Genomic DNA, 144,179 nt, shown 5'->3' on the forward strand with positions numbered 1-144,179 from the left:
AAAATACCACCAATTGGAGAAACGGTGAGGCCCTGCATGGGAAATAAAGAAAGAGCGGTTAGAGCTAGCAAAGTTTACTGTTATTTTCATAATAAAGACTTAAATTAGCCTACTTAATTTACGTGCGTCATGGGCACACATATAAAGGCAGCCTATTGAGTATCGTTACTAAATTAATAAATGACTGGCATACCTGTGATGCCATAGCATGCTGCTGAAAGTTCACGGGTAATCCTGACGTTCCTGACACTCTTTGTAAAGAAGATGCCAGGATACCAGCCGTGCCCATGGCGCACACTCCGCCAGATGACACAGCTGCCAGCCTGTGACCCATGGCTGCTACACTGGAGAAAGTTCTCCCCTGCATGTTGACTTGGGCAGCGGGGTGTAGGAGACGGTGTGCGACACCCAAGGGGTTGATGATATATCTTGTTAAATCCGGTGGACAAGAATAGCAGTGAAGAAAATTACTGCATTCTAGGCCTGTGATGTGAGCTCTTTGGTCCGTTTCCACGGTTAGAGGCTGGTTTGACTCCGTGGCATTCGACTCCTCTGCTCTAAAGCAACGTGTCCTACCGCCAGTTGTGGCATTTACATGGTCCTGTTTTGGATTATCTGGGTCTCTTTCGGCGCCGAATGAGTCCACTAAAGCCCTGTCCGTTTTGCAGTGCGCTGTGATAACATTTGGACCAGGTTTCAGTTTCTCTGTGGCAGTTGAGATTTTTCGCAAGTCTTGTCCAACGTAATGCCCATCCTTGCTTTCTTGACTGCTTTCGCTTGCACTTTCGCAGACATCTAACATGATTATAAAAAGCCACTGTTGTTTGTAAACTGAGAACAAGTTGAGGCTAAGCAATTCTTATAGTAAGAATTAAGGCAACATTTTTAGCTGTTCATTTCGTTATCATACAAACCGGATGATTTTGAGTTTCCTTCGCTTTTCAGTTGAGCCTCATCCAAAGAGTCACAAGAGATTTCATTGTCTTCTTGCATTCGCGTCTCATTGGATTTTTGTGTATTAATCCCCAGTTGTTTCCTACTCAAAAAATAACATATTTCAGTTTTGACAATTAATTAAGAGTTTCTAAAATTATTTATTATATTAATTTACGTTTGTGGTTTTTTTTGTCTCACCTTTTTTCTCTTCTCTCATTGCCAGTGCCACGGAATCCTTTGGCAAAAGGATTGTTATCAATTTTTAGTTGTGTAATCTGAAAATATAGAAATCACTGTAATGACTGTAATGTTTATAAACATTAGACCAGAAATGTATCACATTTTAACACTAATAATCAGAGTCTCTTAGGCTAATTACAGGGATAGCTCAGGAATAGTTTCAAACAAAATATTTTTTTCCACAAGAAGTTCGTAAAGGTTTTATAAGCCGTTAGGTTAACCTTATTAAAATATTGCACATTTAGAACAATACATTTGACAACATAAAATCTACATTTCATTGCTTGCCAGATATTGAGCCTTGGGTAACTAATCTGCAATAGAGTAGGCTATTTAGCAATAAGTCAGTCATTAATTTAGGCCACAACATAAACTCTTTACAAACTCTTTATGGGTAATTTATGTCATGCGTTTAATTCCCATTTTCCAGAGGTCTACCAATACGAAAAATATAATGATATTCTGAAACTTGCTTTATAAAATTACGAAGGGCCTACCTTATCGTTTTGATATGCAGTTACAGCGATAAATTCTGTCTCAGAAAAGACATAGGTCATGAACGTGCAATATGGCAGTTGGAGGATATCGTTGGCCCTCACAACGTGAAACCTAACCTGGTATTTGTGCATTGAGTTAAGAATCGTCTGCAATTGGAGACAAAATACATTTTAAAGAATACATTAGGCCTAGTCATCAACTGGAACGTTACGCAATTCAATACAAAATAGTATATTTCAGTTATATTGTAGCTAATGTAACAATACAGTAAATGAGTCAAACTACACATGCAAATACTACATTATTAACACAAAACGCATATTTGGAACGTACAAACCCATGCTTGTCCAAGATGTTGTTTGTCAATTTTAGTTTGTGAAAATTGACCACTTTTGACATCCATTGCTCTCCGGAAGCGGGACTGTCTGGGTGTATGTACATCCTCTTTGGCATTTCAGGATCTGCCTTTCCTGCTACCATCCAATGTGAGTTGTGAAACTTGTACCTGCACTCGTCGGCCGCCACAATATCTATCAGCAAAATATATTTTGCCATTTTGTTCAAGCCAGTACATCTGGCTTTGAACGCTGGAAACATGCGCCTGGAGTAAAGGGAACACACATCGATTTCAAATCATCCTACAGTCCTCTAAATGAAAAACGATCAACGTTATAGTCTACATGGTTATTGATGATATGTCATAACATTTACCTTCCTGATTTTGTTATGACCATTTCAGTGCCGAATTTGTGGAATTGTGCCCAAAGGTCCTTCGCCTCCAAGTTAACCTTTGGATCATCCTCGGTGGCATCCTCTGTCCCCCCCGTTTTAGGAGGCCTGAGCTTGGCAGACTGGGTGGCAGCATGGTGTTCCAGCGAGGATAAGCGGAGGATCGTTTCGGCATTGCCTAGATCCAGCGTGGGGTGCCTTTGCGCAACAGGCAAGGGAAGAGACCTGTGGGAAGTTAGTGCAATGACAGGGAAAAACGGAGGTGGTCGGGCCAGCATTGTGTCGATGGTGATATCCGAAGCAGTGTTTGGTAAAAACGGTTGGAATGCCCCCCTGTGCAACTGGATCTCTCATTCAAAAATAATTCAGCTTCTTTATTTCAAGTTGTTTCAAGGTATATGACAACCGATGTCTTCCTTCGTTTCTTAAATACACACGTTTGATATTTGGGCGAGGCTATATCTAGTCTGTGAAATTTTTCTCAAGTTTATTTCAAGCTGGTATTTCGTTGCCATTTCATCGTAATGAAATTTAAAAGTGACTGTTATCAGAACAAAAAAGTAGCATGGGTCTAGCCCTATAGCCAACTATTTCGAATTTCAGTGCAGCCAATTTTATTTGTCACGTTTGTGTAGAAATTAAATCCGGCGAAATGTTACCGGTTGATTGCATTCCATAATCTTTCATTGCAATCAATTATCTTCTATTCGTATTCACGAGTTCCAGAAAAAAACTGTGATAGAGGCAATATCCCATCAAAGACCCGCGTGCGCCTGGCTCATGGTCTTCCTTCCGAACTATGCTAATATGTTGCACCGCCCGAGCAAGAGTTGACTGGCTCTTTGACACCTTGGACCAGTCGTATATTCCATTATGGGTGTGTTTTTACGGGTCAGGTGGCGAGTTCAGTGAGCAATATTGTAACCTGGGGTGTTGGGTCGACATGCGATCCTGTCTCTGCCACCTCACTGGTGATCAAAATACAACTTTCAAGAGCCATATAGTCGGACGGAGTGTTAGTGAGCAATCAAGGATTTAATGCGCATAATTGCAGCAAGGAGCTGTCCACGTGTGTGTGGTGCTGAAATCCACATCTCAACAATAATTTGACTGAGTAGGCTTAGGGTCTTGAGCAAGAAGCTAGGTGGTTAAGAGCGTTGGGCCAAATAACCGATATGTCGCTGGATTGATTCCACGAGCCGACTAGGTGAAACATCTGTCGATGTGCTCTTGAGCAAGGCACTTAACCCGAATTTCTCCTGTAATCACTCTGGATAGGTGCGTCTGCTAAATAAATAAACATTATTATAATAATAGGTAAATGTGGTATGCAAACATAGTAGACAGTAGCATACAGTATGTTTCACATCACAATCAATAAATACAAATGTATCCTAAATCCGTGTGGTTATCCAGATTATCAGCTAAAATGCTGGAGAATGTCTGATTATTAACGTGTTTAGGTATTTAGGCTAATCCATTAACTATAAGCATTACTTTCGTTTTGAATGATTAGAATAAAAAATACATTTCATTACGACAGTTTAGGGCAGACTTGACAACTATTATCCACTATAGGCTAGTTTTTAAGAATTCATTTGACACAATTGGCAATTGATCAAAATGCTTGGCTACAATTCAAAACCAGTCTCATCATCAAGTAGCCTATGTTTATTTATTTCTCAAATCAAATGTTCAGACAGTGATCATTTTAACAAATATGTCTGACTGCCAGACAACTCTTATTTCAAAGTCAATAACTCTGTCTACCTTGTCCTCTGCTGTCACTTTTTTAAAGTGTTTCAATGGACATTTTTCATTTTATAGACCAAGACCACATTTAACTGCTGCACAATCAAGAAAATACCAGTGACCATCCTAAATGCTGGCATTCCTATTAAAACACATTCCCTTGTGCTTCAATCTTCCCACACCATTCCTGTGCCCCATGGTTTCCTGGACCCACACGGTGACAGCCTTGTGACATGAGAACCATGCTGCATGGGGACAGTCTGCAGCCAGGGCCTCTGCTCTGCACAGCTAGAAGGTCTGCCAGCGATTGTCCAGGCTGGATTAGTCTCTGGATTTAGTTACAGACCTTTTTATTGCTCAATGGTCCATGGCAGGCTAGGAACGTACCAGTGAAACCCTTCAGTGAGTGAGAGCGGCAGGTTCGTGACACAAAGTCTCAGACACGCGTTAAACCTCCAGTGTCATTAGTTTGCTTTCACCAAGGCTGGCTATGTCAATTTCCTTTCTGCAATTTTGTGTGAATTGATACAAGGTTTACGCTACTACTTATGCTACTACACTATAGATTTCTTTCATCTTTAAAATGCAAGTAAGGCAGACACTGTATACAGCACAGTGCTGTAGAGCTGACATAGTGATCCAGTGAACAAAACCAAGGGATCACTATGACAAACCAACTTATGTTTTACCCTTCTGATACCCAGGGACTTGCTGTGAATTCAGGAGATACAACAACATGTGACCTATGATAAAACCCTGAGCTAGGCATGAGTCTAATTCTGGGGTTACACTAGATATGTAGCAGCGCCGGAACTGATGATGACCCAATCTTTTTCTGGCAGGAGAGGAAGGGGAAAACCCTGCCTGTCCATCAGCAAACTTCAAAGGCTCAGTGAGTAATCTGAAACAGGCCACAGAGAATGAGAGCAAACAAGACGCCTGGCTGTTATTTGTAGGCTTGGCCACAAGCTGAAACCTGTCACGGGATAAACCGCAGAGTTCTATTGGGTCACTGCCCAGCGACATCCTCTCCCTGCAAAACGTCTACATTATGCCCCTGTTAGGACATGAGGGACATAAGGGGTCCAGACTCTGGGACCAAAAAGCAGCGTGGTGGTTACTCATGTTCTTTAATGGAAAATGAACGATACATGAAATAACTTAAATCTACAAAACAACAAACGGAACGTGAAAAACCTATACAGCCTATCCTGTGACAACAAACACAGTGACAGGAACAATCACCCACAAACACACAGTGAAACCCAGGCTACCTAAGTATGATTCTCAATCAGACACAACTAATGACACCTGCCTCTGATTGAGAACCATACTAGGCCGAAAACATAGAAATGCCCCAAAACATAGAAAAACAAACATAGACTGCCCACCCAACTCACGCCCTGACCATACTAAATAAATACAAACAACGGAAAATCAAGGTCAGAACGTGACAGTACCCCCCCCCCCCAAAGGTGCGGACTCCGGCCGCAAAACCTTGACCTATAGGGGAGGGTCTGGGTGGGCGTCTGTCCGCGGTGGCGGCTCTGGCGCGGGACGCGGACTCCACTTCATCATTGTCTTAGTCCGCCTTATTGTCCGCCTCCGTGGCTTTCTCACCATGACCACCCCTCTCAATGACCCCACTGGACAGAGGGGCTGCTTGGGACAGAGGGGCAGCTCGGGACAGAGGTGAAGCAGCTGCTCGGGACAGAGGGACAACTGCTCGGGACAGAGGGACAACTGCTCGGGACAGAGGGGCGGCAACTGCTCGGGACCGAGGGGCGGCAGCTGCTCGGGACAGAGGGGCAGCAGCTCGGGACAGAGGGGCGGCAGCTGCTCTGGACAGAGGGGCAGCTGCTCGGGCGGCCCCTGGCTGACTGGCGGCACTGGCGGCCCCTGGCTGACTGGCGGCACTGGCGGCCCCTGGCTTACTGGCGGCCCCTGGCTGACTGGCGACACTGGCGGCCCCTGGCTGACTGGCGGCACTGGCGGCCCCTGGCTGACTGGCGGCACTGGCGGCCCCTGGCTGACTGGCGGCACTGGCGGCCCCTGGCTTCCTGGCGGCCCCTGGCTGACTGGCGGCACTGGCGGCGCTGGGCAGACGGGCGGCACTGGCGGCGCTGGGCAGACGGGCGGCACTGGCGGCTCCTGGCAGACGGGCGGCACTGGCGGCGCTGGGCAGACGGGCGGCACTGGCGGCGCTGGGCAGACGGGCGGCACTGGCGGCGCAGGGCAGACGGGCGGCACTGGAGGCGCTGGAGAGGAGGAAGGCTCTGGAAGCGCCGGACTGAGTAGCTCTCGTAGCGCCGAACAGGCGGGAGACTCCGGCAGCGCTGGAGAGGAGGAAGCCCCTGTAAGGATGGGCCGGAGAGACAGCCTGGTACGGGGGGCTGCCACCGGAGGGCTGGTGCGTGGAGGTGGTGACGGATAGACCGGGCCGTGCAGGCGCACTGGAGCTCTTGAGCACCGAGCCTGCCCAACCTTACCCGGTTGAATGGTCCCGGTCGCCCTGCCAGTGCAGCGAGGTGGAATAGCCCGCACTGGGCTATGCAGGCGAACCGGGGACACCGTGCGCAAGGCTGGTGCCATGAAAGCCGGCCCAAGGAGACGCACTGGAGACCAGATGCGTAGAGCCGGCTTCATGGCACTTGGCTCGATGCCCACTCTAGCCCGGCCGATACGCGGAGCTGGAATGTACCGCACCGGGCTGTGCACCCGCACTGGGGACACCGTGCGCTCCACCGCATAACACGGTGCCTGCCCGGTCTCTCTAGCCCCCCGGTAACCACAGGAAGTTGGCTCAGGTCTCCTACCTGGCGTAGCCATACTCCCTGTGAGCCCCCCCCCAAGAAATCTTTGGGGCTGACTCTCGGGCTTCCATCCGCTCTGCCGTGCTAGTTCCTCATAATGCCGCCTCTCTGCTTTTGCTGCCTCCAGCTCGGCCTTGGGGCGGCAATATTCTCCTGGCTCTGCCCAGGGTCCTTTCCCGTCTAGAATCTCCTCCCAAGTCCATCTCTCCAAGTAGTGCAGCCTCTCCCACTGCTGCTTTTGTTGTTCTGTGGGTGCGCAGTTCTGTGGGTGAAAATGCTCGTTGATGAGAGAAGTCGAAGGTGATTGGCAAGAATCGTGCAAGCTAACAGGAGGGCCACAGACAGGCAACTAACAGTGCAGTACAACAGTGTTGTGCAGAATGGCATCTCGGAACACACAACTCGTCCTCCCTTGTCACTGATGGGCTATTGCAGCAGACGACCACACTGGGTTCCACTCCTATCAACTAAAAACAAGAAGAAGTGGCTCCAGTGGGCATGCGATCAACAACACTGGACAATTGAGGAGTGGATAAACATTGCCTGGTCCGACGAATCCCGGTTCCTGTTGCGTCATGCAGATAGCAGAGTCAGGATTTGGAGTAAGCAGCATGAGTCCATGGCCTCATCCTGCCTGGTGTCAACGGTACAGGCTGGTGGCGGTGGTGTAATGGTGTGGGGAATGTTTTTCTGCCACACGTTAAGTCGATTGATACCAATTGAACAATGTTTCCATGCCCCAAATAATTCAGGCTGTTCTGGAGGCAAAGGGGGGTCCGACCTGGTACTAGATGGGTGTACCTAATAAACTGACCATGAGTGTATATAAAACACAGAAAATCAAATTTTCGACTGCACTGGGCCTTTAACAATTTATAATTTTAAACAACTCTGATCAATGTCTTCTGTAGCACTAATATACCATGTACTCTAGCCTAACCCGGCCATGAAATTACAGGTCACAGCCAGGGCCAGGGTCATTGGAAGCTCTCCAAACCACTGTGGCCATCCTGTCTCCCTAACACCTCTGATGTTTGGACAGTTCAACGTTGATGAATGGTCTAACAGTAGCAGGTCAGTGTGACTGAACATATTTGGACTTTGGAGGTATAAGAAGTGTAGTTAAACAGAGGAGAAGAGGTGCTAAAGGAGAGAGTCCTGAGTTACGTACCAAATGGCACCCTATTCTCTATGGGCCCTGGTCAAAAGTAGTGCATCAACTCAAACGTTATTATTATGTAGAGAATAGGGTGCCATTTGGGATGATGCCCTGGGGTACATAGGTATCAAATGCACAGCAGCCGAGTGGCGAGGTGATGGGGAGACTGTATGGAGATCAATGTGAAGGGAGTGGTTATATAAGGGTCTGGTGATCAGACCATTCTTATTTTGTACATTATTCATGGCCTCACTGTCAGATAATCTCTTGGGCAGATTCTGCGTGTAAACCGAGAGAATCTGCCAGAACTGTAGTGATGCGTGAGGTCTGAGCAGCATTAGTTCAATTCTAGATTTTTTTTGTCACTGGTTATTTGGATGTATCAGGTTTGGGACTAAGGTGGTGCTTAAACTGTTTTGCTTCGAGTGCTTTGTGTGTGTGCCTACACAGTGACAATCTGGCCTGGGACGCACAAATATCATACGCCCTCAAAATGCTAACCTCCCATGTCATTGTAATGGTGTGAAGTTAGCATGTCTTGGGGGTATGATATTTGTACGCCTGTAACTTTCTCACTCATCATTAATCACGATTCATTCAGCCATATCTGTAACCATGGTAGCATCCACATGAAAGTAGAAGTGTTTAGAAACATGTTATATTCTTATTTACAATAAAAGGGACTCCAAAATGACACAATATATTATTGACCATACATTTTTATTGGAAACAAACAAACAGCAAATGCATCCAACAAGTTTGCAGAGTCACAAGCTTGATGTAGTCATTGCGTGCTAGAAGTATTGGACCAAATACTAAATGTTTGACTACTTTAATACACGTGAATTTGTGCAAATACTTTTGTTCCCCTTAAATAGGGGACTAAGTACAAAAAGTGCAGTAATTTCAAAACGGTTCACACGACATGGATAAAAATACCCTCAAATTATAGCTGATAGTCTGCACTTTAACCTCATAGTGTCACGACTTGCACCGAAGGTGGTTCCTCTCCTTGTTCGGGTGGTGCTCGGTGGTCGGCGTCGCACCCTATTTGGACTGTTGATGTTCACAGTTTCTCTAGGATCAATAGGTCTCATAAGCATTAAGGCAAACCTCTATAGGGCTTGAGTCCCGCTTCTGGTTATTTATAGGGCTTGACCATTTGGTTATTTGTTCATGTTTATTCGTCTGAAGATGTAGTTTGAAATTCAGAGCTGATATAGGATCTTACTGGTTCCCTGATACACTGGGGAAATAGTTTTGTACATTAAATGAATATGTCATCATAGTTCTGAGACTCAATGGGCCTCCTATTAGACTGAACAAATATAAAAGCAACATGCAACAATTTCAATGATTTTACTGAGTTACAGTTCATATAAGGAAATCAGTCAATTGAAATACATTTGTCAATGGATTTCACATGACTGGGAAGGTGCGCAGCCCTGGGTGGGCCTGGGAGGGCATAGTCCCACCCACTGGGAGCCAGGCCCAGCCAATCATAATGAGTTTTTCTCCACAAAAGGGCTTTATTACAGACATAAATACTCCTCAGTTTCATCAGCTGTCCTGGTGGCTGGTCTCAGACAATCAAACAGGTGAAGAAGCCGGATGTAGAGGTCCTGACTGGAGTGGTTACACGTGGTCTGCGGGTTGTATGGCCTGTGTGGCCTGGAGGCAGCTTATGGTAGAGAAATGAACATTCAATTCTCTGGCAACAGCTCTGGTAGACATTCCTGCAGCTCCTTCAAAATTTGAGACATCTGTGGCATTGTGTTGTGTGACAAAACTGCACATTTTAGAGTGGCCTTTTATTGTCCCCAGCACAAGGTGCAACTGTGTAATGATCCTACTGTTTAATCAGCTTCTTTATATGCCACACCTGTCAGGTGGATGGATTATCTTGGCAAAGGAGAAATGCTCACTAACAATGATGTAAACAAATTTGTGCATACAATTTGAGAGAAATTTGCTTTTTGTGTGAATGGAACATTTCTGGGATCTGTTATTTCAGCTCATGAAACATGGGACCAACACTTTACATGTTTATATTTTTGTTTAGTATCATTAGACTATCCTGACCCATTTTGGGGCATATGATTTTCTGTCATACTGTCCTGCCTTCTGAGATGGATAGCTGGCCTCCTGGGATTGGGCATATTGTAAAAGTAACACACACAACAGCACATTAAAAGTAATGTATGGACATTTCTGTGCAGAAAATGGGGCTACTCTTCAAGATTAGCAAAGGACTGCCAGACTCAGTGAACTGTGATTGGAAGTCCTGCAGTTTCAGCACCTTTTATAGAATTGAACATCAATCCAGATAATGAATGTAGAGAAAGGTAAATGAAGAAGAATAAAATGAAGAATAGGCTACGTTACGCACCTATCTTCCTTTGCGCTGTATCCCTCAGGCCTTTTGTAACGGATGGCGCTGCCACAGGTCTGTACCTTGGAGATGATATGGAGGTATCTGCTGAAATAAATGATGTCAGTGACAGAGAGGTGCTTGCACATCACACATAAGACTGAAACATCTGAAGTAAACACTTTCATTTATTTAAGACTCCAACTCTCTCAACTTACAGCATTAGCAAAGTTTTTAACAGTTTGAAATAACTTCATCAAATCATAGTTTGATGTTTTTCCCCCATGAATTATCTACGTCAATATGGCATTGTGTTTAGCGGGAGCTGTTACCACGAAGAGTATGGTGTTGTCCTGTCCTGTCTGGGAGAATATGAGAATATGAGAAACCCAAAACTCAGCTAGTAATTTGTTACCTTATCCTTTAGCTCAAAAGGAAAACTGTACAATGAGGCTTAGTCGGTTTATTGATGACCCTTTTCCTTCCTGTGTGAGGAGTGGATGGAAATATTTTTAAATATTAAATGGACAAAGACAACAACAAAAAATATATATATATATACAGTGCCTTGCGAAAGTATTCGGCCCCCTTGAACTTTGCGACCTTTTGCCACATTTCAGGCTTCAAACATAAAGATATAAAACTGTATTTTTTTGTGAAGAATCAACAACAAGTGGGACACAATCATGAAGTTGAACGACATTTATTGGATATTTCAAACTTTTTTAACAAATTAAAAACTGAAAAATTGGGCGTGCAAAATTATTCAGCCCCTTCACTTTCAGTGCAGCAAACTCTCTCCAGAAGTTCAGTGAGGATCTCTGAATGATCCAATGTTGACCTAAATGACTAATGATGATAAATACAATCCACCTGTGTGTAATCAAGTCTCCGTATAAATGCACCTGCACTGTCATAGTCTCAGAGGTCCGTTAAAAGCGCAGAGAGCATCATGAAGAACAAGGAACACACCAGGCAGGTCCGAGATACTGTTGTGAAGAAGTTTAAAGCCGGATTTGGATACAAAAAGATTTCCCAAGCTTTAACATCCCAAGGAGCACTGTGCAAGCGATAATATTGAAATGGAAGGAGTATCAGACCACTGCAAATCTACCAAGACCTGGCCGTCCCTCTAAACTTTCAGCTCATACAAGGAGAAGACTGATCAGAGATGCAGCCAAGAGGCCCATGATCATTCTGGATGAACTGCAGAGATCTACAGCTGAGGTGGGAGACTCTGTCCATAGGACAACAATCAGTCGTATATTGCACAAATCTGGCCTTTATGGAAGAGTGGCAAGAAGAAAGCCATTTCTTAAAGATATCCATAAAAAGTGTCATTTAAAGTTTGCCACAAGCCACCTGGGAGACACACCAAACATGTGGAAGAAGGTGCTCTGGTCAGATGAAACCAAAATGGAACTTTTTGGCAACAATGCAAAACGTTATGTTTGGCGTAAAAGCAACACAGCTGAACACACCATCCCCACTGTCAAACATGGTGGTGGCAGCATCATGGTTTGGGCCTGCTATTCTTCAGCAGGGACAGGGAAGATGGTTAAAATTGATGGGAAGATGGATGGAGCCAAATACAGGACCATTCTGGAAGAAAACCTGATGGAGTCTGCAAAAGACCTGAGACTGGGACGGAGATTTGTCTTCCAACAAGACAATGATCCAAAACATAAAGCAAAATCTACAATGGAATGGTTCAAAAATAAACATATCCAGGTGTTAGAATGGCCAAGTCAAAGTCCAGACCTGAATCCAATCGAGAATCTGTGGAAAGAACTGAAAACTGCTGTTCACAAATGCTCTCCATCCAACCTCACTGAGCCTGAGCTGTTTTGCAAGGAGGAATGGGAAAAAATGTCAGTCTCTCGATGTGCAAAACTGATAGAGACATACCCCAAGCGACTTACAGCTGTAATCGCAGCAAAAGGTGGCGCTACAAAGTATTAACTTAAGGGGGCTGAATAATTTTGCACGCCCAATTTTTCAGTTTTTGATTTGTTAAAAAAGTTTGAAATATCCAATAAATGTCGTTCCACTTCATGATTGTGTCCCACTTGTTGTTGATTCTTCACAAAAAAATACAGTTTTATATCTTTATGTTTGAAGCCTGAAATGTGGCAAAAGGTCGCAAAGTTCAAGGGGGCCGAATACTTTCGCAAGGCACTGTATATATATATATATACACACACTACCGTTCAAAGGTTTGGGGTCACTTAGAAATATCCTTGTTTTTAAAAATGTCCATTAAAATTACATCAAGTTGATCAGAAATACAGTATAGACATTGTTAATGTTTTAAATGACTATTATAGCTGGAAACGGCTGATTTTTTAAAATGGAATATCTACATAGGTGTACAGAGGCCCATTATCAGCAACCATCACTCCTGTGTTGCAATGTCACGTTGTGTTAGCTAATCCAAGTTTTTAATTTTAAAAGGCTAACTGATCATTAGAAAACCCTTTTGCAATTAGGTTAGCACAGCTGAAGACTGTTGTCCTGAAGCAATAGGGCTGTCCTTCTTTCGACTTGTTGAGTATCTGGAGCATCAGCATTTGTGGTTTCGATTACAGGCTCAAAACGGCCAGAAACAAATACCTTTCTTCTGAAACTCATCAGTTTAATCTTTCTCTGAGAAATGAAGGGTATTCCATGCGAGAAATTGCCAAGAAAGTGAAGATCTCGTCCAACGCTGTGTATTACTCCCTTCACAGAACAGTGCAAGCTGGCTTTAACCAGAATATAAAGAGGAGTGGGAGGCCCTGGTGCACAACTGAGCAAGAGGACACGTACATTAGAGTATCTAGTTTGAGAAACAGACGCCTCACAAGTCCTCAACTGGCAGCTTCATTAAACAGTACCCGCAAAACACCAGTCTCAACGTCGACAGTGAAGAGATGCTGATGCTCCAGATCCACAACTAGTAAGGCTTTATTGCTGTTTTATTGCTTCTTTAAATCAGCATAACAGCTGTGCTAACGTAATTGCAAAAGTGTTTTCTAATGATCAATTAGCCTTTTAAAATTATAAACTTGGATTAGCTAACACAACGTGCCATTGGAACACAGGAGTGATGATTGCTGTGTCACACCCTGATCTGGTTCACCTGTCCTTGTGATTCTCTCCACTCCCTCCAGGTGTCGCTTATTATCCCCGGTGTATATATCCCTGTGGTCCTTGTCTCTCTGTGCCAGTTTGTCTTGTCTGGCAAGTCAACCAGCTTTTTTCTTTGCTCCTATTTTTCCCAGTCTCTGTTTGTTTGTTTCTAGTCCTCCTGGTTTCGACCCTTGCCTCCGAACCCGCCTGCCTGACCACCCTGCCTGTTCTGACTACCATTAATACAGGTAACGAGTGGAGGACAGAGGAGCCTCTTAAACCAGTTGAGTCTATGGGGGCGCTATTTCATTATTGGATAAAAAACGTTCCCGTTTTAAGCGCAATATTTTGTCACGAAAAGATGCTCGACTATGCATATTATTGACCGTTTTGGAAAGAAAACACTCTGAAGTTTCAGAATCTGCAAAGATATTGTCTGTGAGTGCCCCAGAACTCATTCTACAGGCGAAACCAAGGTGAAACGTCAAACAGGAAATTAGCAGAATTTCTGAAGCTCTCTTTTCTAATGTCTCCTTATATGGCTGTGAATGCGACAGGAATAAGCTTAGACCTTCTGCCGTTCCCCCAAGATGTCGGCAGCATTGTGACGTACTTGTAGGCATATCATTGAAAGATTGACCATAAGAGACTACATTTTCCAAGTGTCTGCCTGGTGTCCTGCGTCGAAATTGGTGCAAGTATTTTTCCATTTGATAGAGAGGAGAAACCAGGCTTCCACGAACGATATATCATCGAAGAGATATGTGAAAAACACCTTGAAGATTGATTCTAAACAACGTTTGCCATGTTTTCAGTCGATATTATGGAGTTAATTTGGAAAAAAGTTCGCGTTTTGAGGACTGAATTTTTGTTTTTTTTTGGTAGCCAAATGTGATGTACAAAACGGAGCTATTTCTAATACACAAATAATCTTTTTGGAAAAACTGAGCATTTGCTATCTAACTGAGAGTCTCCTCATTGAAAACATCCGAAGTTCTTCAAAGGTAAATTATTTTATTTGAAGGCTTTTCTTGTTTTTTGTTGAAATGTTGCCTGCTGGATGCTAATGCTAATGCTAACGCTAAATGCTACGCTAGCTAGCTACTGTTACACAAATGATTGTTTTCCTATGGTTGAGAAGCATATTTTGAAAATATGAGATGACAGTGTTGTTTACAAAAGGCTAAGCTTGAGAGATGTTTATTTCATTTCATTTGCGTTATGGTAATGAGCTTGAGTCTGTATTCACGATCCTGGATCCGGGATGGCTAAGTGCTAGAGGTTAAAGTCTGTGAGAGCCAGAAATCTTGCTTGTTTGTAGGTGACCAAATACTTATTTTCCACCATAATCTGCAAATAAATTAATTAAAAATCCTACCTATGTGATTTTCTGGATTTTTTTTTTCTCATTTTGTCTGTCATAGTTGAAGTGTACCTATGATATAAATTACAGGCCTCTCTCATCTTTGTAAGTGGGAGAACTTGTACAATTGGTGGCTGACTAAATACTTTTTTGCCCCACTGTATATGTATATATATATTCACACACACACACACACAATCCTCAAAGGCTGCCCTCAGCATTTGTCCTCCCAACATCCTCTTGAAGAGATTGGCCACTCTAAAATAAAATAAAATCTCCAAATCCCTCCATCAGGCCTTTTAATTAGGGGTAGGTAAGTAGGCAGAATAGATACGTGCTTTGTTCTTGTTACTGACATATCCTGCCGTGACAATTCACCACCATGTCATGGAAAATACCACCAGGAAGACTAAGTCAATCTTAAATGAAACATCCTTTATTATCAGCGTGCTGGAGAGGTTCCAACCAACTCAATGCACCATAGTACACATATCAATCAGGAGCTCTCCTGGGGCAGTCCCAGCAGTTGGCTTATTTACGGTTATACACAGACAAGTTATATTTGCATGATTAAGCGTAATTAATTCATAAATAGTGCTTTGTTTCATTCATGTGACCGACCAATACTGGTTCATAACATGTGACAGACCAATACGATGCTTATTCTCGCTAAGCTGAGACCTTGAAACTAAGATATATTTTGTTCTCAAAACAAAGGTCTGGGCGTACTGCCAAATTGCAGCTACTGATAGTGAGGATTTGTTCAGTCAGTCACTTGCATGAACACAGAAAACGGTTATTAGAAAAGCACATGAATAGAACACAGAAATTAGTTATCCAGCACAATCCTTTTTTGCATTATCTCTGAATGAAAGAGGCCACTCTCTCCACACCTTGGTCCCTCTTCCCTAACATTCTCAGAGTTTGACATTCTCTTGGGATATATAATGTTGATCCTTCTCTGAAAAAGAAGACCCTCAAGGTATTGCGTTTCATCAATGTAGCAGGAAGTAAAAGAGTAATTATTGAATTGCAGTGGTAAATGCTGTCCCTTGACTTTGGCACCATGTAAAAACACTTTCAAATGCCAAAAACATGACACATAATACATTTTCCATTTTATTTACCTGTTATTTAATAAGAAAACATATGTAAGTCCTTTATGCTGCAAAACATCTATTTGTATGCGTTGTGGACTATAAAATTGGTTTTCCCACTGGTGATGTGTAGAGACTTAGAGATAACTATCTATTATTTTGAAAGCCAGACAGTGAACAGAAATATGCCATATGTTGTATAGATCAATAAAAACAAAGAAGGCTATTAAAATACCTTTTTTTTTTACTAGTATGTGTATCCCTCAGTTTTGTCATTGGTGATACCATTTTGAAAATCACTGATTGCTAAGACATACAAGGACCTTGAGAATTCTCTCCAGTGACAAACTGTTATCAGTTTAATAAATAAAATGATTAGCTAATCACACCCTTTTAGTATGTCATAAATGTGAGGATTCCGTTGATCATTGTGTCTAAATCCAAAGTGTCACTTGGTGTTAGTCAATTGTCACTCCCATGCTTCTTATTTTGGTCCTGGGACAATGGGAGAGTGTGAGTGCACAGTGCTCACTCAGATGGTCTTTAGCTAAATGAAAGTATATCAATCCCCTGCCCCACACACACAACTAATCAATACAGTGCCCACACAAAATCCTGAGTGCCACGCCGGTTTTAAACCAAGGATAACTAACTCTTCCTTGTATTGTTGTCCTTTAATGAAAAGTTTGACAATTTAAGTTTTTTTTCTTGGCTATGATAATGCTGAAATTCAAGCGACCTTGGTCTTGCTTTGCTTCCAGAGAGTGTCTTGAAAATTCAATGACACAGATGTAAAAAACATAACACCTTACTCTCTTAACCTGATGGATAATTTCCCATCCATTACCATTTCAGGTTACAAATTATGGAAGGACCATCAATATACTGAATGCTATGTTCATGGTTTAGCATGTCTGCTTTGTTTTTTATTTATTTTATTTCACCTTTATTTAACCAGGTAGGCTAGTTGAGAACAAGTTCTCATTTACAACTGCGACCTGGCCAAGATAAAGCATAGCAGTGTGATCAGACAACACAGAGTTACACATGGAGTAAACAATTAACAAGTCAATAACACAGTAGAAAAAAAAGAGAGTCTATATACATTGTGTGCAAAAGGCATGAGGAGGTAGGCGAATAATTACAATTTTGCAGATTAACACTGGAGTGATAAATGATCAGATGGTCATGTACAGATATATTGGTGTGCAAAAGATCAGAAAAGTAAATAAATAAAAACAGTATGGGGATGAGGTAGGTAAAAATGGGTGGGCTATTTACCGATAGGCTATGTACAGCTGCAGCGATCGGTTAGCTGCTCAGATAGCAGATGTTTGAAGTTGGTGAGGGAGATAAAAGTCTCCAACTTCAGCGATTTTTGCAATTCGTTCCAGTCACAGGCAGCAGAGAACTGGAACGAAAGGCGGCCAAATGAGGTGTTAGCTTTAGGGATGATCAGTGAGATACACCTGCTGGAGCGCGTGCTACGGGTGGGTGTTGCCATCGTGACCAGTGAACTGAGATAAGGCGGAGCTTTACCTAGCATGGACTTGTAGATGACCTGGAGCCAGTGGGTCTGGCGACGAATATGTAGCGAGGGCCAGCCGACTAGAGCATACAGGTCGCAGTGGTGGGTGTTATAAGGTGCTTTAGTGACAAAACGGATGGCACTGTGATAAACTGCATCCAGTTTGCTGAGTAGAGTGTTGGAAGCAATTTTGTAGATGACATCGCCGAAGTCGAGGATCGGTAGGATAGTCAGTTTTACTAGGGTAAGTTTGGCGGCGTGAGTGAAGGAGACTTCGTTGCGGAATAGAAAGCCGACTCTAGATTTGATTTTCGATTGGAGATGTTTGATATGAGTCTGGAAGGAGAGTTTACAGTCTAGCCAGACACCTAGGTACTTATAGATGTCCACATATTCAAGGTCGGAACCATCCAGGGTGGTGATGCTAGTCAGGCGTGCGGGTGCAGGCAGTGAACGGTTGAAAAGCATGCATTTGGTTTTACTAGCGTTTAAGAGCAGTTGGAGGCCACGGAAGGAGTGTTGTATGGCATTGAAGCTCGTTTGGAGGTTAGATAGAACAGTGTCCAAGGACGGGCCGGAAGTATATAGAATGGTGTCGTCTGCGTAGAGGTGGATCAGGGAATCGCCCGCAGCAAGAGCAACATCATTGATATATACAGAGAAAAGAGTCGGCCCGAGAATTGAACCCTGTGGCACACCTAAAAAGACTGCCAGAGAACCGGACAGCATGCCCTCCGATTTGACACACTGAACTCTGTCTGCAAAGTAGTTGGTGAACCAGGCAAGGCAGTCTTCAGAAAAACCGAGGCTACTGAGTCTGCCGATAGGAATATGATGATTGACAGAGTCGAAAGCCTTGGCAAGGTCGATGAAGACGGCTGCACAGTACTGTCTTTTATCGATGGCGGTTATGATATCGTTTAGTACCTTGAGCGTGGCTGAGGTGCACCCGTGACCGGCTCGGAAACCAGATTGCACAGCAGAGAAGGTACGGTGGGATTCGAGATGGTCAGTGACCTGGCTGTTGACTTGGCTTTCGAAGACCTTAGATAGGCAGGGCAGGATGGATATAGGTCTGTAACAGTTTGGGTCCAGGGTGTCTCCCCCTTTGAAGAGGGGGATGACTGCGGCAGCTTTCCAATCCTTGGGGATCTCAGACAATATGAAAGAGAGGTTGAACAGGCTGGTAATAGGGGTTGCGACAATGGCGGCGGATAGTTTCAGAAATAGAGGGTCCAGATTGTCAAGCCCAGCTGATTTGTACGGGTCCAGGTTTTGCAGCTCTTTCAGAACATCTGCTATCTGGATTTGGGTAAAGGAGAACCTGGAGAGGCTTGGGCGAGTAGCTGCGGGGGGGGGGGAGCTGTTGGCCGAGGTTGGAGTAGCCAGGCGGAAGGCATGGCCAGCCGTTGAGAAATGCTTGTTGAAGTTTTCGATAATCATGGATTTATCGGTGGTGACCGTGTTACCTAGCCTCAGTGCAGTGGGCAGCTGGGAGGAGGTGCTCTTGTTCTCCATGGACTTCACAGTGTCCCAGAACTTTTTGGAGTTGGAGCTACAGGATGCAAATTTCTGCCTGAAGAAGCTGGCCTTAGCTTTCCTGACTGACTGCGTGTATTGGTTCCTGACTTCCCTGAACAGTTGCATGTCGCGGGGACTATTCGCGGGGACTATTCGATGCTATTGCAGTTGAATACTGTAGCTAACTGAATGAAGGGCATCTAATTTGAATTTATTTCAGAAATTTGAGGAACTGTATACAACTGTAAAGAGATCTTTTATAAAGAGATAAATCACAACATGTAATCAAATCAAATCAAATGTATTTATATAGCCCTTCGTACATCAGCTGATATCTCAAAGTGCTGTACAGAAACCCAGCCTAAAACCCCAAACAGCAAGCAATGCAGGTGTAGAAGCACGGTGGCTAGGAAAAACTCCCTAGAAAGGCCAAAACCAAGGAAGAAACCTAGAGAGGAACCAGGCTATGTGGGGTGGCCAGTCCTCTTCTGGCTGTGCCGAGTGGATATTATAACAGAACATGGCCAAGATGTTCAAATGTTCATAAATGACCAGCATGGTCGAATAATAATAGGGCAGAACAGTTGAAACTGGAGCAGCAGCACGGGCAGGTGGACAGGGGACAGCAAGGAGTCATCATGTCAGGTAGTCCTGGGGCATGGTCCTAGGGCTCAGGTCAGTTGAAACTGGAGCAGCAGCACGGCCAGGTGGACTGGGGACAGCAAGGAGTCATCATGTCAGGTAGTCCTGGGGCATGGTCCTAGGGCTCAGGTCCTCCGAGAGAGAGAAAGAAAGAGAGAAGGAGAGAATTAGAGAACGCACACTTAGATTCACACAGGACACCGAATAGGACAGGAGAAGTACTCCAGATATAACAAACTGACCCTAGCCCCCCGACACATAAACTACTGCAGCATAAATACTGGAGGCTGAGACAGGAGGGGTCAGGAGACACTGTGGCCCCATCCGAGGACACCCCCAGACAGGGCCAAACAGGATCAAAGGATCCTGTAACACTGTGTGTATTCTTTCTTTGTACATAAGGAAAACATCTCATTCCAGCTGTCTCTCGTGGCAGATGATTGCCTATGGTTGTTTCAATATACCATATTGTATACTAAGTTGTTACCGGTAAACGCCATGCAGACCAATGAGTATACTATGACGGATTTAGTGTTTCCCAACAGTTTATGAGGTCACTGTGACTGGGAAATATTGACTTATGTGCCTGGATAACAAATCCCTAAAAGAGGATAGTTTGGAAATTATAGTTTCAATTAAGACGATGTGCTTTCCTTATTGTCAGCACAAACAGCTATAAGGAAGAAGAAACACATGAAAGGACATCCGACACTATGGGTGCGTCCAAAATGGCACCATTTTCCTTATATAGAGCCGTACTTTTGACTAAGTAGTGCACTATAGAGACTTCGGAGCCATTTGGGATGCACTCAATCTGTTGTCCTAGCGACGGGCTTGACAATATTCCCTCAGGCCCTTTGATTTAAATAGTGTGAATATTTATGTTCTATAGGTGTTTGGCTGTTCCTAATGTGTGCAGTCTGCAGGAAGATAAAGAGGACAGTTATTGCCAGGATAAATGGCTATTGATTATAGGAAGCTTGTCCTGCCAAAGGAAGCATTAAGGGCACTTCATTATCTCATCATTATCAGGTACACAATGGATGTGAAGAAGAAAAGGCACAATGAATATGCTCCGTATTAACTCTGTCCTGGTTAACACCTTTGTAAAAAATACAATCCATATAATCAGAGTAATCCAACATCATTGTAAATACACTTTATCAGATTAAAAAATAAAACATTTACATAGAAAATATATTTAAAAAATGAAAACACTGAACTGATACCAAATAATTACATTGTGATTATCTAAATAGCTATACCTATCATTGGAGGTTGCTGAGGGGAGAACGGCTCATAATAATGGCCAGAGCGGCACAAAAGGAATGGCATCAAACACCTGGAAACCATGTTTGATGTATTTGATACCATTCCACTGATTCCCCTCCAGTCATTACCACGAGCCCCAATTAAGGTGCCACCAACCTCCTGTGAACCTATCATCTATCGTGTAAGTCAATACATGCCAAATTCAAATTGTTACGCAAATCAATGCATGATTTGAAGTGAAAGAGAGTTCCAACTGTGTGTAGAATTCATCCTTTACACTGTAAAATAGACTGCTTTACAGCTAACTGCATGCAACAATGAGACATGGCAGTAATGGTAGAATATGTGAACAACTGGTAAAGATATGGAGGATGGATGGGACAGACAGACAGAACAGGTTTTTAAAATGCTGTGCAACCATTCTATGGGCTGGTTGAAGTCAAAAGGAAACGCAATGCACTAAGAATGATCAGACACAGTAATACGAGGTGCTAATGGTGTGCATGGACCTGTACTGTTTCCCATGTCTCCAGGCTGGTCCATCCATCACTGTTGTCACGGGCCAAGAAAGTTTGATTACGCCTAGTCCAACCACTTTCATGCAGTCTGTAGGGACAACAAGAAATAGACAATCTGTACCAAATAAATGTATTGTATGTCATTATAGCTTGTCTACGTACACTCGCAACCTGGATTTGTTAGACCTACGGTGGTAGGCTATATATTGGTGGTTTCTGCCACTGAAGGTATGCTATACCAGATAACCTGGTGACAGGGGACTCTGAAAAACATGACAAGATAAGAGCTTGATCTTCTAAAAATAATACCTTCCTATCTCATAGGCAGCAACACATGACGATATCCCCCCCATCTCCCTCCACGGCCATGGGAACAGGTGCAACCTGGTATGAATAAAGCGGTAGACCAACACAGCAGGAGAAGACAGTAAATAACATGGTCTGGTGCTCTGAATTCCCTCCACACTCACAAAGCTGAGTAAAGGACACACACGATACAGTATATCAGTGGTTTATGACACTCAGACCTATACCGAATGTATTTCTATGGAATTAGGATTATGGAAAGCACAAATGGTGTTGTGTGGGTGTCGGAAAGTGGATGTGGCAGACTGACTGGGGTGTTTCAGGTTTCAGCTATAAGCTGACATTCAGCAGCAGCTTTTCCAATGTAAGCAATATCTTCCCTAGGGACATATAGGGGAAATAGTGAGGATTTAAAGTCACTTGCTGCATCCTTATGATCTGTGGAAGTCTTAACACCTACATATCGGCGCTCTCATTTCCATCTCATTTCCGCCTCAATTTGTTACTCAATGACCAGACTCTCTCTGGGGAGCAATAACATCTCCCACAGTAAACTGCATTAGTTTAATTCCTCCTAGGATGTTGCCAAAAAAGACGGCTGGCGCCAATTAGTTGTCAATAGTCAATGTCATTAATCACACCCACTATCACCCTTTGTGGATGAGTAGATGTACTGTACGCATGGATCAGAATGTGCTAACTCATAGTGGTTGACCTGCATTTGGGGAACTTTACCTATACATTCCTTACTCCTTCCATCATTCCTAATAAATCCAGCACTTTTTTCAACAATAATGGTCAAATGTAAGTAATTTTGTGAAAAAATGCATCTCTACAACTTTACTTTGGTATAGTAACCTAGATTATATAAATAATGATGCTTTCTGTGAAGTGAATCAAATGCACTGATAGTGCAAGTGAGAGGGTGACAGCAAGGAGGTCAGACATCAGAGCCCTGAGGAGCCTGTGATAAACTTCAATGCCACACTCAAAAGTTCAGACTCCCTGCTGTGCTAGGCCAAGACATGAGCTGCTTTCTGTAAATTACAATGTTCAAACCTGATGCCCTGACTGCTATCCCTGAAACAGATAATCAATGATGCATTCATAAAATATTTATGTGAAATTCCCATAGATGGGCATAATTTATGGAGAATCGTAGGCTACTTACATGCACAAAATGTATATCAAGTATTGCCACCTAAGCTGTACTGTTGTCCTCAATTGACTAGATTGAATGTTCAAATTGCGCCCTCTACAGTAGACTTTTGGGATTCATACAGATTACATAAAAAAATATTTAAAAAAATACTGGGCAGTTGATTTAACCAATGGTTGAAGGGCTTAAAACAAAAAATCCAATGAGAAATGTGCACAGGCTTGTTTTTGAAGTAGGAGGAGCAAGATGGCTGCCATCAGTGGGGGCCTTCAGGTTCCTTGGGGTGTACTTTGACTCTAGGCTGACCTGGGCAGAACACATTTAGAGAGTGGTGGGAAAGTGTAAGAAGGTGCTAAATGTTATGCTCTGTTTGACAGGGAAGAAGTGGGGGGCTTGGTTGGATCAACCTACAGGGACATGGGTGTCTCATCCTGCAAAAGGGATTCTACAAATATGCTGGGAACATGAGAGAGGACAGAACATGAGCTTTGGGTGGGTGGGTGGGTGGGTGGGTAATACCCAGGCGAGGGAGATGGGACGCTATGGAAGGGAGTTTAGCCCCACGGCAGTTATTCCTGTGAACCCACCATGGCTACCCCCTCCTCCAGTAGTTGATCTCGAAGTGTTGGAGAGACTACGGAAAGATAGGGAGGGGGTTGATCCATCTGATTAATTTAATAGACATCTGGATATTGTATATCAGGATTTTGTGACCATTTACACAGATAGGGGAACGAGGCAGCTGATGTACTGACTAAACAAGCACTTAGTAGTGGGGATGTGAATGTTTCAATGAGCAAGGCAGAGGTAAAAAGTGGTGGTGCCGAGATGGCAGGAGTAATGGAACAGAGACACTAAGGGCAGACATTTATTCCAAGTTCTTCGGAAAGTTCCAAATCAAATCAAATTGTATTGGTCACATACACATGGTTAGCAGATGTTAATGTAAGTGTAGCGAAATGCTTGTGATTCTGGTTCCGACAGTGCAGTAATATTTAACAAGTAATCTAACAATTCCCCAACAACTACCTAATACACACACATCTAAAAGAGGTGAATGAGAATATGTACATATAAATATATGGATGAGCGTTGGCCGAGCGGCATAGGCAAGGTGCAATAGATGGTATAAAACAGAGTATATACATATGATATGAGTAATGTAAGATAGTTGAAATCGGAGGTTTAAATACACCTTAGCCAAATACATTTAAACTCAGTTTTTCACAATTCCTGACAATTTATCCTAGTAAAAATTCCCTGTATTAGGTCAGTTAGGATCACCACTTTATTTTAAGAATGTGAAATGTCAGAATAATAGTAGAGAATTATTTATTTCAGCTTTTATTTCTTTCATCACATTCCCAGTGGGTCAGAAGTTTACATGCTACCAAATACTAGTTGAGTGTATTGCCGTATTTTTTTTTTACTTGGGTCAAATGTTTCGGGTAGCCTTCCACAAGCTTCCCACAATAAGTTGGGGTGAATTTTGGCCAATTCTTCCTGACAGAGCTGGTGTAACTGAGTCAGGTTTGTAGGCCTCCTTGCTCGTACACGCTTTTGAGTTCTGCCCACAAATTTCCTATATGACTGAGGGCAGGGCTTTGTGACGGCCACTCCAATACCCTGACTTTGTTGTCCATAAGCCATTTTGCCACAACTTTGGAAGTGTGCTTGGGGTCATTGTCCATTTGGAAGACTCACTTGTGACAAAGCTTTAACTTCCTCACTGATGTCTTGAGATGTTGCTTCAATATATCCACATCATTTTCCTTCCTCATGAAGCCATATATTTTGTGAAGTGCACCAGTCCCTCCTGCAGCAAAGCACCCCCACAACATGATGCTGCCACCCCCGTGCTTCACGGTTGGGATGGTGTTCTTCGGCTTGCAAGCCTCCCCCTTTTTCCTCCAAACATAACGATGGTCATTATGGCCAAACAGTTCTATTTTTGTTTCATAAGACCAGAGGACATTTCTCCAAAAAGTATGATCTTTGTCCCCAACCGTAGTCTGGCTTTTTTATGTCGGTTTTTCAGCAGTGGCTTCTTCCTTCCTGAGTGGCCTTTCAGGTTATGTCGATATAGGACTTGTTTTACTGTGGATATAGATACTTTTGCACCTGTTTCCTCCAGCATCTTCAAAAAGGGCCTTTGCTGTTGTTCTGGGATTGATTTGCACTTTTCGCACCAAAGTACGTTGATCTCTAGGAGACAGAACGCATCTCCTTCCTGAGCGGTATGACGGCTGCGTGGCCCCTTGGTGTTTATACTTATTGTTTGTACAGATGAACGTGGTACCTTCAGGCGTTTGGAAATTGCTCCCAAGGATAACTTGTGGAGGTCTACAATTTTTTTCTGAGGTCTTGGCTGATTTCTTTTGATTTTCCCATGATGTCAAGCAAAGAGGCACTGAGTTTGAAGGTATGCCTTGAAATACAGCCACAGGTAAACCTTCAATTGACTCAAATGATGTCAATTAGCCTATCAGAAGCTTCTAAAGCCATGACATAATTTTCTGGAATTTTCCAAGCTGTTTAAAGGCACAGTCAACTTAGTGTATGTAAACTTCTGACCAACTGGAATTGTGATACAGTGAATTATAAGTGAAATCATCTGTTTGTAAACAATTGTTGGAAAAATTACTTGTGTCATGCCACTCCACTTTGTCCATGTACAGGCATTTCGCTTGTTTGATTGCCTTGCCTTGTTTGGTTGCCTTCAGACATATTCCGAGACCTCTTTCCATGGTTAAATGCGGTGGTTGCCACCATCCATCCACGGTTTCTGGTTAGGGTAGGTTTTAATAGTCACAGTGGGTACGACTTCTCCAGTGCACTTCCTTATAAATTCACTCACCGAGTCAGTGGATAGGTCGATGTTATACTCTGAGGCTGACCGGAACATATCCCAATCCGTGTGATAAAAACAATCTTAAAGCTTAGATTTTGATTGGTCAAACCACTAGTTACTGGTACGTCAAGTTGGGTAGGAGGGGACGGCAGGAAGAGACAGAAGAGAGGAGGCTATTTTCATAAGACTAAGGGTGGGACACAGCCGGATGAATAAGACTTTAAATGTGATTGGAAAGGATCCAACAGGAAAATGTGGTTAATGCCAGGAAATAGAGACAGCAGAGCATGTACTGACTGATACAGTGTGGGCAGTATGAGAGGGAAAGACAGAGGCTGAGATCCTGTATGAGGGAGAAGGGGATACAGGAAATTAGTTTAAAGAGCATGCTGAGCATAACGTCATTAGATACAGTCTCAAATATTTTTTTAAAGAGAAACCGCTGGCAGGATCCAGGCTGCATCACCGGCTGTGATTGGGTGGCGCACAATTGGCCCAGCGTCGCCCGGGTTTGGCCATCATTGTAAATAAGAATTTGTTCTTAACTGACTTGCCTAGTTAAATAAAGGTTATATAAAAAAATAGGTAGCATTTCGTTTCTTCGTGTCTCTGGCCCACACTCCAGTACAGTATATGGCGGTAATGCATCATAAAATTGGATGGCAACCGCAGATAAACCACCGAAGAAGAAGAATGGCCGCCACCATGAGCAAGTCTAATTGTTTTCGGTTGAGCAGTTTTCAGATATTTGATTTAATGTTTAATCAGCGAAACAATCATAAATTAACATGTCTGTTTACGATTGTCCTTATTTTAACGTGGCAGTGTCTGGCAGACGATGGCTACGAAATGGATGACTTTTTAAAAAGGGAGCACTCGCTTACCAAACCATACCAAGGTAACGTTGGGCTGTCTTTTGCCGGTGTTGTGTCGAAAATCTCTCCCCCTTCGCGTTCTTCTTTGCTGCGACCTGTTTTGGTTTCAGAATTATTTTATCTTTTGATTTCCAGACAACGTATACAAATATTGACATTGAGTCTTCTACAAAACCAGTATTGAGTTAATCAGAAATAACTTACTGCATAGCTAGCATTCGCTATTGTCTCTAATGTTGCGATATGGGTATTGGCAGTATAGTGTTAACCCACCTAGCTAACAAGTGCCACCTTCATTGGATTGCATTTATTGCGCAATGATTCCCAATACGGGAAGGTGGTAGATTATTGATAGTAAAATAATACGGTGTAGTTATGTAAATGTGTAGAGAATTGTGTTATCCAAGGTGGATCACCACAATAAACAACCATTTAATGATGACATTATGGGTAGCAAACTAGGTATTTTACAAATGTAGCTTCTGCATTGATCCCTCTAAAAAGGACAAGAGTTCGGTTGAAGTGCAACATTTACCTGGAGCTAACTTTGCAGATAGCACTACACGGTGATTTAAAAAGTCACTCAGTCGATCAAAAACATTTTTGCTAAAAGTATTATTATATTCCTCTTTAATTTACAATCTGTAGAAACATTTAGAATAGAAAGGTTCAGAACTTTTGTGAAACATCACAGCAGTGTTGAAAAATATATGGCAAATAAAATAAATTGATGGTGTTGGGGGATAGATGGGAAGGTTTGAGTGGCTCTGAAGGGTGAGATTTAAAACAACAAGATGACAAATGTAAAATATGCTGTGTCTGAGAAATTTATATTTTGAATTTTTGTGAAACAGCACAGTTAAAAATATATGTCAATGTAGAAATCAAGCTGGATGGGAGGGGTTGATGGTAGCTGAAGGGTGGGATTAAAAACAAACGAAAGTTAACTGTTGTAAAGTGCATTGGGTCTGTAAAATGTAAATAGTATGTATAAACTTGAAGTAGGAACCTAAGTGTTGTTGTCCATTAGTTTACTCCAATTAAGAGGGGTGGGTAGGGTTAAGGGAAAATAATAAAGACAAATATATTGAAAAAATATGTGCCAAAAATTACAAGAATGTGCAAAGCTGTCATCAAGGCAAAGGGTGGATACTTTGAAGAATCTCAAATATAAAATATATTTTGATTTAACACTTTTTTAGGTTACTACAATATTCCAAATGTGTTATTTTATAGTTTTGATGTATTCACTATTATTCCACAATGTAGAAAATAGTAACAATAAAGAAAAACCCTTGAATGAGTAGGTGTGTCCAAACTTTTGACTGGTACAGTGTATATAAAGGACAAAGATCGTGATTTGTTCTCAAAGGTGAGCTACAATATTCTCACATTGCTGTGATACAGTGGTGAGACCACTGGACAAAGATGCCTATATCAAGTTATGCATAGGGATTGATTGTGTTTGTTTGGGTAGGGGTGGGCTCCTCCAGTTCCTCCCATTGGGACCTGATGGGCAACGCCATAATCACCACTGAGCATGTGCGACTGACCCCTGACTTGCAGAGCAGACAAGGAGCAGTTTGGAGCCGCATTGTGAGTTAAGCGCTCTCCATCCCCAAGTAGATACCAGCACCCACCAGCACACTACTGCTTATCCTTGGACAACCCAAGACTCATACGTCGCTGTATTGTTAAGAACTCTAACATCATAGTTTGTAGTCTGCCGTGCAACCTATAGGCTTAGCAGACACGCCACAAATTACGGCAATCACTTCACCTCATTTGTAGTAACACTAGCATAAATTAGGCCTATTCTTTCTGACTACATGTACTACTCTATATAGGACATAGCATTTGAACATATTATGACAGAGAGCTCTCAGGTAACATGCCGTGCCACAACCTGCTTTTCCTCATTCACTGTACTGTCTATGTCTGCCTGTATGGTCTCCTACCACAGCCCTGTTACCTGAGGGACTGGGAGCTGCAGGTGCACTTTAAGATCCATGGCCAGGGGAAGAAGAACCTGAATGGAGATGGAATGGCTCTGTGGTACACCAAAGAACGCATGCAGACAGGTACTGCACTTGCACTGTCTAACACACAAACCAGGGTTTCCCAAAGGGCACCCTGTCCCCTATATAGTGCTCTACTGTTCAAAAGTAGTGCCCCATATAGGTAATATAGGGTGCCATTTTGGATGCACACCAAGGTTAAAAGATTCAAGTCTCTAGTGTTGTTAATATTACAACGCTGTCAGAATTGCCTCCCTAAAGTGTTGAATGCTGGGGTTTAACACTTGCAGGTCCTGTGTTTGGAAACATGAACCTCTTCACCGGCCTTGGAGTATTTTTGGACACCTACCCCAATGAAAATAATAACCATGAGGTACTCCAATCCCCCCCCTCTGCCCAGTCCCCCTACTCAGATCAAATAGCCTACACTCACTCACTCACTCAGGTGGACAGCCCAACATTTATTTATTATGGGGATGTGTCTATTCCCAAACACTGATTGTGTGTAATTGGTTTGGGTGTACAGTGTTGTGTTTATGCTACGACCTGTGTTTCCTTGCTTCCCTCTTGGACACACAGAAGAAGTACAGCCCTTCAACTCAGGTAGCTACAGTAAACTATCAGCCAAGCCCAGTCATTTTCCCCTGAATTGAATTGCATGTTTTGTTTATTTATAACCTCATCACACCACAACCTGTCCCATCCATGTCGGCCATCACACATCATTTACGTGTCTCTGACTTGTTTGATGGGTGACATGTCTCAACTCTCATCCATTTTGTGCAATATGTGGTACGTCGAAAGACGAGTGTCAGAAGTTGTTCCTGTTTCCCTGAGAATATAACTCTGGCAGAACTTCATGCATTTAGTCAATGGTTGTGTCTGAAATGGCACCCTATTCCCTATATAGTGCACTACTTTTGACCAGAGCCCTATTAGGGGATAGGGTGCCTTTTTAGATGTAACAAGTGTGTCTCAGGTCACTGAATGACAAACACCTGGCATATCACAAATACTTCTGTTTGTCTCTGCAGAGGGTGTTTCCATACGTGTCAGGTATGGTGGGAAACGGGACTCTGGCATATGAGCACGATCGTGATGGCCAGTCTACGGAGCTTGGCGGGTGCACGGCCCTAGTGCGCAACATTCCCCATGACACCTTCCTTCTCATCAGATACACCAAAAACAGACTGACTGTGAGAGAAACACACAGCACCACATTTAATAAAGTAAAAGGTGGCTGTTAGCATTTAGTAACATATTGACCTATGTTTGACCTCATGTCCTACAGATACAGATTGATGTTGATGGCAAACAGCAGTGGCGGGACTGTCTGGACCTTCCAGGGGTGCGGCTGCCTCAGGGCTACTTCTTTGGAGCCTCCTCTGTTACTGGAGACCTGTCAGGTACTGATCTGGTCCACTGTCTGAACATCTTTTTATTTGTTCTATTTTTTATTTAACCTTTATTTAACTAGGCAAGTCAGTTAAGAACAAATTATTATTTACAATGATGGCCTACACTGGCCAAACCCGGACAATGCTGAGCCAATTGTGCGCCGCCCTATGGGACTCCCAATCACGGCTGGTTGTGATACAGCCTGGATTTGAACCAGTGTGTCTGTATTGATGTTTCAAGCACTGAGGTGCAGTGCCTTAGACCGCTGCGGCACTCGGGAGTCCAAAATCTCAGAACAGCACTGTCTCTGTTACTGGAGACCTGTCAGGGGCTGGTCTGGTCTTCTGTCTGAACATCTCAGAACAATACTTACTGTCTTTGTGTTTCACTATCTGCATTATTGTCAAATATTTTTAGAATCTGATAAGTTCATACTAATCAGATCTATGTCAATTCTGAATGGAGAATGGTGGAAAGCTCGTGGTGTAGCGGTAATGCTGAAGTCCTGGGTTCGATCCCCACCTCCACCCTTCCTAATGTGATCTCTGTTCCTGTCTCCCTCTCTTTTTCCAGTTGTCTGAATAAAGTGTGAAATGTAAAAAATGTATTAGGAAATATTCTGAATGTTGAATTGTGTTAATTTCTCCCTTCCTGTCGTTTCCAAGACAACCATGATCTGATCTCTATGAAGCTGTACCAGCTGACCGTGGAGCGTCCTCAGGAGGAAGAGGAGGAGGAAGAGCTCACTGTCCCCAGTGTTGATAACTTTGAGCAATTGAATAAAGGTAAGATTATACAATGGCAAGGTTTTCACATCTTGCATGCATCATTTAATCGTTTTTGCAGAAATTGTTTGTTTTAGAAAATGTGTGATAATTGTTTTTGCCTGTCTATTTCAATTAATGCATTTGATTTTAATGTCTTAATTTCATGATTGTGTTTGTCTTTCATTACAGTGGAGGTGCAAGAGGAGGGGATGAGTGGAGTCCAGCTCTTCTTCACCATAGTCTTCTCCATCATCGGTGTCTTCGTACTGGGAGTGGTGGCGGTCGTCATGTACGGGCGCTGGAAGGAAAACAGCCGCAAACGTTTCTACTGAGAGGAGAGAGGGATAGTCCGTCAGCATCCCAAATGGCTCCCTATATAGTGCACTACTTTTGACCAGGGCCTATAGAGCTCTAGTCAAAAGTAGTGCACTCCATAAGGAATAGGGTGGCATTTGGGATGCTGTCTGAGAGAGGGGGATAATCTGTGAAGGAGCGCAAGAGCCTGTGAAGGAGCACATAGATTTTTAAACAACATACAACCAACATGCTGTCTGCCATACATAGCTTTACTACATAACAATCCCCTTACTTCAATAATACCTCAACTGAGAGAAATGAACCTATCTCAGCCAAAATAAATCAAATGTGACCCTTTTCATTTTTAATACTGTGAGATTCGTCTTTGTTGCCCTTTATTTCACCTCCGTGTTGAACACATGCCGAAGTTAGCTATCGTAGGAAAGGAGACCATGACCTGTGAATCGCTGACACTGTCATCAGCACACTGCACTCGCTGTGTGATGTGCATGATGGCTGTGAGAATAGTGCTCTGTGGTTGGTATTGCACTATAGCCTTGCTGTCATGTTCTGCCGTTGAGACACAGAAGTGTTTGCACTGACATGAAACGCCCACAAGAAGTATTATATTAAGCTGCCACAATAATTGTGTAATGAGAGATATAATTGTTCTGAACTTAAGTGCCTAGCTAGGGCCAGTTTAAGATCAGGGCCCATATCCACAAAGCATCTCCGAGTAGGTGTGGCCTTCTAGATGGTAATGAATAAGATTATATGGACGGGGGAGCTGATCCTAGATCAATGCAGTAACTTTTTGAATACAGGCCCATGAATCACTATGTACACACACAACCTCTAGTTGACAATTCTAGCCTCTAGCCCTTGACAATTCTGTATTGCTGTGCTGTAACTACCATCGATATATCGTACTGTGCAGGTCATTGGATGCCACTCCCATTTGTTTGATCAAAGTTACACACTCCGTTTTCTCTGAGACTCTCGACCCTCCTTTGTAGGTTTTAAGTTAACAAACCGTTGTTTACCAGCCATTGTGTCAAGCACACAACTATCTCAAGCACTTAATTGAAACAGATCGTCTCACATGTGGCGAATATATTTATTGTAATGAATTAAGTGTTTGTGTTAACTCGATTTGAAGTAACTGTTTGTCTAGTACACCAACAAATGTCAACCTTTTATTTGACCTTTATGATTGATCAATTGTGTGTTGTTGATCTGTGAGTGTTTTTGTTGTTTTCTATGTTGACATGTTTTTACCCTGTAATGAAAAACTACACATTGACCATCCACATTGAGCCTCAAATGTGAACTGAGTTATCTGAAGTGGTTGTGTAGGAATGGTGGTTCTGTTGGGTATGGCTGAACTGTAACCCCTAAATAAGTAGCCTTAGTTTGTAATCTAATTTACAAAGCTACATTACCGATCCTCTCCAGCCACTTATTTCCTGGTGCCTTACCTGGGTTCGCAGGATGTTGGTGGCACCTTAATTGGGGAGGGCGGGCTAGTAGTAATTGCTGGAGTGTAATGGTATCAAATACATCAAACACATGGTTTCCAGGTGTTTGATGCCATTCCATTCCAGACAATATTATGAGCCGTCCTCCTCTCAGCAGCCTCCACTGCGGTTGTATTCTATTCATTAGTGCAAACTGGAGTAAAACCACTGGCGTAGCACATTTTATCTCGGCCTCATGGCGAAATGTGTAAAATACCATGAGATTAGCTATAATACTGCTTATTTGGACCTTGAACTGCACTATGCCACTGAGTAAAACGGTTTAGGTAAACGGTTAACATTGCAAAAAGTTTTGCTATGGTTTTCACTAATGAATACGACCCAGGATATGTCAGTTTATAGGAGGTCAAAAGTCGTATGTGAGACCCTCCAGCGGTGTATTTCTGTTTGTTCATAACGAAGCCCGAATGGATGGGGCTCGATGTGCTGTTTTCACACAAAATGTTTACTTAATTAAATGTTGACGTCTCTAGTTAATTATGTTTGGGGCTGTGTGATATGACAGTAATTTATTGTCATCATAAGATATCTTGAAGAAACCCACTCAAACTTTACTATTTAAATAATTATTTCAGAGGAATGAAAATGTAAAGTTTTGAAATTTACCACTAAAATATTATCTTGTTTGTGTACATGAAGAGAATGTGCACTGTAGTGCTCCTGTGTCAAATCTTTTTGAATAAACGTTTCTAATCTAAAACATTTATAATCTTGCCCATTTGGAAACATATTTTGCCATGTATTTTTACCTCTCTTAAGCCTTGTTCACATTGCAGGGCTTAATGCTCAATCAGTTTTGTTTTTCAAATCTGTTTTGGAATACTGACAGTCCAAACAGCAAGTTACAAATGACCAAATCGGATTTGTGTGTGTTCAGCCAGCAGTAATTTGCTGACATGGCTACAATAGTTGTCATAGTAATGACGGGTGTGTGCGCAGTGTTGTAGGCCGATTTGGTGGTGGTGCTTCCTAACACTCGGAAGTTATGTAGCAAGCTAAGGTGACAACAATGTCTGCAATGGACGTTTCACAGTTGATTTGAATGTTCAATATCATAGTGTACGAACACTTTTAAAACCTCAAAGGATAAGATGATCCAACTTTCAAACAAGTCATTTTTGTCTAGCCACAGAGTCAACTAGCTAGCTAGGCGGCTGTTTCGTTTTTTTAGCACATTCACTAATTTGTTTGTAAACAATTAACAAGCTAGTTAGCTACCACATGTTCTTGTCAACTGTCAACAGAGTAGTTAGCAAGCAACAAGATATGCCAAATTACAGTCTTAATACCACTTTAGGGCAAATAAATCAGATTTGACCGTTCAGACAGGAGTTGCATGGCCAGGAATCAGGATTGTATCCGACTTTAAACCACCTATGAAGGTGGTTTGAAATGTGGCTTTAAATATCCTTTTCCATGTGCTTTTTGGCTATTAAGAATGGCACCGGAGGGGAAGGCTGCCGTTTTACGAGCTCCTAACCAACTTTGCTAATTTGTTCGTTTTTTCACATTGTTTGTAACTTATTTTGTACATAATGTTGCTGCTACGGTCTCTTATGACCAAAAATAACTTCTGGACATCAGAACAGCGATTACTCACCTCGAACTGGACAAAGATTTTATCTTTAACGCGTCCGACGTGAAGGATATACTGCATTCTCGGGAATGAGCCCAAATCCCCGTCATTTGCGAGAAGAAAAGATGGAGAAAAGGGGGGCCAAGGTCGGGCTGACTTCTGAGAATTCGTAGGCAAGTGAGTAAACCCCCACTACCATCCATTCTATTGGCCAACATGCAATCGTTGGAAAACAAAATGTATAATATACAATCAAGACTATCCTACCAACGGGGCATTAAAAACTGCAATATCTTATGTTTCACCAAGTCGTGGCTGAACGACGACAGATGATATAGAACTGGCGTGATTTTCCATGCATCGGCAGGACAGAGAAGCTACTCTGTCTGTAGCTGGTATGACGAGGGGTGGGCGTGTGTGTCAATTTGTCAATAACAGCTGGTGTGCGATGTCTAATATTAAAGAAGTCTCGAGATATTGCTTGCCTGAGGTAGAGTACCTTATGATAAGCTGTAGACCACACTATCTAACAAGAGATATTATTCGTAGCCGTCTATTTACCACCACAAACCGATGCTGGCACGAAGACCCCATTGAACCAGCTGTATAAGGCCATAAGCAAACAAGAACATGCTCACCTAGAAGCGGCGCTCCTAGTGGCCCTGAAAGACGTCCCTGAAAGAATTTCACAGGACTCTATGTAAACTGGAAACCATATATCCTGAGGCTGCACTTGTTGTATCCGGGGATTTTAACAAAGCTAATTTGAGAACACGGCTACCTAAATTCTACCAGCACATTGATTGATGTACCTGCTCGAGCAAAACACTGGACCACTACTTCTCTAATTTCCACCATGCATACAAGGCCCTCCCACACCCTCCCTTCGGCAAATCTGACCATGACTCCATCTTGTTGCTCCTCTCCTATAGGCAGAAACTTAAACAGGAAGCGCCCGGGCTTATCTCTATCCAACGCTGGTTGACCAATCGGATTCTATGCTTCAAGATTTCTTCGATCATGTGGACTGGGATATGTTCCAGGTAGCCTCAGACAATAACATCGACATATACGCTGACTCGGTGAGTGAGTTTATTATGAAGTGCATAGGAGATGTTGTACCCTCTGTGACTATTAAGACCTTCCCTAACCAGAAACCATGGATTGATGGCAGCATTCATGCAAACCTGAACGCGCGAACCACCGCATTTAATCATGGCAAAGCGACTGGAAACATGACTGAACACAAACAGTGTAGTTATTCCCTCCGCAAGGCTATCAAACAAGCAAAGTGTCAATATAGAGACAACGTAGAGTCGCAATTCAATGGCTCAAATACGAGATGTATGCGGCACGGTCTACAGATAATCACGGATTACAAAAAGAAAACCAGCTCCGTCACGGACATCGACGTCTTGCTCCCAGACAAATTAAGCAACTTCTTTGCGTGCTTTGAGGACAATACAGTGCCACCGACATGGCCCGTTAACAAAGACTGTGGGCTCTCCTTCTCCGTGGACGATGTGAGTAAAACATTTAAACTTGTTAACCCTCTCGACTGCCGGCCCAGATGGCATCCCTAGCCGCGTCCTCAGAGCATGCGCAGACCAACTGGCTGGTGTGTTTATGGATATATTCAATCAATCCCTATCCCAGTCTGCTGTCCCCACATTCAAGATGACCACCATTGGTCCTGTTCCCAAGAAAGCTAAGGTAACTGAACTATATGACTATCTCCCCACAAAGTGCATTGAGAGACTAGTCAAGGATCATAGCACCTCCACCCTACCTGATACCCTAGATCCACTCCAATTTGCTTACTGCCCCAATAGGTCCACAGACGATGCAATGCCACCACGCTGCACACTGCCCTATCCCATCTGGACAAGAGGAATACCTATGTAAGAATGCTGTTCATTGACTACATCTCAGCATTCAACACCAAAGTACCCTCCAAACTCATCATTAAGCTTGAGACCCTGCGTCTCAACCCCGCCCTGTGCAACTGGTTCCTGGACTTTCTGACAGGCCGCCCCCAGGTGGTGAAGGTAGGAAATAACATCTCCACCCCGCTGATCCTTAACACTGGGGCCCCACAAGGGTGCTTTCTCAGCCCTCTCCTGTTCTCCCTGTTCACCCATGACTGCGTGGCTGGCCATGCACGCCTCCAACTCAATCATCAAGTTTGCAGACGACACTACAGTGGTGGGCTTGATTACCAACAACAACGAGACAGCCTACAGGGAGGAGGTGAGGGCCCTCAGAGTGTGGTGTCAGGAAAATAACCTCTCAACGTCAACAAAACAAAGGAGATGATCGTGGACTTCAGGAAACAGCAGAGGGAGCACCCCCCCATCCACATCAATGGGACAGCAGTGGAGAAGGTGGAAAGTTTTAAGTTCATCAGCGTACACATCACGGATAAACTGAAATGGTCCACCCACACAGACAGCGTGGTGAAGAAGGCGCAACAGACTTAAGAAATTTGGCTTGTTACCAAAAACTATTTTAAAGATGCGCAATCGAGAGCATCCTGTTGGGCTGTATCACCGCCTGGGACGGCAACTGCACCGCCCTCAACCGCAAGGCTCTCCAGAGGGTAGTGTGGTCTGCACAACGCATCACCGGGGGCAAACTACCTGCCCTCCAGGACACCTACAGCCCCCGATGTCACAGGAAGTCAAAAAGATAATCAAGGACAACAACCACCCGAGCCACTGCCTGTTCACCCGGCTATCATCCAGAAGGCGAGGTCAGTACAGGTGCATCAAAGCTGGGACCGAGAGACGGAAAAACAGCTTCTATCTCAAGGCCATCAGACTGTTAAACAGACATCACTAACATAGAGAGGCTGCTGCCAACATACTGACTCAAATCACTGGCCACTTTAATAAATGGATTTAATAAAGGTATCACTAGTCACTTTAAATAAAGCCACTTTAATAATGTTTACTTATCCTATATTACTCATCTCATTTGTATATACTGTAGTTTAAACCACCTTGCCTATGCCGCATGGCCATATCTCATCCATATATTGATATGTACATATTATTATTCCATCCCCTTACATTGTGTGTATAAGGTAGTCGTTGTGAATTTGCTAGATTACTTGGTATATATTACTGCACTGTCGGAACTAGAAGCACAAGCATTTCGCTACACTCACATTAACATCTACTAACCATGCGTATGTGACCAATACGATTTGATTTGGTCCTCCCACTGCGAATCGGGAAACCATGCCGGTTAAATTAGGCGACAGATGATGAAGTTCACAAGGTGGTGAAAGTGCATGGTATGAGCTTGATGATCCTTTCCAATAAATGTCAAGGGTCGTATTCTGGTGACATGGTGATCCCAATGCTTGACTTCTGTTTTGACAAATACATTTAAAACATTCTCGCTCTTTTCCATAATCTCATCATGTAGACTAGCCTTCCCGCACTGTCTCCGAGCTGTTGGCTAGAGCCGATGTGCCAGAGTAGGCACATTTGCTATTTAACGCGACAGTTTTTGTAACAAAACTATCCATAGAGTTGAAAAGGGGAAACACAGTGAACATTCGATTTTTATTCAGAACATGAAAATGTAAGCAATTTTTTTTTGTGCACTAGACATCACGCACTGATTTTTATCTGCGACAAGTCAGTTTGGTGGAAAATACAACTGGAGGGAAAATGCTCATATTTTCTTTATGCGGATTTTAGAATATTTTCATGAAAATCTGTCGCAACTGGATGGAAAGGTTTGAATGGAATGCTAGTGTACTTCCTGAATTGACTGGAATTTAAATGGAATTGTCCCCAAGCCTGATAGATAAACATTGGACTGTTTTACATTGGTAATTACTCAATACTGTAAACAAAGTAATTATCTGTTTAGCCAAGGCCAGGAGGTGAAGATGACTGGTGTTTATGTTTGAGCGGCAGATAGCTTAGTGGTTAAGAGCTTTGGGCCAGTAACGGAAAGCTCACTGGTTCAAATCCCATTGAAATATCTTTCGATGTACCCTTTAGCAAGGAGCTTAACCCTAATTCCTCTGTATTAGAGTGTATGCTAAATAACTAAAATGTTAATAGTAGAGGATCAAGTGAAAGGGACTCCACCCACTCTGTGAATGTATGAAAAGGTCCTTGCATATTAAGATTGGCTTTGCGCTCTATTCATTGCTCTGGCATTTACTTGTAACTTCAAACATTGTGATTCTGTGTATAGAGGGGCGACTCTACTGTGAAGTATATATTTCACTTAGGTGTCTGACAACAAATATTGTCCTGCAGAGTTCCCTTTGATTCTTCTTTCTCTCTTCTTTCTGTCTTATGTCACCTCCAACCCTTACCTGTCAACAGTCAACACCCAAAAGTATAGTGGTACCCAGGTATTATATCTGCTGTTTTAACTGAGGGAACGTTGTGGACTAATTTGTATCGATTTGTTTGTACGGTACCGTGTCCTCTTCAGTGATTTTTAGTTTTTACAGTAGATTTTACTGAGATATTATAATTTACATTATTATTTTTATTAGATTTTTGTTTTGTTTCAGACACAGCTGAAACAACAGTAGTACAGTCGTGGCCAAAAGATTTGAGAATGACAAAAATATTAATTTTCACAAAGGCTGCTGCCTCAGTTTGTATGATGGCAATTTGCATTTACTCCAGAACGTTATGAAGAGGGATCAGATGAATTGCAATTAATTGCAAAGTCCCTCTTTGCCATGCAAATGAACTGAATCCCCCATAAACTTTTCCACTGCATCTCAGCCTTGTCACAAGGACCAGCTGACATCATGTCAGTGATTCTCTCATGAACACAGGTGTGAGTGTTGATGAGGACAAGGCTGGAGATCACTCTGTCATGCTGATTGAGTTCAAATAACAGACTGGAAGCTTCAAAAGGAGGGTGGTGCTTGGAATCATTGTTCTTTCTCTGTCAACCATGGTTATCTGCAAGGAAACACGCACCATCATCATTGCTTTGCACAAAAAGGGCTTTACAGGCAAGGATATTGCTTCCAGTAAGATTGCACCTAAATCAACCATTTATCAGATCATCAAGAACTTCAAGAAGAGCGGTTCAATTGTTGTGAAGAAGGCTTCTGGGCGCCCAAGAAAGTCCAGCAAGCGCCAGGACTGTCTCCTAAAGTTGATTCAGCTGTGGGATTGGGGCACCACCAGTACAGAGCTTGCTCAGGAATGGCAGCAGGCAGGTGCGAGTGCATCTGCACGCACAGTGAGGCAAAGACTTTTGGAGGATGGCCTGGTGTCAAGAAGGGCACCAAAGAATCCACTTCTCTCCAGGAAAAACATCAGGGTCAGACTGATATTCTGCAAAAGGTACAGGGATTGGACTGCTGAGGACTGGGGTAAAGTCATTTTCTCTGATGAATCCCCTTTCCGATTGTTTGGGGCATCCGGAAAAAAGCTTGTCCGGAGAAGACAAGGTGAGCTCTACCATCAGTCCTGTGTCATGCCAACAATAAAGCATCCTGAGACCATTCATGTGTGGGGTTGCTTCTCAGCCAAGGGAGTGGGCTCACTCACAATTTTGCCTAAGAGCACAGCCATGAATAAAGAATGGTACTGACACATCCTCCAAGAGCAACTTCTCTCAGCCATCCAGGAACAGTTTAGTGATGAACAATGCCTTTTCCAGCATAATGGAGCACCTTGTCATAAGGCAAAAGTGATAACTGAGTGGCTCGGGGAACAAAACATCGATATTTTGGGTCCATGGCCAGGAAACTCCCCAGACCTTAATCCCATTGAGAACTTGTGGTCAATCCTCAAGAGGCAGGTGGACAAACAAAAACCAACAAATTCTGACAAACTCAAAGCATTGATTATTCAAGAATGGGCTGCCATCAGTCAGGATGTGGCCCAGAAGTTAATTGACAGCATGCCAGGGTGGATTGCAGAGGTCTTGAAAAATAAGGGTTAACACTGCAAATATTGACTCTCTTCATGTAATTGTCAATAAATGCCTTTGACACTTATGAAATGTTTGTAATTATACTTCAGTATCTGACAAAAATATCTTAAGCCACTGAAGCAGCAAACTTTGTGGAAATTAATATTTTTGTCATTCTCAAAACTTTTGGCCACGACTGTACAATAAATAATAATGAGGACAATTGACCTTTTTTATTATAGATTGTTGATGAGATGTTTGAAAGTTATATCACTTAAAATCACCACAACCATTTAAGTTTCAGTGAAATACAAAAGATCTGATTATGTAAAGTAAATCTAGACTTAAAAAGTAAACTGCAGCAGGCTCTGACAATTAGTGGCATACTGTCAGTCATGGCTCTGTAATGGTAAATCATGCAATAAATTGGATTCAGTTTAAATTGTGTATGAAATGAAAAATATGCTTGGGTCAGGCCCCATGCTGGTTTGCCATACGGAACAGTGCTGTCTTGTCAACACTTCAACCATTATACCTAAGGAGAAGTCATGGTAACTTGAAGCAGCTGCTTTCCTACTGTAAAACTGGATTAGACATTATTTATCATCTCTAAAATGTGAAATGATTGGTGACATCATAATTCTATAATATCAAATGCATCCTGTAGAGGGGATAAAAGCGTAAACACCACTTTCTATTCAGATACTTTGTTAATACTAAGTCATCAAAAATATTTTTATTCCTGTACATTTTTTTTTCTCTCAAATGTCTACATTTTAATATTAACAGTTTGAGAGTTCTACAATATCATCTATTCCCCTTTTTGACCCTGATGCAAACCTTATGTTCCAGTTGTGTGGTGCCTTCATCGTGGGTTTTGGAGATTTCCAGGTGATGTAATCTAGATTTTTCTCTCTCATCACATTCCTCTGCCCTATCAACCCTACCAACACCCTGGTAGTCAGGGGAACCATCGTGACCTCTGTGTTACCTGGGAATCATGAATCATCACCCATGAAGGAAAACCATTGTATGCTCATCACTGTGAGTTTGCACAGATATTCTTTACTCGTTATTTTATTAGGTAATTTGTCAAGGACTTTGCAGAAAAGGTACGCGTTCCAAATGCCACTCTATAAGACCCTGGTCAAAGAAGTGCTCTATAAAGGTGCCTGTGGTCTGTGAGTGATTTGTGATCTGTTGTAATTGCAGTTTTGCATCCTGTTGTTTAGCTTGATGCTGGTGGAGCTGGCCATTGTGTTTGAGAGGGAGACAAGAGACATCTCAAGGCTTCTCTGCTGTTCTTATGACCTGATTTGAACATGGTAATGGTGGTAGTATTTGTCATATAAACATGTGACCTGTTTGCCACACAGATTGACACTTTCTTTTTAGAAAGACCTGATGGGTAACCTGGACATAGAATAAATCAAATCACATTTGATTTGTCACATGCACCGAATAGTGAAATGCTTACTTACACAAAAATAAGTATTAATAACACAGTAAAAAAAACAATAACGAGGCAATATACACCGGTACCGGTACCAAGTCAATGTGTACAGGTTAGTTGAGATAATTGAGGTAATATGTCCCTTCTAAGAGTATTCAGACCCTTTGACTTTTTATCATTTTGTTAGGTTACAGCCTTATTGTAAATTTGAATACAACATTTTTTCCCCCATGATGACAAAGCATTTTTGCTAATGTATTAAAAATTTTAAACTGAAATAGCACATTTACATAAGTATTCAGACCCTTTACTCAGTACTTTGTTGAAGCACCTTTGGCAGCGTTGACAGCCTCGAGTCTTCTTGGGTATAACAATACAAGCTTGGCACACCTGTATTTGGGTAGTTTCCCCCATTCTTCTCTGCAGATCCACTCAAGCTCTGTTAGGTTGGATGGGGATCAATGCTGCACAGCTATTTTCAGGTCTCTCCAGAGATGTTTGATCGGGTTCAAGTCCGGACTCTGGCTGGGCCACTCAAGAATATCCAGAGACTTGTCCCGAAGCCACACCTGCGTTGTCTTGGCTGTCTGCTTAGGGTCGTTGTCCTGTTGGAAGGTGAACCTTCACCCCAGTCTGAGGTCCTGAGCGCTCTGGAGCAGGTTTTCATCAAGGATCTCTATGTACTTTGCTTTGTTCATCTTTCCCTTGATCCCGACTAGTCTCCCAGTTCCTGCCGCTGCAAAACATCCCCACAGCATGTTGCTGCCACCACCATGCTTCACCGTAGGGTTGGTGCCAGGTTTCCTCTAGAAGTGACACTTGGAATTCAGGCCAAAGAGTTCAATCTTGGTTTCATCAGACCATGAGAATCTTGTTTCTCATGGTCTGCGAGTCTTTGGGTGCATTTTGGCAAACTCCAAGCGGGCTGTCATCTGTCTTTTACTGAGGAGTGGCTTCCATCTGGGCACTCTACCATAAAGTAAAATCAAATCAAATGTATTTATAAAGCCCTTCTTACATCAGCTGATATCTCAAGAGTATCTCTATCGCTCCTGCTGTCTCTATAGAGTTGAAAACAGCAGGTCTGGGACAAGTAGCACGTCCGGTGAACAGGTCAGGGTTCCATAGCCACAGGCAGAACAGTTGAAACTGGAGCAGCAGGTGGAGTGCTGCAGAGTTGGTCCTTCTGGAAGGTTCTCCCATCTCCACAGAGGACCTCTAGAGCTCTGTCAGAGTGACCATCAGGTTCTTGGTCACCTCCCTGACCAAGGCCATTCTCCCCTGATTGCTCAGTTTGGCCAGACGGACAGCTCTAGGAAGAGTCTTGGTGGTTCCAAACTTCTTTCATTTAAGAATGATGGAGGCCACTGTGTTATCGGGGACCTTCAATGCTGCAGAAATGTTTTGGTACCCTTCCCCAGATCTGTGCCTCAACACAATCCTGTCTCGGAGCTCTATGGACAATTCTTTTGACCTCATGGCTTGCTTTTTGCTCTGACATGCACTGTCAACTGTGGCACCTTATATAGACAGGTGTGTGCCTTTCCAAATCATGTCCAATCAATTGAATTTACCACAGGTGGACTCCAATCAAGTTGTAGAAACATCTCAAGGATGATCAATGTAAACAGGATGCACTGGAGCTCAATTCTGAGTCTCATAGCAAAGGGTTTGAATACTTACGTAAATAAGGTATTTCTGTTTTTAGTTTTTAATAAATCAGCAAAAAAATCTGTTTTCGCTTTGTCATTATGAAGTATTGTGTGTAGATTGCTGGGGATTTTTTATTTATTTAATACATTTTAGAATAAGGCTGTAACATCACAAAATGTAGAAAAAATCAATGTGTCTGAATTCTTTCCGAAGGCACTGTTCATGTAGGTATGGGTAAAGTGACTATGCATAGTGTGTCAGACCAGGGAGTTGGGTCAAAACGTTTACACAGATCAGACACAGACAGAGTAGGTTTAGCTCAGTTTCAAAGGGGTTTATAAAAATTATAGTTCAAAAAGAAAATAATAGGTCTCCCCCATGAGACTCTTTCCGGGATACCATCTTCTTGGCTCCGGGTCTTGCTGTATCCTGTGGGGATCAAAAACTGAACTCACTCCTGTTACCTCTGCAACCGTCCCCAACTATACAGGAGTCCTTTCTTCCCACACTCTCTCCCCTGTTTGCTGCCCTTCTGGTAGCTTTATGGGACTTGCACAACTGGTAAGCAATCAGCCCTTGATTACTCACAAACTCCCAATCAGCCCCAATTAGTTCAGAATCCGTTGAGACCTGGCACGTCCAGCAGATGGAGCCATCGCCTCATGATGTATACTCAGCCTGTCACCAGGCCTCGACAAGTCTCCTCCTTCCTGGTGGCTGACCTGCTGTAGGCCACACCTCCCCCCTAAGCTCTGTCGGAGAGGGGACTGTCTTCAGTGCTACGCATGTCTCCCTTCTCGAAAGGGCATCCGCGTTTCCATGCATCGCCCCTGACCTGTGCACAACAGAAAAAGAGAAGCGTTGAAGGGACAAGAACCACCTGGTGACCCAATCGTTTGTGTCGTTTCCCCTGGCCATCCAGACCAGGGGAGCATGGTCTGTGACCAGGGTGAAGTGGGTACCTAACAGGTAATACTTGAGAGTGTCTAGCGCCCACTTTATCGCTAGACACTCTTTCTCAACAATAGAGTACTTTTTTCCTCTAGGTATCAGCTTTCGGCTGATGTACATGATGGGGTGCTCCTACCCATCGTGTATCTGGGACAGAACGGCCCGTAGTCCCGTATCACATGCATCCGTCTGGACCACCATCGGCATCTGGAAATCGGGTGTTACAAGAATCGGATGGTAGCAGACGGCTGAACGGCGCTCCTGTCTCGTCTGTCCAATTCAGTTTTCGGGAGGCGGGCCCTGGTTAGATCGGTGAGGGGGGAAGCTATAGCTGCAAAGTTGGGGATAAACCGGCTATAGTATCCTGCCAGTCCCAGGAAGGCATTGACCTGTGTCTTGGAGCGTGGAACGGGCCAGTCACGTACAGCGTGAACCTTCCTCTCCCGGGGCTTGACGTTCCCCCGTCCGATCAAATACCCCAGGTACTCCACCTCCTCGAACCCTAATTTGCATTTCTTGGGGTTTGCGGTCAATACGGCTTGTCTGAGCACGTCCAGCACCGCCTGGAGGCACGTCAGGTGCTCTTCCCAACCTTGGCTGTGGATGATGATATCATCCAGATAGGCTGCTGCGTACTGCTGGTGGGGTCGAAGCACTCTGTTCATCAGTCGCTGGAATGTGGGCGGGCTCCGTGGAGACCGAACGGGAGCACCTGGTACTGATACAAACCGCCTGGTGTCAAGAACGCTGTCTACTCCCAGGAGGAGGCTGCCAACGGTACCTGCCAATATCCTTTGGTCAGGTCAAGGGTGCTGATGTACCCGGGCCTTTCCCAATCGGTCGATGAGCTCGTCCACCCTCGGCATGGGGTTGGCGTCGAATAAGCTTATGTCGTTCACACCCCGGAAATCATTACAGAAGCAGAGGCTACCGTCCGGTATGGGGAACCAACACGATGGGGCTGCACCATGGACTCATCAATGACCCCCATCCTCAGCATAGCCTCCACTTCTTGTTTCACTGCCTACCTTCGGGCCTCCGGAATCCGATATGGCCTCTTTCGTACCGTTTCCCCTTCTCGGAGAACACCACCGTGTTCCGATCGACGAGCTCCCTGAGCTCTTGCTTCTGGACCGGGTTGAGGTCCTTGTTGCTCGGGACCACCACTGGTACAGTTGGCGTCCTGGGTCCCGACCATAACACGGACAAGGCTGTCCTCTTGTGCCACTTCTTCAACAGGTTCACATGGTATATCTGTTGGGGTTTCCGTCTCCCTGGTTGTCGTACGCGGTAATTGCCGTGTTGCCAGGAACTTACTTTCGTCCGTGGGGATTAAGACCAACACCCTGTCTCCCACCTACAATTCTCGGGGCTGGGCTCCCCGATTGTAGACCTGGGCTTGGGCGCGTTGGGCCTTCTCCATATGTTCCCTCACAACTGGCCATATGGCTGTCATCTGCTCCCTCATCATCTCCATGTGCTCTACCACGCTGCTTAATGCAACCGCTGTGTCAGATTTCAAAAAAGCTTTACCAAAAAAGCACACCATGCAATACTCTGAGTACGGCACTCAGAGACCAAAACAACCCAAACAGATATCCGCCATGTTGTGTAGTCAACAGAAGTCAGAAATAGCATTATAAATATTCACTTACCTTTGATGATCTTCATCAGAATGCACTCCCAGGAATCCCAGTTCCACAATAAATGTTTATTTTGTTCGATAATGTCCATAATTTATGTCTAAATACCTCCTTTTTGTTTGCTCGTTTAGCCCAGTAATCCAAAATCATGACACGCGATCACTAGGAGCAGACAAAAAGTCAAATAGTTCCGTTACAGTCCGTAAAAACATGTCAAACGATGTATAGAATCAATCTTTAGGATGTTTTTAACATAAATCTTCAATAATGTTCCAACCGGAGAATTCCTTTGTCTTCAGAAATGCAATGGAACTCAAGCTAACTCTCACGTGAATGCGAGTGGCCAGCTCGTGGCTCTCTGGCAGACCTCTGACTCATTTCCCTCTCATTCGCCCCCACTTCACAGTAGATGCATCAAACAAGGTTCTAAAGACTGTTGACATCTAGTGGAAGCCTTGGGAAGTGCAGTTTGACCCCATAGACACTGCATTTGTTAGGGAATGAGATGAAAAACTACAATCCTCAGATTTCCCACTTCCTGGTTGGATTTTGTCTCAGGTCTTTGCCTGCCACATGAGTTCTGTTATACTCACAGACATCATTCAATGTTTTAGAAACTTCAGACTGTCTTCTATCCAAATCTACTAATAATAAATCTAAATCCAAATCTACTTATAATATGCATATATTAGCAACTGGGCCTGAGTAGCAGACAGTTTACTCTGGGCACCTTATTCATCCAAGCTACTCAATACTGCCCCCAGCCATAACAAGTTAAGGTGGTCTGTTGGGCTTCCCACACCTCCTTGGCGAGGTCCAGTAGGCCGTGTGGCCTCCTCACGTAGAGGAGTTCGAAAGGGGAAAACCCAGTGGAGGACTGGGCTACTTCTCGGATTGAGAACATTAGGTGGGGTAGTAACTGATCTCAGTTCTTCCCGTCCTGCTCGATGACCTTCTGCAGCATTTGTTTGAGCGTTTTATTGAAGTGCTCGATGAGACCATCCGTCTGCGTGTGAAAAACGAAGGTCCGGATCTGCTTGATCTGCAGGAGAGCACACAACTATTTCATTAGGCGGGACATAAACTCAGTACCTTGGTCTGTCAGGATCTCGTTCGGGATGCCTGAGAACATGCCTGGGAACAGCTCCCAGGCGATTCCTTTGGATACCGCAGCCCATAGGGGAATGGCCTCGGGATACCGGGTGGCATAATCTACTATCACCAGGATGTACCGTGTCCTCATGCTGTTTTTACCAGGGGTCCCAATATGTCCATGGCGATGCGTTCAAAGGGCACCCCAATGATAGGTAGGGGGACCAGAGGGTTTCGGATGTGTGCTTTTGGGGCAGTGAGTTGACACTCCGGGCAGCTGCGACAGTAGTCTTCCACGGCCTTCCTCATCCCGGGCTGCGATTCATTCCCGGGTTTTCTCCATTCCCAGGTGCGCCCCCAACAGGTGGGTGTGGGCCAGCTGAAGAACGCTTCCCACGTACCGTCTGGGCAGCAACAATACTTCTCAAAGTTCCACCTGTTGGCGCGACACCTGATACAAAAAGTTATTCTTGATTTGGAAATTAGGGTATTGCCAGTCACTCACCCCCGGAAGTAGCTGTCCATCCACCACTATCACTTGGATTGTGACGGCTTTCAAGTTCGTATCCTACCACTGGGACGTCCCGAATTGTCCCCTCAGTTGGCCCCCAGCAGGTGTCTCGACTGGACCCTCGAAATTGAGGAGGGGGTGGCTGGGTTCCTCCTCCAGTGGTTCCCCAGGGGGTTGGGTTCCGGCACCCCCTCCGACTCTGGACCCGTAGATAAAGGTTGGTCAACCGGTTGCTTCCGGGCCGTACAGGCGATGGGTCGTCGCCGCTCTCTCCTTCGGCCGGCTCGTATCTTTTTCTTCAGCTCGTGCCCCCATAGTGCCGCAAACAGCGGACAATCCCGTCCCACTAGGAGGTACCGGCAACTCTGGTTTTGCATCCACCATCATCTGGCAACTCCCTTGTGGTGTTACAATGTTGGTCCATCCGGTTGGATACTGCTATGTGTTACCGTACACGTACCCCGTTCGGTCTCCTGGTTCAGCAGGCTCATGGTTACGAGCGTAACCATACTTCCGGAGTCTAATAGAGCTTCCGTGTCATGTCCGTCAACCTTTACCGGGACCATGGGTGCAGTTGATTCGTAGTGTGCCCAACAGGAGGTGACATAGTTCAACAGTCACAACAACGTAACCTCTGTCTCTTTCTGGGCTGTCATATGAAGCTCAGGAACTGGGGAGGAACTTTCTCAGCACTGGAGCAGGTGTGGTCCCCCTGTTCATTCTGCTGCAGGTACAGTATACTTTCTACGCTTTTACTTATTTGGATCAATGTGTGTGTCCCAAACGGCACCCTATTCCCAATATAGTACACTACTTTTGACTAAAGCCCTATTGACCCTGGTCAAAAGTAGTGCACTATATATAGGGAATAGGATGCCAATGTGATTCTCACCATCTTCTTCATTCTACTTGTTAGCCTGTTTCCTGTCTAGCCTGTTTCCTCTTCCTTAGTCTATAAGACTGTGGTCTTATTTCAAATGTCCTGACTATGCATCCAAAACATGTTTCTGTTATTGTTTGCTGTTGATTTGCCTGTGTTTCACCGTCCCCATCTTCTGACACTTCAGTGGTAATGGATATGGTTACAAGTAAAAGAAGAACCCATGACTTTCAACTGGCTTATTACGCAATACAGGATCTCATTCACTGTTTGTAAATAGAACACAAAGCAATCGGGTACCTTTTTTGAGAGAAGTTATGTTATGAGTACTTAACATAATGACCAAGCATCTGACAAGAACAGTTGCCATTGAGACTGAGCCATTTTCAGGTATCATTCTGTATTTTCATGTTTTGATTTCATTCTGGATGAATCTCACCTGAGAGACTAATATATATGTATGTTATAGGGGTTGTTTCAAACTTACAGAAAAAAATGTATGTAAACAATAATAATCTACATTTCTGACTGCTCCTACCTGTGTATTAAACCATTGATTACCTCTCAAAATGTGGATGTGCATAGCACATTTTCACTCTTACAGAGTAGGCATGACTGAAACAACAATGAGTCAGTTTTTACTTCAGAAAATATTTTTTGATCATTGGTTATTTATAGTTGAAAACATAGGTGCCAAATTCCCCTCCACTGGTAGAAAATGGTTACCACAGCTTTTGACCTTGTGTGTTTCCTTTTGCTAGTTTAAAATGCACGGCACAAGTTCTCAGTATAGATTTGTCCCAGTGTGCCCCAGAATAAGGAAGTAGAATGAACTGACAAACCCCTTGCCTTCAGATTCTAATAAGAATGGGAAGTACCAGTACGGTAAAGTGAAAGGAGCAGTGCATCCTCTAAACAATGTATTGTAGGGGGTATTTTGCTTGAGTTACACTTGTATCACTATTTCAACTGACAAGGTAAGCACAAGATTGACATTTTCTTAATTCACTAAAGCTCAATCAATACCATTCTCACAGGAATTTAATGACGTCTCAATGTCATCATCTTTAATTGAAAGTTATATTTTGTTGGTTATAAAACAGGGAGGACATTTGATTGTATTTTGATTGTTATGAGTGACTTACTGCACGAGTCTATTGATCTAATAGACATAGCTAACCAAGGGATAAGAAACATTGGTCATGGGTTTATAAAGAGAGAGTAACTATAAATTATTAAACCTTGTGTGAGAACAATCTAAAATGTAATGTTGTCAGTATGATTGAAAACATCTATTTGAAGACATTTTATAAATGTGGTATAACAAGAAAGGTAGGGTAGTTTGGGGTTTCTTAGGCTCTTAGAGGTAATTTGGCAGTAATTGAAATTAGCTTGAATGTCAAGGAGGAAATTAAGTACATTTTAAATTTGACATTGAAACAGTTTCATTTCAATATGTTTATCAATTACAGACACAGCATGGTTTCAGAGGATGAGGGTGATATTGGGTTGGACACATTACTGAACAAAAATACCAACGCAACATGTAGTGTTGGTCCCATGTTTCATTAGATTAAATAAAAGATCCCAGAAATTTTCCATACGCACAAAAAGCTTATTTTTCTCAAGATTTGTGCACAAATTTGTTTACATCCCTGTTAGTGAGCATTTCTCCTTCGCCAAGATAATACATCCACCGGACAGGTATGGCATATCAAGAAGCTGATTAAACAGCATGATCGTTACACACTGGTGCACCTTGTGCTGGGGGCCCACAAAAAAAGGCCAATCTAAAATGTGTTGTTTTGTCACACAAAACAATGCCACATATGTCTCAAGTTTTGAGGGAGCGTGCAACTGGCATGCTGACTACATGAATGTGCACCAGAGCTGTTGCCAGAGAATTGAATGTTAATTTCTCTACCATAAGCCACCTCCAATGTCATTTTAGATAATTTGGCAGTACTTTCAACCGGCCTCACAACCGCCAACCACGTGTATCCACGCCAGCCCAGGACCTCCACATCCGGCTTCTTCACTTGCGGGTTCATCTGAGACCAGCCACCCAGGCAACTGATGAAACTGAGAAGTATTTCTGTCTGTAATAAAGCCCTTTAGTGGGGAAAAACATATTCTGATTGGCTGGGCCTGGCTCTCTAGTGGGTGGGCCTGTGACCACCCATGGCTGTGCCCCTTCAAGTCATGTGAAATCCATAGATTAGGGCCAAATGAATTTATTTCAGTTGACTGATTTCACCATGTGGACTGGAACTCAGTAAAATCATTGAAATTGTTCCATGTTGCATTTATTTTTTTGTTCAGCATATTAACCTGAAGAAGGTGTACAAATCTACCCACATTCATCCCGCAGATGAATGAAATATTGTTATGATGTTGGTTTACTTACACAGATATTTCCTCAAAGACTAAATCAATATCAAGCTGTCTTGGTCTTAACTAACATCAGTGTAAAAACTATGATGAAAACCAGCCTGGTCCCCTGGGTAAATTTAAAGGAATTATTATACACAGGAAACCAGATAAAGCAGGCTCATTTCCTCATACTGTGTGACACTTGATGGCCTCACTACTCAGTCTCAGACAATTGTACCATGCTCCTTCTAATTTCTTTGGATGATCAAAATTCAAATCTGACTCAAAGGTGTCCTCACAGTTTTTAAACAATCTTTGCTGAGCATTTGTGTGGTATTGTATGTTGCTGTTTTCACTGATGGTTTCTGTGTTAAAGGCACGCTTTTCATTGATCTGTTGGCACACTGTGTGTTTATCTGTCTCTTGTTTTGTTTTTTCAGGTCTGAACGCACTTCTGGGAAATGGCTCAAAATTGTCTCAAGTGCTTGAAATACACCATGTGTGTGGTTAACTTCTTGTGCTTTGTACGTATCCCAAACATCCATCTGTTATCTTCTACCCTTCCTTCCCTCAATGAGATAAAAAAAAAACATGTTCAATATTTCAGTGTCCATTTATCACAATTTGTACAACGCGTGGGTCTAATCCTGAATGGTGATTGGTTAAAACCGCATTCCAGCTGGTGTCTATTCCACACTTTACCACCGGCTAAATCTATGACTTTAAAATGCCTATTTACTCTGTTCCACTTTTTTTAGACTAACATTTGGTTTTCAAAAGCGGAGATTTGCATACAACTTGCTGTCTGTCTCTCCGACATTTACAACGTTGCTTCAATATTCAAATTCGATCTCCAGCTGTCCCATAGTAATGAACGTGTCGTGACGAGACAGCGTTTCTCAACCAGTTGAAATCATGAATCAGCCGGTATTTATTTAATGGATATATACACAGAAATGTCAATTGAAAAGCTTTCCAGCTTCTGTTTGAAGTGATTGTGTTAGCTGTGTTGTTGACCAGCTCCTTTGAACAATAGTGCCCTGACTAGAGAGCACATTTTCTATGGCAGGTGAAATTGCGCCTCATTAGATCATTGTTATTGTGTATTTAAATAAATGTCACTAGAAAACAGCTGAAACAAATGCAAATACGGTTTCTTTGCTGTTATTCTGGATGCACTTTTTGATGTGATTGTTAGCCGTAGTTGGCTAGCTAGTAAGCAAGGGATAAGAACGTTGCCAGCCAGTATGGCAATGGAACATTTACAACGAACGACTGGGTTGCGTCCATAGATACAGAACAAAAAGACTGAATGACTGGGTCGCATCCATAGATACAGAACAAAAAGACTGAACGACTGGGTTGCGTCCATAGATACAAAACAAAATTACTGGATGGCTGGGTCGCATCTCTAGCCACCCGAAACGATAGAACAAACGACCAGCCAGCTTGGGCGGCAGGGTAGCCTAGTGGTTAGAGCGTTGGACCAGTAACCGGAAGGTTGCAAGTTCAAACCCCCGAACTGAAAAGGTACAAATCTGTCATTCTGCCCCTGAACAGTCAGTTAACCCACTAGGCCGTCATTGAAAATAAGAATTTGTTCTTAACTGACTTGCCTAGTTAAATAAAGGTAAATAAATTGGGTAGCAACCCTAGATTTGTGTAAGATCTTGTGTAAGGATGAAATAGTATGAATAAATTCATCAAAATAATGTTTTTAATGAAAATGTGTTGGTAACCCGTTGTATTAAAGTGATTATGTCCTCGAAGCCAGTGTTTGGAGGATATATTTGCACAGATTATTCTACATTGTAGAATAACAATTAAGACATCAAAACTATGAAATAACATATGGAATCATGCAGTAACCAAAAAATTGTTAAACAAATCAAAATGTATTTTATATTTGAGATTCTTCAATTAGCCCCCCTTTGCCTTGAGCTTTGCACACTCTTGACATTTTCTCAACCAGCTTCATCTGGAATGCTTTTGCAACGGTCTTGAAGGAGTTCCCACATATGCTGAGCCATTGTTGGCTGCTTTTCCTTCACTCTGCGGTCCAACCCATCGAAACCATTTCAATTGGGTTGAGGTCGGGTGATTGTGGAGGCCAGGTCATCTGATACAGCGCTCCATCACTCTCCTTCTTGGTCAATAGCCTTTACACAAGCTGAAGGTCTGTTGGGTCATTGTCCTGTTGAAAAACAAATGATATTCCCACTAAGTGCAAATCAGATGGGATGGTGTATCGCTGCAAGAATGCTGTGGTATCCATACTGTTTCAGTGTGCCTTGAATTCTAAATAGCACACCCACACCACCATCACACCTCCTCCTCCATGCTGCACAGTGGGAACCACACATCCGGAGATTATCCGTTCACCTACTCTGCATCTCACAAAGACATGGCAGTTGAAACCAAAAATCAGACATTTGGACTTATCAAACCAAAGGACAGATTTCCACCGGTCTAATGTTCATTGCTCGTGTTTCTTGGCCCATGCAAGTCTCTTCTTATTGGTGTCCTTTAATAGTGGTTTCTTTTCAGCAATTCGACCATGAAGGCCTGATTCACGCAGTCTCCTCTGAACAGCTGATCTTGAGATGTGTCTGTTACTTGACCTCTTGTGAAGCATTTATTTGGGCTGCAATTTCTAAAGCTGGTAACTCTTAATGAACTTATCCTCTGCATCAGAGGTAACTCTGGGTCTTCCTTTCCTGTGGTGATCCTCATGAGAGGCAGTTTCATCATAGCGCTTGATGGTTTTTGTGACTGCACTTGAAGAAACTTTCAAAGTTCTTGAAATGTTCCTTATTGACTGACCTTTATGTCTTAAGCAATGATGGACTGTTGTTTCTCTTTGCTTATTTGAGCTGTTCTTGCCATAATATGGACTTGGTCTTTTACCAAATAGGCCTGTCTTCTGTACACCACCCCTACCTTGTCACAACACAACTGATTGGCTCAAATGCATTGAGAAGAAAATAAGTTACACCTGTTAATTGAAATGCATTCCAGGTGACTACCTCATGAAGCTGGTTGAGAGAATGCAAAGAGTGTGCAAAGCTGACATCAAGGCAAAGGGTGGCTACTTTGAGGAATCTCAAATATAAAATATATTTAGATTTGTTTAACAGTTTTTTGGTACTACATGATTCCATATGTGTTATTTCATAGTTTGGATGTCTTCACTACTATTCTAAAATGTAGAAAATCATCAAGTAAAGGAAAACCCTTGAATGAGTAGGTTTGTCCAAACTTTTGACTGGTACTGTATGTTGAACACATGCTGTTGTGTTTGGTTCTTGTCAGATCTGTGGAACTGCAGGGTTTGGTTTTGGAGTGTTCATGATGATGAACTCTAAGGTGTCGTCTCTCATCCCATCCCTGTCCTCCCTGAACATTGCCAACATGATCTTCATCACCGGCATCATCATGACCTGTGTGTCCTTCCTGGGGTTCCTGGGGGCCCTGAAAGAGAACCGCTGCCTCCTTGTCACTGTAGGTCTCACATTTGACATAATTTCATATTTTTTTGAGACATTGGTCTCATCCCACTGGGCAGACATCAGTTCAACATCTAGTTTTGATTTACATTTGGTTGAGTTGTCTAACATGAATTCAACATGAAATCATCCAACAATGTCACCCTGTCGTTGGATTTAAGTTAAAAGTTGGGTGAAAAAAATACAAAATTCCCTGTTGTTGATTAATTTTTTTCAAATCCAATCAGTTTTCCACATTGATTCAATGTCATCACATTGAATTTTTGGGTTGAAATGAAGTGGAAATAACATTGATTCAACCTGTTTTTGCCCAGGTGGGGATCATTCACTGTCTTTGCTTAAATTAAAATGACTTACAAACACTTGTATTTTCTTGATTTTCAGTTTTCCATCCTGCTGTTCATTCTGATGTTGGTGGAGCTGACTGCAGCCTTTTTACTGCTTTTATATGAGAGCAATGTAAGATATAGCAGAAGGGCACTGGGATGTGGGCACTGGGATGTGGGCACTGGGATGTTGGGAGGAGGTTTGAGAGGGGTGACAGAAATTGAAGTGAAGAAGAGAACTTTAATACATTACTAATTTACATGAGGAACGTCAGGGATTGATAGAGGGCCATTGTTGTGAGGAAAGCTCAAAGATGACAGGAGATAATCAGGTAGTGTTTTATGAGATGTTCATACTGCCAAGTAATTAATGTGTGTGCTTAGATTGACAGCTTCCTACAGAGGGATCTCACAGACAGTCTGGAGAAGTCCAGGGAATCAGCTAAAGGTGGGAATTCAACAATGAGCAAGGGCGACTGGGACATCATTCAGACCATGGTGAGCATGTGCTGTGAAATATATATAAGAAACATTTAGTGTGTGTCCCAAATGGTACCCTATGTACTATATGACCAGGTCTTATACGGAGACACTGAGACTTTACAATGAAACATGTATACTCCCTCTTTAGCCCTCCCAGGCATGTGAACAAAAGTGAGTGGAAATGTGATGTTGTTTCATGTGTTGATAACACTGCTTTTGTCATGTTTAATTCTATTACATACATGTAGTTCCAGTGCTGTGGGGTCCATAACTCAAGTGACTGGAAGGATAAAGTGCCTGCGTCCTGCTGCTCCAAGACCCAATGTGACATCAATCAGCCGGTATACTGGAAAGATATATGCTGCCAGGCTTCGGGTCAATTCAGGAAGTACACTGAAATTCCATTTACAATGCCCTTCAATGCTTTTCAATGATGAACATTTTGAATTGGAATTCAAATTTGGTTTACTTTCTGAGTTGACTGGAATTGAAATGGAATGGTACCACATAATGGTCTTCCCCTCTTCAAAGGGGGAGACACCTTAGACCTAAACTGTTATAGACCTATATCCATCCTACCCTGCCTTTCTAAAATCTTTGAAAGCCAAGTTAATAAACAACCATTTCGAATCCCACTGTACCTTCTCCACTATGCAATATGGTTTCCGAGCTGGTCACGGGTGCACCTCAGTCATGCTCAAGGTCCTAAACGATATCATAACCGCCATCGATAAAAGACAGTACTGTGCAGCCGTCTTCATTGACCTGGCCAAGGCTTTCGACTCTGTCAATCACCGCATTCTTATCGGCATAGTCAATAGCCTTAGCTTCTCAAATGACTGCCTCGCCTGGTTCACCAACTACTTCTCAGATAGAGTTCAGTGTGTCAAATCGGAGGGCCTGTTGTCCGGACCTCTGGCAGTCTCTATGGGGGTGCCACAGAGCTCAATTCTCGGGCTGACTATTTTCTCTGTATATTTCAATGATGTTGCTCTTGCTGCTGGTGATTCTCTGATCCACCTCTACACAGACGACACCATTCTGTATACATCTGGCCCTTTGGACACTGTGCTAACAAACCTCCAAACGAGCTTCAATGCCATACAACACTCCTTCCGTTCCTGCTTTTAAATGCTAGTAAAACTAAATGCATGCTCTTCAACTGATTGCTGCCCACACGCTCCCGCCCGACTAGCATCACTACTCTGGTCGGTTCTGACCTAAAATATGTGGACGACTACAAATACCTAGGTGTCTGGTTAGACTGTAATCTCTCCTTCCAGACTCACATTAAGCATCTCCAATCCAAAATGAAATCTAGAATCGGCTTCCTATTTTGCAACAAAGCCTCCTTCACTCATGCTGCCAAACATACCCTCGTAAAACAGACTATCCGACAGATCCTTGACTTCGGCAATGTCATTTACAAAATAGCCCCCAACACAATTGGACGAGTCTATCACAGTGTCATTCATTTTATCACCAAAGCCCCATATACTACCCACCACTGCGACCTCTATGCTCTCGTTGGCTGGCCCTCACTACACATCCGTCGCAAATCCCACTGGCTCCAGGTCATCTATAAGACTTTGCTAGGTAAATCCCCACCTTATCTCAGCTCACTGGTCACCATAGCAACACCCACCCGTAGCACACGCTCCAGCAGGTATATCTCACTGGTCATCACCAAAGCCAACACTTCCTTTGGCCGCCTTTCCTTCCAGTTCTCTGCTGCCAATGACTGGAACTAATTGCAAAAATCTCTGAAGGTGGAGTCTTATATCTCCCTCTCTAACTTTAAGCATCAGCTGTCAGAAGGAGAGTGATGGAGTGCTGCATCAGATGACCTTGCCTCCACAATCACCCGACCTCAACCCAATTGAGGTGGTTTGGGATGAATTGGACCGCAGAGTGAAGGAAAAGCACCCAACAAATGCTTAGCATATGTGGGAACTCCTGTTGGAAAAGCATTCCAGGTGACTAACTCATGAAGCTAGTTGAGAGAATGCCAAGCGTGTGCAAAGCTGTCCTCAAGGCAAAGGGTGGCTACATGATTCCATATGTGTTATTTAATAGTTCTGATGTCTTCACTATTATTCTACAATGTAGAAAATAGTAAAAATAAAGAAAAACCCTGTAATGAGTAGGTGTGTCCGAACTTTTGACTGGTACTGTACGTAAAAAATATATAGCTGTCACAGCAATGTTTTCTCTTCTTCATCTCAGGGTTGTTACAATAAATTGAAGGCCTGGTTTGAGGGGAACTTCCTAGCCACTGGAGTTGCTGTGATTGTGCTCTGCATTATTGAGGTATGGTCATCTTCCCATACTTGTTAATACAGGGTTGGGTTTATCCACATTCACATGACAAACATGTCTTATTCCTGACCACGATAAACTGTCAACTGTCAATCATCATGTATAGCTTCTAAGATATATGTATTGTGTCCCAAATGGCACCCGATTCCCTATATGATGCAGTGTGCACTCATTTTGACCAGATAAGCCCATGCACTATGTATGGCCATTTGGGGGGCTGTTGCATGAGTTTTTAAAGATGTATTAGATGGAAATGAAAACTCCACCAGAACACCATGTAGGCTAACACATCCATTTTTTTTCTATGTTGGTAGGTCCTGGGCATGTGTTTTTCCGTGACTCTGTTCTGCCATATAAGCCAGTCTGGACTCAGCTACAAATGATAAAAACAGTGTTTATTTTTATGTTTGTTTTTTGTAAAATAATCCCCTCTCGGTTCATGCTCCCTATGATGTTTCATTTCATTACATGCTAAAAGAAGGGCATATTTACATTTTAGTCATTTAGCAGACACTCTTATCCAGAGTGACTTACAGGAGCAATTTGCTCAAGAGCACATCGACAGAGTTTTCACCTAGTCAGTTTGTGGGTTCGAACCAGTGTCCTTTTTGTCTTCTTAACAGCTAGGCTACCTACCTGCACTTTTGAATGCTATATAATACTATTGATACTGTGACTGTACTGACACATTTTGTAAACAACCCAAATAATTCAATAAACATTGAGCTGTTATTTCATTTTAACCCCACAATGAACCTGACTGAAATTACTTTTCGATCTTTGTAACTACGCAGTGACTGACTGTGTAGTTACTTATGTTATTTGTGACAGCTGCTTCTCAAAATCACATGGTTTCCTGTCACTAACTTTCAACCTGCTTTGTGAGTGTTCATATAACCACTATTTTTAGCTTATCTGATGTAGCTGGTGGTTTCACAATATAACAACGAGGGCGATGAAGTCGGATAAAAGGAGCCTTTGTTAAAAGTGAAAACGCAACCACATTTTTTGGGCTGGGTTGTTTGTGTTTGTAACAAGGAAATAAAGGATGATAAAGTTTTTCACACCACCTTAATATAGGGAACAAAAATATAAATGTAACAATTAAGTTTTTACTGAGTTACAGTTTATATTAGGAAATAAGTCAATTGAAAGAAATTCAGTAGTCTCTAATCTATGGATTTCACATGACGGGCAGGGTGCAGCCATGGGTGGGCCTTGGAGAGCATAGGCCCACCCACTGGGGAGCCAGGCCCAGCCAATCAGAATTATTTTTTTCCACTCAAAAGGGCCTTATTACATACAGAAATACTCTTCTGTGGATGCAGCTTAAGGTAGAGAAATGAACATTCAATTATCAGGCAACAACTCTGGTGGACATTCCTGCAGTCAGCATGACAGTTACATGCTCCCTCAGAACTTGAGACATCTGTGGCATTGTGTTGTGTGACAAACTGCACATTTCAGAGTGGCCTTTTATTGTCCCGAGCACAACGTGCACCTGTGTAATGATCGTGCTGTTTTATCAGCTTCTTGATATGCCACACCTGTTAGGTGGATGGATTATTTTGGCAAAGGACAAATACTCACTAACAAGAATGTAAACAAATTTGTGCACATTTTAGAAAAATAAGCTTTTGTGCCTATGGAACATTTCAGGGATTTTTCATTTCATCACATTAACATGGGACCAACACTTTACATTTTTTCTCAATCCTGGGGTGGGATATATTTAACTTGAGGTGAGAGAACCATATGCAACATCTTGCAGGTACATTTGCAAATTAACTTGAAAGTAGCCTATGCATTGAAGGTCCAATGCAGATGTTTTTATCTCAATATCAAATCATTTCTGTGTAAAATATCACAACCTTACTGTGATATTTTTTTCATTTTTTTCATAAAAAACAAAAGCTTCTTAGCACATAGCAATATCTCAATCAAGAATTTTGGAGAAAAAAAAAGAAAACTACCTGTTATGGCAGAACTCTTTCTTATTGGTTTATTAACTAATGTAATTAATTAAGAGACCGGTCAACAGGCAGGCATAAAACTCAACATGTGGAAATATCAGGCATTATTTTCAAACAGTTCTTACACTAAAAGGGCAGTATCATAATTTTCACAATATTATTCCAAACCCATTGTGGAAATACACGATACAGAAATTCACTATATTCAGAGTGTTCAGACCCCTTGACTTTTTCCACAGACTTATTCTAAAATAGCTAAATAAAAAAACTGAAATAAACCATTTACATAGGTATTCCGACCCTTTACTCAGTACTTAGTTCAAGCACCTTTGGCAAAAAATTACCGCCTCGAGTCTTCTTGGGTATGACGCTACAATCTTGGCACACCTGTATTTGGGGAGTTTCTCCCATTCTTCTCTGTAGATCCTCTCAAGCTCTGTCAGGTTAGATGGGGAGCAGGCTCTCTGGCTGGGCCACTCAATGACATTCAGAGACTTGTCCCGAAGCCACTCCTGCATTGTCTTTGCTGTGTACTTAGAGTCGTTGTCCTGTTGGAAGGTTCACCTTCGCCCCAGTCGGAGGTCCTGAGCGCTCTGGAGCAGGTTTTCATCAAGGATCTCTCTGTATTTTGCACCGTTCATCTTCCCTCAATCCTGACTCGTCTGCCAGTCTCTGCCGCTGAAAAACATCCCCACAGCATGCTGCTGCCACCAACATGCTTCACCATAAGGATGGTGCCAGGTGTCCTCCAGACGTGATGCTTGGCATTCAGGTCAAAGAGTTCAAGCTTGGTTTCATCAGAACAGAGAACCTTGTTTCATATGGTCGGAGAATCCTTTAGGTGCCTTTTGGCAAACTCCAAGAGGGCTGTCATGTGCGTTTTACAAAGGAGTGGCTTCCATCTGGCCACTCTACCATAAAAGCCTGATTTGATTGGTGGAGTGCTGAAGAGATGGTTGTCCTTCTGGAAGATTCTCCCATCTCCACAGAGCAACTCTGGAGCTCTGTCAGAGTAACCATTGGGTTCTTGGTCACCTCCCTGACCTAGATCTTTCTCCCCCGATTTCTCAGTTTGGCCGGGCGGACAGTTCTAGGAAGAGTCTTTGTGGTTCCAAACTTCTTCCATTTAAGAATGATGGAGGCCACTGTGTTCTTGGGGGACCTTCAATGCTGCAGAAATGTTTTGGTACCCTTCCCCAGACCTGTGACCCAATTCTGTCACGGCGCTCTAGAGACAACTCCTACCTCATGGTTTACTTTTTTTGCTCTGACATGCACTGTCAACTGTGGGACCTTATATAGACAGGTGTGTGCCTTCCCAAATCATGTCCAATCAATTGAAATGACCACATGTGGACTCCAACTTGTAGAAACATCTCAAGGATGATCAATGGAAACATGACGTACCTGAGCTCAATTGAGTCTCATAGCAACGGGTCTGAATACTTGTGTATGGTCTATTTTTTATTTTAATACATTTGCAAACATTCTAAAAACCTGTTTTTGCTTTGTCATTATGGGATATTGTGTGTAGATTGACGAGGAAAAACATGTACTTAATTTTAGAATAAGGCTGTAACGTAAACAAAATTTGGAAAAAGTGAAAGGGTCTGAATACTTTCCGAATAAACTGTTTATAGAAAATGTTGACACCCCTTAATTTGTGGATTTGGCCATTTCAGCCACACCCATTGCTGACAGGTGTATAAAATCAAGCACACAGCCATGCAATCTCTGTAGCCAAACATTGGCAGTAGAATGGCCTTCCTGAAGAGCTGTGACTTTCAACGTGGCACTGTCATAGGATGCCACCCTTCCAACAAGTCAGTTCGTCAAATTTCTGCCCTACTCGAGCTGCCTCGGTCAACTGTAAGTGCTGTTATTGTGTGGAAACATTTAAGAGCAACAATGGCCACGAAGCGGTAAGCCACACAAGTGTACAGAATGGGTGTAGACACTCATTACGAGTTACAAACTGCCTCTGGAAGCAACATCAGCACAATAAATGTTAGTCGGGAGCTTCATGAAACAGGTTTCCATGGCATAGCAGCCAGACACAAGCCTAAGCTCATCATGCGCACTGCGAAGCGTCAGCTGGAGTGGTGTAAAGCTCGCCAACATTGGACTCTGGAGTGATGAATCACACTTCATCTGGCAGTCCGACAGACAAATCTAGTTTTGGCAAATGCCAGGAGAACGCCACCTGCCCCAATGCATAGTGCCAACTGTAAAGTTTGGTGGAGAAGGAAAAATGGTCCGAGACTGTTTTTCATGGTTCTGGCTAGGCCCCTTAGGGAAATCTTTGGCTGAATGGAACTAAGTCCCCGCAGCAATGTTCCAACATCTAGTGGAAAGCCTTTCCAGAAGAGAGGAGGGTGTTTTTGAAGCAAAGGGGGACCAACTCCATATTAATGCCTATAATTTTGGAATGAGATGTTTGGCAAGCACTGGGCCTTTTAAGTAAAGAATAAAAACAGACATTTAAGCATTCAATAAGTATTCCACAGTTTTATTTAAAGAATAAAATCCTGCATCAATATTTTAAGACAAACCTAAGATCTCCTTTAAATTTTAAAATAATTGTTCTTTTTTGAAACCATCACAAAAAAGAAACAAGTACAATTTTGTAATTTAAAATGTTTTACTGTACACAGCAGAATATACCATTTATTGCAAACTGAACACCCCTGATACCTCAAACTATACACACAATTATTTAAGTTTACCTAGAGATATGCAAAACTACCGAGTTCGTTAATGATATTTTCTGGTCAAATATAACAGTCTGGTTTCTCTGCCATGCGCCCCTGTAATTACCATGTGTCTGAAGCACAGTAAATGGTATCTTCAACGTGACATCATGCCTTTAGAACAGTCCATTTCAGGGGAGGTCAATTTCTTTATTTAGTTTGTACAAGATTCCAGTAAATGTGGCACTTTTGTCCTCCTTTCTGCAAACATAAAACAGAATAAACTAATGGGGAAGTCAGAAAAAAAAAAAAGAAAAAAAAAGAGCTCGCCAGAGTCCCTCAGTGACAAACATGTTTACTAATTAATTCAGCAGAAACCGACCGACTTACATTATGGTAAAGCAATGCCACCAAACGTAAGATGCTAGACTATTCCTGCATTATGGACATCTCTAAACACACAGGACAATAGGAAATAAACGTCTATAAAAAGGGATTTCATTTGGAAAGATATGTTTCATTCAGCCTTTGGGCTATTCAATTACATATGACCTACATATCATAAGACAAAAGTAATGTTTGATGTACAACGCCTTAAAAACTGTGTTCCGTGGTTTTTTCTTTCTTTTGCTGCATATTGCAATAATAACAGTACATGCCATTTTAATGACACATTCCATGTTTACTGGTCTAATCAGAGGAGGGTATGGTTGCAAAAAAGTCTAATTTACCAAAAGTTTGAGTTTTCCAGAAATCCTAGTTAGAGGATTCTGGATTTCCTGCTCATTCCGGGAATATGCCAACCGGGATTTCTGGGTATGACAATGTAGCCCAGTGGCCCAAGAGGACACTGTATATTCAGTATAGTGGGTGTATACGATCTTATTCCACCCCAGTAAACTACTCACTGCGGCCAAATAACAGTTGCAAAATAAAATGTTGTAATCAAAAGCCAAATAAATACACCTGCATGACACAGAGTATCAGAAATCTGAAGCTCAATTAGAATAGTTTGAGACAGTACCATGACTAGAAAGGACATTTCGTTAAGTTAGAGAGAACCCAAACCATCCATGATTTAAATGCTGTAAAGAGTGATCTTATCACTCAGTAAATATTGAATCCACCAAAAGGTCCATGACAGCAGATCCCATCACACTGCTTTATGTAATGACAATATCAATAAATAAGATGAGAAATCTTTTCCAACCCTTTTCTACCAAAATCCCCAAGCCAAACTTATTCATACAACCCAATCATAACCACCAACCTCATTGGAATGAGGAAACAAAATAGGGTGCCCAGCCCCTCTAAAGAATCTAGGTTAAAAACCTGTATATCAGTTTTTTTATAAAAGCTGTCAGTTATGTTTGTTGAGTAACCATCGACCCATGATAGAATCTGCACGTGTTTAAATTGATCACCTCAAATACAGCATCAAGAAATCACACCCCTGTACTGTCCATTGCGAGCATACATAACACCAAAAACAACAGACCCCTTTATGGGTTAAGATCACAGTTACGGTTAGTTAAAATAAAAAAAGTTTACAATGATGATTCAAATCTGCCTCTTTTGTAACCAGTATTCAGCCAAATAACTGAAAATAACTGCCATCCCCAAACCATTGCACCATGGAGCCATCTACTTAGCATCAATTGAAAAAGCCTCTCAAAATAACAATCAATGCACTTTCACTGAAAGAAGCTGGAAACTAATAGGCTAATCACTGCTAATGCAAACCAAGTAAGCAACCACCTTTCACTAGTTACAACGCTCAATTGAAGTAGCAGCCCGCAATCAACAGCAATAGGAAGGAGGAACAGGATAAATTATTGATTTAACAGCAACTATTTTCCAAAGTGTTTAAGCTACTCAAAAATATGGCTTGTATTTGTTTTTAACTGTTCCAAAAACAAAAGTTAAATTGAAAGTAGGAATCAGATGTCAAACTAGAGGTCACATGATTGATAATGACTAGCACATTTTAAACTAAACCAAAAACATCCACGGAAGAGACTACTTTTCATTTCAACCACAGCCATAACCGTAGTGTTACAATGAGCAATAAATCTGTACAAGTAAGGCAGCTTGTTTTAACTAGATTAGTCAAAGCTAGCACAAGTGCTGCCCCATGGTGCATTGGAGAGTCAAGCAGACTGTAAGCATGTAAATCATTGAGAATACTCTTTTACTCATCTGTTAAGACTACAGGTTTCATGGTCATACAGAAGCTCTCTGGGCTGACCTACATGTATTTAATGGAAAAAATGCACAGGATTGAACATGCCTGGGTCATATTCATTAGGCACCAAACAGAAGAAAACAGACTGAAATATGGAGGGACTACCTTACCTTGTCCAATAAGAACGACTTGTTTTTTTCCGATGGCAAAGCACTATGTCATGGTATGCACTAATGAATACAACCCTTCTGTGCATTCCAAAATGTTGCTGTACCCATATGACACTGCAGTTCACGGCTTCCAAACTGCTGGTCTTAGTGGCATATCGATCCATGTTGTATAGCAGCAATACAACTTATTCATCTTCATATTCTAACAACGCATTGACAACACTAATTTACCAAAACCGTTACGGGACCGGAAGGACCAATAACTTAAAATATGGTCATAAAACCCAAGTGAAATTCACTTCTCAGTTTGCTGTTGTTTTGCAAGCACTTCTTCCATCGCTTGCACTTAATCTCAGACCGCTGACTTCAAGATGATACAAAAAAAAAAGTCTGGTGTCCCTTCCCCCCAAAAGCAGCCTTGAGAAATCCATAGCCACGCATGTACAGTTACAGTATAGGAATGTAGGGGGTCTGACATGGCCAGACTAGCGTGTGTTCTGCAGTTCCAGTTTGTGTAGGCCTGTGAGCAGGAGGAAAGGAGGGGAGCTGTGTGTTTTGAAGTGGAGTAGGGAGAGTGAGGGCTCAGGGAGTTGTGATGGGGAGTGTCTGCGTGACGAGGGGTTATATGTGTTGGTGTTGGTGTCTGTGGGAGGAGCCCCAACCAGTGCCAGAGGAAGGGGAACGCTGGGTTGTGTCCCAAATGGCAGTCTTATAGTGTCCCATAGGGATCGGGTAAAAAGTAGTGCACCATGTAGGGAATAGGGTGCCATTTGGTACGTAGCCTCTGGGGTGTTGGGATGGGCAGCTGTCAGTGCACTCTTATGGGAATAATGCAGCCATCGGTTGCATCAGTGATGCTCTCTTCTTCTTACTCGCTCAGACAGAGGGACAGACAGATGGCTTCTGGGACTGGGGGCCTGGCAGGTCAGGGCTCAAATGGGCATCAGCCGAGTGGTGTTGAACAGGAGTGGGTTCAGTTCCTCTGCATGCACAGCCCTGTGGAGAGAGGGCTCTGAGGCACTCCGCTCGATTTTTGGTAACAGGTCCTGAACCTGCTCAATGCCTAACATGATCTGAGGAGAAACAAAGTAAACATTGTAGAATTGGAAAGATACTCACATTCGAACCAAGGAGGCAGAGATGGATAAAACAAAAAGAGAACTGTATGTAAAGAGGAAAATACCCTGTTGTTGACTTTAAATGCTTTGGCAGTGCTCTCTCACCTGTGGAAAGAGGGGCCTCTCATCACGTTTGAACTTCAGGCAGTCAATGATGAGCCTCTTCATTGATTTGGGTGAGCTACTGGACAGCAAACTGAGGTCTGGAGACAAATAGCCTCGCCCAACCATAAAGAGTATCTGAGAGGAAAGACAGGTTGGTAAATGTATGTCTCTTGTTGGGAATAGAATATACAACAGTATCAGTTCTTATGTACGAGACGTTTGAATGTGAATGATCTTAAATAGCATACATGTCAGCTGCACCCTTCAGATCTGTATTAAGAGGTAAACCGTTCCCATCCTCCTCTCGGTAGTCTCATTTTATATTTATGTTTTATTGTAAAATTATAACAATTTCATTGCCATTATATTCGTTTCACCTGGTCTCTGTTGTTGATCTGGGAATAAGGCAGAGTCCCTGACATCAGCTCAAACAGAACCACCCCGTAGCCATACACGTCTGACTGAAACGTATAAGGGTTGGTGTCCTGCATCCGGATCACCTCAGGAGCCTAAAAACAGAAAACGCACATACATCGTTGGACAGCTGATTCAAGCACAAACATTTTATTTGATCTGTTCCATGAAGATTAATTTAAGACTAAGACTTTTTCCATTTGCCTGGCTACCCAGTTTCTCCTCTGCAATGATTCTGGATTGGAGTACATCCCTGACTCTTCACCGAATGCGAACACATTCGGGCTGTCTGACTGGACCAGGAACCAATGGGTTGGGTTGGGCCAGAGCCGGAACACACGTGGGTAAAGCGGCAGTTTGAAAATTCGTCATTGGCTTTGATACTCTGATTGGTTTGAGACAATTAGATACCCATAGACTTATAGTCATTGCGCCAACGCTAGTTAGCAACTCTCCTCAAACTGCACACAGAGAATGACAAATTGTATTCACAAGTTCAGGAAATTCAGTTCATGTCATGTTTTGTGTACTTGCCAAGATACCTCCAATTATAGCAACAACCCTAACTGTTATACTAACAAAGCTGAGACTGTCCTCTTAACAGTAGTTTTAAAACAGTCTTTCCCACAAATACATTTTGAAAATATTGCCCAACTGTCAGTATGCTTGTACTTAATAGAAAGCATCTCTCCCTTCACTTCATGTGCAAAGGGGAGAGGGAGCGAAACAGAGACAGGACAGAGACGGGACAGAGACGAGACAGAGACAGGGCAGTGACTTTCATTGCAGGAAGCAGGTTAATCCAGATTCATACACATTGACAGATGGAATTGCTTTTCCATTACTTCTAACCAAATTTCCAAAAAAGTATGCATAATGGTACATGGTACATGATCCCATGTACCATCTCCTGCTGTTGTGCAAGGCACTCCCCCATTCATAATAATACTTGTTAAATGAATTGTTAAAAAAAGTAAATCCACTTTGTATGGCCTTGTTCGCGAGTGTCAGTGGTACGTTTTTGGGATCACGACGAAAATATTAATACATTCTAATAATATCTAAACAGTTAACTAGAAGGTACAAGATATGTTTTGGTTACTAGTTTGTTCTCCATCATATTTTATAGGCTAGGCCCACCTGCTGCTGACTGACTCCTTGAGCAACGGCCCACTCATCTTGCACACATGCAGGTGATCCGAGCAAACAAACGAGCTGAAGTGTCATTCCGATCCTGGTGGATATGTAGATTTTTTTTATTTGACTGACAAAATCTTTAAACTGTGTCTAAATATATTACATTAATTTCCATGACCTTTCCAAAACTTTTAGGATGTTATAATTTTCCAAACCTTTTTCAGGCCTGGAAAACACAATTTCAAGATGTCATGACCTTTCTAGGATTTCCATGACCGTTGGAACCCTGGTTAATGCACATTACGGTTGAACAAAAATTTGTTTTAGAACCCCCAAAAATCTGCAGGAACGATGTTCAGCCTAATCACCGAAATTATAGACATAAATCAAAATTGCTTCGGTAAGAGGGCAATATCGGTGTCTAATTCTCAGTTAATTGTCCCAGCTCTAGTTACTGTTGTCTTAAATTGTGAAGACCACTTTTCTCTCTCTGCAACAGCTCGACTTAAACATGCACAAAACGAGCACATGCAGATAGATAAGCTCTGTAACATCTTGAGTGTGCCTCAAGAATGATTATTTGTAAAATATATATATATATATATATATATATATATATATATATATATATATCCGTGGTGGCAACAATTAAGCAGCTGCACAATATAACAGAAACTGTTTGCTTTCGGCGTTGTATTTTTTAAGACCTTCAATTCAGTTTTCAAAGACATTGTAAGACTTAAGGCCTTTAAATCAGATTAATTTAAGACAAACACTTTAAGGACCCGCAGACACCCTGTTTAAGATGTTACAAATACAGTCTTATACTGAAAAATTAATCACGCATGAAAAATACAACCCCTCTAAACTCTCCAGGAAAACTCAGACATTACAAATCACATTGCTAAATGTAGTTTGACAGTTGATGTGAAATGATGCTACCCCCACTATCAGCCAGTGATATCTAGGATGTAAACGGACTGCCTGAACTTGTTCAATGAGACAATGTGCTGTAAATTAATGCAACCCAGGGGTGCAAGGAACTTACCATCCACAGAATGGAACCGCTAGGCTGTTCTACCTGCTCGGAGCCACTCCATCGAGACTTCACTGTGGCCAGCCCAAAGTCCCCGATCTTCACAGTCCAGCCCTCATGGAGGAAGATGTCTGACAACAGAGCTCAGGAACATGGCAGCAGGTAGGTAGGTATATACATTTGGAAAAGAAAAATCACACTGATGATTTCAATACAACCTTCAAAATGACTAAATAAGACTTGAAATTGATAGCATTCTACAAAAGTGATCTAGATTTGGACACAATCTTTGGCCTCAAGTGATACTGGTGGTGGGCATCTTTCTCTGACAAACATTTTGATACATTTTGTTTCATTTTGACAATTACGAAGAAATAATGTGTTTTAAAGGCTACTTCGCATTTAAAAAGAGGAAGACGACAAGATACTCTGGCACAGTTTGAAGCTTAAAAAAAAAAAAACTCAAACCAAGCAATATAAGCATGATGCAAAGATTTCACAACTGAACACATACTGACAGTCCATAAAAATATTAATCAGTGGTGAACACAGCACTGAACACAGACAAAAAACACATAAATAGGGTGCTCAAAAATGCTTCTGTGGTCATTGATCATTGGCTTCTAACCAACCACATAGGCCTACACTAGAACTGACAGATCCTCACCAGATAGTGTTAAGCACACCACAAATCCAAACTCATGGCACGTATTCATAAAGAGTCTTAGAGTAGGACTGCTGATCTAAGATCAGGTCCTCCCTATCCATAATCTACACTGATTCAAATTAGAAAACGCAACATAGTCAAATCTTTTAAAATTGTTATGAGTTACAGATCAAATAAGGAAATCAGTCAAATTAAATAAATTCATTAGTCCCTAATCTATGGATTTCACATGACTGGGAATACAGATATGCATCGGTTGGTCACAAATACCTTAAAAAAAAAAAAAAAAAAGAAGGTAGGGGCGTGGATCAGAAAACCAGTCAGTATCTGGTGTGACCACCATTTGACTAATGCAACATCTCCTTTGCATAGAGTTGATCAGGCTGTTGATTGCGGCCTTTGGAATGTTGTCCCATTCCCCTTCAATGGCTGTGCAAAGTTCCTGGATATTTGCAGGAACTGGAACACGCCGTCACACAGATCCAGAGCATCCCAAACATGCTCAATGTGTGACATGTCAGGCGAGTATGCCATGGAAGAACTGGGACATTTTCAGCTTCCAGGAATTGTATACAGATCCTTGTGACATGGGGCTGTGCATTATCATGCTGAAACATGAGGTGATGGCGGCGGATTAATGGCATGTCAATAGGTGTCAGGATCGTGTCACGGTATCTCTGTGCATTCAAATTTCCATCGATAAAATACAATTGTGTTCGTAACCCTAACCCCACCATGGGGCACTCTGTTCACAACAGCAAACCGTTCGCCCACACATGGTCTGCAGTTGTGAGGCCGGTTGGACGTACCGGCAAATTCTCTAAAACGATGTTGTGGTTGAGAAATTAAAAGTAAATTCTCTGGCAACAGCTCTGGTGGACATTACTGCAGTCAGTATGCCAATTGCACGCTCCCTCAAAATATGAGACCTCTGTCATTGTGACGTGTGACAAAAGCTGCACATTTTACAGTGTCCTTTTAATTGTCCCCAGCACAGGGTGCACCTGTATAATCAGCTTGATATGCCACACCTGTTAGGTGGATGGATTATCTTGGCAAAGAAGAAATGCTCACTAACAGGGATGTAAACAAATTTATGCACAAAATTTGAGAGAAATAAGCTTGGGACATTTCTGGGCTCTTTTATTTCAGCTCATGAAACATGGGACCCTTTACATGTTGCATTTATATTTTTGTTCAGTGCAAATTCATCTTCAGAAGTAAAAGCCCAGCTCAAGAAAGGATACTGTTTGATTTCAGGTCTCGATGAATTATATTCTTGGCATGAAGATAACTGAAAAAAAAAAATGAAAAAAGCCTGTGTTATTTCTAAATGTATACATAAAGTAAATACAAAAGCAGATAAGCTAAAAAAGAACATACTGCATGTTAATACTTTTCAAAAGCACCATGTGTTGTGATAAAGACAGTTGAACAAAGCTCATGAGGCATTTAAGTTATATTCTAAAAGAATCAATAGCTAGCTATACAGTTGAAATCGGAAGTTTACATACAATTTGGTTAGTCATTAAAACTTGTTTTTCAACCACTCCACAAATTTCTTGTTAAGAAACTATAGTTTTGGCCAGTCGTTTAGGACATCTACTTTGTGCATGACACAAGTACATTTTCCAACAATTGTTTACAGACAGATTATTTCACTTATAATTCACTTTATCACAATTCCAGTGGGTCAGAACTTTACAAACACTAAGTTGACTGGGCCTTTAAACAGCTTGGAAAATTCCAGAAAATTATGTCATGGCTTTATAAGCTTATGATAGGCTAATTGACACCATCTGAGTCAATTGGAGGTGTATCTGCGGATGTATTTCAAGGCCTACCTTCAAACTCAGTGCCTCTTTGCTTGACATCATGAGAAAATCAAAAGAAATCAGCCAAGACCTCAGAAGAATAAAATTGTAGACCTCCACAAGTCTGGTTCATCCTTGGGAGCAATTTCCAAATGCCTGAAGGTACCACGTTCATCTGTACAAACAATAGTACGCAAGTATAAACACCATGGGACCACACAGCCGTCATACCGCTCAGGAAGGAGATGCGTTCTGTCTCCTAGAGATGACCGTATTTTGGTGCGAAAAGTGAAAATCAATCCCAGAACAACAGCAAAGGACCTTGTGAAGATGCTGGAGGAAACAGGTACAAATGTATCTATAGCCACAGTAAAATGAGTCCAATATCAGCATAACCTGAAAGGACACTCAGCAAGGAAAAAGCCACTGCTCCAAAACCGCCATAAAAAAGCCAGACTACAGTTGGGGACAAAGATCATACTTTTTGGAGAAATGTCCTATGGTCTGATGAAACAAGAATAGAACTGTTTGGCCATAATAACCATTGTTATTTTTGCAGGAAAAAGGGGGATGCTTGCAAGCCGAAGAACACCATCCCAACCGTGAAGCACGTGGGTGGCAGCATCATGTTGTGAGGGTGCTTTGCTGCAGGAGGGATTGGTGCACTTCACAAAATAGATTGCATCATGAGGCAAGAAAATTATGTGGATATATTGAAGCAACATCTCATGACATCAGTCAGGAAGTTAAAGCTTGGTCGCAAATGGGTCTTCCAAATGGAAAATGACCCCAAGCATACTTCCAAAGTTGTGGCAAAATGGCTTAAGGAGGGCAAAGTCAAGGTATTGGAGTGTCCATCACAAAGCCCTGACCTCAATCCTGTAGAAGATTCGTGGCAGAACTGAAAAAGTGTGTGTGAGCAAGGAGGCCTACAAGCCTGACTCAGTTACACCAGCTCTGTCAGGAGGAATGGGCCAAAATTTACCCAACTTATTGTGGGAAGCTTGTGGAAGGCTACCCGAAACGTTTGACCCAAGTTTAAATTGTTTAAGGCAAAGCTACCAAATACAGAGTGTATGTAAACTTCTGACCCACTGGGAATGTGACGAAATAAATAAATCATTCTCTACTATTATTCTGACCTTTCACATTCTTAAAATAAACTGGTGATCCTAACTGACCTAAGACAGGGAATTTTTACTAGGATTAAATGTCAGGAATTGTGAAAAACTGAGTTGAAATGTATTTGGCTAAGGTGTATGTAAACTTCCAACTAACTGTATATCATGAATTTAAAATAAAAATGGATTGCCACTTTAATAACAGTGTTTAAAGTGAAATAGCTTACTCCATGCCCTGTGCGGTCTGCCTGGCAACGTCGATGCGGCGCATGGTTTCAAACTTGGTCTCGGAGACATGCAGATGACGGTACAGGCTGCTGCCCTCACACCACTGTGTGATGATGGCAAAGTTAGGCTTAGTCATAAAGCCCATAAACAGCAGAATGTTGACGTGGCGTGTCTTTCTGCAGGGGGGGGGGGGGGGACGACGACACACCAATATCAGTCACAACACACACTGCTATCAATATCTCACCCAAACTGCATGTTCCACAGTTTTAACAACAATACTCATGTTAACTCATGGTAGGTCAGTTTCAGTAAAAACAGCTACATAAATTGCAATACAGCACCATCATCAAGTAATGTGCCGTATATATCAAGACCCCCCCCAAAAACATGAATTAATTTGTCAATGTAAGAAGAGGGCAGGTACAATACTCACCTTAGGACTTGCATTTCATTTTTAAAAGCCTGCAGCTGCTCAGGTGTTGGCTCTGTCACTTTGAGGATCTTGATGGCCACATCTCCATGCCACTTTCCCTTGAAAACAGTCCCAAAGGACCCTGCACCTATCCTTTTCTGCATGGTGACTTCTCGAGAATGCACCTCCCAGTAGTAACTTGAGTCTCTATAACCGCCACGGTGCTGAAACACACTTTTACTTAACACCATTTTCAACAACATCCCCATCACTAATTAACAAGGAGCACCAAGGGTTCAGTCTCGGAAAAATACCACTTTCTAAAAAAAAAGAGATAATGACAGCATCTCCCAAAAAGACTGCAACAAATGATGCCAGGACCTTTTTTCACCCAGATGAGATCCTGATTCCATAGAAGGGTTTTAGTAGCGCCGGCAAATCTAAACTTTACTTACCACTTTCTTTTTGTCGTCAGATGAGGAGGGCTTGCGCTCTTTGTGCTCTGAGGGGGATTTAGGGGGTCTCCTGCCAGGGGAGTCCAGGGAAGGGGGGCTAGTGGAGGGTTTGGATGAGGGTTCAGGACCTGTAAATAACAGTATTCAAATGAGCAGATTATGAAACAAATGAGCAAGTGCAAAATAATCTCAAAGACATGAGTAAGGATAAAGAAATCAGATTTTAAATCTCACCCATTGTATTGTTTTGTATTTTTAACGCCTCCTAAAAAGGACAAACACATTGTCTAATATTAATGAAACATTCACAGACAGATGGCCACTGTGTGTGATGTATACTATTGTGGGGGTTGAGAAATAAGCAGAAGACACATTTCCATGGTTCACTGTAACAAATAGACTAATGAATTTGTTTTGTAAACCCTGTGTTGTAGGAGTGACTGTCTCACCTCTATGATGCTGACTCCGGCAGGGCCCACAGTGCTGACCATGTGGACGTTGGGGGTGGAGGTGGACCGATGCCTCTGTAGGGATGGTCCATCTCCAACTGGCTGGGGAAACAGGAAGGCAGAGGTCGGGGACAGAAGTCCATGCCTACAAGACACAAAGGGGCACAACAGAACAGGTTCGGTTCATTTCTGAAGCGTTACGGTTATCCATTTGAGGGGGCACCAATACCATATGGTTTCTGTGACTGCATCCTAAATGTCACACTATTCCCTTTAAAGTGCACTACTTCTGACCAGAGTCCTATGGGATAAGTAGTGCACTACTTCTGACCAGAGACCTATGGGATAAGTAGTGCACTATATAAGGCCCGCAGAGCATTTTCCTAAGACCAAAAATGTATAAAAATGCAGCCGGTGTCAACTTAAAAGGTACAATTTCAAAATTTGGCATTGCATCATCAGTTTCTCTCTTGTTATGTCAGTCACTCAATTAGGCTATGTAATTTAACCAGCCATCTAAACTTTCAGTAACCATGGTCAAATTATTTCATTTTGTTAGTCCCTCTCACTCAGACATATTCAAAACTGCAAACATTTCTCTACACCCTAGGGCAAAATGAGTAGAAATGCATGAAATGTGTTATAAAATGTCTAAATCTTCACTCCGCCCCATGGCAAAATGTGTAGAATTGCAGGAAATTAACTCTAAAAATAATTATCCGCTGTCAAGAGGGGGGCCGCAAAACATGTTTTGCTTGTAAGGTGGGGGGGACCCTCCCAACAGAATGTCACTTAGGGCCAGCTCTGACTGCATGTGTGGGTATGGGTATGCAGACCCACGAGTCACTGCGGTCTCTCATGAGTTCAGATTTTTTTTGTGGCCCCCACCCCCATCAAAGTTGCCCATCCCTGATATAGGGAATAGGGTGTCCTTTGGGACGCATGTGACTATGGTTCAGATCCACTTACCCAGAAGAATCTGGGGTTAAGGCTATGTCGCTCTGGGATATGGAGTTGTCTGGCAACAGTATGGATATCTGAGGGTACTCATCTGTGCAGGGATTAGGTGTGAACCTGGAAATAAGGTACAGTACACACACAGAGGGTAAGCAGAAGGTAAAGAGCTGTTCCAGTCACAATGCTAACAGTAAAACAAATATGAAGTATTATTGGTGACATTGCACAACAAAATGCATGGAGAACATTATGGGATTTGATTCTTTTAGTTTGTGACCAACTTTTTATTTTGTTCGGTCTTTTTGAAGGGCAGGGTGGGTGGGGTGGAACTACAGAAATTCAGCCGTGACAATATACTCATTTTGATTTGGCTAATGAAAAAGCAGCCTTTTGTACAAATGGTGCTCTATTTTATGCGAGTGCTTTTGGAGCAGGTGCGTTTCTTGGGTCATCGCTATATCAACATGGTTTCTTATTAGGATATCAAGAAATCGGGAACGTATTAAAGGACAGTTTGGGCCTTTCAAATGCCAAGACAAAATAGCTAGCATTGCCTTTTATCTTTAGTGTTAGTTAGCCCATGGATGTGAAACAAAAAAGGCTGGACACACAAGGAAACCCACACATTGGTACCCCCGCATGTGAACCACTCTAAATTACCCCTAAACATAATGTACCCTCAATTTGTATTAAACATGTATGTGCTCTATGTAAAAAGAAAAATGTTTTAAAAGGGCAGGGGGGGGTGTATGTGCAAGAAATGTAGTCTAATCTAGATTTTCACAATAATTAATCATGACCTTTTGGCCAAGTCGTCCCTGGGAGATAAATTCAGCAGCGTAAACAGAGGGGGACAGCCATCTAGCCTAAACAGTTTAGCCCAAAGGGATGAAATGCTCTATAGCCCCACAAGGAAGCAACCCGTGTAAATGCTACCACACTATTGACTCATACAATCTAGAACAGTATCCCCGTTCCGTCTCCATGTCTTTGACCGGGGCTCTAAAGTACAACCCTTTGGATCGCATATGGGGCGGCAGGGGAGCCTAGTGGGTAGAGCGTTGGACTAGTAACCGAAAGGTTGCAAGTTCAAATCCCCGAGCTGACAAGGTACAAATCTGTCGTTCTGCCCCTGAACAGGCAGTTAACCCACTGTTCCTAGGCTGTCATTGAAAATAAGAATTTGTTCTTAACTGAGTTTTAAAAAAAAGAAAGTTTTTTTTAAATAAATAAATAATAACATGCTCCTAGATATTTTGCTGTGTGACATTACATATTATTTTGGGAGCACCAGTGAGACAAAACATGTAATAAAAATAAACATCCAGAGAATTTCTGTAATGATAGGGTGCAGATGTTTCCAAGTCCCCTAGAGAAAAAAGCAAGCACAGATTAATTTGTTTAATCCAAAGCCTACATGTAAAGAATAATAAAGACCGCTTCAGTGATTTGTATGTCTTGCAACTTTCTGAAGAAGTCATGGCATGTGAATGCCTGCGTCTACCACCGTGTCGGCAAAACATATTTTTCAAGGCTTCCCCAAAAAAATGTGGGGAATGATATGATATCATGATTTGTATCAATCGGGTGGTCTTTTGTTTTGCAAACTCTATTCCACATGCAGTACAGAAACACCGCCAGCCAAACACCAGTCTCTTGAGGTGCGTAATTTAAATTAAAGGGCAACTATACCTGCCAAAATATTTTATTGTGGTCTGCTGATGTGGTTTAATCATTGTTATCCAAATGTTGTTTGATATAAAGAGTGAGATTTTTAAGCATGAAAACCAGAAGGGGGAAGAAAAAAAGGGGAAATCCAAAACGTTTGTTTCTCGTGTTATGGCGAACAAATGTATTGACTGGTAAGAATTCTGAGTGGCTGGTAGTTATTTTCATATAACTGCCACAGTGGTTGGTGGACCAAAAAGTTGGTTTATGAACAGGGCCTAAAAACTATCACGAGTCGTTCCCAAACCACTCATGGGCATTTGTTTACACCTTGTTCAGTCAGGTTACCCCATTAGCTAACAACCTGGTTACTTTACCAGTACATCAAAACATTTGGGGGCACAAAAATAAAGGAAAAAGGTTAGCTTCTTTAGACCACTACTGATCATAGCAATGAATGAATGAGTGATCTCTTGCATGTCGTCACTCACAAACTTGCCGTGTTTAAAGAGACAGGGTAGAATTGTCTATGTAATGCATCTCACTAAGTTGTGCTTTTACACGATATAGAAAGCTAATATAAAAAATATATCTTCTGGCACTCCTAGATTTGTTGTGGGAAAACTAGTGCTACCAATGAAAAATGCTAATTTAGAACCCTGTCCTCGACAGACTCACCGTTTTGTCATAGTGTCCATGTCCACACACACAGTGGGAACTTTGCTGCTGCAGTGCTGGTGAAACTTGTAGCCACATGTCTGACATCTGAAGCCGTTGAACAGAAACTTGTGGCAGAAGTCACAATAGGCCAACTTGAAGAAGGTTTTCCGTACCTGCAATAAAAATAATGTGAAAGTATATTTGTCAGACATTTCAGTTGAAGAGAAAGTGAGGTGAGAGTTGTGACAAAGTAGTGGTAAGTCTGCTATACTAACCCACACAGTCTGTACATGTGTGCAGAAGGTGGTGGTGTTAACCACTTCTGGAAAAATAAGTGTTGCCTTACAATACACAAATGCAAAGGTGAAACATTTACAAGAGCTACTTACAAAGTTATGCATGGCGAGAGGGACATCATCCAACACATCTACAAGCAGCTCTTCTCCTACCAGCGGGGTGATGTCAGTGTTCCAATCAGTTAGTCTCTTGCGACTGTGGGGGAGAGAGGGGGGGGGGGGGGGGGTCAGATTAAAAAAAGACCAATGACATCAAATAAGAAAAAATCTAAATCAGAAAACTGTATTACCATGAAAAAAATGTTGCCAGAAATGTATCTTGGGGTTAAGATGCATCAACAATGAACCACTTACAGATTATTTTGTAAACAGACACTGCTATGAACCTTTTACTTATTGAACTGTACACACACCTTGCCAGATCAGACAAGAAAGATGCTTAAAAAATGGAGATGGTGCAAAACAAGATATTAAAATGGGCTAGGGCAGACACGTACCCCTCTAGGAGTCGAAACACTGCGCAACAGTCCTGGCTCAGGCCCCTCACTTTAAGGGCTTTATCCAAACTGTCATAAACAGTCTGGCCAGGGCGAACATTCACCTGCAGACAAACAGTAGGGAGTTTCATGTAGTTTAGCAATTTCAAGTAGGGTGTGCAAGTGGCTTGTTGTGTCAGAGAAAGATAACTACAGTGCCTTGCGAAAGTATTCGGCACCCTTGAACTTTGCGACCTTTTGCCACATTTCAGGCTTCAAACATAAAGATATAAAACTGTATTTTTTTTTGAAGAATCAACAATAAGTGGGACACAATCATGAAGTGGAATGACATTTATTGGATATTTCAAACTTTTTTAACAAAACAAAAACTGAAAAATTGGGCGTGCAAAATTATTCAGCCCCCTTAAGTTAATAATTTGTAGCGCCACCTTTTGCTGCGATTACAGCTGTAAGTCACTTGGGGTATGTCTCTCAGTTTTGCACATCGAGAGACTGAATTTTTTTCCCATTCCTCCTTGCAAAACAGCTCGAGCTCAGGGAGGTTGGATGGAGAGCATTTGTGAACAGCAGTTTTCAGTTCTTTCCACAGATTCTCGATTGGATTCAGGTCTGGACTTTGACTTGGCCATTCTAACACCTGGATATGTTTATTTTTGAACCATTCCATTGTAGATTTTGCTTTATGTTTTGGATCATTGTCTTGTTGAAGACAAATCTCCGTCCCAGTCTCAGGTCTTTTGCAGACTCAATCAGGTTTTCTTCCAGAATGGTCCTGTATTTGGCTCCATCCATCTTCCCATCAATTTTAACCATATTCCCTGTCCCTGCTGAAGAAAAGCAGGCCCAAACCATGATGCTGCCACCACCATGTTTGACAGTGGGGATGGTGTGTTCAGGGTGATGAGCTGTGTTGCTTTTACGCCAAACATAACGTTTTGCATTGTTGCCAAAAAGTTCAATTTTGGTTTCATCTGACCAGAGCACCTTCTTCCACATGTTTGGTGTGTCTCCCAGGTGGCTTGTGGCAAACTTTAAACAACACTTTTAATGGATATCTTTAAGAAATGGCTTTCTTCTTGCCACTCTTCCATAAAGGCCAGATTTGTGCAATATATGACTGATTGTTGTCCTATGGACAGAGTCTCCCACCTCAGCTGTAGATCTCTGCAGTTCATCCAGAGTGATCATGGGCCTCTTGGCTGCATCTCTGATCAGTCTTCTCCTTGTATGAGCTGAAAGTTTAGAGGGACGGCCAGGTCTTTGTAGATTTGCAGTGGTCTGATACTCCTTCCATTTCAATATTATTGCTTGCACAGTGCTCCTTGGGATGTTTAAAGCTTGGGAAATCTTTTCGTATCCAAATCCGGCTTTAAACTTCTTCACAACAGTATCTCGGACCTGCCTGGTGTGTTCCTTGTTCTTCATGATGCTCTCTGCGCTTTTGACGGACCTCTGAGACTATCACAGTGCAGGTGCATTTATACGTAGACTTGATTACACACAGGTGGATTGTATTTATCATCATTAGTCATTTAGGTCAACATTGGATCATTCAGAGATCCTCACTGAACTTCTGGAGAGAGTTTGCTGCACTGAAAGTAAAGGGGCTGAATAATTTTGCACGTCCAATTTTTCAGTTTTTGATTTGTTAAAAAAGTTTGAAATATCCAATAAATGTCGTTCCACTTCATGATTGTGTCCCACTTGTTATTGATTCTTCACAAAAAAATACAGTTTTATATCTTTATGTTTGAAGCCTGAAATGTGGCAAAAGGTCGCAAAGTTCAAGGGGGCCGAATACTTTCGCAAGGCACTGTACTTTCACATAATAAAATACAGCACCAACTTCATTTACAGTTATGAAATTGTGTGAGTTACATATTCACAGTGAATTATTTGGATCTCTATGGTAAATCATGTGTTTTCTCATGTTTGAGAAACATGATAAGAAATAGATTGGAACTGGGCCTTAGGCACCAGCTGGGACAACACCAACTGTCTGCTAGGAGTTAGTCATTGATGCAGTCGTGAATCATTAGTGTTGAAAATAATTCAATTTTTTTGTGTAATATAAATGCCCAAAAGATTATTGTGAAAGTCTTACCACAGTCCTCTGTTTATTGGGGAGGTAGACACGGATGGTGCCGCCACCTCGGGGCACATCCTCTGGACTGGTCTCACCAGAGGAGGAGCAAGAGGAGGAGTTGGAGGACATTATGAAAGGCAGGAGGAGCAGGGGAGGCAGCACTGAGATGCTTCAACCACAGGCGAACTTCATGCACTGGGGATCCGGGGGAGTGAGCCCTTACCTGGAACAGACAGTGCTACGAATTAGCTACGATCCTTCTGAATTCAATCAAACGAGTGAGACAAATGTGCCCACAATTATGAACATAGATTGACTAAGTATGTTGCAACTTGCAAGGATTATACAACATTGTGTAAACTAGGTAAAGAACTGCTAAATAAAACAGAAGAGGCCTCATTTTTACAACTCCAAAAATAGCTTATCACAGTAAAAACAGTCTAAAAAGGGTTGCTTGTACCAAACAGCTGAGTTGGTGTAGGTTGTCAATGGCTCGAACAAATGTTATTTATCATGGATGATTACTACTTTGACACTAACTAGTTAAACTTACTAACCAGCTAGCTAACTTCATAGGCAACTTTACGTAGCCTAGACATTGCTAGTTAACGTTCATTACCACAGCAGGTCTCGCTGCACTTTGACTCACAGCTAGACATTTAACGTTAATGTGCACGCGAAATTGCATTATTGCTGTCAAGTACCGTAGGAGCCTTGTTGGCTTTGTAAAGCTACAAATGTTATAGCTAAAGTCGTTGGCAAGGTAATTACGTAGCTATCCTAGCTTAGCATATAGTAATGATATGACTGTTTAGCAATATGACATTTCCACATTTTGGAAGCCATATCTCTCAGCATAACTACCACTGAGGCTTGCAATTCGTTTATATTATTTTGACGGAATGACAATACCGCGTCGACGAGGCTGTTATAAATAGTTTCTTAATTCCTGTCAGGTGTTTTTTTCACGTTCGAGTGCTTTCATGAGGCGGAAAGGGATTAGCTAGCTAGCGCGTTAGGTTGCTACTTTTGCTGTCTGATACTATCAAGTAACGAAAAGCTTCTTTCACTCTAATTTACGTAATAACATAAGCAACTGCTTAATTCATAATCGGCAATTCAGTACCATTGCAAAACGAGTCATTCATAAACAACTAACCGCAAATTTGGTTTTGGAATAGTCTTACCTGAAGGAGCCATCTTGAATGCTCTTCATCAGAAGTAGAATCTCTTGGAAAGCGGAACACCTCCGTGATGCGCGCTCCCTATTGGTCAATTCTCACATGTACACTCGCTCATTGGATAACATAATATAACAATGGGGCGGGTGTTACAAGTAAACATGATTAAAAAAAATTAAAAAAGTTAACATTCTACAAACTTATGTCAAAGTAAACTACATACAAACGACGTGGATATGATTCAGTTGAACTATTGTTACATCTGAATCTACCATATTAAATGGCACATCCATAACTATTAATTTTAAATAGCTACATGCAATAAATGGTCGTTGGGCCTCATTCTGTGATAAAGCAAATGTACAGTATGTATGATCCTGATTTTTTTTGCAGTAAAGTGATTTGTATCATATGAGCAAGTAAAAACAAGATTACAACCTGGGACTGCTTTTATTTTCACATGTTGATCATCTCTTCGCAAGTCACTAGCTCAGATACAGTACATATTTATTTAACTAGGCAAGTCAGTTAAGAACAAATGCGTATTTACCATGCTGGGCCAATTGTGCACCACCCAATGGGACTCCCAATCACAGCTGGATGTGATGCAGCCTGGATTTGAACCAGAGACTGCAGTAACCCCTTTTGCACTGAGATGCAGTGCCTTAGACCGCTGCGCCAATCAGGAGCCCAAATGTGTGTTTTTCTATAAACTTGTGTACCAGTGAACATTTCTTGTGGTTATTATTGCCAATAATTTTGTTGACAGAACTCATTGTATTAAATATAAACTATTTTTAAAAAATATTGAAATGCTGTTATCTTTGTCATTCTCTGGAAAGTTTACCATGGCTATACATTTAAGAAAAGTTGACTAAAGCAAACAGACATGCCTACTAGGCATGACAAAGAAACATGCAGTTTAACACCATATTAACATGAAATACATATCCGAGGAATGATGTGTAAAACTTAACACAGCATTATGCAACTATGTGGTTGGGCTGCTTTTGCCAGGAGCGGTCCATGAAAGGGGCATACTGGTTGAGGCTACTCCACGCTGAGAAACTTCCTCTTTTTGGCAGTGTGTGTGTACGAGTGGTGGCGCCATTCAACGTCCGCGGTAGCCTCATTCTCCAGGGTACCAAGCTTGATCATGTACACTACAGACGGAAAACCAGTTGTTAAAGCACTAGTTTTTAATATAACAATTATAATGATGTGTGTACATCATCAACACACACAAGAGGAAGATACACAAATGGTATATGGGCTGCAGTGCAAGAAAGGGTAAAACTGCAATTAATACAAAATTCCACCTTGTAAAAAAAAAAAATCCTTTGATGTTGCTAATGATGAGAAAGGGAAAACATTGCACTTACATTTCATTTCAAATCTGGGCCCAACTTCTGACAACTCAACGTTCTTGTGGTCCGTTTTCTTGTAAGTGTGATGTCTGCAATGAAAATAGGTCCTTACTTTAAGTGAATAAGTCTGAGTCTAGAACATTAAATCAGAAAAACACAAGGTACATTTAAATAGCTCAACCAAAGCATCCCTCTACTCACCTGAAAGATATAAAATCCTCCTGGTTGGCAAATGTGATAACTCGTCTACTGTCCTCTTTAGGCACTGGGAACAAATACTTGAGGATATTGGAAACCTGATTGAGATTTACTTAGTCAGTGTCAAACATTTGCATACATTACTCAAAGAATAAGTCTAAACATTTATTAAGAATTGTTAAGTGTCAAGCCTCACCCTCTGGCCAAGTCGTGAGGAGAAGTTGTGAAAGATGAGGTGGGGGTAGGCCTCAGACATGGTTTCAATGTCCGGCACATCATGTCTCATTACCACATTGTAAAGGGTGAAGTATGCAGTTGGTCCAAAAGGTAGGTGGCACACCACCAGGCCATCTATTAATCAAAATAAAAGTAGTTATTTTAAGGTTACCTCAATGCAGTGTTTTTATACTTGGAAATAGTCATTATAGTCTACCCAGATCCATTTGTGCACTCTTGCCTACACTATTGCTGTTCTTGTGAAGCCAAACATGTCAAGGAGTGACAAGGAAATAGCACGATATAGCACAAACAGACTGGATAATTACAACCTCTGTTCGCATTAAACAAACACCTAATATTATTAAACCTAGAGAAATAATGGTGCAGGGCTATGATACTTAATTGAGAGGATTTGGTGTTGGTTATGGATGGGCTTACCTGGCTGTCCTCTGGTTTCATGAACAATGACCAGGTCTGTAACATTGTTGGCTTTACAGGCTTGTACCAGAGCATTGATCTCATGACCTCCCCTGTTCATACGCTGAGCCCCTGGAAAGATCAGCTTCACCTCCTGTCAACAGCAAAAGTTACACATCAGGCACAATTGAGGAGATGTCATTACTGTAAACCTACTTTGTGTTAGAGATTGGGCAGAGGACAGACATTTAACAAGAAGGCATCTTTCAATTAACCTTTCTACGATTCCTTAATCCTTTCTCCAAAGCCTTTTTAGAAGGAGGCGAGTAAAGGAATCGAGGCGAGCAAGGAATCAAGGAAAGACAAATTGAGATAGGGCCAATATCTTGAAACATATAATGGGGACAGACTTTGACAAACATCTTGAGTCGAGAGCTGGGGTCTCTTGACGTTGTGACCATGACCTTTGGATCCTCCACTCCAGCCCATTTATATTCATCATCCATGTGAGAGCTGACACCTGCACACACAGAGAAGGTCCCAGTCAGTCACTGGTTTGCTCGTTGTCATGAGCGATATAATATTTACAGTGTATGTGCAGATGCAGAACCTGATGTGTGGAAAAAAACACAATTATATGGAGAATGTCATTCTATTTCTATGGAACAAACCTTCCGCTCCCTCATCATCATACTCCAGCAATTTCTGTAACTGTACTGCTTCTCTGCGAACCTCCGTAGGGATGAGACGATTGTCTGCGGAAAAAAAAGAAGAGTCAAAGTCTCAGAACTAACTAACGTTACCCAAAATGTCACTTGTTTTCAAGGCCATGCCTATTGCCATCTTAAAAAGTATCAAAACATTTCAGATTGTTCATAATTCACCCAATCTTCTGAATTACATGCAATCCTCACCATCAAGAGCAGATTTCAGCTTCTGTTTCTTCTCCTCAATCGTCCGCACTCTGTCCTCCTGGGCCTTCCTATACAGATACTCCCGTCTCAGTCTCGTCTCTCGGCGAAGCTACAATCAGAAAAAAACACACCATGTACGCTGGCTATATCATTCATTCATAAAACAGTATAATGGATTAAAGTTTTTTTTAAATTAAAACACCAGGCATAAATCAACATAGTGGCTATCCATTAAACTCATGTAACATAAATAAAACCAACCAAGATCAGTCTAATAAAATCTTAAATACACAACAGTCCAAAATGTCCACTTGGCTGTGTTTGGCTAGCAAACTAGCTAGCTAGCTAACGCTAAGAAGCTAGCCAGCATGGTAACCTGGATCAGCAACGTTTAAACAGAGTCCGACATCAAAATATTTGTTTAATTTCTACACTGGAGTCAGAAATAATCTGATGTTTTAAGCAAATATGAGATTATTAAAAGCTAAACAAATGTTCAGTAAATTTACCATTGTGTTGCTTTGCTAACACTCACACGCATGGGAGGCTGTAAGGAAGACACCAACACTCTTTTTCATTGGATACGCCAACAGCCAATGGCAGTGAGCAAAACTGTCTAGCTAGATGACACGTTCGCGCGATCGAAAAATAAAAGTCCCAGGTACAAGCCATAAGAAACATTGATTTAACCAAATAATGGAAATTCATTAGCATTTAACGTTCGCATATTTGAGTCATTAGCTGTTTTTTATTTTCACAGATATCAAGACAGCTTCCATTCACATTTCTAAATATGTACTAAGCTATCCTATATTTGCCTATTAAACATTCACAACTTTTAATTATATGATTCAATGTGATTAAATCAACCCAACTATGCAAAAACAAGAAGAAGAAAACAAGCGCTCTCTCTATTAGGCTCGATATATTTGGTTGGCCATTTTCTGACATACCCCTCTCAGACACTGACATACACTGACAAAACCGCCTTCTGCTCAGTTTTACCTCATATTTTGAACATTCAACATTCAACAACATAAATGATTCTACTGACTACAGTGTTGTTCTGGCTTGGAGGTAAGGTCCAGATATGCTTTAAAAAAAAGTGCTTGAGACTTTTTTGTGTATTTGTTTTGAACATTTGCTGTTTTTGATCTGACCAAGGATAGATTTCAATAACCAAAGCTAAATGAAGGCATAGCAACAAAAAATTGTTTTACAGAGTGAATATTGTTTTGACTGAACTGATATTCAAAACTTTATTTAAGTGTTTGTTACAATGTTACAAAACACTGTCAGCTGTTTTCAAAATAGAAAAGTTAAAGATGACTCAAATAAACAATTACAGTGCCTTGCGAAAGTAGTCGGCCCCCTTGAACTTTGCGACCTTTTGCCACATTTCAGGCTTCAAACATAAAGATATAAAACTGTATTTTTTTGTGAAGAATCAATAACAAGTGGGACACAATCATGAAGTGGAACGACATTTATTGGATATTTCAAACTTTTTTAACAAATCAAAAACTGAAAAATTGGGCGTGCAAAATGATTCAGCCCCCTAAAGTTAATACTTTGTAGCGCCACCTTTTGCTGCGATTACAGCTGTAAGTCGCTTGGGGTATGTCTCTATCAGTTTTGCACATCGAGAGACTGAATTTTTTCCCCATTCCTCCTTGAAAAACAGCTCGAGCTCAGTGAGGTTGGATGGAGAGCATTTGTGAACAGCAGTTTTCAGTTCTTTCCACAGATTCTCGATTGGATTCAGGTCTGGACTTTGACTTGGCAATTCTAACACCTGGATATGTTTATTTTTGAACCATTCCATTGTAGATTTTACTAAATATACTTTATGAAACAATTTGGGATGCGTAACAAGTTTAATTCTACTGTCATTCACATGCTAACAGATTCTACCCCCAACCTACAAGACTGCTGAACAATTAATCAAATAGCCAACAGGACAATTTACATTGACACCCCCCCTCCCTTTGTTTTTACACTCCTGCTACTCCCTGTTTATTATCTATGCATAGTCACTTTACCCCTACCTACATCTACAAATTTACCTCGACTAACCTGTACCACCGCACATTGACTCGGTACCGGTACCGCCTTTATATAGCCTCGTTATTGTTATTTTATTGTGTTACTTTTTCTTACATTTTTTACTTTAGTTTATTTGGTAAATATTTTCTTAACTCTATTTCTTGAACTGAATTGTTGGTTAAGGGTTAAGGGCTTGTAAGTAAGTATTTCATGGTAAGGTCTTCCTACACCTGTTGTATTTGGCACATGTAACAAATTTGATTTGATTTGGTTGTAATATTTAAGACGGGAAATTCAAAATAACTTTTCTTGAACTGATGTCTTGATAGGTCTACGCCTACAAGTACAATTAGAAAATTAGCTATGTAGCTTACGAACGGTTTGGCCTACAAACTAATATGACCACTCCATGGACTCGTCTGAAGGTAACCAGTACCAGTTTAAATCCTTAAGAGTCTGTTGACGCACCTGTGCGTCAATCTAAGTAACATAATACAATAATCCTCATCAAAATCTGTTAATGTAAGCTAGCAATGTTTTTTTGCATGGGCTGAGTCTCAATCCGCATATATATAAGGCTCCACTCTGTTGATCTACGTGCGTGCACATGGGTGGAGTGGGATTTTTGGGGGCAGCGGACTCTTTTCGTTGCGTTCCAAGCAGAGAGGAAGTCCGCCTTGTGTAGTGTATATCCACTAGGGGCTTGGGGAGCCAGAATAGTTTACCAAGCTAGAGGGGCCGAGGCACTCTTTTTTACTGTAGCTAAAGACAACATGCCTGTTTACAAATACTAGTAGCTAGCTAGTTACATGTCAGACTAGCAATTTTGGCTCCCCACTCATTGCAGGCCAGCTGCTGCTACCAATTCCAGAGTGATGGCTGGGGACCCAAACACCAAGCCCTTATGTCTTTGTGGGATGCATGGCATTCCCTCTGAGGGTAAACCGGATGCAACCATATCCAGGTAATAAACATTAAATACATGTGACTATATACATTTCTGAAAATTATACCAATATAGACATTGTAATGATATGCATAAAAGTGATCAAGCATCTTAGTAAGAGAATAAGGGCCTATGTCCAAAGCATATGCTACACAGTTGTTACAGTACATTGATAGCCTTCATATTCCTGTTCAATACTAATGGAAATGCTTATTTTATTCAAAGGGTCTTCTGGCCTTGATGACACTAAGATCTACAGCTACTGCCACTCAAGAAGCAGAAGAATTTCAGAGAACTGCTTTGGGATCCTTGCTACAAGACGTGAGGATCCTATAGAAATCTGAGACCATTGTGAAGGCCTGCAATGCCCTCCACAATTACCTGCACCACAGACACTAGACATTGACAACACAGTCATCAACACAGTACATCCACCCCATGTTTGTTGACCACTCCATAACCACTGGGGACCTGTGTCCAGGAGAGTGAAGACAGCTTCCTGGACCAAAAAACATGTAAATGTTGGGAGTGTGGATTGGAAAACGTGTTTACATACATTCTCTTATTCTGGTTGATGTCTGTCATGTTGAGCTACACAAAATGGTTTTCCTGTTCTTCTTATTCACACTTTACAAATCACAATAAAGACTACAATAATGACAGTCACTTCACCCTTGTTTTAGTTTTTCATATTCTTTGGAGGCTAGACCTTGTTATGTGTAGTGGCCTTTCAGTGGAGACCTTCCTGCTATAGTACATGGGTGAGATTGAGTGTCCAACTGTAGACAATAAGGACAGACCCCCCAAGACATTAACCTAATCTACAAAGTAGTACAAGTTTACTGAGTGATTGATTCAAAACAGCAATATTTTCTGCCACAAGTGCAAATACATTTGCAGACCTTTTAGATATTTATTTACTATCTCAAGAGGAAAATAGTGATAAGTAAAACACAGGGTAAAAGTGTGGTGAAAGGGGAAATAAGAGAAAAAACAAAGTAAACATCAGTAACAATAATTATTTCCTCAGTCAATATAAAAAAATCATGCAAAAAAAACCTGTAAATTACCCACCACCCTTACGTGTGAATAAGAAAAAAAGCACACAACACACGTTTTTGGAGACACTGTACTGATTGATGGCCCTGTGAAAGTACATCATCACGTCCCTGACAAACGGGAGACATTGATCAGCTGGAATAAATACCATCCATGGTACCATGACATCGAAGATGGCCATTGCTGGACACTGCTGCCGTTTCTGTAACTCCTGTTGCCGTTTCTTTAAGTCATCCACCTGCTGCATAATGTCAGTGTCCAAAGGATCCTCAGCTGTCTTCCTCAGTTGGCCATTGGAGCTGGGTCAGGAAGATGGAGCGGAGGTTGATGAGTTGCAGGGCAGAGAGCAAGGGTGCGCCTGGACAGTACGTTGGGTGATGGTGAGAAGGACATTGGGGAAAGGGGCCGGGAGGTGAAGAATCAAGAGGCGATGAACCACCTGTAGATAGGCCCTCAGGGCTCTGCTTTGTCCAAAACACCAGCCCCTCCCAAACCTACAAGCAGATTGTGAATGCATTAGAATACAATGCACACAATCTTAAAACATCTCCATGGGCTCCTTTGAGATAAAAATGTTTACCCAAAATAACTGATTTAATAAACGTCTCAATCTAATTATCACACTGTCTGTTTTCAGATGTTTGAACTAACCCTGCTATTCATTATGATTTGACAACACAGGCTCTGAATATTTCCCACTAACAATTTCTTCCATCCAGAAAAGAGCTGATTCCTCATGTTCTAACTAGGTCGGCTAAACATAAGATATCATGACGAGAATATACTGTATCTGGCATATTGATGTCTGACGATGTTTCACGTGAACACGAAGCTAATCCAGTTGTCAGACAATCGGCGGGACACACACGAGCGGCAGCCCCACTCCTCGTCTCCTTCACCCTTTTCAGATTGCAAACGGGTCCGGAATCCTTCTCCATGTTTCTTTGATATTAATATCGGGTCAGGAATCCTTCTCCATGTTTCTTTGATATTAATATCGGGTCAGGAATCCTTCTCCATGTTTCTTTGATATTAATAATGGGTCCGGAATCCTTCTCCATGTTTCTTTGATATTAATAACGGGTCCGGAATCCTTCTCCATGTTTCTTTGATATTAATATCGGGTCCGGAATCCTTCTCCATGTTTCTTTGATATTAATATCGTGTCCGGAATCCTTCTCCATGTTTCTTTGATATTAATATCGGGTCAGGAATCCTTCTCCATGTTTCTTTGATATTAATATCGGGTCCGGAATCCTTCTCCATGTTTCTTTGATATTAATATCGTGTCCGGAATCCTTCTCCATGTTTCTTTGATTTTAATAATGGGTCCGGAATCCTTCTCCATGTTTCTTTGATATTAATATCGGGTCAGGAATCCTTCTCTATGTTTTTTTGATATTAATATCGGGTCCGGAATCCTTCTCCATGTTTCTTTGATATTAATATCGGTGTTCAAATTTCATGCTATCTCCCTCCATCTGTTGTTTTTGCATACTTTCCCCAATACAACCGTATGGAAGGGTTTTAAATGTTCTCGTATTCTCACCAGCTCGCACAGACGCTCCTCAGAACTGCACATTGAGTTTATAACTGTGGCAAAGAACGCCACATAATCCACCTTTTTAACAAGCAGGGTATCTTTTGACTGGCAGCAAACATTTATTCCAGGCTAAGGTGCGTCCACTACCATATCTTCCATAGCATCTTTTGTTTTCTCAAATATTTTAATTGCCTCTGCAAAAGAGGAGTTGGCGGGTGGTGGGACACAATGCAGATAGCCCGGTTAGCCAATGTGCGGGAACACTGGTTAGTCGGCCCAATTGAGGTAGTATGTACATGAATGTATAGTTAAAGTGACTATGCATATATGATAAACAGAGAGTAGCAGCAGCGTAAAAAGAGGGTTGGGGGGGAACACAATGCAAATAGTCCGGGTAGCCATCTGATTACCTGTTCAGGAGTCTTATGGCTTGGGGGTAAAAACTGTTGAGAAGCCTTTTTTTCCAAGACTTGTCACTCCGGCACCGCTTGCTATGCGGTAGTAGAGAGAACAGTCTATGACTGGGGTGGCTGGGGTCTTTGACCATTTTTAGGGCCTTCCCCTGACACCGCCTGGTGTAGAGGTCCTGGATGGCAGGCAGCTTATCCCCAGTGACGTACTGGGTCGTATGCACTACCCTCTGTAGTGCCTTGTGGTCAGAGGCCGAGCAATTGCCATACCAGGCAGTGATGCTCTCGATGTTGCAGCTGTAGAACCTTTTGAGGATCTCAGGACTCATGCCAAATCTTTTTAAGTTTCCTGAGGGGGAATAGGCTTTGTCGTGCCCTTTTCACGACTGTCTTGGTGTGTTTGGATCATGTTAGTTTGTTGTTGATGTAGACACTGAAGAACTTGAAGCTCTCAACCTGCTCCACTACAGCCCGTCGATGAGAATGGGGGCGTGCTCAGTCCTCCTTTTCCTGTAGTCCACAATCATCTCCTTAGTCTTGGCTAAATTGAGGGATAGGTTGTTATTCTGGCACCACACGGCCAGGTCTCTGACCTCCTCCCTATAGGCTGTCTCGTCGTTGTCTGTGTTCAGGCCTACCACTGCTGTTCTGCAAACTTAATGATGGTTTTGGAGTTGTGCCTGGCCTTGCAGTCATGGGTGAACAGGTAGGACAGGAGGGGACTGAGCACGCACCCCTGTGGAGCTCCAGTGTTGAGGATCAGCGTGGCAGATGTGTTGCTACCTACCCTCACCACCTGGGGGCGGCCCGTCAGGAAGTCCAGGATCTAGTTGCAGAGGTGTTTAGTCCCAGGATCCTTAGCTTAGTGATGAGCTTTGAGGGTACTATGGTGTTGAATGCTGAGCTGTAGTCAACGAATAGCATTCTCACATAAGTGTTCCTTTTGTCCAGGTGGGAAAGGGCAGTGTGGTGTGCAATAGAGATTGCATCATCTGTGGATCTGTTTGGGTGGTATGCAAATTGGAGTGGGTCTATGGTTTCTGGGATAATGGTGTTAATGTGAGCCATTACCAACCTTTCAAAGCACTTCAGGTCTACGGACCCCTTCAGATATATATATATATGTAACGGATGTGAAACAGCTAGCTTAGGTGGTGCGCGCTAAATAGCGTTTCAATCGGTGACTCTGAGACCTTGAAGTAGCAGTTCCCCTTGCTCTGCAAGGGCCGCTGCTTTTGTGGAGCGATGGGTAACGATGCTTCGTGGGTGTCAGTTGTTGATGTGTGCAGAGGGTCCCTGGTTCGCGCCCAGGTATGGGCGAGGGGACGGTCTAAAGTTATACTGTTACATATGTAACGGATGTGAAACGGCTAGCTTAGTTAGCGTGGGCGCTAAATAGCGTTTCAATCAGTGACGTCACTTGCTCTGAGACCTTGAAGTAGTAGTTCCCCTTGCTCTGCAAGGGCCGCGGCTTTTGTGGAGCGATGGGTAACGATGCTTCGAGGGTGACTGTTGATGTGTGCAGAAGGTCCCTAGTTCGCGCCCGGGTATGGGCGAGGGACGGTCTAAATTTGTACTGTTACATTGATGCTGTTGACCCGGATTACTGGTTGCTGCGGAAAAAAAAAAGGAGGAAGGTCAAAAGGGGGGTGAGTGTAACGGATGTGAAACGGCTAGCTTAGTTAGCGTGGGCGCTAAATAGCGTTTCAATCAGTGACGTCACTTGCTCTGAGACCTTGAAGTAGTAGTTCCCCTTGCTCTGCAAGGGCCTTGGCTTTTGTGGAGCGATGGGTAACGATGCTTCGAGGGTGACTGTTGATGTGTGCAGAAGGTCCCTAGTTCGCGCCCGGGTATGGGCGAGGGGACGGTCTAAATTTGTACTGTTACATTGATGCTGTTGACCCGGATTACTGGTTGCTGCGGAAAAGGAGGAAGGTCAAAAGGGGGGTGAGTGTAACGGATGTGAAACGGCTAGCTTAGTTAGCGTGGGCGCTAAATAGCGTTTCAATCAGTGACGTCACTTGCTCTGAGACCTTGAAGTAGTAGTTCCCCTTGCTCTGCAAGGGCCGCGGCTTTTGTGGAGCGATGGGTAACGATGCTTCGAGGGTGACTGTTGATGTGTGCAGAAGGTCCCTGGTTCGCGCCCGGGTATGGGCGAGGGGACGGTGTAAAATTTGTACTGTTACACATACACACACACACACACATACATATATATATATATATATATATATACACACACATACATACATATATATATATATATATATATCAGCGTGGTCTAGTTCATCCTGATAACCTTGTAGTCCTCACGCAGATGACTAGGGACCCAGGACATCTTTTTTTGAGTGTTTTTCAGAGTCAGTAGATAGACCTCTTTAGTGTCCTAAATTTTCATAACTGTGACCTTAATTGCCTACCGTCTCTGTAAGCTGTTAGTGTCTTAAAGAGTGTTCCACAGGTGCATGTTCATTAATTGTTTATGGTTCATTGAACAAGCATGGGAAACAGTGTTTAAACCCTTCACAATGAAGATCTGAAGTAAATTTGATTTTTTCAAATTATCTTTGAAAGACAGGGTCCTGAAAAAGTTTATTTTTTTGCTGAGTTTATCTTACTATACACCAGGGGTTCTCAAACAGAGGTCCGTGGACCCCTACGAGTCCCTGGTGTAATTGCAAGGGGTCCGTGAAATAAAAAGTGTTATGAACGTTTCCAGTAACTTTACATATAATATAGAAGGGACGGGGGTCCCTGAGGACCACTCAAAACCTTGCCTCAAAATATGAAGGAGTTCCTGTACCCAAAAAAGGTTGAGATCCACTGCTATACCCAGTACTGAACTAATGAACAAAAGAACCAAACATATGTTTGCCGGTTTCAATGGATCCAACAAATTGCTTGCAGATATTTTCCCTCTTGAGACTGTCCAGCCTGTCTTTATGTACATTACAGACAACTACGCTGTTCAGTCTCTCTTGGCCCAAGCTAGCCCATAGCCAAGTCTCCAACCTGCGGAGTGCACTGAAACTCCTCTCAGCCTCACATGAAGTCACTGGCACTACAAACAAAATTCTGATCAGCACCTCAACTTGGTCAAACAACCCCCGCACCTCCACTGGAAGCCTCCTGAGATCCTCTGCTGCCTCTCCACTGCTGCTACAGGGGTATTTGTTGCAAAAGAGAGGCAACTGCACTGAAAGAAAATCTATGTTCAGCTCAGGGTACTGATATAGAGGCTCATCCAACTCCCCCGTGAGAAGCGCTCTTTCCAACTTTTGCAGGACGTTTAGACTGTCCTGGTCAAAACGGTCGCCAAACTGAACCTTCACACAATCCAACACTTAAAAAGATTATGCCCAAATTGATCCACTTCTTTGCCATCAAATTGTCTTGAGTGTGTCTCAATGAATTCAATGGAGTCAATCAATGTTGTTGCTTTCTCATACAGTGCAAGGAAGCTTTCATATTTTCTCTTGCTCCTAAGAGGTGACCACACACAGTCGACTGCAGCCTGCATACCAGAGACAGTCTGAGTTTCCTTCTGCAGTGAAATGTTTAGGCATTAAAGCTCTCCAAGAACAGCAGAGGCAAGTGTGAGGCCCAACAGTCTTGCCTTTGCTGAAGTGCTCAAATAAGCCACTGGCAGTTGAAGCTGTCTAGATGCAGTTTTTGCCATCTCCTCTAGGCTGCTTTGTACCTGCTCATACTGCCCTAGCACAGCTCTAATAGCGGTATTCCGCACAGTCCACCTTACAAAGTGGTGGTGGGTTTGGAAGTTTTGATGTGCTGTGAATTTTACAATGGCTCTTCTCCAGTTCCTAAATCCTGCACTAATGAAGGCAGCATCCTCTCTTTGGCCAAAAGATGGCTGGCTTGAAAACCCTTGGCTACAGTGAAAACACAACACTCCTTTTATTGATGGATTATGATGTGGCCAGAGGAAATCGCAAAACCATCTCTCTTGAAACGTCAACACAGTTGGCAAGAGTTTGCGGTTCTATAAATTGTGGGTGTGGCTGATATGGTTTTGTGCCATCACTGAGGTAACTGGACAATGCTGTGCCACTGTCCCCTATACTGGTGCTGCTGGCAACAAGGTTGACACCTGGTCCTGCCGTGGCTGTGACACTGTTATCTGAAGTCTCTCTCCCTTGCTCTTTCCCTTTCACTACCCTCACTTACTCACAGTCTGTCTCTTAGAAAATAAATAAGGTGTTTGCCATACTCCTAACTACCGGTACCCAAAACTACACAATCACAACGGCAATACGATTGCCTTAACACAAATATTGGTTCAGTCACTAGTTTAAGTTGAGAGTGGGGGTATCCATGGCATTGTCCAATGATGTCCCTATTTTACAAGTCTAAAAAAAGAGAGAACCGAGAGAAAAAGAGAGAACAGCTCTGCTGTCTGTGTGCCATCTGTTGCCTGCTCTGCCTAATGACATCATTATGAAACATTTCCATTAGCATTTCATTTATTTCTTATGAACACAACTAGTCTTTGAGATATTAGACTACTGTGGATCTTACTTTGTGTTTTGGTGTACTGAAAAATGCTCTGATGTCTGTCTTTTTTCTGCCATTTTTCTACCTGGCTGGCTACACACACATATACAGTGTGCAGGTTATTTACAGTAGGAGATGAGCTTCTATCATTCTATAATGGGTTTCGATCTACCAGGTTGCTAGCTAGTCAGCTGGCAAATGTGAAACGGATTGCAGTGACAAGGGTTGACAGCTGTATGAGTTCATTTACACAACGTAAGCTGCAACCTTTTGTAATTTTAATATAGTTTGTTTTCTTTTTATACTGGCTGGCTTACCACAATAGATGAATTTGCAGAGCTAGCGAGCACCAATTCTGTTTCTGTGGTGTTTGCTATCGTCAGTTTACTCCAAGATCGCCACACAGGTGCTTCGAAGTCGCCTAGCGACAATTTAGCTTTTGCAACGAGACCATTAAATATATTTAAGACAATGGTAGAAGAGTGTAGTTCTGTTCAGTTTATCGCTAACCTTATCACGGGGACTGCGAAGCACTACATCTGCATGCTGATCTTGGAATAAACTGACGATAGCAAAGATTCCATCTTTGACGACGATAAATGGAATAGGTGCTTGCTAGCTAATGTTTGCTTTAGTTTGTTCCATCGGTTTGCTCGCTAGCTCTGAAAATTCAGCTATTGTGTGTGTGAACCCTGCCAACATAAAACAAAATCGCTATGGTGTGTTTGACTGGATTAACCTCACGTTAGTTACGTGCATTGAGTGCCTTTCAGACGGTAACTAGACACTAACACTGTCTGTCACCTTGCCAGCTAAGGCACACTACATTGCATTGCTTGCTTCATTGACTCGAATTCAAACAGTTGAAAAGACTGGTTAATGTTACTGTAGCTAGCTAACATAAAGAGTGACCTGTAATTCAATGCAGCGAAAATGAAGATGACGGTTGTGTTTTATTGTATTGCGTGGTAGAAGTAAAGAAATCTCCAACATATCCTTTGTTTGAACTACTTACTGGAGGTACCTGCGTCATGTGCCACTGCTGAGGGGTGGGGGCAGTGGATGAAACCATTGAGGCAAAGGGCGGGGTCGCAATCTTTTGAAACTTAAAAACGCGCTATTATGTGTCTATAATCAGCACAAGTGCTTTCATTGCATATTATTATTAGTGTGATTACATAGTTATGTTTAAAGTGATATATTGGGGGGTGACAAATCATATTTTTCCCAGAATGGGGGGGTCGTTTAAATTCTACAAAATCTGCAAAACAAGACATGCAATTACTGCTTTTTACAGTTACAAACTTGTAACTTATTCGAATATAAAGCCATTGTATTTGTATATTGTATGCACATAGCCTATCCTGTACTTCACTTTCATCTGAATAACTAAATGTCAAGAAAAGTTACTCTGCTCCCTGGTGGTAACAAGAGCTAAGTGCTGATTATATTTGTTTTGTTGTTGTTCGCAATAGCGTTCATTATTTTCAAAGCAGTAAAAATGAAACGCCATCGATGAAGAAATACGTTTGCATTTATTAGACAAACCAAACACAGGTTCACATCCAGTGAGAATATGGAAACATTTCATGGGATGAAAATAAATATACAAATTGTTCCTTTCAATACATTATTTTGTTATTGCACAACATAAGTCTCATGCTTTAATTGGAACTGTGTTTTTAGCATTTTGCTATGAACAACCCAATGACAACTACAAACAAGGAAGCAGATCACACAGTATTCAAGATCAATGCATTGTTTCAGATTTTAAAACATAAATTTTACATTTAATTTTGATATCAGACCAGTAAGAGAGCACTGTAAACTGACAAATGTAACATCTAAAAGTCTGTAAGTTAAAAAACATACCTTGTAACATTGTGGAAATAAAATGTATGTCATTCCTGAATAACACTTGCATTTATTTCCTTGTCTGATATGCATATGATGGCATGCTGCTCTTAATTAAATTGATGGGTGTCTGTCATTACAGAATAGCATGGTGTTCTTTGCAAGGTAAACAGATTGGAATTACTCGTTACTTTTTGTGACGCAACTATTCAACCTGATGTAGCACACCAACACATGGGAGATCTACAAATTTGGAGTAGCCAATAGAACCCTTTGTATTTCAGACAAACCAGGTGACATACATATGACCTGGTTGTAATCTTAGTATGAAACAATCCCATTTGTATTTCCTCGTAATAAAAAATTGGTGAAGGTAAATAACTTTGATGAGAGTAGTATTAATGAAGCACTACTGTTGTCGACATGTTTCAGGCCATAAAAAGCTGCATTCAATGTTAGTAGGCTGCCTTTGAAATATCTCCAAGAAAAACAGCCATTGCAAAAAATAATATTTCAAATGAACTTCAAAACGAGAAAGTAATGCTTAGTTAAAATAATAGGAGTTTTGAAATGCAGAACATTTATGAAGTAACAATTCATTGTTTGTTTTGCCTTATTTGTGTAAGCAGTTTATTACTTCTTCAATTATTCATAAATTGTTATTGTCTTTACAATATAAAACATGATTCCAATCCAAGGTCCAAGCAGCAGCTCTGAATAAAAGCAAACATTTCCATATATTGAGTGTTGGGCTGCCGAGGTTGTGGTACTGGCTCTAATTCAAAGTACACATATGATACGTTGGAGTAAAATACAGTTACAGTTCACCTATCGAAGGCACCGGACATCTGTCTGATGCTACTTCCTGTCAGTTCGGATGCAGTTCAATTGACTTACAGTAAGAGCACTTAACACATGGTTGGTGTTTGTATGCAACTTCCTTTTAAGGCAAATAAGGAAAACACACTGAAAATGTGTACTGAGGCGCTAAAGGTGACACAAAGTCTGCGTCCTAAATGGCACCCTATTCCATATATAGTGCATTACTTTTGATCAGAGCCCTATGGGCCCTAGTGAAAAATACCACCCTATATAGGGAAAAGGGTGCATGGTGTCATTTGGGATGTAGACAAAATAAAACTACGGTCAGTTTAGCTGTAAAATGGTGCATTGGGGAACCTGTTCCATTTTGGGGGAGTGCATTATCATATAAACAGAGATAGCAGTTCTTTAGGCTAGATTAAAGCAGCACAACTTCCAACAACCATTACATCACTGAGTCAGAGAAACACAACCAGTGGATCAAAATAAGAGGGCAATCTTCAATATGTGAAATATGACCATCTACCTTGAAAAGGCTCCACGATGTAATATCTACACTGCCAATCAGTCAAGCAATTCTTATAGGAAATAGAGGACATTCAGACAAAAACATGTTAGCCCTGCCTAGCCCTTTTGGAGTGGTTTACTTTAGGTTGGCATCTTTTAAAAAGTTAAAAGGAAAAACCGTAAGCAAATACAAATGTTAGGTTAAATGTTCAGAAAATAAAAAAGTAAAATATTTCCTTAGTGGCTCCTTGATCTTACCCAGTAGTGATCATATAGTGGGTGTAAGTCTCCTTCCTGTTTCTCATCTCATCCAAAGGTCAAGAGGGTGATGTCATCAGTAGTGCTCATGTGAAATAATATCAATGCAACACACAGCCACCACAGAGTCTAGGTTTTTACCTGGGAATGGGTGAGCATGACAATGGTTATGGCTTGCGATGCTGCTTGTGCACAAATGAATCTGGTTCTAGGAACCAAAAGGTTTCAAATGACAAGTTGGGTTCTGCAGCTCTTCAGAGTCAAGTTCCAAAAAAGGAGTACTTGGGTTCTAGAGTTCTTCATAGTCTCCACCCTCTCGATTTTCTGACCCCTCCCCTCCGGCCAAGAAATCCTCCAAGTCATCCACATCCCCGGTTTTCTTGGTCCGAGATTTCTTCTTTTTCTTCTCTTTGTCATCTCCTGTTCCTGTCTCATCTTTCTCTTTTTTCTTGTCCTTTCTATGCTTCTTTTTGCTGCTCTTCTCCTCCTCCTAAGAAAAAAGGCAGAATAATTTCAGAATGTCAGATTTTTTTCCTTCTCCAAATGTATGCCTACTATGCTGTATACAGTAAACACTCACCACTTCACTTGACAAGATAGCCATCTGAAAAGACATCCACTCCCTTACCTCTTTGTTTTTCTTCTTCTTTTTCTTCTTTTCTTTTGAGGAGTGTTTGCTTTCCTTATCTGAAAAGCAATTTGTATAATTTGAGCAATAAATACAATGCAATTTTGTTTCATAATGTGATACACTTTGATACTGTTCTCGGTCATGTGCTACGGTACTATTCTATGGTACTGGGTCATATTCATTAGATAACAAATGGAAGAAAATGGACTGAAACAGGGAAGAACTACCTTAACTCTTGTCCAATAAGACACTTGTTTTCTTTTTACGTTGCAAAACATTTTAATACAGTATGCACTGATGAATACGACCTTGTTCTCGATATATTTGTGGCAGTGGACTTGCCTTCTAGGTCCTCACTGCTGTCCTTGGCTCTGGGGGCCTCCTCAGTGAAGCCCAAGCCAAACAGGTCTGTCTCATTCTTGCTCTTAAAGGAGGGCTTCAGGACCGGCGTGGCCTTCAGAGGCTCAGGGATCAGAATGGCTGGAAGGATGTCATCATCTGACAGCTCCAGATCAGACAGTACTTCATCCCTGACTGGGAAAACCTCCTGTGGATGCAGAGGGAAATAATGATATCCCACAAGTTCAGACTATCACATATAGATTTTAACCATGTATCCTAACATAAAATAACAATCAAATAATTTATTGAAAATGTACATTACACCCAAATGTATAAAATAAATATTTCACAAATGCAGCACTACATATTTTACCAGAAAAGTCATTTCTATAGGTTGACAACTACTCAATCTAACCATGATGAATTGTAGCTTACAACCCTAAATAACATTATTTTGCCATAGCTACCGTAGTTATCTTCTGGATGACCACCTCCTGCTCAGACTCAAAATCAGGATCATCCATGATGAAAGAAAGCATCTGTTCAGCAACAGGGGCCTCTGGGTCAGAGTCTGAACCCTCCACCCCAGGGCTTCCCCCCTTCTTTGCTCTGGGTGGGCCTGGCTGGGTGCCTGGCTGCTCCAGGGCTACTGCAGGGATCATGGTGAGGGAGATTGGCTCTGCCTCCAAGAGGACAGTGTTCTCCAGGAGCTGGGAAGCAGGAGTCAAAGGCTCCGGAGCTTGAGGCTCCATGGCATGGGGCATTATGGACTCAGTGCCCAGTCTAAAATGGAAAACAAAAATACCACTTACAAACACTGATTATTACTATAAATTACACTACATTAACAAATATGAACGATATAAGAGGGGCGTAAAACAGAAATGAGACTACATTAACGGATATGAACGATATAAGAGGGGCGTCAAACAGAAAGGAGACATTAACGGATATGAACGATATAAGAGGGGCGTCAAACAGAAAGGAGACTACATTAACGGATATGAACGATATAAGAGGGGCGTCAAACAGAAAGGAGACATTAACGGATATGAACGATATAAGAGGGGCGTCAAACAGAAAGGAGACTACATTAACGGATATGAACGATATAAGAGGGGCGTAAAACAGAAAGGAGACTACATTAACGGATATGAATGATATAAGAGGGGCGTAAAACAGAAAGGAGACATTAACGGATATGAACGATATAAGAGGGGCGTCAAACAGAAAGGAGACTACATTAACGGATATGAACGATATAAGAGGGGCGTAAAACAGAAAGGAGACTACATTAACGGATATGAACGATATACGAGGGGCGTCAAACAGAAAGGAGACTACATTAACGGATATGAACGATATACGAGGGGCGTCAAACAGAAAGGAGACTACATTAACGGATATGAACGATATACGAGGGGCGTCAAACAGAAAGGAGACATTAACGGATATGAACAATATAAGAGGGGCGTCAAACAGAAAGGAGACTACATTAACGGATATGAACGATATAAGAGGGGCGTCAAACAGAAAGGAGACTACATTAACGGATATGAACGATATAAGAGGGGCGTAAAACAGAAAGGAGACATTAACGGATATGAACGATATAAGAGGGGCGTCAAACAGAAAGGAGACATTAACGGATATGAACGATATAAGAGGGGCGTCAAACAGAAAGGAGACTACATTAACGGATATGAACGATATAAGAGGGGCGTCAAACAGAAAGGAGACTACATTAACGGATATGAACGATATAAGAGGGCCGTAAAACAGAAAGGAGACTACATTAACGGATATGAACGATATAAGAGGGGCGTAAAACAGAAAGGAGACTACATTAACGGATATGAACGATATAAGAGGGCCGTAAAACAGAAAGGAGACTACATTAACGGATATGAACGATATTAGAGGGGCGTCAAACAGAAAGGAGACTACATTAACGGATATGAACAATATAAGAGGGCCGTAAAACAGAAAGGAGACTACATTAACGGATATGAACGATATAAGAGGGGCATAAAACAGAAAGGAGACTACATTAACGGATATGAACGATATAAGAGGGCCGTAAAACAGAAAGGAGACTACATTAACGGATATGAACGATATAAGAGGGGCGTAAAACAGAAAGGAGACTACATTAACGGATATGAACGATATAAGAGGGCCGTAAAACAGAAAGGAGACTACATTAACGGATATGAACGATATAAGAGGGGCGTCAAACAGAAAGGAGACTACATTAACGGATATGAACGATATAAGAGGGCCGTAAAACAGAAAGGAGACTACATTAACGGATATGAACGATATAAGAGGGGCGTAAAACAGAAAGGAGACTACATTAACGGATATGAACGATATTAGAGGGGCGTCAAACAGAAAGGAGACTACATTAACAGATATGAACGATATAAGAGGGGCGTAAAACAGAAAGGAGACATTAACGTATATGAACGATATAAGAGGGGCGTCAAACAGAAAGGAGACATTAACGGATATGAACGATATAAGAGGGGCGTCAAACAGAAAGGAGACTACATTAACGGATATGAACGATATAAGAGGGGCGTCAAACAGAAAGGAGACTACATTAACGGATATGAACGATATAAGAGGGCCGTAAAACAGAAAGGAGACTACATTAACGGATATGAACGATATAAGAGGGGCGTAAAACAGAAAGGAGACTACATTAACGGATATGAACGATATAAGAGGGGCGTAAAACAGAAAGGAGACTACATTAACGGATATGAACGATATTAGAGGGGCGTCAAACAGAAAGGAGACTACATTAACGGATATGAACGATATAAGAGGGGCGTAAAACAGAAAGGAGACATTAACGGATATGAACGATATAAGAGGGGCGTAAAACAGAAAGGAGACATTAACGGATATGAACGATATTAGAGGGGCGTCAAACAGAAAGGAGACTACATTAACGGATATGAACGATATTAGAGGGCCGTAAAACAGAAAGGAGACTACATTAACAGATATGAACGATATAAGAGGGGCGTAAAACAGAAAGGAGACTACATTAACGGATATGAACGATATAAGAGGGGCGTAAAACAGAAAGGAGACTACATTAACGGATATGAACGATATTAGAGGGGCGTCAAACAGAAAGGAGACTACATTAACGGATATGAACGATAAAAGAGGGGCGTAAAACAGAAAGGAGACTACATTAACGGATATGCTGGACATTTATTTGGGGCTTACCTTTTCAGCTCTGATTCACGGTCAAGGTGGTCATCCTGCGCGGCAGCGGGTGCTGCCGGTGGTGGGGGTGCTTCCTCCTCATCGCTGGACATGGTGAAGTCTTTACTGGTGAGAAGGCCCAGGGTGCTGGGCTGGGGCAGCTCTTTGTCATCTGGGTCTAGTTCATCCTGATAACCTGCCACCATAGGGTTCCCTCTGTCTTCTCCCTCACTGGGGACACACAACAGAGCATCTAACGTTTTTATTTTCGCCTTTTTAAATATATGTATTTTAGACAGAGCAGAATGGTAGAGGCATTCCAGTGTTGTCTCATCTCCAACTAAAACATTGTTGGTGATTCTTAAATCCTCCTCCACATTCTATTTCAAAGGAAGCGTTGAGTAAATAGAGCCATCTGAAAACTCACCACAGATGGCTTCTCCCAGATGGTACTGTGTACTGTTAACTTACAGTAGACATTTTTTATCCAGTAGGGAAAGAAATAACTAGTGGCAATTTTTTTATTTTACCGTTATTTTACCAAGTAAGTTGACTGACATTGTCATTTACAGCAACAACCTGAGGAATAGTTACAGGGGAGAGGAGGGGGATGAATGAGCCAACTATAAACTGGGGATGATTAGGTGGCCATGATGGTTTGAGGGCCAGATTGGGAATTTAGCCATGACACCGGGGTTAACACCCCTACTCTTACGATAAGTGCCATGGGATCTTTAATGACCTCAGAGAGTCAGGACACCCGTTTAACTTCCCATCCAAATATAGACAGGCCCTACATACAAAATGGCACCTTATTCCCTATATAGTGCACACATTTTTGCCAGAGCCCTATGGGAATAGGGTGCCATTTAAGATGCATCTAGGGACATATAAATAAGAATAAATAGAAAGGTTGTGTCCATTCAAGTCAATGTTGGCATAAAGGGTGACCTGGCGGCCATCGCGAGTGTGCCTTAGGAGCAAAGCAGGAAGTAAAAGCAGGAAGTGTAACGATCATCAATCTGTGCTGTAATTTGTTGAATCAACTAAAATGACATTACAAGAAAATACATTCCATTGCATGAGCCATATCAGGAAGCATCATTTGAATGAACATTCTACATTACCATGGAAATTATTACATCACAATACCAGGAAGACATTGCGAGTGTACCCACGAGTTTACCAGTCAAATTGTCAAGGTTAGAAGTTCCAAGCCCATTCTATTTATTCTTATTTCTATGGCCAGGGACACATTCTCATCTGTGAAAGTAAGAACTCTGCTACTGCTTACCTGTCACTGTCCAGTGCAGGTGCTGGCTGGGGGACCTTGACTTTAGAGGGGAAGCTGTCCTCCAGGAAGCTTTTATCCAGACCCTCGTCTGGCACAAAGTCATCCACACTCTGAACTTTAGCAGGACACACAGGGGAAGGCTCTGGCTCTGCAGACAGAGACAAAACAGTGATCAAAAGAGCCTTGATGCGTAAATGGCATCCTATCCCCTATTTAGTCCACTACTTTTGACCTATATAGGGAATAGGGTGCCATTAGGGATTGATCCTTTTATCCTTTAACACCACAGACTTACACTGATATTGGTACAGTGATGACTCACTTCAGAATCCATGTTTTTACCAGCAATACATGAAAACAACCCAGCTCAAATGAGGGGAGAATCTAGAGCAAACAGAATGCTTAAAACCTGCTAAACTGTATTGGGCTAAAAGATCAATGTTACCTCCCTCAATACAAAGTGTTGTTCTGTAAAACTGTCAAAAAGAATCTGGCGGTTACCACATGGAAGGTTCTAGCATGCAGTTTTCCTTAATTCAGTTTTTTATTAATCCCCTCAGATGAGATTCTAGTGCCACGCAGTGCAATGGTCCTTACAAATACTTCACAAAAATCTAATCAATCATTCACAAAGATTTCCTGTGACTACTTCCTGGTCTAGTACACACAGGTTTTACATGCATAGCTTAGTCCTTTCCTAAGCTTTTTGGATATAATATTGGACAAAACACACTGTGACAACAAACGGTTAAAAGCAGTGTTTGGCCATCCTATTGCCATTGAACAGAACATTGTCTGTCATTTTCTGTTAATTTCCAGATGATTCTACATGTTAAATTCCCACACCATTCAGGTGATCGCTAGCATTCCGTGGCCACTCAGTGCTTCTGTCCATTCGTCAGTGCAGTGTGTGTTTGTTATGGAAATAGTCAAATACTGATGCAGAGACTACTTACCTGGCATGGCTGCAGGGACTTCTGGGGCAGGGGCGGAGCCAAAGAGACGTGAGATGAGGCCACGTTTCTGAGGAGGCGGTGCCTGGGCAGGGGGGGATGGTGACGGTCCAAGATGATCAGGACTCCGAGCCTGCGTCAGAGTGGGGGACTGAGGCTCAGTGGTGGGGGAAACCATCCCGGCTGGCAAGGCAGGAGGTGGAGGAGAGGGAGAAGGCGAGAGAGACTGGAGGCTAGGGACCTGGGCAGCGATGGGTGGCTGCTGAGGGGTCCCAGGGCTAGAGCTGCCAGTGGAGGCCCCACTTGGAGGGACGATGGGGGATTGGGAGCCCGAGCAAGGGCTCTGACCGTTGGCTGGACAAGGTGAACCATAGCCTTTATTGCGGGTCTCCGTATTCTCCAAGAAACTGCAAAACAATGGGTGCTGTGTTGTTAGTATTGGCAAATCAGTGCTGCATCAAGGAAAGAAACATAATCAGTGTAATCATAATCATAATCAGATAATCAGTGTACATGCCAAAAACGGATAAAGTATAAATATCACTGAACACGCCAAACAAACTGATACAGAGTGAAAATATCATATTACATTTCATAGTTTTGATCCTCAGTCTCCTGCTGCACGCAGAGCTCCTCCAGAGTGGCGTCCATGTCTAACTGGTTGGTCTCGAGCTGCCGTAACAGAGTCTCCCTCTGTAAAGATCAACAGAGGGGGCTTGGAATGACTGACCATGAACCAGAGCACTAATACTCCTTTCACAATCACTCTCAGAAACCCTTTCACAGGGAGTGGGTAGTACTTAGTCTGTGCCTGCTGTATTTCTGATCTGATTTCATGACCTCCATGAAATTCACAAGATGGTTATGACCATAGGTATATATTTCATAATACAATGTAGTCAAAGCTAGAACTAACCTGCAGTTGCAGGAAAGGGATGTTGAAAAATCGGTGTAAATATTTCAAGCCAAATCCATTCTTCATAGAGGCTTCAGCGTAGTGAATATAGGAGGAACCCATGGGTCTGCAAGAAACCATCAGTCAAGTATATAGACACAGCTTATGACTACTTGTAATTGTTGCAAAATGTAGGCGACATTCCCCAATTTCCCAAGTGTTCCAAAAATCTTGGTTGGGGGATCCAGGATTTTGTTCTTATTCCCTCCTGATTTCAGGAAAACCAGGACTTTTTGGGGGGAAAAAATCTTTGCAACCCAAATAAGACTAAAACAGGGAGTTCAGTTAACTACCTATTGAGATTAGCAATAACCTGGCGGATGTCATCAGGTAGGATGACACGGTGGTCACCCATGTCCCTGTGGTTGCCTAGGACACACACTGGAACATGAGTGGGTACTTTAGGTAGTTCTCTCAGGATGTAGTTGAACGTCCTGCAACAACATAAAAAAATAATAAAACAAACTTATAGCTATTGTTTCTCCCTATGTGAGGAATTACAAATGTGTGTCTCCCCATACTTGGCCAAGTTCAAAGTATATACAATGGTAATCTGTTTCACGCTGTTCTGACTTTGAAGCTAAGCTGAGTCAGATGCTTGCCAGCGACTGTGGGCTAAGTGGTTCATGGCCACACACCGGCTTACTGAGACCTAATCCCCCATGCATGTTCCATTAGAGTTCATTGATTTATTAATTGAACCATGGCTCCATCCCAAATGTCCCCCTATTGCCTATGTTGTGCACTACTTTTCACCAGGGTCCTATGGTCTCCTAAATTCTACTTGAATATCTGCCATTTAATGTAAACCTTGTAACTAATGTACTGGACTGTTCTATAATGCACAACACAGACTGACCATTGCTTGGTGATGTCAAACATCATGATCACACCGTTGCAGTTCTTGTAAACGTCAAGGAACTCTGCATCCAAGGCCACCTCGTCAGACTATAACAAATCAATTGTTATTATTTAGATGATTGAAAATAAATGAGTCTTATGAGAATGTGACCTTTGTTTACCACTTACTAGCTACTATACAAAAAGCTCCCCAGTGGGACTCTTTAGATAAGCCAAATAGAGGAATCTTAAACGTGATAGTCACCTCTTGGGGTTCATTCTCCACTTTCAAAGTGTCCCCTCGTTTTTTACCTCGGCCTGTGAGAAAGCAGAATGTCAAGAAGCTGCAATTCAGAACATTAAACTGGACATTACATTGAACTATTGCTGTCAAGCATTACAACGCGAGAAAGCCATGTCATAGAAATAAAATCCCTCGAACGGGCATCCTCATTCAAATCAATGAGTCTGTAATACAGTCAGAGGGGCTATTCCAGTTCTAGTGATTATATTTCTATGAACCATATACATACAGTATGATTAAACATGGCATTATTTTAAAACAAAAATGTGAATCCCTTTATTTCTAGCTTTACCGTCTGCTAAGTGCAACAAATACAGGATTGCCAGAAGCAGAAAAGCTCTTATGTTCTTATTGGCAAACACATACTCAATTATCTTATTTTTAAAAGAGACAGTAGCTCCAGGTTATAGCATACAAAGTAGTCAAAACAGTCATTTTCTTGCAAGCAATGAGCAATCTTTTTATTTCAGCCACACTGCAAACTAAGTAACGACCAACCTTCACAAGAGGGACAAACCCAGTGCACATAAGCAACTAATTTCTAGGAACAACCGATGTAGGATCTTAATTTGAGCCAGTTTGCTACAGCAGGAAAATAATCCTGCAGCAACAGCAAATGTGAATTGTATGTGGATTATAATTGATGGACATTTTTGTAGGGTATGATAGATTTTTTGTTAGGGGGAAAAAAAAAGTGGAAATTACAATCTTCAGAAGCATTTTTAATCCTTAAACACACTATATGTTTTTGCATTGCAGGAAAGTTCTCCTGCAACAGGGAGATCAAATTAAGATCCTACATCAGTGCACACAGTGACTCTCACCTACACCCTCAGGGAGAGGGTATTTTTGGCCTGAGGCAAGTGCAAAAGAGGAGCAAGAAAAACAACATTAATATTGCGAGGAGAAAAAAATTACACAGAAACAAGATTTATGTATAAACATTTCTGAACAAAAAAATAGTAAAAGTATGGATGGACAATGGGATAATACATGGACACTAATACAACAGTAGAAACAGTAGCTATCAACTGATTGACTCATGAGTTACATACATTCACCCAACAAAGTAATCACACTCACCTTTATCCACCACGTCCCACACCTCCACCTTGACCACGTCATCAGTGGCTGAGATACAGAGAAACAGTCATCACAAGCCTCAACTGACAAAGCCTCACATACTAAAGCACAAACTACTATGTATCCCAAGGCTCTGTGCGCACATATGACAGCTGGGAAAGGCAAGCTGGAAAAAGTTGTTTCTGTACTACAGGTGGAATTGCATCATTACCCATGGGCCTCTTTATTAATCACACGGTCTGAGGAGGGAAATTGTTTGAGGGAATAGGCCTACTGTGGTCTGGATGTACACTATAGATTGTTTTCACTACCCCACTAATGCCACAAAACACTTGTAGGCAAAGCTACTGATCTAGCTAACTACACAATACTATTTCTCAAACATAGTAGGCTTAACTGGATATTATTTACCTTTATATGTGCCATGTTCAACTGTGAATTACAGTTGCAGAAGTAGGAAAAGTAAACTTCATAAGTAGGATTAGAGATAGGTTTTAGCCTGGAGTGAATAAAAAAATATAGGACTAAAAGCGTTGATCAAGGTGTGAAGTAAAGTGTAGAATCCCAGTTCTCTTACTTTTGTAGTTCCAATGGATGCTGGTTGCCTGGATCTCTTGAGTGGGGACGTAGTCATCCGTGAATTTCTTTCCTTGCAGTCGATGCCATAGAGTGCTCTTTCCAGTATTTCTGTCTCCACGGATAACTATTTTCACTTGTGAGAAATAATAAAACAAAGAATGACTAGCCTACCTCTTAATATATGTACAGTAACCTACAGTACCAGTCAAAAGTTGACACACCTACTCATTCAACGTTTTTTCTTAATTTTTACATTGTAGAATTACAGTGAAGACATCAAAACTATGAAACAATACATAACACATATGGAATCATGTAACAACCAAAACAGTGTTAAAAAAAATATTTTATATGAGATTCTTCAAAGTAGCCACCATTTTCCTTGACCGCTTTGCACACGCTTGGCATTCTCTCAACCAGCTTCTTGAGGTAGTCACCTAGAATGCATTACAATTAACAGGGGTGCCTTCTCAAAAGTTAAATTATGGAATTTCTTTCCTTCTTAATGTGTTTGAACCAATTTGTTGTGTTGTGACAAGGTAGGAGTGGTATACAGCCGATAGCCCTATTTGGTAAAAGACCAAGTCCATTTATGGCAAGAACAGGTCAAAAAAAGCAAAGCGAAATGACAGTCCATCATTACTTTAAGACATGAAGGTCAGTCAATCTGGAAAATGTCATGAACTTTGAAAGTTTCTTCAAGTGTAGTATCAAAAACCATCAAGCGCTATGATGAAACTGGCTCTCATGAGGACCGCCACAGGAAAGGAAGACCCAGAGTTACCGCTGCTGCAGAGGATAAGTTTATTAGAGTTAACTGCTGGTTGCAGCCCAAATAAATGCTTCACAGAGTTCAAGTAACAGACATATCTCAACATCAACTGTTCAGAGGAGACTCAGGCCTTCATGGTCGAATTTCTGCAAAGGAAGAAGAGCATTGCTTGGGCCAAGAAACATGAGCAATGGACATTAGACTGGTGGAAATTTGTCCTTTGGTCTGATGAGTCGAAATTTGAGATTTTTGGTCCCAACCGCCGTGTCTTTGTGAGACGCAGAGTAGGTAAACGGATGATGTCCGCATGTGTGGTTCCCACCGTGAAGCATGGAGGAGGTGTGATGGTGCTTTGCTGGTGACACTGTCTGTGATTTATTTAGAATTCAAGGCAGACTTAACCAGCATGGCTACCACAGCATTCTGCAGCGATATGCCATCCCATCTGGTTTGTGCTTAGTGGGCCTATCATTTGTTTATCAACAAGACAATGACCCAAAACACACCTCAAGGGCTATTTGACCAAGGAGAGTGATGAAGTGCTGCATCAGATGACCTGGTCTCCACAATCCCCTGACCTCAACCTAATTGAGATAGTTTGGGATGAGTTGGACCACAGAGTGAAGGAAAAGCAGTGAACAAGTGCTCAGCACATGTGGGAACTCCTTCAAGACTGTTGGAAAAGCCTTCCTCATGAAGCTAGTTGAGAAATTGCCAAGAATGTGCAAAACTGTCATCAAGGCAAAGGGTGGCTACTTAGAATCTAAAATATATTTTGATTTGTTGAACACTTTTTTTGGTTACTATTATTTAAAGTTTTGTTGTATTCACTATTAATTATTCTACAATGTAGAAAATAGTAAAATTAAAGAAAAAACAGAATGAGTAGGTGTCCAAACTTGTGACTGGTACTGTTTATTATATCATATAATGCCATATGCATAAAAAAATACACAACTTACTGTTGTACTGTACTCCTTTGGCAAAGCGTCTCTGTAAACTATGATTCATGGACTGCATACCAGCGGGGATGTTCTTGTCCCTCGGCTGGCCTGGTTCAGAACCAACTAGCTTCTTCAGAGCTGAAAACATCTCGACAGGAAGCTGATTTTACTAACCCTCAGTCAGAAATGTGTGAAATACAGTAATGTTTGACAGAACCCCCAAAATGATGGAAATTGTGTTATATTGGATGATGATCTGATCAACACAAGTAAGCTATCAATCCAAATAGTTAAAGTAGCACTGCATTACTCTGGTACACAGAAGTAGCACTACACCCCATCTGGAAGATGTAACGTTATTGCCAGGTGGCTAGGCTTGCATATTTCAAGTTCGTTAGGACCAGATTTTTCTACTAAAAGGATTCCGGCAAATCTCTCAAGGGCAGACAACGTTAGCTTGATCAGCCGTTTCTTCTCTCATGTTGTCTTAGGTTACCATCACCTGCCAGAAAGAAACCACAGAAACAATTAACTACTTATTAATGTATAATGTATTCATGTATAATTTCCTCCAGTAGCCTACTTAGCTAGCTAGCTAACGTGAACTAGCTTATTGGGGAGAACCAGGAAAACTGCTTCTTGAAAATGATGATTTTTCAACTGAGCTAAATACTAGCTCATAAACACCAGCATATTTCTAAAAGATTGTCAGTAACGTTAATACCAGCATTGCTAACAATTCTCCGTGGGCATCGTCAGCTGATACGTTGTAACAGTTAGCTAGCTAGCCGGCAGACAGTCTGGGGATAGCTAACAAATTAGCTCGCAAACTAGTGATGCTGATCTACAGTAACTTAGCTATCAGATATTCCCCCTGTTCATATTCGCTATTTCATCGACGTTTTTTCAATTGCACCTGATATGGTCACACGCTCACCTGTACATCTGCTGCCATTACTAATAGTAAATACTAGCTGGCTAGTTTATATTGACGATGTGGCTGGCTAACGCTAGTTAGCATCACGATAAGGTACCGTTAACCAATGTTACTGCTAGCTAGCAAGGTAAATTGGCAGTGCTGATGTCCTAAAAAATACCCACCGGCAATCAAAGTATTCTTCAATGTAACGTTAGCAAACGTGACATGGTTATTTCAAAATCCAGCTCTTGATAAATGTGAAAGACGCTAACGTTACACATTCCTTAGCACTGAACAGCTTGCTCCCTGAGGTGGAATCATTAGTCAAAATAATTTCGTTTTGTAACTAAAAAGAGAGTTTTCTATTGGACAAATTCGTTTACTTCTGTTTAAGAAACGTTTGGCAACAGAATCAGCCAGTGGTTGCTCAGTGGGTTTTACCAGAGAGGAAGAGGAAGAGAGGCCCAACTCGGTGGGAAATCTATCTTCCTCCAGCAGGTGGCGTTTTTCGTTGTTTCACCCACCAAGCAATGAGGTCAACGAGAGAGTGTCGAAATTGGTCAACAAAAAAAATTAATTACTTATTTTTTCGTGAGGTTAATTTGATTGAATAGAATTTTCGTAATGCACAACCTCAAACAGTCTTCTGATATAGTGAACAAAAATATAAACGCAACGTGTTGGTCCCATGTTTCATGATAAAAGAGGCCAAACATTTTTCATATGCACAAAAATGCACAAAAAGCTTATTTATTTATTTCAATGACTTGAGTCATTCATCACCTTCAGCATGATAATTCATGGCCCCATGTACACAATTCCTGGAAGCTGAAAATGTCCCAGTTCTTCCATGGCCTGCATACTCACCAGACATGTCACCCATAGAGCATGCACTGGATAGATGTGTACGGCAGCATGTTCACACCAATATCCAGAAACTTTTCACAGCCATTGAAGAGGAGTGGGATAACATTCCACAGGCCACAATCAACAGCCTGATCAACTCTATGGAAAGGAGATGTGTTGCGCTACATGAGGCAAATGGTGGTCACACCAGATACTGAGTAGTTTTCTGATCCACACCCTACTTTTAAGGTATCTGTGACCAACAGATGCATATCTGTATTCCCAGTCATGTGAATCCCATAGATTAGGAGCCAGACTAATTTAATTCAATTGACTGATTTCATATTTTTTTTATCTTTCTTTTTTAAGAACAAATTCTTATTTTCAACGACAGATTTGTACCTTGTCAGCTCGGGGGTTTGAACTTGCAACCTTCCGGTTACTAGTCCAACGCTCTAACCACTAGGCTACCCTGCCGCCCCCATATATGATCTGTAACTTAGTAAAATATTTGAATTGTTGCATGTTGAGTTAATTTTTTTGTTCAGTATGAGTAGAATACGTGACATCCCGCAACTTTGAGAAAAAACTCTTTATATCAGAGTTGTCTTGAGATGGCTATGCATTGTCATGGGATGAAAGCTAGTAGCATAGCCTCTTTCTCCATTGAATACAGGTTGACATCAACAACCCTCATTGAATATTTAAAAAAGGATTACAGTAATTTGATGTATCTACCAACCCAAAGAAAGGACTTTGTGGACACCTCCCATTGTTAGGGTGGAGAGACATGCATCTTGTCAGTATATCCATAATCTTTGGTTGTACCCAATGGTTTACAATGTTGGTTGTACCACGGGTACTTGCTCCCTCAAGCTAGCTTGTTTTTTTTTACTCCCCCTAGCACCGGGATCATCGACTAGATTTAGCCAATTTTTTTCTTGAGCAGATGGTCGGGGGCCAGAACAGAATTACAAATAATTTGTAGACCGTAAAGAGTTCCAAACAGATATAATTTGACTAAAACATAATAATTTCAAACCTTGCTTACATTTGTATATGATCACGTGTCTCTTTAATATGCGTGGGAATACTTGGGAACCAGTGACGGTCAGTGACGTTTATGATGAGGGAGAATTTCATTTTTTCATGAGCATGGCCTTATTTCTATTACAGCATATTGGATGACTCTCATTCCTATTCCATTCACCTAGTTCAATGTAACAGCGATAGGCTTAGGCTACAACATGATACTCAAAATGTCCCTATACGCATCATGAGGTTGCTACAACCTAGCCTATGAATGAAAGTTTACAACTTAAGTGCACACAGGTCGAGCAACAAATTTGTAATCAAGTTGACCGCCTTGCACACTCTTGCCTGCATCTAGCTGATATAGGGTGTAATCATTAGTCCAACAGTTGCAAACAAGACAAATATTGGACAAATTCAGGTAACTTTATCCACGTTTTGTTCCGTTTGATTCCGTTTAAGAAAAGTTTTTCAACAGAATCTGCAGAATGAGTACACCCCTGATCATGCGTAAACAGAGTTTCCATTTCATAGCAGCCATGTTGTATTCCTTCTCTTCCCTTCATTTGTGGACTTCAATGCACAACACATCAGCTTTGTGTGACCAGGCTGAAAAACCTTTCCAAGCCAAACCGCTACACACAGCCTACATCGTTGTCACCATATTAGCTAAAGTAACGTCATAGTCAGCATAGCTAATAGAACTAACGCGTTAGGCAACCCATCATGCAGTAAGGTTAGTGTACAGTCAGTAAGCAGTTACACCAGCGGGCTCTGGTGGCAATAAATTAGCAATACCAAAGCTTACCTTGACTTTGAAGAATTCCAGTGTTGTGTTGGAAAGTCATAGCCATCTAGCTAAAATAACATCCCTCTGTTTGAGCAGGGTGTTTCAGTAGGCTAAACTAGCTAGCTGCATTTGCCTGCCAAGTAAGTGAAAGTGAACAAAAATGTCAATATCTTTCTCTATTTCTCTCTTGCATCTCCTTCATTTTGGAAAAAATTAATTTGTTCAAAACTGTTCAACTATTGTATTTCTCTCTCTTTGAGTCAACTACTCACCACATTTTATACACTGCGTGCTAGCTAGCAGTAGCTTATGCTTTCAGTACTAGATTAATTCTCTGAAAAAAACCCAATCGGGTGGACAACATGTCAGTTCATGCTGCAAGAGCCCTGATAGGTTGGAGGACGTCCTCCGGAAGCTGTCATAATTACGGTGTAAGTCTATGGAAGGGGGTGAGAACCATGAGCCTCCTAGGTTTTGTATTGAAGTCAATGTACCCAGAGGAGGATGGAAGCTAGCTGTCCTCCGGCTACACCATGGTGCTACCTTACAGAGTGCTGTTGAGGCTACTGTAGACCTTCATTGCAAAATAGCATGTTTTAATCAGTTATTTGATGACGTGATTATATTTAGTATACTTTTATCTGAAAAATATAACTTATATAACCACTGAGCTATATATTGTAGTGAACGGAGGGTCAGGGAACTGAATTTGGGTCTCTAGCATGAAAGGCAAAACCCTACTCATCACGCCAATAGGATTAACCCACATGGTGGGAATTGTAATGTGGCATATAGCGAGGATCACTACACTGCCCTCTCCGAACGGGAAGGCACATCCCCACACTTCAACTAACCTAAGCCCCCTCACACATCCGAGCCATGAGTTCCGATGGCCTCACACCTGCCATCCCACTTTTGACACCAATCTAGCTCTGACCGGGACTCAAACCTGGGTCCAGCAACTTTAAAGCCAACTCATTAACCGGTACACCAAGAGGTCAAAACCTCTTGACAAGGTTGCTAGGTGTTGGGTTAATGTTGCAACAATATTAACGCTTGTGACAGGGTAGGAAGGAACCAATGTTTCAGTCAGTGTTTCCCAAGGGCCCTAATCAATGCTGTTTAAGCTTATTTCGATGAGAGCAATGTAACTGTTTTGAGAAATATTTTTTTGAGCTGTGGCCAACTGTGTCAAGAAGGTATGATGGTTTATTTATAGCAGTTTCTATTTAAGTTTGACAGTATTTAACAGTGCCATATTTTCCTAATGGAGGGTTTCGTTTTTAATTTTTCTTGGATTAGAAACAACATAATATAAATCAAATTAATTCATTAAAATCAATCCCATATTCTATGTTCTTACAATTTTTTTAAGATTTAAAAAACAGATACAAATATACCTTATGGAACAACAGCAACCGTGAAGAGACACACAGGCACAGAAACACGCTTACATGCATGATAAGACACGCACTCTCCACACATGGATTTTGTATTTTAGATACACTGGAAGAAATTCAGACCCCTTCCCTCCACATTTTGTTATGTTACAGCCTTATTCTAAAATTGATTAAATAAATAAAATACTCATCAATCTACACACTACCACATAATGACAAAGCAAAAACAGGTTTTTAGATTATTTACATAAGTATTCAGACCATTTGCTATGAGCTCAGGTGCATCTTGTTTCCATTGATCATCCTTGAGATGTTTCTAGAACTTGATTGGAGTCCACCTGTGGTAAATTACATTGATTTGACATGATTTGGAAAGGCAGACACCTGTCTATATAAGGTCCCACAGTTGAGAGTGCATGTCAGAGCAAAAAACAAGGCATGAGGTTGAAGGAATTGTCCATAGAGCTCCGAGACAGGATTGTGTCAAGGCACAGATCTGGGGAACAGTACCAACAAATTATATTCAGCTTTGAAGGTCCCCAAGAACACAGTGGCCTCCATTATTCTTAAAAATAAGAAGTTTGGAACCACCAAGACTCTTCCTGGCAAACTGAGCAAGAACCTGATGGTCACTTTGACAGAGCTCTAGAGATCCTCTGTGGAGATGGGAGAACCTTTCAGAAGGACAACCATCTCTGCAGCATTCCACCAGTCAGACCTTTATGGTGGAGTGGCCACCATAAAGGTCTGAACACCTCTGGAGAGACCTGAAAATAGCTGTGCAGCATTACTCCCCATCCAACCTGACAGAGCTTGAGAGGATCTGAAGAGAAGAATGGGAGAAACTCCCCAAATATAGGTGTTCCAAGCTTGTAGCGTCATACACAAGAAGACTTCAGGCTGTAATTGCTGCCATAGGTGCTTCAACACAGTCCTGAGTAAAGGGTCTGAATACTTATGTAAATGACAAATGCTTTGTCATTATGGGTATTGTGTGTAGATTGATGAGAAAAAACAATTGAATCCCTTTTAGAATAAGACTGTAATGTAACAAAATGTGGAAAAAGTGAAAGGTTCTGAATACTTTACGAATGCACCGTGTGTGGTAATAGAGTAGTGGCTTGAGGTGACACACTTTAATGTGTTGAGAAATGTGTTAGGAAATGTTATGTTATGTAATATTTTCAATTGTACAACTGCCTTAATGTTGCTGGATACCAGGAAGAATAGCTGCTGCCTTGGCTCATGGGGAACCTTAATAAATACAAAATACTATTATAAACGTATCCAACAAGCAAACGTTTTCACCTGAACCTTTTAATAAGCGTTGCTTGTTTTCTTAAATGCCTCCATACTGGTTCCCTAGCGATGTGGCCTATAATCTGTGGATAAAGGGGCAATCTGCAGTTGCTACATACATTTTTGGACTTAGATGAATGATATATACCCATTGGTTTGTGAAGAATATACCATATAAATTCCTCATGAGCTTAGCTCAACTGTCGTACCCCATCAGAGCCCAAAATATAAGCTTGTTTTACGCCAATGAGATAACAATAACAAAGTAAATGTAAACAAAGACTGTAGGCCTATAGACATGAAATGACTATAGCTTCCCTCCAGGTTTGAAGACCAACACATTTCTCCAGGCTCAGATTAATGATATGAAAAACTGTCTCTGCAATGAACAGTTCATCAGAGCATCTGGAGGCTATTTATCGGTACTTATGTATGTAAATTGATGACTAGTACAGCTATATTCCTTTAGTTGTTGATAACCTGTTACCTCACCTTCTCCTTCCAGATGAGCACACAGCAGATCTGTTTACCATTAACTCTTGGCTATACAGCACAAACAAAATCTAGGTCCAGGCTAGATCTAACCCACCCGGTCTATGTTGTATCCTGTTGCCTGTCCTCTTTATCCTAAGATGAGCTTTCAAAAGACAGTATTGTCCATGTCCATGTCTGGAGGACTCGCTCCAAGGCCGAATATGCATCCGTGGCCTAAGAACCCGAGTCTGTATGAGGAGTAAAAACTGAGACGAACTCAGCTTTGGAGACGCAGCCAGACCTGTCGGAGGGAGATGGAGAAGACCTTAACCCAACCTCCATTAGCTGACCTGGTGAAGGAGAGATGGAAGAAGACCAGGCTCAGAGTGACCAGCTGGAGAGCCAAAAGGAAGCTGCAGGCCTGCCTACTGACACAGATTAACCAGCAGACACAACACCAACAGGCTGGCCAGGTACAGGGTCTGGGCCAGGGGAACAGTGGGCTAGGGAATGATGGCCAGATTAACCACCACACACATGGAATATGTGGAACGGTATCAAAATATGGAAACCACATGTTTTACTCTGTTCCATTAATTCCATTCCAAGTAATACAATGAGCCCACCCCCCTATAGCTCCTCCCACCAGCCTCCACTGCTGTACTGTCCCTACAGGATTCAGAGATAACAGATTTTTTTTTGCAAAATCAACAATTCTCTGCATATTATAGATGGGTTAGCTGACTTCGTCACGAAAACGATGCAGACGCTTCAATGGAGCAGAAGTCCATTAACTGTAGTGATTCTGGATTGCAAGATAGCTACCAACAATAACAAGAAGCTGCCATGTGGGAATCATAAGAGGCTCGTTTCAGCTTGTTCTTGATACCATCTCTTGCTTTGAGGTGTTTAGACAGATTTCATGTCAATGCTAATATGGTTCAAATTTGCTAGCTAGCTAACCAACAACTGTAACAATGTATTTGAGAGACAAGTGCTCACTGTACACATTTATTTATGTTTTCAATATACATTGGAGACAAAATATAGTTTACAAGTTGTCAACAATCTAAGCCAACCCCGTCTGTTTTGCCCCATAGTTGCACATGAGTCAGTTTTGTTGCTAAACAACCAACCAGTCTATTTTACGGCTTGCATATTTGACCAATCACTGCCCTATTTCCGCATAAAGCAGTCAAATCATCACAACGTTATAGCATAAAACTGACCCATCATGTAGTACGAAAAGAGGGCTCACAATTTCAACCAATCACTGCACATGTACTGCATAATATGGTTTAATCAAGCCACACGCCAACAATTTGGACAAAATCATCGCATTTTGCCATGCAAAATGTCATAATTGCCGCAGCAAAATCCACCAATTGTCAAGACTTCCGCCGAAGTCGGCTCCTCTCCTTGTTCGGGTGGCGTTCGGAGGTCGACATCACCGGCTTTCTAGCCATCGCCGCTCCATGTTCTCATTGTTCCATTTGTTTTGTCTTGTTCCCTGCACACCTGCTTTACATTCCCTAATCCACTGCATGTATTTATTCCTCTGTTCCCCCCCCATGTCTTTGTGTGAAATTGTTTTGTTAGTGTTTAGTGTGATGCACCAGACTGGTTTTTCCCCCGGGTATCGTATTTTGACCCGTTGTATGTATTTGTCATACATTTGTATATTTGTGAGTGTTTTCGCGCTTATTGACTTTTACCTGTGGCTGTAGGATTTTTGACGCAGTTGCGTCTGTCTTTTGTGCTTTTGCCATATAAAAGTGTGCCTGATCACAACTCACTGCTCTCTTGCACCTGACTTCGTACCAGTAGCGCACAACATTGACACCAATTTAGCCCACAGATGTCACAAAAAATCTTTGCAAAATTCTGGAGGAACTGCTTGTATAACATAACTGATTGTGATTCTGGGGCTATAACATTAACTACCCTCCTCAGTTCAACTCCTCCTCTCTGATGCTGGGGCACCATGGAGGACATAACATGGTGGAGCACGTTATATAGCCTGCTGTCAAGCCATCCTCGAGAGGCACCTATAACCATTCTTATGCAGTGGTGTAAAGTACTTAAATACAAATACTTTAAAGTACTACTTAAGTAGTTTTTTGCGGGTATATGTATTTACTATTTATATTTTTGACTACTTTTACTTTTTCTCCACTACATTCCTAAAGAAAATAATGTCGTTTTTACTCCATACATTTTCCCCGACACCCAAAAGTACTCGTTACATTACAAATGCTTAGCAGGACAGGAAAATGGTCCAATTCACACATTTATCAAAATATCATCCCTGGTCATCCCTACTGCCTCTGATCTGGTGGACTCCCTTAACATAAATGCTTAGTTTGTGAATTATGTCTGAGTGTTGGAGTGTGCCCCTGGCTATCCGTAATGTCCCCATGTACACAGGACACCGTCATCTCCTCGTCCACTGGTTTGTCTTATCCATCTTGTGTGAGCCACTGCGGTTGGGCCAGGGTCACCGGCTGCCGGAGTCCAGCAGAGCACTGGTGTCGACACCATCGATTCATCCTGGAACCATCGGAGGGGCGTCTTGGTGTGCGCTCAACAGGAGGTGACGTAACTTGCCATCTGGGTTACCCCAGTGTTGGGGGATGCGGAGGGCATGGACTCCTTCTGGCTGGAGCAGCCCCATTCAAGGTGTCCCGGCTTTCCGCACTCATAGCAGCACCTTTGGTCTGGATCTAGCAGCAGATGTCGTCATCCGCTGCTAGACCTGACTGCAACTCTTTGTTTAGCATTGCAGTGATTTTACTAGCTGTGATTGCTGACGTGTATAGGGTTGAACCATGAGTTTACATTAAAGGGATACTGTCCAGTATGAAAAAAGTTAGAAGAAGTTTCGTGAGCTAATGCTAACTAGCATTAGCACCGACAATCCTACCACACTCAAAGTCGCTTAGTTCACTCATTTTGCCCATTCTAACATTAAATCGGACAGTAACTGAATGCTGCATGTCTTCCTGCTTTATATAACAAGCCACAGCCACTGTCTGTAGGAGCGATCAATTTTCGTGAACAGGGTGGTGTACCTAATAAACTGTCCATTGAGTGTATAACCTCAGAAGCATAGCAGGGCTGCCTCAAATGGCAACCTATTCACAATATAGTGCACTACTTTTGACCAGGGCCCATAGGACTCTGGTCAAAATTATTGCACTATATAGGGGAATAAGGTGCCATTTGGGACACAACCCAGGTGAGTGGTTAGATTAGGTTAGATTAGATTAGGGTAAGGATCATACTTCGGTTTCTCTAGGGGTTCTGGCTCCTTGCAGGCTTGGCCAACTGGGTTTCTCTCCGCCTCCTCTGATGTTACCAGGTGGAACTTTGCCTCTACTTTCCCCTGAAGGTGTTAACAAACACAACATGTTAACGGCCCTCAAATTCACCTCTGGACCTCAAAGCCAGTTTGTGGCGAAATCCTGCACGGAGCCTTCACCGTGCGCTGCCACTTTAAGTGCGCATCAGCAGTAAGGAAGGAGGAAATAAAGACAGCTTTTTCAGCTCTTTGGGGAGGAGCTCTTGGTTGGCACGACAGTTGATTGTGTGTGCTATGCTGCAGAAGTTTATTTTATTTTCAGCGTGTGTAGTTTATAAAGTATTTAACTCAATCATCGGTGTGACAGTTCTAGGTCGTGGTTGTTATCATTTGGGACCGCGCCGGTTATGGATCGCATAGATTAGTAGCTTTGCGAAGCTTTGACATACAAACCAACAAACCATCGCATGGTCAGACAGTACACCTGCATGCCTGAAGACCACAGCTAAGATCTCTCTTGTTCTCTCTCTCTCTTCCCGCTATTGTTCCAGTGCTTTACCCTGCATCCAGACTTTCTATTTTTTCAAATGCACTTCCCATTGAAGTTCATTAGAGCTGGACTATTATTTCTCTGCCAGAAGTATTTTGGTGGACATTTTAGTGAAATGTGAGGTTGCTTGTAAGTTGTGTATTGTTATTTGAACTGTATTGAGGTGGGTGTACTAATGACATGTGGCCGAGAAGATTGTGGACATTTTTAAGGCCTTTGTGTCTATGAACACCCCCCACAGTCATACCCTCTGCACTCCTCCACTGGAAGATAATACAGATTACTGCAAATCCTCTGTTGATGACTGGGTTCTTTCTTGTATGAAGTTTCTGTTCAATTGCTCTGCCATTATTATTATTATTATTATTATTATTATTGTATGAGGTATTCTTGGTGGGGTTTCCCCTGTGCTGTGATGTGGGTTTTATAGGGTTTGTGTTCTCTTTTCTCTCCTCTGGCTATCTGGTAAACAGGCTACACTCTAGGCAGTCTCTTCTGCTGATGTGTGTGGGTCTGGTAGTGGTACTCTCTCTATTCTACTCTTTTCCTTTCGGCATGGTTGATACCTGCCTGGCGCCCGAAAAAAATATTTCTTTACCCATCTCAAGTAAATACCACTACAGAATTGGCATCCAAACAGGGACTTGAAGAGAAACACCCATGACACCATCCACACAAGGTTTAATCATGTATTTTGTTGGAACTCCATACTGTGCCAATGTGGACACACCTGATGGTAATCATGTTTGGGATTCTTTCATTGTGGAAGGACTAGATGGACTAATGGAGTTGGATAGCACTGACCCTAATCCCCAGGCTTCCGGCTCACCTATAACATCTCCACCATTACCCTCCCCTCAAACCCTTCCTGTTACCCTGTCCAGAGAGACTGGGAGAGGTGTCTCTGTGATCACTGGACAAATGGAACATCAATGGACACCCACCAATCATAGTTTGACAATGCAGGAGAATGCCATTAGCAAACTCAGTGAATGTGTGGAGGCTCATCAGACAGATGTGCAGCGGAGGAAAACCAACAACAAATTGTTCAGAGACAAAAATATTTACAAGATTCTCTGAAGCAGGATATTCAAGGAAAACTACACCGGTTCAAAACACAAATGGAAACTAACCATCATCAAGTCATAATATTTATTGAGGAGGAACAAAAACAGAGAGCAGAGGAGTCAGCCTCTGTTGTGAAGGGAGTGTGTTCTTATCTGAAGGAAGTTATGGAGGACATGAAGAACTCTCTCACAGGGGAACTACGATTTTTGATTGAACACACGCAAAAGGACACCGTTAATGAGATGGGAAAAGCACAGAAGGCCACAGACCTTCAAATGGAAGAGCTGCACCAGGAGGTAATGCAGTGCTTTCCCTTCTGGACAAATCTTCTGCACCTTCCTCAGGTTTTTACCTCTGCCACTGGCTTTAAAAAATATATTTGTACCCAAGATCCAAGACAAAAGTCCAGTGATGTGTTGGAGGTGTAAAGTCCAACATCCTCCAGATTCCTGCCCGCTCTATGTCCAGCGTCAGGATTCAGGAAAAGGTCAAAGGACAGAAGACTGAAAGTCTAGACAGGCATGGTGGCTTGCATACAATTGGGTCAGCTTTAATGCCCACCATGAAGCCTTTATACAGCACAACTAGCGGTCTTATTCCTGTTCCGCAACAACTATTTGTTCCTCTGACTGTTAGCATCTGGAGAGGGAAGGCCATAATCGACACAGGGGCATCTTACACCCTGATGCAAGAGGCCCTGTGGCAGAACATGGCATTACCTCATGAGGAGCTATGAACATGGGAGGAGGGACCATTGTACTTGGCCAATGGAGAACCTCCCACCCCCTTGGGCTGGATTAGTATAATTATAAAACTGCATGGTGAGACTATTAACCTTCCTGTGGCTATTCTTGCAGATTCAAGCCTTGCATTTGCTGTAGTCCTTGGCCTAGACTTCCTGTTCTTCAGTGGACTGACCATCTCTATGTCCGAACCATCCTATCGGCTGCACTCTGACTATTCCCAGCCTCATCCATTTCAACCTGGTAATGCACTGATTTCAGGCTGGAGCCTGCTACATTATGCAGAGTCCGGACAACGTCAAGTCAGAGACAGAGAAAATATAAAGAGACAAAGACAAAAACATGTTCCACCAGAAGTCCGAGAACCCAACAATCACCCTGATTACCGCCGTACCCCCCTTCTATCCGAGAGCAAAAGCAAACATGATGCTGATTTCTACATCAAACAAGCAGTGGAACAGGCATGTCTGTCGGATGATGAAAGGTGGCAGCTCTCCCATATGTTGGACATGAACAGTAAGGTCTGTACTCTTACACTCAGCCGTACAACCGTCTTCAAACACAAAATCTTTACCCGGCATGATGTCCCCCATTAAGCAGCGTCCCTACAGGCTGTCCCCCGCCAAACTGGCAATTCTCAATGAACAGCTCAAAAGCATGTTGGAGAGGGCCTCCCGGGTGGCGCAGTGGTTAAGGGCGCTGTACTGCAGCGCCAGCTGTGCCATCAGAGTCCTGGGTTCGCGCCCAGGCTCTGTCGTAACCGGCCGCGACCGGGAGGTCCGTGGGGCGACGCACAATTGGCCTAGCGTCGCCCGGGTTAGGGAGGGCTTGGTCGGTAGGGGTGTCCTTGTCTCATCGCGCACCAGCGACTCCTGTGGCGGGCTGGGCGCAGTGTACGCTAGCCAAGGTGGCCAGGTGCACGGTGTTTCCTCCGGCGCATTGGTGCGGCTGGCTTCCGGGTTGGATGTGCGCTGTGTTAAAGAAGCAGCAGCGGCTTGGTTGGTTGTGTATCGGAGGACGCATGACTTTCAACCTTCGTCTCTCCCGAGCCCGTACGGGAGTTGTAGCGATGAGACAAGATAGTAGCTACTACAACAATTGGATACTACGAAATTGGGGTAAAAAATGCAAAAAAAAAAAAAAGCATGTTGGAGAATGGAATTGTGGAACCTTCTTTTTCCGGATGGGCTTCTCCGGCTGTCCTGATTCCAAAGAAAGATGGTGGATATCGATTCTGTGTGGACTACAGGAAGCCGAATGCCATAACAGAAAGCGATGCCTACCCTCTACCAAACGTAAATAACATACTGGAATCTCTGGCAGGAGCATCCATCTTTAGTAATCTGGATCTGAACAGTGGCTATTGGCAGGTGGCAATGGATCCTGCTAGTCAGGACAAGACTGCCTTTGTCACACCTGCTGGTTTGTACTCCTTCAAAGTCATGCCTTTTGGTTTGAAGAATGCTCCATTAACCTTCCAAAGGTTGATGGAGACTGTCCTGGGAGATCTGAGGGGTAGAAATTGTCTTGTGTATCTGGATGACATCATAATCTACTCCTCCTCTGTCGCGGATCATCTGCAAGACATACAGTTTGTCTTCGACAGACTAAAGGCAGCAGGGTTGACCTTGAACTTGAAGAAGTGTCACTTCTGTTTGCCAGAAATCAAGTTCCTTGGTCATGTGGTTAATGCTGAAGGTATCCATGCAGATCCAGCCAAAGTTGCAGCCGTGCAGGAATTCCCAATTCCCACATCCCTCAAGGCTGTTCAGCGGTTTCTGGGTATGGCTGGATGGTACCAAAGTTTTGTGCCTGACTTTTCAAAGGTCGCCGAACCCCTCAACCACCTTAAGAAGAAAGGTGTGAAATTCCAACGGACCCCTGCATGCCAAAGTGCATTTGAAGCACTCAAAAACAGTCTTATTACTCTTCCAGTGCTTGGACATCCTAACCTGAATGCTCATTTCATTGTGTACACGGATGCAAGTCAAACAGGACTTGGAGCAGTCTAGGCTCAGCAAACAGGACTTGGAACAGAAGAAGTTCTTGTCACAGACCACGCTGCTCTGCAGTGGGTTCTGGCATCAGGCAAGACCAACAGCCGTCTTATTCGCTGGTCTATCAGACTGCAGAAGTTTGACTTCATCATTGAGTATCGCAAAGGAAAACTGAATGTTGTACCAGATGCCCTTTCTCGGTTTACAGAGACTGCCAATGTTTGTCCTCCCTTGTGCTGCACTTATACTACCGCTAAATGTCTGGATGATTCCTTTCCTCTGGTTGATGAGAGTGTATGGAGAGCAGAGCAGAAGGATGCTGCCATCATGGCGATCCACAAGAGTCTGTCTGAAGAAGACTCGAAGAGTCGCTTCAATGATAAGTTCAGCATAATTCAGGATAAAGTGTATCGAAAAACTCCAAGAGGAGATGGAAGACACAGCACCCATTACCGCGTCTTCATTCCCTCTACATTGAGTGACCAGATAATCCAAGTTTATCATGTCAATCCCATGACTGGCCATCTTATCGAAGACTACGAGAGGTGGTTTACTGGCCAGGCATGTGGGTTGATACCTGTAAGTTTGTACAGCAGTGTGAAGTCTGCCAGAAATACAAACCAGACATTGGCAAACCTGCCGGAAAAATGCAGCAGACCGTGGTGAACCATCCAAATGAAATGTTGGGAATTGACCTCATGGGACCTTTTCCTCCCAGCCGGGGGACCCGGAATTAATTTTTATTGGTGGTAGCGGACTACTACACACACTGGGTAGAGTTGTTTCCCCTCTGAAAAGCCACTGCATCAGAAATTGCTCTAATTCTGCGAAGGGAGGTCTTTACCAGATTCGGAATTCCAGACCAAATCCTCTATGACCGAGGTCCGCAGTTCATATCAGGAATATACAAAGAGCTCTGTACCTACTGGGGTGTAATTGCCAAGCTGACCACAGCCTACCATCCTCAGACCAACCTGACTGAGAGGGTAAACCGAACCCCGAAGGGGATGATTGCTTCATTCGTGAGGGATCAGCACACAAGGTGGGATCAGCATCTTCCGGAATTTCGCTTTGCACTGAACAAATGTAAAATCATATTTTTCGCCGAGATGGCCAGTAGATTTTGAGTAACGTTATTGTGTATTCTAAGTAATGACACAGTTTTACGTAATGACGTCATCACGCAATGGCATCACAAAGTCATTTAGCAACTTTTAGCAACAAATCGACCTGCCTCTAGCAAATCAAATTCATGCCAAATTATGTTTTTTACTTATTTTATTTTATACAAATTCATTAAATGAAAGCTGAAACATCTTGAGTCAATAAGTATTCAACCCCTTTGTCATGACAAGTCTAAATAAGTTCAGGAGTAAAAATATGCTTAACAAGTCACATAAGTTGCATGGATTGAAATAATAGTGTTTGACTATCATCTCTGTACCACACACCATTATCTGTGAGGTCCCTCAGTCAAGCAGTGAATTTCAAACAGATTCAACAACAAAGACCAATGAGGTTTTCCAATGCCTCGCAGAGAAGGGCACCTATTGGTAGATAAGTAAAAAACATTGAATATCCCATTGAGCATGGTGAAGTTATTAATTACATTTTGGATGGTGTATCAATACACTCAGTCACCACAAAGGAATCTTTCCTAACTCAGTTGCTGGAGAGGAAGGAAACTGCTCAGGGACCAATGGTGACTTTAAAACAGTTTCAGAGTTTAATGGCTGTGATAGGAGAACACTCAGGATGAATCAACGACATTGTAGTTATTCCACAATACTATCCTAATTGACAGAGGGAAAAGGAGGAAGCCTGCGCAGAATAATCCATTTTTAATTGAGGCTGTAACAAAAATGTGAAAAGTCAAAGGGTATGAATACTTTTTGAAGGCACTCTATTGTTTTAAATTCAACCCAGGGTAAAATAAATAAATAGACAATACATATAGGTCTAGGGTTTCAAGCTTTGGTTGATTTCAAATGTAATCTTCACGTTAATAATGAAATACTGTATGTTGGATTCACGTCTCCATCTCAACCAAAAATCAACGTTAAAGAATTGGACTAGCCTTAATCAAACATTAAAATACATTAAAATAACTATAAATATAGTTGATTTTATTAATTGTTCAGCAGTCTTATGGCTTGGGGGTAGATGCTGCTGAGGAGCCTTTTCATCCTAGACTTGGCGCTCCGGTACAGTCTAACTTGGGTGACTGGAGTCTCTGACAATTTTATGGGCTTTCCTCTGACACAACCTATTGTATAGGTCCTGGATGGCAGGAAGCTTGGCCCCAGTGATGTACTTGGCCGTTCGCACTACCCTCTGTAGCACCTTACGATCAGATGACGAGCAGTTGCCATACCAGGCGGTGATGCAACCGGTCAGGATGCTCTCGATGGTGCAGCTGTAGAATGTTTTGAGGATCTGGGGATATGAAGCTCCTGTAAGTGAAACAGATCGCGCACACACACTCACCAGGTTGAATGGCTATTATACACACTTGCACAATATACAGACAATGTTGTGACTGTTGTGTGTAGGTTACCTACCTGGCGTCCATAATAAATTCTTGAAAGACGCGTCGAATCAGAGCTTCTGTTCCTGGATCTGACAGCTTGTTCAGTTTCACCTGCCTTAGCCACGCCTTCTTCCTGTTTGACGTGGGGATATCAATTCAAAGACATCCCAGTGGGAAAATACATCACTTCAACCATTTTGCCTACTGAGCTCCCCACTGAAGTAGGGTGAAGGTAGATTATGTTTGTAATGCCATGTAACGGTGCACCAATGTAGCCTGTGTGCCAGTCAGTATCTGCTCTCCATAAGGAGTCGGCAAGAGAGCAGAAATAGACTCAGGCTAACAAGGAGGACATTACGTACAAGCATGACAGCGATGTTCTCCAGCAGGTTAGATCTGTGAAGGAGGTTGGTCCGATCCTCCCAGAAGCTCATCACCGGCTTCTGCTGCTGGATGGGCACATATATGTAGTGCCTGGAGTCAAAATGAACATTTTCTACGTACAGTATGTGACTACTATGATTTTGATGCTTTAGACTAAATAAGCATGTACACTATTAAGATGTTGAGATAGCTTTTTAGTCCAGGAATAGGCTTAAGATCTGTGTCCAGGAGATCAGCCCCTACGTCTACATCAGAATCAAATCAACACTAATACTAGAATCAACACTAATACTAGAATCAACACTAATACTAGTTTGACTGCCAGGAGCCAGGTTTTGGGTCCTCGGGGTCCAGCGGGGGGGGGGGGGGGGGGTACAGCGGGGGGGGTACTGTCCTGATCTTGTCCCTTTGACCCCCCTCTCTGGTATGCCTCTCCACCTTCCTCCTACTGCGGACCTACACACAGGATAGGATAGGATAGGATAGGACAAGAGAATATAATTGAATAGAGTAGAATAGAATGAAGATGACAAAGAACACATAAGGACCAGCTGACTGTTGCACTGAGGTATACAATATGCATGGTAAATTATTCATTTCAATGGATGGGAATCAGTACTTACCAAAAAGCTGATGGGTTTGTCGCCAATCTTTCTGTCGATCATCGTGGCCTCGAACACTGTTCCAAACAGCATAAAGCTATCTCTCAAAGATGTGGACAGGACAAAATAGGTTCAACACTGAAATCAATAGGCGTTTACAGTAGCTTAATGTCTATAATTGTATTTTATCGTTGTGTGTTTATGGACCCAATGTAGACTAGCTGTTGTCATGGCAATCCTAATAAAGAACAATTTAATAGTATAACTGTAACAAATCTCCCATCATCAACCTCTCTATCTCTCCTCACCTCAGGTAGGGGCTCCACCGGCATCACCTCCGCCCCTAGGGTCTTGCCCTTCTCCCCCTCCTCCCTTGCTCCATCATACTCCTGCCCCTGCTCCTCCTGATCTTATCTGATCTGATGATGCCATCGGGTAGAACTTTTTAATGTTATATAGAAATGCGCTGTTTTCACATACTGTATGTAGACACTGGTTTGGAGCTGGAGATAATGAACTTGAGGTTAAAGTGGCGGAGTTGCCTTTGAAGTGCATTGGGCTTCTATTTCTCTCACTATGGCAATGTATTTATTCCTGATGTGTGAATATCCAGGTGTTTACATGTTATACAACAGCAGTCCTTGTTAGAACAGTAGGCTACATGTTGCACAGCAGGTTATATGTTGTACGCAACCCTCGTCAACAGACAAGGAGTGTTGCGGTCTCTCCCCCTTAAATCCTTGGCACGTTCCCTACGTTCTCGGGGGTCTCCCAGAAATGGGAAATGTTCTGCAGGGCCGACATAGATAACGGCTGCTCTTGCACACCAATGGCCTCGGATCTTCCTTTGCGCGTTTCCCCCTGTGAACCTGATTCAGGCCACGCTTGAGGGTGCATCGGAAGGGCTTGTCGTTGATTTCTGTGGCTCCCCGTTGGCCCAAATTACCTTGGTTTCGTAGAGATCATAGCCTTTTAGGTCTGGCACCCATGGCCGGAGATTTTGAGTCTGTGAGCTTGGCCCCTGAAAGGTCCAATCTGATGGCAAGGGATTTACCTCTGAACGTTATTGCTATAATACAGTCTACAAGGGCACCATCCATGAGAGGGTCGTATGGTATAAGTGGCAGGCTTTCGAGCTTTGGTGCCAGAATGGAGGAATTGTTCATTTTCAGAGCTCTCCGTTTGACATTTGAATGTTCCTAATGGGGATTTTCAAGCTGGGCTGTTCATTCTCCACTCTGAAGGTCTATATGGCAGCTATTTCATGTGGGAATTGATGGTGCCACCTTCCTAAAAGGTGTGTCATCTCAGACCAGTTCCAAAACCTATTGCGCCAACTTGGGATTTTACTTTGGTTTTGGATGGGCTGTGTAGGCCCCCTTTGAACTGATGGAGTCTGTAATTCTCTCCCACGGTATTGTGGAGGCTATTGCTCTGGCATATGTCACCAAAAGGCAGGGATTACATGACTGGGTACGCACCAATCAACCAGGGGTCTGGCAGCATTTTGGCCATTGTTTAAAAGGTTACCACACACGTTTGAGGCGTTATTGCTTGGATGTCACTGCTCCCAGTGTAGCCCACAGTGTACTTACCGCTGGGACAGGAGAGGGTCATTAGGCAGTGTGAGGATTGTGCAATACCAGGGTACAGCAGGTTTCCTTGTCAGGTTGGAACTCTGGGTGGTCTGCCATGGGCCATTTAATTTGTTGTCCGCTGGGGTTGGCTTGGGGCGGGATTTCATGTCCCCGTACTGGCAACTTACACACAATTCTGACACACACACTTACCTCACCAGATATGCCACCAGGGGTCTTTTCACAGCCTCCAAATCCAGAACAAATTAAAGAAAGCATACAGTATTATATAGAGCCATTATTGCACAGAACTCTTTTCCATCTCATTTTGCTCAAATGAACAGCAAACCTAGTTTTAAAAAAACAGGTAAAGCAACACCTCATGGAACAATGCCTCTCCACTATTTGACCTAGATAGTTTGTGTGTACTGTATGTATTGATATGTAGACTACGTGTGCCTTTTTGTAAAAATAAATTACATGACGGGGTACAAATTACATGACGTAGCGTACATTTTTTTTATTAGAAATGTCGCCAACAAAACAAGAAGCAACAAAAACCCAGCTTACACACAGGTGGATTGTATTTATCATCATTAGTCATTTAGGTCAACATTGGATCATTCAGAGATCCTCACTGAACTTCTGGAGAGAGTTTGCTGCACTGAAAGTAAAGGGGCTGAATAATTTTGCACGCCCAATTTTTCAGTTTTTGATTTGTTAAAAAAGTTTGAAATATCCAATAAATGTCGTTCCACTTCATGATTGTGTCCCACTTTGTTGTTGATTCTTCACAAAAAAATACAGTTTTATATCTTTATGTTTGAAGCCTGAAATGTGGCAAAAGGTTGCAAAGTTCAAGGGGGCTGTCTACAGATTTTGCTCAGGTATTTAATCCAGCGACCTTTCAGTTGCTTGCTCAACGCTCTAACCGATAGGCTACCTGACACATATGTTATGACCTTTATGCTATAGGTTATACAGCGTATTCTATGTGCTGCATAAGTTTAACACTCATTACCCATTTGAACAATATTTCTCTCATCATACAAATCTCTTGAGTGTTGCTTGTACATTTTTGGTTTTGGAGTGTGTGATACTGCGAGAAGCAGAATGTAAAGGGCAATCAGTAGTTGCTTCATCCATTTTTGGACTTGATATGTACCCAAGAATATAATTTATAAATGCCCCATGTGCTTAGTTCAACTTAGGGCTGTGGCAGTCATGAAATGTTGTTGTCCACTGTCATGCAATAGACTGTCGGTCTCAGGGTAATTAACATAAACATGTTTAGCATCTCCAGGCCTCCACACATACAAGGTGCTGATGAGAGCTTTTGGAACATGTACATTTAAAAAAGTAAAATAAATGTAATATACACCATCACAATACATCCATTATTAGTCAGGTCTAAAGATACATTATGATATGAAGAAAATGTATTTCACAAGAAAATAATATGAGTTGGCCTATACATAGGGCTTTGTTATCTGGCTATGTGCTATGCAATAGGCTGTAGACTTGTTCATTTAGTTGACAAGATATGCTTATAAGTCCCGTGCCATTATTTAATTTGATATGATTTTATAGTAAGAATAATATAAATGAATTTAGCTGAATAAAATAGGAAGGATATTTTTCCCATTACGGAGCGAGTGTGCGTGCACATGAAGTGACAATGTTGAGCGTAAAAGTGATAATTTGAAACAGGTCCTATATGCTAGAGTTAGAGTAATTTGACAACTTTAGTTGTGAATGATGCAAACCTTATGTCTTAGAAATATAAATATAAATGGGCGACTGGTGCGACTATAGGCTATTAATGATTTGACAAAGTAGCAAAAAAAAGCTTGCGCTCTTTTCCTTGCCTCAGGCTGCACAGCTGTTCCCTCATCAAGTGATCATATTTTCACCCATCAGACTATTCTCCAATTTAATCTTGTCTCCACTAAAATGTAAAATTAGTTTAGATTTAGAATGTCCCATTATCAAATTGTCAGGAACAGGGGCAGGGGAAAAAGGCATGTCATCTGTATGCACTGGAATTGCAAATTGAGAGCAGTGCTGATCTGTTTTAATGGGCTACTTTGCCCAAGAAGGTATAAGAGAGAGAGGAGGAAGTATTCACACATGTTGGTGAGATATTCTATACAGCTAAAGGTAGTGTGTCACCCAATTCATTATGAACATTAAAAAAATCCCTATTACTAGGCTATTCAAAATCAAATACAAATTCACTATTTGTAGGCTAACTAGGACCACTTTGGAAACCAGCATTTTAATTAATACTTTCAAGTGATATCCTCCGTGTCGACATTGTACATTTTGTTGTATATGTCTGTTACCCAAAATACATTCAATTCAACGGTAAGCAGCCCTGCACAATCAATGAACCAACGGCATCGCCTAGGGCTATACATTCGCTCTCATACTCATGGATACACATTTTGGAGCGTAGCATAAGCTAACCAGAGTCTTCTTGGATGGGCACTTCTAATGTAACTCTATGGCAGCACCCAAGGGGTTTACATTTTCGAGATCTGCCCGTAGATTTTGCGTTGAGTAGCCCCCCCCCCATGAGTGACAGAACACTGAGCCAATCATGTCGCAACTAGAGAATATTACCAACCCCTGCGCTCTGTATTTTCTGCTGGCTGCCCCACCACCACAGAAAGCACTGAGCTAGGCTGAAACACCTGCATTTTGGAGCTGCCTTACCCGAGAAAGAAAAAAAAAGTAATTTTTGCATGCAGCTTTATTTACGCAATGATATATTAATGAACATGTTTGTCCTTGTCGTGTATATTCAATGTCAGATTTGTTATTGATACCCATCTACCAATCATTGCCTTCTTTATGAGGCTTTCGAAAAGCTCCCTGGTCTTTGTAAGTAAATCTGTGCTTGAAATTCATGTTGTAAATATGGGTGACAGAGGAAAGGGTTGTCATTCAGAAATCCTGCCAACCCCTATTATTTCACACAGTGTGAGTCCATATAAATTACGTGATTTGTTAAGCCACTTTTTACATATTTTTTAAAGCTCAAAACAGCCCCAGCTGTCCTGAATGGCAGGTCGCCACTGGGTGGGTATCTACCCCACCTGTCCTGAATGACAGGTCGCCACTGGGTGGGTATCTACCCCACCTCTCCTGAATGACAGGTTGCCACTGAATGCTGTTATTTTAGTCATGAAAAAATAAATGTTTCTCTATTCTGTGACTTTTGTTAATGTCTTCTCGCCTTGTTTTATTTTTTCTGATATTTCCCAAGATTTCCAAACTACAGATTGAAGGTCAAATCTAAGATAATGAATTAGTCCTATATACTTGTTTAAAAAGATGTTTAAAAATTATGTTAGGGGTTCCAGAACTAATTTCACCACATGGGGGCACACTCAAGTGGAAGTTGAAATACTGTATGAGGAGGCAAGGAAAATCAATAATCAATAGTGTGTGATTGCGGGCCAGAAATCGGGGCGTTCCTTGCATCAGCATTCCTGCATCAGCATCCCCTTGGTTTCTGCATGAAGGCCCCCCTTCGAGCACACCATCCTCATTCTTGTGTGACACTTTAGATATTATGGATTTCCCCTGATTGTCTATGCAATTTAAAATGTGGGTCAAAAGGGAAATAAAACTATTAACTGAGTTTTTCGGGGGCGAAGGACATTGCCTACTGCCTGCTTTGTACCAGAGTCCTAGTGTCCTTCGCTCTGCCTGCCAAACACCTGCCCTCGCCTTCATTAACAGAACTGCTGGAAAGCACTGCCAGACAAGCAGGGGCGAAGGACACTGTCTACCATGTGGCCTATCTAGCTAGTTATCATTGTCACCACCTCCTCTTATTCTGTGGGGTTTATCAGCGGTTGGCATCCAACGTCATGGTGCATTACCGCCACCTACGGTACTTGAGTGCCCCTGCCTCCTGCCTGTGTACCTGAGTACTAGCTTAAAAATGGACCAATAGAAGTATAAAGAGGGGTTCCTGCAGATGCTGGAATGCCCACATGCAGGAACGCCCCGTATTGCAGGCCGCAATTACACCTTTCTCAGGAAAAGGACAATTGTGTTACATCAGAGACCTGACAAGTTTTGAGAAGAAAATAAACTGATTAACAAATTGTATTTTATTAATAGAAAATTCCATTGCCAGTGAAAGAACATGGAACTTATAGGAAACATTCTGGCTAATGTGATGGATGAAAATACAGGGGCACTAGAATGTTTTCCTTTTTATATTATCTGTTTGTTCCTTACGTACTATAGCAGTCTGCTCTGCCCCCCCTCTTCTCTCTCAGGTCACACTCATCCATAGTCCTTCAGATATGACAAAGGAAATGTGGAATGGTGCTGTAGAGAAGTCTCCCACTGTGGTGTCTATCCCAGAGCTCACTCTTACCTCAGTCTCTGTGGTTTAGGCTTTAGGTCTATCCGGTGTGTATCTGACATAACTACGTGTGTGAGAGAATGTCTGAACTCTGTTGGATAAGCAGAGGTTCTGTCAAAGCTTCTTTCCTTTCATGTTCCACACATAATGGCTCCCTTGTATAGAAATCCCATCCAAGATGGCACCAGGTTATTCTACATCACTGCTGCCATGTAAATATCTTTGGCTCCTCATTTCTCAGAACAGCTAACAGTGGTTCTCATTGAATGTTTTCCAACATCTGGTAAAGATCTACCTTCGAGCTCCTGACAGACTTTTCCTAAAGGTAAGACTATAGCCTACAATTTAAGATGTGTGGCTGTTACTTAACATTCGCAGCAGCAAGAAGATGTAAATGTTATTAATATATGAAGGGGTTGTGGAAGGTTTTATACTACTGTAGCCATTGAATGGATTAACTAATATCTTAGCAATCAAATCACAGAATTTGGCAGTAAGTAGTTAAAAGAGCAAGTAAGCAAAGTAATCATCCACGTCTGTTCGCCAATGTTCTTGTCATGAGCACAGCAGTAATAATAATATTACAGGTTGTATCCAGACTGTATCACAACCCGTCATGTTTGGGAGTCCCATAGGGTGGCGCACAATTGGCCCAACGTCTTCCGGGATTGGCCGTTGTAGGCTGTCATTGTAAATAAGAATATTTTCTTAACTGACTTGCCTAGGTAAATAAGGGTACTTTTTTAAGTGTTACTATTTTAGTTATACTAGTTTGTTGAATAACAACGTTTGAATCCTTTGAAAACATGCATATGTAAGGCTATGCAAACACTATAAAGCACTATGAAAAAGGCATAGGATGTGTCCCAAATGAGATCCTAGCCCCTACATTGTGTCTATGGGCTCAGCCAACAGCATATTTATACATTTTCCTTCGAGAGGATCAAAGGTTCAAGGCGATGTTTTGAATAGGTTCAAAAACAGTGTCCACTTTGAGTATGCATTGCAGGGATTAGAGGAAATAGAGGAAATGACCAGCGACTCAGGATAAATGATAAGGGTAGATTAAGGATGCTGAAACATTAGCCCACATCTTTATGAATAAGCCCATGATTGTCCACACAAGCACATAATTGTAAAGGTAGCCTGTATACCTGGCTTCTGGTATAAATATTAAACATCAGAAGAGTTCAAAATATAAGATGGGAAGTGCATGAAAAGTTTTTTTCCATTAAAATAAATGTATTTAAAGTTTTGCAACAGTTATTGACTGTTATCAATGGTGAGTTATGGGATTTAATGTAAATGTTAAATGTACTGTTTCTCCTAAACAGAGGATGAGTGTCACGTTCTGACCTTTATTTCCTTTGTTTTGTATTTATTTAGTATGGTCAGGGCGTGAGTTGGGTGGGCAGTCTATGTTTGTTTTTCTATGTTTTGGGGCATTTCTATGTTTCGGCCTAGTATGGTTCTCAATCAGAGGCAGGTGTCATTAGTTGTCTCTGATTGAGAATCATACTTAGGTAGCCTGGGTTGCACTGTTTGTTTGTGGGTGATTGTCTATGTTGATTGCTTGTTTCAGCGCAGTTTGCATTTAGCTTGTTGTTGTTATTTCGTTTATTGTTTTTGCATAAGGTTTCAGTGTTCAGTGTTTTCTGTATTAAAATTAATGATGAAAACATACCACGCCGCATTTTGGTCCTCCGATCCATCTCGCCTCTCCTCTTCAGATGAAGAGGAGGACGTCCGTGACAATGAGGTTATTGTGATTACACCTACTGTATAATGTTGTCAGCATGCAGTGAGTACTATAACTGGGAGATGGGGTGTAATTCAGGGATAAACTAAATAAATACACTGAGGGATTTCCTCAACGTACCCAGTGTCATTGTGTAGTTACAACAGAGTGGGGGTGAGATTTGGACACACACAGACAGACATGTTTTACTGTAAATCCTGAGAGACCTCTGAGGGAGCAGAAATATCAGGGTAACCATACTGTACGTCAGGGTAATGTCCCAAATGGTACCCAATTCCCTATACAGTGCACTAATAAGAGAATAGGGTGCCATTTGGGATGCAGTCCAGGTGTGTTCATCATAGCAAAGTAGGGGACTAGTACTTTGGTGTGAGGGAAAATAAACAGTTTGCTATGGTGCACTGTGGATATAGCTTTTTGTATCCTCTGTGCTCCATGGAGTAGGAGATAACTGCTTCATGTGTTTCAGTAGAGGGCAGACTTGCACTAATTTTACTTCCACATATGTGTGACATAGAGCGTGGGTTAGCCCATAGACATGGTGCCTTGTGGATTGTTACCCATTGTCTGACATAGACCTTGTTTCCATCTTTCAGCCTCCGTGTCTCCTCAGCTTTAGGTCCATAGGCCTACAGGCCGGATGAGACATTTTCAACATCCCAAATGGCAACATATTCCCTTTTATAGTGCTCTTCTTTTTGACCAGAGTACTAAATAAGGAATAGGGTGCCATTTGGCACACAGCCATAGGGGAAGCAGCATCCCATCCATCTCCCATAATGATCTCACTCTGACCACTTCCTCTGTGTCTATAGTTTCCGTGCTGTCACGCTCTGTTCTGGTTTCCTCCCTGTCTAGGAGTAGAGAGAAGGTCTTCAAGGAGAGCTCTCAGGTTTCTACTGAAAGGTACACAAGCAACCTTCTCACTGGAAATGGTCAACAGTGCCTGAGCCGTCAGGAGCACTGCTGAGTTGATTTATATTAAGGGCCAGATATGTGATTTATACTTTTCATGCTGTCCTATTGCAAGCCGTGCACCCAGGCAAAGCCCACAGTTTAAATGTTTATTTTGGATCACTCCACACCTACAGTTGAAGTCGGAAGTTTACATACACTTAGGTTGGAGTCATTAAAACTTGTTTTTCAACCACTCCACAAATTTCTTCTTAACAAACTGTAGTTTGTGCATGACACAGTCATTTTTCCAACAAATGTTTAAAGAAAGATTATTTCACTTAAAGCTCACTGTATCACAATTCCAGCGGGTCAGACGTTTACATACACTAAGTTGACTGTGCCTTTACACAGCTTGGAAAATTCCAGAAAATTATGTCATGGCTTTAGAAGCTTCTGACAGGCTAATTGACATTATTTGAGTCAATTGGAGGTATATCTGTGGATATATTTCAAAGCCTACCTTCAAACTCAGTGCCTCGTTGTTTGACATCATGGGAAAATCAAAAACAATCATTCAAGACCTCAGAAAAATAATTGTAGACCTCCACAAGTCTGGTTCATCCTTGGGAGAAATTTCCAAACGCCTGAAGGTACCACGTTCATCTGTACAAACAATAGTATGCAAGTATAAACACCATGGGACCACGCAGCTATTATACCGCTCAGGAAGGAGATGCGTTCTGTCTCTTAGAGATGAACGTACTTTGGTGCGAAAAGTGCAAATCAATCCCAGAACAACAGCAAAGGACCTTGTGAAGATGCGGAAGAAACAGATACAAGTGTATCTATATCCACAGTAAAACGAGTCCTATATCGACATAACCTGAAAGGCCACTCAGCAAGGAAGAAGCTACTGCTCCAAAACTGCCATAAAAAAAGCCAGACTATGATTTGCAACTGCACATGGGGACAAAGATCGTACTTTTTGGAGAAATGTCCTCTGGTCTGATGAAACAGAAATAGAACTGTTTGGCCATAATGACCATCTTTATGTTTGGAGGAGAAAGGGGGATGCTTGAAAGCCGAAGAACACCATCCCAACCGTGAAGCACGGGGGTGGCAGCATCATGTTGTGAGGGTGCTTTGCTGCACGAGGGACGCGTCTCCTTCCTGAGCGTTACGACGGCTGCGTGGTCCCATGATGTTTATACTTGCATACTATTGTTGGTACAGATGAACGTGGTACCTTCAGGCATTTGGAAATTTCTCCCAAGGTTGAACCAGACTTGTGGAGGTCTACAATTCTTTTTCTGAGGTCTTGAATGATTGTTTTTGATTTTCCCACGATGTCAAACAACGAGGCACTGAGTTTGAAGGTAGGCCTTGAAACATATCCACAGATATACCTCCAATTGACTCAAATAATGTCAATTAGCCTGTCAGAAGCTTCTAAAGCCATGACATAATTTTCTGGAATTTTCCAAGCTGTTTAAAGGCAGTCAATTTAGTGTATGTAAACGTCTGACCCGCTGGAATTGTGATACAGTGAGTTATAAGTGAAATAATCTTTCTTAAAACAATTGTTGGAAAAATTACTGTGTCATGCACAAAGTAGATGTCCTAACCGACTTGCCAAAACTATAGTTTGTTAACAATACGTTTGTTGAGTGGTTGAAAACAAGTTTTAATGACTGCAACCTAAGTGTATGTAAACTTCTGACTTCAACTGTCTTATTGCTGGAAGTCCTTCATGATGTGTTCCCAACATCCCGTCTTTCATTCCTGGTTTACGGTAAGTGCCTCAGTTTTATCGCTCTGGGGAAAGTTTTGAACGGCTGTGTGGCTGTGCGGCTCTCAGGGTGTGTACCTGCTGTGAGCTCACAATTACGCCAGAAGGCCTGCTGAGAGAGGCTTCCTCCCTCACACACACACCCTGACTTTGATCAGCACTATATCTGTTCTTACCAGCACCTCACTTTCTACCTGCTGAGGTAGAACATTTGTGACAGTTCTAAAATGAGCAAGTCAAACACTTTTATTTTTTTTATTTTTAATAATTCACCTTTATTTAACCAGGTAGGCTAGTTGAGAACAAGTTCTCATTTACAACTGCGACCTGGCCAAGATAAAGCAAAGCAGTTCGACACATACAACAACATTGAGTTACACATGGAAGAAAAAAACTTTGTCAATAATACAGCAGAAAAAGTCTATATACAGTGTGTGCAGATGAGTTAAGATAAGGGAGGTAAGGCAATAAATAGGCCATGGTGGCAAAGTAATTACAATATACCAATAAAACACTGTGCAGAAGATGAATGTGCAAGTAGAGATACTGTGGTGCAAAGGAGTAAGATAAATAAATAAATACAGTATGGGGATGAGGTAGATTGAATGGGCTATTTACAGACGGGCTATGTACAGGTGCAGTGATCTGTGAGATGCTTTGCCAGCTGGTGCTTAAAGCTAGTGAGGAAGATATGAGTCTCCAGCTTCAGTGATTTTTGCAGTTCGTTCCAGTCATTGGCAGCAGAGAACTGTAAGGAAAGGCAGCCAAAGGAGGAATGGGCTTTGGGGGTGACCAGTGAGATATACCTGCTGGAGCGCGTGCTACGGGTGGGTGCAGCTATAGTGACCAGTGAGCTGAGATAAGGCGGGGTTTTACCTAGCAGAGACTTCTAGATGACCTGGAGCCAGTGGGTTTGGCGATGAGTATGAAGCGAGGGCCAGCCAGCGAGAGCGTACAGGTCGCAGTGGTGGGTAGTATATGGGGCTTTGGTGACAAAACGGATGGCACTGTGATAGACTGCATCCAATTTGTTGAGCAGAGTGTTGGATACTATTTTGTAAATTACATCGCCGAAGTCGAGGATCGGTAGGATGATCAATTTTATGAGGGTATGTTTGGCAGCATGACCGAAGGACGCTTTTTGCGAAATATTAAGCCAATTCTAGATTTAATTTTGGATTGGAGATGCTTAATGTGAGTCTAGAAGGAGAGTTTACAGTCTATTCAGACACCTAGGTATTTGTAGGTGTCTACATATTCTAAGTCAGAACCGTCCAGAGTAGTGATACTGGACGGACGGGCAAGTTCGGGCAGCGATTGGTTGAAGAGCATACATTTAGTTTTACTTGCATTTAAGAGCAGCTACGTAAGGAGAGTTGTATGGCATTGAAGCTCGTCTGGAGGTTAGTTAACAGAGTGCCCAAAGAGGGGCCAGAAGTATACAGAATGGTGTCGTCTTCGTAGAGGTGGATCAGAAAATCACCAGCAGCAAGAGCTACATCATGAATGTATACAGAGAAGAGAGTCACCCCGAGAATTGAACCCTGGGGCACCCCCATCAAGACTGCAGAGGTCCGGACAACAGGCCCTCCGATTTGACACACTGAACTCTATCAGAGAAGTAGGTAGTGAACCAGGCGCTGCAGTCATTTGAGAAACCATGGCGGTTGAGTCTGCCGATAAGAATGTTGTGATTGAAATTCAAAAGCCTTGGCCAGGTCGATGAATACGGCTGCACAGTAATGTCTCTTATCGATGGCGGTTATGATATCGTTTAGGACCTTGAGCGTGGCTGAGGTGCACCCATGACCAGCTCTGAAACCAGATTGCATAGCAGAGAAGGTATGGTGAGATTCGAAATGGTCGGTAATCTGTTTGTTAACTTGGCTTTCGAAGACCTTAGAAAGGCAGGGTAGGATAGATATAGATCTGTAGTAGTTTGCGTCTAGAGTGTCTCCCCCTTTGAAGAAGGGGGTGATCGCGGCAGCTTTCCAATCTTTGGGAATCTCAGACAATATGAAAGAGAGGCTGAACAGGCTAGTAATAGGGGTTGCAACAATTTCGGCAGATCATTTTAGAAAGAGAGAGACCAGATTGTCTTGCCCGGCTGATTTGTAGAGGTCCAGATTTTGCAGCTCTTTCAGAACATCAGCTATCTGGATTTGGGTGAAGGAGAAATAGGGGAGGCTTGGGCGAGTTGCTGTGGGGGGTGCAGGGCAGTTGACCGGGGTAGGGGTAGCCAGGTGGAAAGCATGGCCAGCCGTAGAAAAATGCTTATTGAAATTCTCAATTATAGTGGATTTATCGGTGGTGACAGTGTTTCCTAGCCTCAGTGCAATGTTCAGCTGGGAGGAGGTGATCTTATCTCCGTGGACTTTGCAGTGTCCCAGAACTTTTTTGAGTTTGTGCTACAGGATTCAAATTTCTGTTTGAAAAAACTTCACCCAGAGTGGTCACTTGATATCTGAGAAAAGAACGCCCTGGCGTCCACCTTGTTCACATTTAATTATAATAGAATATAACGATATACATTACTGGTCAAAAGTGTTAGAATACCTACTTCAAGGATTTTTCTTTATTTTTACAATTTTCTAAATTGTAGAATAATAGCGAAGACATCAAAGCTATGAAACAACACATATGAAATCATGTAGTAACCAAAAAAGTTAAAACAAATCTAAATATATTTTAGATTTTAGATTCTACAAAGTAGCCACCCTTTGCGTTGATGTCAGCTTTGCCTAGTCTTGGCATTCTCTCAACCAGCTTCACCTGGAATGCTTTTCCAACAGTCTTGAAGGAGTTCCCACATATGAAAAAAAAACTTGTTGGCTGTTTTTCCTTCACTCTGCCGTCCAAATCATCCCAAACCATCTCAATTGTGTTGAGGTCAGTTGATTGTGAGGGACAGGTAATCTGACATAGCACTCCATCACTCTCCTTCTTGGTCAAGTAGCCCTTTCACAGCCTGGATGTGTGTTGGGTCATTGTCCTGTTGAAAAACAAATAATAGTCCCACTAAGTGCAAACCAGATAGGATGGCGTATCGCTGCAGAATGCTGTGGTATCCATACTGATTAAGTGTGCCTTGAATTCTAAATAAATCACAGACAGTGTCACCAGCAAAACAGCCCCACACCATCACACCTCCTCCTCCATGCTTGATGGTGGGAACCACACATGCAGATATCATCCATTCACCTACTCTGCGTCTCACATAGACACTGTGGTTGGAACCAAAAATCTCATACTCATCAAACCAAAGGACAGATTTCCACATGTCTTATGTCCATTGCTCGTGTTTCTTGGCCCAAGTAAGTCTCTTATTATTATTGGTGTAGCAGTTTGACCATGAAGCAGTTTGACCATGAAAGCTTGGTTCATGCAGTCTCCTCTGAACAGTTGATGTTGAGATGTGTCTGTTACTTGATCTCTGTGAAGAATTTATTTGGGCTGCAATTTGAGGTGCAGTTAACTCTAATGAACTTATCCTCTGCAGCAGAGGTAACTCTGGATCTTCCTTTCCTGTGGTGGTCTTCATGAGATCCAGTTTCATCATAGCGCTTGATGGGTTTTGTGACTGCACTTGAAGTTCATGAAATTTTCAGCATTGATTGACTTTCATGTCTTGGACTGTCATTTCTCTTTGCTTATTTGAGCTATTCTTGCCATAATATGGACTAGGTCTTTCACCAAATTGGGCTATCTTCTGTATTCCACCCCTACCTTGTCACAACACAACTGATTGGATCAAACTTCTCAGTAAGAAGGAACTAAATTTCTCAAATGAACTGTTAACAAGGCACATCTGTTAATTGAAATGCATTCCAGGTGACTACCTCATGAAGCAGGTTGAGAGAATGCCAAGAGTGCAAAGATTTCATCAAGGCAAAGTGTGGCTACATTGAACAATCTAAAATCTAAAAAATGTTTTGATTTGTTTACATTTTTTTGATTACTACAATATTCCATATGTGTCATTTCATAGTGTTTTCCTAAATAATATTCTGCAATGTAGAACATAGTCAAAATAAAGAAAAAGCCTGGAATGAGTAGGTGACTAGTACTGTGTGTGTGTGTGTGTGTGTGTGTGTGTGTGTGTGTGTGTGTGTGTGTGTGTGTATATATATAACAAAAATATAAACGCAATGTGTAATAATTTCTAAGAATTTCCTGAGTTACAGTTCATAGAAGGAAGTAAGTCAATTTAAATAAATTCATTAGGCCCAAATCTATGGATTTCACATGACTGGGCAAGGACCCCTTGGGAGCCAGGACCACCCACTGGGGAACCAGGTCCAGCCAATCAGAATGAGTTTTACCCCACAAAAGGGCTTTATTACAGACAGAAATACTCAGACGATCCCTCTGGTGAAAATTCCAGATGTGAAGGTCATGGGCTGGCGAGGTTACATCTGGTCTGCAGCTGTGAGGCTGGTTGGATGTACTGCCAAATTCTCTAAAACGACGTTGGAGGTGTCTTATGGTAGAGAAATTAACATTCAATTATCTGGCAACACTTCTGTTTGACATTCCTGCAGTCAGCATGCCAATTGCACACTCCCTCAAAACTTGAGACGTCTGTGGCATTGTCTTGTGTGACAAAACTGCACATTTTAGAGTGGCCATTTATTGTCCCCGGCACAAGGTGCACCTGTGTAATGATCATGCTGTTTAATCAGCTTCTTGATATGCCATACCTGTCAGGTGGATGGATTATGTTTGTCAAAGGAGAAATGATCACTAACCTGGATGTAAACAAATTTGTGCACAAAATTTGAGCGAAAGAAGATTTTTGTTTGTGTGAAAAAGTTCAGCAACCTTTTTATTTCAGATCATAAAACATGGGACCAACACTTTACATGTTGCATTTATATTTTTGTTAGGTATATTTATAAACTGTAGTTTGAGCCCTGAATCCTGTACGTCTGAAAGCCATGGTATATCAGACTGTACACAATGGGTATGACAAAAAAAATATAATTACATTGGTAACCAGTTGATAATAGCAATAAGGCATCTCGGCAGTGATGTGGTATATGGCCAAGTATCAGACACATTCTGCTCAACTGAGCTCACTTCCAGACATCATCATGTGGTGAGTACACACTCCTAATATCCTTCATTAGTCTGACACACACACACACACACACACACACACACACACACACAGATGAAAGACTGCTTCCACACCCATGGTAACCCTAGTTAACTGTGTTATAGAGCATATTGGAGTGGAACAAACAGCCCAGTGTTCATGGGAGGTCTGGAGGTCACAAACTGCTGCTTACTTGTATATTCTGTAGTAGGGAAAACATTACCATGACCACACCACAACATCAACACTGCTATTGTATTATAAATATACCTGACTGAGCATCCCATTAGGTGCAGAGACAGAATAAGCATCCTATTGTGTTTCTTAGACATTTTTGGTTGTTATATTAGGGTTAATAGGTACCTTTTCCTCACACCACATGGGGAAGCTTTCCTCCAGCAGAGCCTTAATGAGACTATGTGAAAACATAATGAAACAGCTCGCTCTGTTTTTCATCGCCCTGGCCCCGCCATAACACGGTGCCATGGTGAAAATGAGGAGAGGAGTATCTCACTCACACCCTGCTTCTTCTGACTAGGCTTTCTGCCCATCCGTCTACATCCGAAATGGCACCCTATTCTCTATCTATTGCACTACTTTTGACCAGACTGCTGTATTGGAAACATATCCCTATGGGCCCTGCTCAAAAGTAGTGCACTATATAGGGAATAGACTGCATCGATGCCCTGTTAGCTCAGCTCACTGCTTCCTCAATGTGGCCATGGCCAAATCAAGCAGATGGTGAAAGGTTAGCCTTAGGTCACTGTCAGGGTTCAATTCCTGGGTTCCCAGGTTGAGGAGAGAGAGCCAAATGTCTCTGATATCGCCCTGGTTCCCTGGAGAACCTGGGCATCCAATAACAATCGACCCCAGTCCCAGCAGGTGTAGGTGTAACTGGTATGAGAATGTAAAACGGAAGAGGGGCCAGTGGGTTAGAGGGATGTGGGTCTTTTCATTTTTCTTCTTTGCGTTCCTCTGAT

General features: G+C 42.2%; 5 protein-coding genes and 1 long non-coding RNA gene across 15 annotated transcripts; 2 read left to right on the forward strand and 4 right to left on the reverse strand.

Annotated features, from left to right (window-relative positions):
* Positions 1–23,876: 23,876 nt before the first annotated feature.
* LOC110536283 (VIP36-like protein) lies at positions 23,877–33,459 on the forward strand. 2 transcript variants are annotated; one of them, XM_021621998.3, is made up of 9 exons: positions 23,877–26,764; positions 28,219–28,337; positions 28,705–28,822; positions 29,050–29,132; positions 29,339–29,362; positions 29,794–29,955; positions 30,051–30,165; positions 30,823–30,942; positions 31,114–33,459. In XM_021621998.3, the coding sequence occupies exons 1-9, from the start codon at positions 26,500–26,502 to the stop codon at positions 31,254–31,256; spliced, it is 1,149 nt and encodes a 382-aa protein (XP_021477673.3). In that variant the 5' UTR covers positions 23,877–26,499; the 3' UTR covers positions 31,257–33,459. The 2 variants fall into 2 exon arrangements, with proteins under 2 accessions (XP_021477673.3, XP_021477674.3); XM_021621999.3 differs by lacking the exon at positions 29,339–29,362.
* Positions 33,460–49,146: 15,687 nt separating this feature from the next.
* Positions 49,147–58,186, forward strand: LOC110536285 (leukocyte surface antigen CD53). Of its 4 annotated transcripts, none has more exons than XR_016484666.1 (10): positions 49,234–49,408; positions 50,383–50,520; positions 51,245–51,328; positions 54,117–54,305; positions 54,695–54,769; positions 55,021–55,134; positions 55,368–55,460; positions 56,922–57,095; positions 57,346–57,429; positions 57,753–58,186. XR_016484666.1 is itself a non-coding variant. In XM_090191057.1 (9 exons), exons 3-9 carry the CDS (start codon positions 51,266–51,268, stop codon positions 57,819–57,821), a joined length of 687 nt encoding a protein of 228 aa, XP_090047183.1. In that variant the 5' UTR covers positions 49,147–49,408; positions 50,383–50,500; positions 51,245–51,265; the 3' UTR covers positions 57,822–58,186. The 4 variants fall into 4 exon arrangements, 2 of the variants coding, with proteins under 2 accessions (XP_090047183.1, XP_021477676.1); XR_016484667.1 differs by having other exon boundaries at positions 49,285–49,408; positions 50,383–50,500; XM_090191057.1 differs by lacking the exon at positions 56,922–57,095 and having other exon boundaries at positions 49,147–49,408; positions 50,383–50,500.
* Positions 58,187–61,904: 3,718 nt separating this feature from the next.
* Positions 61,905–80,853, reverse strand: LOC110536286 (serine/threonine-protein kinase A-Raf). Of its 4 annotated transcripts, none has more exons than XM_021622004.3 (16): positions 80,770–80,853; positions 79,601–79,805; positions 77,494–77,597; positions 77,090–77,192; positions 76,719–76,873; positions 74,385–74,489; positions 73,416–73,560; positions 73,201–73,231; positions 72,967–73,094; positions 72,533–72,735; positions 72,096–72,272; positions 70,181–70,227; positions 68,279–68,397; positions 66,057–66,188; positions 65,680–65,814; positions 61,905–65,529 (listed from the first exon to the last, which is right to left on the reverse strand). In XM_021622004.3, the coding sequence occupies exons 2-16, from the start codon at positions 79,709–79,711 to the stop codon at positions 65,389–65,391; spliced, it is 1,836 nt and encodes a 611-aa protein (XP_021477679.1). In that variant the 5' UTR covers positions 79,712–79,805; positions 80,770–80,853; the 3' UTR covers positions 61,905–65,388. The 4 variants fall into 4 exon arrangements, with proteins under 4 accessions (XP_021477679.1, XP_021477681.1, XP_021477680.1 ...); XM_021622006.3 differs by lacking the exon at positions 80,770–80,853 and adding an exon at positions 80,742–80,763; XM_021622005.3 differs by lacking the exon at positions 80,770–80,853 and adding an exon at positions 80,043–80,113.
* A 341-nt stretch (positions 80,854–81,194) lies between these two features.
* Positions 81,195–84,471, reverse strand: imp4 (IMP4, U3 small nucleolar ribonucleoprotein, homolog (yeast)). Of its 2 annotated transcripts, none has more exons than XM_021619882.3 (9): positions 84,414–84,471; positions 83,879–83,987; positions 83,636–83,719; positions 83,375–83,484; positions 82,986–83,118; positions 82,525–82,679; positions 82,332–82,426; positions 82,146–82,219; positions 81,195–81,926 (listed from the first exon to the last, which is right to left on the reverse strand). In XM_021619882.3, the coding sequence occupies exons 1-9, from the start codon at positions 84,417–84,419 to the stop codon at positions 81,814–81,816; spliced, it is 879 nt and encodes a 292-aa protein (XP_021475557.1). In that variant the 5' UTR covers positions 84,420–84,471; the 3' UTR covers positions 81,195–81,813.
* Positions 84,472–87,739: 3,268 nt separating this feature from the next.
* LOC149979674 (uncharacterized) lies at positions 87,740–95,458 on the reverse strand. The gene is made up of 2 exons (XR_016484669.1): positions 95,410–95,458; positions 87,740–88,423 (listed from the first exon to the last, which is right to left on the reverse strand). It is a non-coding gene; the product is annotated as an uncharacterized LOC149979674 (long non-coding RNA).
* Positions 95,459–95,910: 452 nt separating this feature from the next.
* On the reverse strand, positions 95,911–111,225 carry LOC110536288 (rab-like protein 6). 2 transcript variants are annotated; one of them, XM_036936183.2, is made up of 17 exons: positions 110,859–111,225; positions 109,776–110,259; positions 108,040–108,174; positions 107,463–107,510; positions 107,204–107,233; positions 106,341–106,393; positions 106,095–106,183; positions 105,529–105,669; positions 105,197–105,302; positions 104,870–104,973; positions 104,284–104,687; positions 103,328–103,475; positions 102,055–102,264; positions 99,276–99,591; positions 98,809–99,013; positions 98,464–98,522; positions 95,911–98,325 (listed from the first exon to the last, which is right to left on the reverse strand). In XM_036936183.2, exons 2-17 carry the CDS (start codon positions 109,903–109,905, stop codon positions 98,125–98,127), a joined length of 2,379 nt encoding a protein of 792 aa, XP_036792078.1. In that variant the 5' UTR covers positions 109,906–110,259; positions 110,859–111,225; the 3' UTR covers positions 95,911–98,124. The 2 variants fall into 2 exon arrangements, with proteins under 2 accessions (XP_036792078.1, XP_036792079.1); XM_036936184.2 differs by lacking the exon at positions 107,204–107,233.
* Between the last annotated feature and the right edge of the window lie 32,954 nt (positions 111,226–144,179).

The sequence above is a fragment of the Oncorhynchus mykiss genome, chromosome 11 (genome assembly GCF_057628025.1).
Source record: "Oncorhynchus mykiss isolate SJ-2025 chromosome 11, ASM5762802v1, whole genome shotgun sequence".
Taxonomy (NCBI): Eukaryota; Metazoa; Chordata; class Actinopteri; order Salmoniformes; family Salmonidae; genus Oncorhynchus; species Oncorhynchus mykiss.

Excerpts from the sequence above, each read along its gene's own strand:
- LOC110536283 (XM_021621998.3), top strand. The coding sequence starts at position 26,500 with ATGGCGGTAATGCATCATAAAATTGGATGGCAACCGCAGATAAACCAC. Across the intron at positions 26,765-28,218 it reads GCTTACCAAACCATACCAAG|GGGTGGGCTCCTCCAGTTCC; the intron begins GTAACGTTGGGC and ends TTGTTTGGGTAG. Across the intron at positions 29,956-30,050 it reads ACACCAAAAACAGACTGACT|ATACAGATTGATGTTGATGG; the intron begins GTGAGAGAAACA and ends CATGTCCTACAG.
- LOC110536285 (XM_090191057.1), top strand. The coding sequence starts at position 51,266 with ATGGCTCAAAATTGTCTCAAGTGCTTGAAATACACCATGTGTGTGGTT. Across the intron at positions 55,461-57,345 it reads AATGTGACATCAATCAGCCG|GGTTGTTACAATAAATTGAA; the intron begins GTATACTGGAAA and ends TCTTCATCTCAG. Across the intron at positions 57,430-57,752 it reads TTGTGCTCTGCATTATTGAG|GTCCTGGGCATGTGTTTTTC; the intron begins GTATGGTCATCT and ends CTATGTTGGTAG.
- LOC110536286 (XM_021622004.3), bottom strand. The coding sequence starts at position 79,711 with ATGTCCTCCAACTCCTCCTCTTGCTCCTCCTCTGGTGAGACCAGTCCA. Across the intron at positions 73,561-74,384 it reads TTAACCCCAGATTCTTCTGG|GCATGGACTTCTGTCCCCGA; the intron begins GTAAGTGGATCT and ends TGTGTCTTGTAG. Across the intron at positions 70,228-72,095 it reads CAGACCGCACAGGGCATGGA|TTATCTTCATGCCAAGAATA; the intron begins GTAAGCTATTTC and ends TTTTTTTTTCAG.
- imp4 (XM_021619882.3), bottom strand. Across the intron at positions 83,485-83,635 it reads TGATGATGAGGGAGCGGAAG|GTGTCAGCTCTCACATGGAT; the intron begins GTTTGTTCCATA and ends CTGTGTGTGCAG. Across the intron at positions 81,927-82,145 it reads GCCCAGATTTGAAATGAAAT|TGTACATGATCAAGCTTGGT; the intron begins GTAAGTGCAATG and ends TTCCGTCTGTAG.
- LOC110536288 (XM_036936183.2), bottom strand. The coding sequence starts at position 109,905 with ATGTTTTCAGCTCTGAAGAAGCTAGTTGGTTCTGAACCAGGCCAGCCG. Across the intron at positions 108,175-109,775 it reads CAAAGGAGTACAGTACAACA|TGAAAATAGTTATCCGTGGA; the intron begins GTAAGTTGTGTA and ends ATTTCTCACAAG. Across the intron at positions 106,184-106,340 it reads TGGAGAATGAACCCCAAGAG|TCTGACGAGGTGGCCTTGGA; the intron begins GTGACTATCACG and ends GATTTGTTATAG.